General features: G+C 36.4%; 2 protein-coding genes across 2 annotated transcripts; one reads left to right on the forward strand and one right to left on the reverse strand.

The window, feature by feature from the left end:
• The first annotated feature begins 7,079 nt into the window (after window positions 1–7,079).
• Window positions 7,080–20,761, forward strand: LOC132547360 (peroxiredoxin-5, mitochondrial-like). The gene is made up of 6 exons (XM_060211121.1): window positions 7,080–7,235; window positions 16,319–16,453; window positions 17,322–17,453; window positions 19,110–19,148; window positions 19,317–19,372; window positions 20,305–20,761. The coding sequence occupies exons 1-6, from the start codon at window positions 7,140–7,142 to the stop codon at window positions 20,405–20,407; spliced, it is 561 nt and encodes a 186-aa protein (XP_060067104.1). The 5' UTR covers window positions 7,080–7,139; the 3' UTR covers window positions 20,408–20,761.
• A 5,331-nt stretch (window positions 20,762–26,092) lies between these two features.
• Window positions 26,093–104,517, reverse strand: LOC132547365 (follicle-stimulating hormone receptor-like). The gene is made up of 12 exons (XM_060211126.1): window positions 104,348–104,517; window positions 48,830–48,901; window positions 45,868–45,954; window positions 43,881–43,955; window positions 41,805–41,894; window positions 41,515–41,583; window positions 38,993–39,061; window positions 37,731–37,805; window positions 35,109–37,433; window positions 34,675–34,780; window positions 26,972–27,106; window positions 26,093–26,182 (listed from the first exon to the last, which is right to left on the reverse strand). Exons 1-12 carry the CDS (start codon window positions 104,515–104,517, stop codon window positions 26,093–26,095), a joined length of 3,363 nt encoding a protein of 1,120 aa, XP_060067109.1.
• Between the last annotated feature and the right edge of the window lie 39,662 nt (window positions 104,518–144,179).

Genomic DNA, 144,179 nt, shown 5'->3' on the forward strand with positions numbered 1-144,179 from the left:
GGAATTTTAGTTTGTATTATGATTATATTGCCATGTTGATATTTTCTTGATTTTCTTAACTTGAACATTATATGGAACAGTGATGAAATTGGAAATAAAGATGATATGGAATGACTGCGTAAAGGGAAAAAAACGCACGTTGTCCACTTATAAAAAAACATCTTTGATGTTTAAAAGGTAACGCAACAAAAATCGTGGGAAAACTTAGGAAGGTGTCAGGGGAGACTCTCGTGTAGACTGGGTCACTTCTTTAGTATTCCTTATCCTGACGTGTGCACCCTTCGGCTGTGAAAAATTAAGAGAGGCAATTTTGGTAGATTATAATACAAACAAGGAACGTCCGGTGTCATATAATATATGTATCGTCCATCAGAAAAGGATCCGGATCACTTTTCCCTCATCAGAAAAGGACCCGGGGATCGCTTTTTTCCCCATAAGAAAAGGAACCCCCCACCCCCCTATGGTATTTTGATCCCCCTTGTGAATTTTATTTTAAACTTTATAGCTTTATAACCCTGATACCTGGGTTACCTGTACAGGTGTGATTGACAGGGGCTTAAATGATGACTGCATACAAAATTACTCTATATATAAACACGTACACAGTAATATTGCTGATTATAGCGTCTGAGAAGAGTAGGACCGAAATTTGTTTATGTCGAAAAACAGTAAACAGTGACTTTGTAATAATAAGATATATATCTTTTTTTTTTTTTTTTTTTGATTACTGTTTGAAACAAGATATTGAAAAAAATTTAATGCTATGTCACGGAAAGGTTTTTATTTATGTTTTTGTTTATAGTAATAATGATAATAAACAAACCGTATCCAGTAGAAATTAATGTACATGTAGTTAATCAAATAGCCTCAAAATCTCGCCATATTTCAGTTTTTTCGTGAAAAAATTGCTACGTAATTTGTTATTTTAAACATTAATACCTTTCGAGACTACTGTATGGACCCCGTATATATACCTTCATACGTCCCTATGTCCTTCTCGTCCGCTGAAAGACCGAAAGGTCGTAATAGTGGACGTAAGACCTTAAATAATTTTTTAAAAATTAAAACATTTTCGCCCTTATAGAGTCGACTATGGCAAATCGAACGCCACTGGATGATTGTTTCTTGAGTTAAACTTCCAGTGTAAATTATATTAACATAAGCAATACGTTAAAGCGACAAACAATATTCAATTTTCTTTTTTGAAAGAAACATTGGCATTTCAAACTCTACATTTTATAGGTCTAGAATCAATAACGTAACGGTAGCACCGTGGTAAGATCCCTGCTCTCAGCTGAAAAGTTCTTGGATCGAATGCTCCTATCTTTTTTTCACGTGTTATTTTTCTATTTTATTTCGAAAGGAAACATTTAAATATGGAAAAATCAAATCGTTGGTTGTTTGAAGTCTTAATATCAATCTAATAATTCTTACATCGTCTCCAATCACAAAAACGTTAGTGTATCTCTCTCTCGGCGGATGTATGAAACGAAATTGTAAATATAGGAAAGTTGTGAGGTAAGGGATTATCCTTAAATTTACTATCTTATATATAATTGTCGCATAATATATTAATGTACATAAATTATTTATGTGTAAGTTCGCTATCTGATCAGTTGTTACTGTTTGTAATAATGCGGGAGAGGCTTAACATACTTTCAATAACTTGTGCCCAATCCCTTTGTTTCAATTGAATATGTTTAAAAGGCAATGATTGACTTGTTTTGTTTCATAAGAACTAAAGTAAATTAAATTTCGTTAATTTGCGTGCACTGGGTTTTAAACTAACAACCAGTGACAAATTTTCTAACAAAAGAAATCCAAAGGTATTTGTCTTCATGAAAATGTTTAGTTTTTAGCATATTTCAGTACCGGAAAGCGGCTACACACTGGTGTAAAATGTCTGGGATTTGTCTTGCACACTGCATGTATTTCTAATCTCGATAATTGATACGCACACAATATACGGATAACCCTTTGATGGGTTGGCGTTCTGTTACAAGTCCCTGTAATCCTCACTTTGATCACCTAAGAATGCAGTTTGCAGCTGCAGTCATAATTGAAGTTGTCCTTCCTTACTTTTTCCGTCTTTCTTTTCTTGTATAATGGAAAAAAATGTCCATTGTTTTTCCGTGTACTGAATAAATCATGGTTCGTGTTCTATTAATAAACATGCTTATCTATGACGTCATAATATGCAGACGTCACGTGAGATTTCCTGGTCGTCATTGTCACTCTGTTGCTAGCGACGGAAGGCATCGTAGTTAGAGAAGGAGTAAGAAGGAGATAAGCGACTTGTTATTTTCCTGTTGAAGACCAATTTTTCAAAGGTACGTATAACACAAATCACCATCCAATATGGTAAGTACACAACACAATTCCTTTGTGATATAATGACGTTTTTGACTTGAAGTCGAAAGCAACAACGGGACAAATCCTTACCACGCTTGGGCGCGATCTTTTTTAACATTTTAAATTAATATGCATTTAGCGCTTCTTACTTAGTATAATGTATTGCGATGTTAATCTATTTGTGTGACGAGCCCGACTAGACAATAACTAGACCGAATTCACAACGCTCATAGGTGGTTACAATATCACAGTAGCATTTGCGTTGCTTTTTCTTTACCTTTCTGTGTTGACTGATCACATGCCACGTAATTGATTCGCGCGATAGTAAGTTTTACTTCCGCTTAATTTGTACAGAGACAGACTGGGACCGTGCATGGTTCGATTCTTCATTGAAGCACTGTTCTGTGGCCAACTTATCATTTATTCGATGAGCTATGTCGGTCCATATTTAAATTCAATCATAAAAGATATCTCATGTAATGCGAAATCTCGTCTTATATAAAATGAAGTCAAGTCCAGAAAATCTCATGGATCACTATGTGTTTTACCGGTTGATGGCCCTAATAACCTTTTATGTGTTGACGGGCCGTTAAGAATGTCATAATAATGATGATGATGGTGATGATTTAAGTCGGTACATCATATATAACAATAAACACAAGCTAAAGGTTTGTACAACCGACTGTTAACATATGTAAATTATATCAAAACAGCAGGCATACATACAAAAGCATATACGACGGTATTGGTTAATTAAGATATAAGTATAAGCGTATGGCATTATATTAAAAAAAACAACAAAACAATTCTATTAATATATACACACAATGCAACACAGACTACTACACATGATCATGATATAAAACATTAACATAACTTTCAGGCGTTTGATTTTGAGCATGAATGCTATATAAGTGGGTAGGAATTAAAATTTGATAAAACGAAAGCCGTGTAAATTGCTTTCCGTCATTCTAGTGTCAAATCTTTAGCAATTCGTGCCAGGACATTTATTTGTCTGGAGTCTTAAACATACAGGTACGTGACTTTGTCAACCTATCAAATTTCTCAAATTTCTCTGTCTTACGACAGATCATGGTGATCTTTCAACACAATAAACGCGAACTTCAATTGTTCTATATGATCAATAATACGCTCAGATGAACCGTTACCGTGATCCATAAGTTTTGCCTCTCCATACATTTCTCGACATCGTTGAGCAGAAAGTTGATTCTTGGATAGACTTAAGTTTGCCTGTTCCAGGCCCATACAAGATATCTCATACAGAAACGAGCTGTCTTACTATACTGTTGTCTTTACTGTTATTAAATATTATTATAATTTATCTATTTACATTTCGTTTTAGAGTTGGTTATTACACTGTCAATTCGTTCCAGTGAGCTTTAAAATAGATATCTCGTATATAGACTGTCTGTAATCGGTCAGTATTTCAACATTTGTCTTTTCTTTCTAGACTTATAAAAGAGTTTGGACCATTATATTAAACAGTGATGTCGTTGTTTATTAATTAATATTTGTAATTAGGATATCACATCATTATCCCTCGACATTGCAGGGTTAATTACTTATTTACTACAGACAAAACCTAAATAACACGAACTGATGTTTCAGAATACACAATGGATGACGAGCAACTGCGCCGTATAGCGCGGGATTTGATAAATACTGCAATAGACAACGCAATGGACAAAATCTTTAAAGAGGAAATGGCTGGAGATCTTGACCAGGGGGTGGATGATATTGTGAAACTGACCATTGGACAGTCAGTTACCGCCATACGCGATGGAAAAACTTCCCCTACCGATGATAAGATGAAGGAATGGGTAGGACACTTTGATAAAGAATTAAGCGATAAAGTCGAGGTGACCATTAGACAATCAGACACCGCCATCCGCGATGGTCAAACATCACCGTCTGACAATAAAATGGAAGGACTGTTAAAAAAAACACCGAAAGTACCAACCATCACAACAGGAAGTAATTCACCGGAGGTTAGTTACGCGGGAATCAAGCAAGAAGTGACCGGAAGCGGAAGTGGCCATCTGCTTCAAATAACCCCCGCCATCGTCCAAGGTATTATTGAAACACCTATTATTTCGTATGCGGCATTACTTAGTAACATATGTACAAGACGGCAGACTGTCTTATATTAAACAAATCATTGAGATGAAAGAGCGAATCGTTCTAGAAATATTCATTGATATCAATGGAATATCAATGGAATCCCGGATCATTTTATCGGAGCTGTATCGTCTGAATTCATCTTAGTAAAAATATTCTAATTACTTAATCAGATATTTAATTCGTATTCTTGTTATAAAACAGCTGATGAGACCATGACTACACGTCAGTTCAGCGAGACATCCGGCAAAAAGAATGTATTGGGACGACTGTTCGACATACTTTTTAAGGTTAGCTTATCATCACCATTGTGAACCACGTGTTAGAACATGATCGAATCTGAGTCTGTGATCAACTATTGGCATATCATTTAATATACACAATCTAGTGCTGACAAAAATAAACATACTAATGTCAGTGAAAAAAGAAGTTCTTTCACTGAAAACATAATAAAACAAAATTCAAAACGAAAGTCACTATTTTGAACCGATTTCAACAAAGCTTATAGTTTCTTCATTAGAGTTAAAAAGCAATAGAGAATATACAAAAGTTATATTTCGGCATTTTCATTACACGGATAATTAATAAGGCACTTTCTACATAATTTGTTTTTACGATTGTTTTAGAGAAACAAGAATGGAGCCAAGAAAATCGTCACTGCTACAGAAGGTGAGAAAATTATCTACTATTAAGAAGATTTATGTGAAATATCACGTTTTAATGATATATGTGTCATTTTATTTATTCTGTGTCCAATAGGTGGCAGCAGTGGCACCTCAGTCGACGGGCAGACGACATGTTCATCCAAAGCCCGCAGCAAGAAAGACTGGATCCGTAGAAACCTGTTGTGCTGCTTCGTACGACAGACTGCCAAAGCGGAGGGAAAATATCAATAAGGACTCCAAAGTCAACACTGGATTATGTAACCTACAGCTTCCGTGCTTGTTTATTTATTTGTTTTATTTTTATTAAATATAGATGAGAAATATGTGACATTTGTTTTAATTTTCAGATCAAAAGATTAACAGTAAAGAAACAGAATAACCTTTGTGACATTTTAAGTTGCAAATATATAGAGTAAAAAATGTAAAAAGAATGGAGTACGTACATTTAAATACACGCGACAAGATTTAATAGTAAAAACGTCATACATTCAGAGTTCTGGGCATGTCGATTCTCTTTGACAGACAAACATCTTCCTGTAAAAAGCGTCACAGCTGTTTGAATTCTGGAGATATTATACAGCGGGTCTCCAGCATATGAGAGAGAGAGAGAGAGAGAGAGAGAGAGAGAGAGAGAGAGAGAGAGAGAGAGAGAGAGAGAGAGAGAGAGAGAGAGAGAGAGAGAGAGAGAGAGAGAGAGAGAGAGAGAGAGAGAGAGAGAGAGAGAGAGAGAGAGAGAGAGAGAGAGAGAGAGAGAGAGAGAGAGAGAGAGAGATATATATATATATATATAGAGAGAGAGAGAGAGAGAGAGAGAGAGAGAGAGAGAGAGAGAGAGAGAGGGCCTATATTTATTTGGTCTGTGTTAGGGTAATTTTGAAGTCCGTCTGATATCTTCAAAAAGTGTATTGTCTGATGCTATTCTTAGACCCCTTTAACGAACAGTCTCAGGGGGATCTTTGGCATGCGAGGATGGACAATCATCACACGAGCCGCCGTTTATAGTCCTATCCGTCGGACTCTACCTCCATGTAGACAGCGACACATACCTATACAACCACGGCTACTCGGATCTCCGAGTCTAAGTGTGATAAAATCGCTCATTCTACCTGTGCGCTCACGTGCCAACGACTCGAATAGCGCTAAGGGAACATGACCCGGACAAAAAACAAAAACAAAGGCCGGCAAAGTTATTTACAGATGGTCAGTCCGGAATCGATCTTAATTTTCATTTCCATGACACCTGTGTGAGAACCTGTACAATATGGAACAAATCCACGCACATTTGAGATAGTTCATGTAATTTTGTTGATATGAGGGCGGTGGAGTAAGACTTCTGGATTAGACTACCGTAAGAACTCCAGTGAAATTGCTGTGACCAAATGGTCATATAATTCTGAATACCAAAGAACGGTCATAAAAAATCAACATAAAATTGGTTTAAAACTAGAACTTCAGAAAACGAAATATGTTAAACATGGTCGATATCAGAGTCCGTGTCGAAATTTAATGACTAGATAAAAGTAAACAAACAAACATCAGAGTGACTGAAGTGCGTTGTCACGTATCTGTAAGTGGTCGTGGGGCTATTTTTGAGGGGTCGATAGGACACTGCAACCACATTTATTCGTGTAGCTGGGCCAACGCGTTCAAAATACGGCCTTCAAATTATGTATTTATATATATGGGACAGCTGTCGAGTCTCATTTCGCATGTATACTTATCAATAAAGAAGCCGGGGAATGTTAATGGCAACCTTCCTGTCTATGTATACTGTATCAGGGATGTATACGTCCCTATAACAATATTTTCATCAATTTACACAATGAAGTGCTACTAAATAGTGCGTATTCCGGAATCCATATACAGTACAGTTAGTCTAGCTTTTGCACGTTAGTCGCTCCCTAACCGTCTCTCCTTCAACGCACTGACCCTATACCCTCTACGTAGGATAAGTCCGGTACGACGACGAAATAATCTGTGAATATGAGCGTGGCGTGTCTCAGAGTGAGAGCAGTGTGTCGAGCGGTTGGATACAGCAGACACTTTAGTAGGACGACCGCAGTCAACATGTCGGCGAAGGTAAGGGGCGCGAAGTTTCCAGACAATGCTAAAGTTATGGTATATCTACTCAAGTACAGTATATACTCCTTGTTTTCTTGTCCTGCATGGTAATACCGAAGCCTGTATGTTCGTCCCTGCCGGTATTTCGGTCAGACCAGTGATAACAATGGAGATGAAAGTACATCGATGTGAATATTTGTTTGCACGCAAAATTTAGCGTTTATACTGCGCTGACACATTGTCATTAAATATCGTCTGATAATTCTGCGTTGAGACCTGAAAACATCGCATATGTCAATTACGCAATAATTTTGTGAAGAATTGCTTATTTAACATTGATTTGACATTGTGTCCGCCATTTTGCGATTACGTAATTGACCACGTGTTTTGTCTAGTCTTTTACTTTCATTTTTAAATTAAAAGATAATTAACCATACAAGTGCTGTAATACTACTTGATATTTTTAGAAATGTGTACAATGTATTATAAAAAACGTTCATTGTATATTTTCTGTCTGTTAGGCCTAGCACAAGTGTGCAATTATAAATACATTTTACAACAGTGTATACATTGCAGAAGTGTACAGATATACATGTATACATTGAGATACAAGAAGAACAGCTTTGTCCCAATATTTACACTTTGAAAATCAAAACTCCAAACAATTTAATTATATGAAATGTTAGGAATTGACAGGCACTCACAGTTTGCATCTGATGAATCCACTTGCTGAAAAAAGCAAGTCATTAATTTTTCTACTTGCAATTCTTGGATTTCTACTTGCAAATAGCCAGTAAAAAGCCTTAAATTTAAAGCCTGCTATCTGAAATTATAGCCAAGTATTTTTTTAGGGAGGTCAACATACATATATATAGCTTTGATTGACAAGTTAAATTGCATGGTTGTAGTGTTATTCATGTGAAAATACAATGTATTAAAATTAGTGGATGTTGCAATACACTACGCTGGACTACGTGAGTCCTTCTTAATTTGCATATACACGAATATCTTTTCTTAATGCAAATAAAACAGACCTATTATATTTAGAAATGATCTAAAAGAAACAAAAAGAAAAAGGTTCTATACTTTAAGGTAAATAGACCAGGAGTGAAACACCTCTAGGCGAAAGGGTCTGATTCCAACTCACTTTATGTGGAAAGCGTTTCAACATATTTTTATTTGAGTTTCAAACTGTATCAGATGCCTATTATGGACTGGTAATTGTTTTATGCAATGCAAAACCAGCTGGTGTCTATTGTTACTGTATGATCTTAATGTAACCTTGTTAGTTGTACATAACAGGGCTCTCACACCCCATTTTGGGACTGGGGCCCGGGGCCCTTAGAATTGGGGAAAATAGCAGCGTTTTCCCTAGATTTGGGAAAACTTGGGGTCTAAATTGGGAAAAAAATATACTATTTTGCATTGGGAATGGGGCCAAATATCGGTCCCAAATCTGGCAGATCGAGAGCCCTGCATAAATTTATTTTCTTTGTTTCCTAAGGTTTATTCATTCATATTCTTTGTCAGCTAGATTCTGTAATTGTCTGGGTCATGTGACAATAGCATTACATGGAGGTATATAAGTGAAATTAAAAAAAAAAATACAATGTATGAACTGAATGTTTTAAATTCATGTACGATATTGATTACATACAATCTTCTAAGCATGTTACAACTTGAATTAAGTTTAGGAATAAGTATTTCAACTTCAATTAAATCTGTCTCCAGTATTGAAACACGAGAGTTGCATAAGAAAAACAAAGGAACCCATTTTTTAGCCAAACAACACAGTGGCCCGCCAAGAAGCTTTATATACAAAATATGCTGTGGATCAAAAGCTAGACACATTGTCAATACATGTATAGATATATGATCCCATCAGAGTTATTTCTGGAAAAAAACTGAACCAGTCATTACTGTGATTACCAGACCAGTTTATTATGTAACTACAGCAAGGTAGGGGTATAATAGACATGTTTGTGCTAGATCACTGAAGTTTATCGGTGAGACAAAGTCTAGCACTTGAAATAGACGTTTTCTTCAAACGTCACTTCTGTAACCACTGCCTTATTGAGAAATACTTACTCTGTGTATCATTTAAATTGTGAAGTACTACAGCTATGTGATGATGTGTTTTCATTTTCGCCTTTTTATTTATTTTTTATTTTTACAAATTATTTTTTAAAATGCACTTCCCTAGTTGGTACCATAATACCCTGCCGAGGTTCCCAGGTAACCTTAATGAAAATTCTAGTTCAATATATGTAGTATAGAAAACACAAATTTGCTGATTAGAATGTGTTCATAAAGTATTAAAATAATTAATAACAATATTATTGGAATGTGTATATTTGATTATTATAAACATTTAAAAATTCTTCCTTTCACTATTCTGAGAAAATATTAAAGAAATTTATGTAGAAGCAACATTGCATGTATGTTATTATATCTTGGTGTGTAACCTGTTTTGAAAGTTGTGAATTAACAATACATTTGTGATTTTACAGTAGAATGGCCCTGGTGACCTTAATCTCTTCTGATAAGATATACTTTAGTGGAGAAGTGACATGTGATGATTAATATTTACTTCCTCTTACAAAGTATCCAGTACTTTCTGTGCATGTACACAGTATTCCAGTGAACCAAAACAAATCATGTACCCATAAGGCACACAGGTAGATTTACTACATGGAGTTTTGTTCAGGATTTGTAAGCTTGAAATTTTGAAGTTTTTAATTCAGAGTCAAGTTTTGCAAATAATTTATTAAAAATGCTTAATATTATTAATCACACTGAGTTGTGCATGTACAGTATGTTGTATTTAGCAAGCTATCATAACTGATTTTAGGTCTTGAAACACAAAATTAAATTATGGATGTTTAAGCAGTTACTCTGCTTCAACACACTATGACAATGCTTACTATCAACACTGTTTCAAAGACTGAATTTTGTGCCTAAAGGATTGAGGAAGGTTTCACAAGGAGAAATTTAAAGCTTTTTAGTTTAAATATACCTTTTTGAGGATTTTGAAGCACTTTGAATGTAACAAATTCTCTGAAATGAAATGACTTCATTTAAAATAAGATAAAAACATAGGACAGGAAAAATATCAAGTCCAAAGTCCAGGGGCCAGTAAAAGTGTCAAGTGGAAGGAAGCATTTAAGTGAAAGTGTCCTTTTTATGTTTTAGTACTCGTCAAATATATACATTGATCAGATATTTTTTAAATTTCTGTATGTGTAATACATGTTACATGTTGTTGGTACAGTAATGCACACTGCTATCAGATTTTGTGTTAACATTTTTGGACAAATTCAAAATGATCAACTTGAGACAAGTACATACTTGTCCCAATCACAATCTTCGTCGCCCAGCACATGCCAGTATAATGAATAGGAAAATTTACATAATGATGTGTAGGTGCAGCAGTGTTGCGTCAGTCCAGCTTTAATTCTTGTGGTGTGTATATCTGTATATACAATTTTAACATGTGGGTAGATTTAATAGTATATTGATATATATGATGAAGAACACTTTGCTTTTACTGAATATGTCCCTCATTCTGCATAACAAATACTTTCAATATTAGAATAACCATGCATTTCACATGGGAATGTTAATAATGCCCTTTAATAATTGAAGATAATAAATATGTGTTAAAATCAAGAAATAAAACATTTAAGTAACCTTATATTATACTAGACATTTTACATCTACAAACAATCATGCTGGCATTCTATTCATTAGTTTCAAATCAGATTGATATCTTAAGAAAAGCAAGGTGTGGTATCCGTTTTACATTATACTTAAGTGTTTATATGAATGATGCTTTCTTTTTCTGCTGGTTATTTGCCTATCATGTTCACGGGAAGTGAGATCTTTAAATCATGTCATTGTTTCGTCGTGCACAAACATTGCATCGAACTGGTACTAACTTATTGTCTGTACCCTGTCAACCTTGTGAATCAGCATGCACATATGTGATTCGTGTTAAACTTGATGTTCCAATACAATTCTCTGTGTATAATCACTAAAAATTGAGATGTTTTGTACTAAGTATGGTACTTGAATGTGCACAGATATTACCGGTACTTGAATGTGCACAGACATTACCGTCATTTTGTGGTATGTGGTTGTGATGAATCTAGACAGTTACGGACATATACAAAAATGTAGCAGCACATAAATTAAGTTACTGTCAAATACACAAGCGTTTATATATTGTGCAGTTTCTGATTACACAAGACTATTGTCAATAGTTAGCACTAGTTTATTAGTGATAGGAAGCAAGCTGATTTAACTATATGCTTGATCATTGTTCTTAACACAGACTCACAGTGGTATCAGTGCTCCAGATAACTTTTTGACATGTGGGGTTTTCACTCCTACCTTTATAAATTGAACACAAGTGTATGGGTTTTTCCATATTAGGGTAACACTGAATTTGTAAACATTTTTGACAGCGCCATATTTGCTATGCGACTGGTTTATAATCACGATCAAGAAAGCGCTTGTTACGAGTTTCGTTTACTTGATAAGTGTCTGTTTGACTTAGATTATTGAGTTTTTAATATTGGAGCCGGACATTGACGCAGAGTCCGGATTTCGCACGGGTTAATGACGCAAATCTTATTTTTTTCCTAGCGTGAAATTAGAAATATTGTGCGTGAAAACGCATTCACGCAGGCTATCTGGAGCACTGGTGGTATCTTACAGTTTCTGTTTTTTTATAAACACAAATAGTCATTCTGAATAAATTTTTCCATAACCATGGTAACAGATAGTGTAGAGCAGTTATGGAAATATCTGTGAACTGTGATAATAGTATAAGGATTATGACTACAGATAGATCCCATTTGATTACCAGAGAAAATACACAATCACCAAATATTTACTTATTTGATGAAGATGAAGGTCCAGCACTGACAAGGGATATATTTCGATTTTCTGTGACAAGCCAGCTGACAAACAGTTCTGATACTTGGATGAAATAACACTCACCAGAAGTATTTAGGGTTTTTAAGAAGAATATGTACCAAGATGAATCCCTGAAATGTTAACATTTTATTTGGAATATTACATGACTAGAAAATGTACACCATAAAAAAAATCAGAATTGCATTTTCTCAAACTTGTGGGAGAGGGAGTGAGGGAAGGGGAGAGGAAGGGTTTGTGCTTATAATGGGGCAGTGATTGGTGTTGCTTACTGGTATTATACAGGTGTCAAAGTTTAAGAACAGGTGCACCTAAATATTTCTAAACTTTTGTGAAAAACACTGCACCATGTAATGTATATTGCGTGATTATGCTGTTCCCTCATGTGAATCAGATGTTGAAATATGCAGACATGTATAGATCATGTAGCTGCAACAATTTATAGATTTTTACTTACTGTATGGTTAGTAGAGTGTGTTTACAATATACACTGTACATATGTGAAGTTATGTTACAGGAAAGCATACATATTTATATATAGTCAAAATAGGATTTGATCTAGGCTGTCCTAGATTTATTTCAATACAGCTGTATACAGGTCACCTGTGTTGGATCGTTCTAGGTAATACAAGATCTATTGTCATTTATACAATGGGTTGAATTTCACTGGCTCTGACTGGAGAGTCATACCTGAATGATGAAAGATAATGATAGGTAAGTTTAGTCAGGATTTCTAAATACACAGGGGTGTACCTGTGATATCACCTGATGCCGTAGGATTCTAGACTGTAACTCTACTCCAGTTTAGGCAAATTTTTACTACAGCAAAGCTTGTTTGGTTTTGTGAAAATTGCATTATCTATACTGAATGAGAATGAGAGGTTTTACCGTAATTCCTCTATATGACCTTCCACACCTCTTCTTAGATTTTGTCAAATTAATTTATTCTGTTAGATTTAAGATTATAAAGGCTTAATTGCCCTATTTGGCCCAATCCCTATGTCCAAAAGGGGATCTGATCTACAGTTCATAAGAAATAAAGTCTTCTTCACCGAAAGATGCTTCAGACCAAATTTATACAACATTTTTTCACTACACTACACAACAAAAGAAGACTGATTTAAATAACTTCTTAAATTTGCCCTATTTGATCCCACCTCTCATTCCCTTAAGGATCCAGACCCACTCTCTATAAAGATTGAGTTCCCTTCCCCTAATAATGGTTCAGACCAAATATTGTCAAAATCCTCAGAAACATTTATGACAAACGCTGTGCTATGCCACAAGTTCACTAATGGCCCTTATGATCAGCTTATAATAACTTAGCACATAGTGAAAAATCTGCAGATTAGAAAGAAAGGCCAGATATGACATTGATATACTGTTAAGTTGGTAATATTCATGATGATTTAATTTTAACAGTCAAATTAAAGGTAGCATGAAATTAGATCCCAGCGAACATTTCCATAGTATGTGAAAATATCAGAAAATACCTGATACATCTGTATACATGGACTCTTCAAAATTTAATACCCATTAACGATCCCAAACTGGGACCACTGCAAAATATCAGCCCCGTGAAATTAAACAACCCTAAAGTGTATGATGGTCTGCCAGTGTTTTCCATAAGAGCTGGTCGCCGGCCAGTTGGACCGGCTTCTTTGATCATTTGGCCGCCTACACCAATCCAGTTCCGTAATAATGTTCCGTACATGACTACACATACACGACAGGCCTCCCCACCTTGCCGCGTTGCGGCTCGGGTCAGCTTGCTTCGCCAGCCTCCTACTTTCACTACCCAGCCTACTACTAACAAAATTATGGAAAACCCTGGTCTGCAAATTCAAAAGACATGATTTGCCTTTTCATGGTTAATCTGTTATTATGCAGCTAATGGTTATGATAATGATGATCTCTTACAACAGGCAAATAATACTGGCTTTTGGCTCTGTAGCTTTCTTGCATTAAATTATATCAGTCACTGTGCAGATGGGAGTGGCAACTGTATGTTTAATTTCTTATAAGTGTTACAAGTGTTGTACAGATTAGACTACTGCAATTACAAATACATGTACTTGAAAAATTCTTAGAACTTTGTGAAGTTAATCTTGATCTAAAAAGTAATCATGTAAATTTAAAGTTGTTCTTTGCATCATATTTCGGAGAAAAAAATTCAAGTTCTAGACTTGTGTATATTGATAATGTAGATCTGCATTGTATTAACTGAAGTGACATATCCTGATGTAAAATCTCCTTCCTGTCACTTCCCTCTTCTAGCTGGCCTGATATATGATCATTTTTGAAGGATGTGGTATTTAATGACTTCATTCTCATTGGTCCCCTTGACAATCTACGTCAATATCTTCCTTGTTATAAGATGACAGCTTCCGCTTGAGCTAAGATCTGCGTCGTCATTGTGTTTGAAGCTAAAGATCCTGGTATACATGTTGTCAGAAATACCTAGAAGTAATCGTGTCACTGACTCACAATCTGTCTTCCCTGTAGGAATTCTCAATTTTCATAAAATTCAGAACAAGAACAAAGGAAAGGATAGAAAAGAGGTGGAAAAGATCCAACACATAAAGATCAAACAATTATGGGTGCCAATATCCTTCTGAGAGTTATCTCTTGTAGTGAACTATTTGTCATTGTTGATCTGAGTAGAAGATGCCTGCTTTTTTATATTTCAACTATTTTTACAAGGACATTTTTTTTCTCGTGCTCTAATTAGATGACATTTATTTTCTCACTTATGACTGTCAAATATGTAAGTAGAATGACTCAATCAGCAAAGGAGGAATGGCAGATGTTGATATAACTGTAAAATAATTCTTCTTTTTGAGGGTTTAATTGTCGTTGATTTTGTGGGAACTACAAATTTCTGTCCACGAACAAGTGAAATTAGCATAAGTAGATTTATTGGGCTACAACATTTTCACAAAATCAAATAACTACAAAATTATTTTCAAAAAGCACAAAAGTCGTGCCTGATGAAAAATTTGATTATACAACATCATAGCAATCCCATTTTAACTTTGCAAGGCCAAATTAACAATATATATTAATATGTTTTAAATACATTATATTTTGATAAACTGATACTTTCTCACTAGTTTTTTGTTACATTTCATATTTTGCATTCCTTTTTAATCACCCCAGTTTCGTTCATAAAGTTTAGGTTTAGGTTGTTATTAAAAAAGACAGTAGTAAGAAAAATTTATTCAATTCAATGTTAAAAATGTCATGAATGAAAGCTCTTGTAGAGTCAGCTGGGATAATTTTACATCCAGTGAGGAATCATAATGAAAACCTTTGGTAGACCAAATGAAGAATTTGCCTTCCGAAAAAAGAAAGCTTGCATGCCTGATTTGGTGATATTGACAATACATCCGCCCATGTCTGTTGCAGTTCAGTAAAAATTCTCTCAAAAATAAGGCAAAAATCCCCTTTCTTAAACCAGTGAAGAAAGGCCCTGCAAGTTGTAGCACAGTAAACTCATTTCTTATTTTGAGTATAATGTATATGTCTTGGTCCCTGAGTTGATTTAAATATATGATACCAATAACATGATAATTACGGCAATGTTTTTTGTTCTGCAGGCCTGATATATATATAATACATAAAATATCTAGTTACTTGTTTTAATATCTAGTCACTTGTCTTAATATCTAGTCACTAGTCTTAATATCTATTCACTTGTCTCAATATCTATTCACTTGTTTTAATATCTAGTCACTTGTCTTAATATCTAGTCACTAGTCTTAATATCTATTCACTTCTCAATATCTATTCACTTGTTTTAATATCTAGTCACTTGTCTTAATATCTAGTCACTAGTCTTAATATCTATTCACTTGTCTCAATATCTATTCACTTGTCTTAATATCTAGTCACTTCTCTTAATATCTAGTCATTTGTCTTAATATCTAGTCACTTGTCTTAATATCTAGTCACTTGACTTAATATCTAGTCACTTGTCTTAAGGTAAAGGAAAGATCAGCTGTTTACTGCAGATGTATATAGTTGCAGTGCTCTATGTAACTGCCAGTACAATTTACTTTTTTGGTTCCAGAAACGCCGGCTTATTGATGAATAAATACCAATGTGATTCTATGTGTTCTGCGAGATTAGGTTGTCATGGATCAATTCTTTCTGTTATCCAGGTTGGTGACACTATTCCTGAGGTGGATCTCTTCGAGAATGATCCAAACACAAAAGTGAACACTACAGAAGCCTTTGGAAAAGGGAAACACGTCATTTTTGGTGTACCTGGAGCTTTCACTCCTGGTTGCTCTAAGGTAATCATAGATATGGTCACATATTCATGGAATTAAGAATTCCGTATTGTTCCATTTGATTATCCATTAGGATACAAAGGTTGAAAATTATATATTTATATAATATACAAATGCCCTGTAGAAATCCTACAAAGAAGGACAGTTCCAGTATTATGTCTTGCCTTATGCTTACTGTGTTGTTCAGTGAATATATCCATAGAATAAATTTTTGCAAATTACACATTTAAGTATTATAACTGAATGTCACATAATTACGGATGGCATTGTGACGTAACATTGGAGACCAAAAATGTAGAGCAGACATGACTTAAAGATTGGCATAAAAATGTCAGTTTTCTATAGTATTTGCTTGAAAAATTGATCATGTGATCAAAAGGATATTAAATTTGTTTCCATTTGTCAAAGGCTCGTTTAATGATAATTTTGGTTTCTTCAATTCTTATGCCAAATCATCCTCGATGCTCCAGGGGTTACAATCACTTTTGCTTTCTGCACCCTAGGATTATGTCATGGCAAAATTGAAGGCACAAGCGAAGTAATTCTATTGGTTGCGGAAGAAAAAAACTTAACAATCACAGACTGATACACTTTTAAAGATTACAAAGGAGCAATACCCAACGTCAAAGCCATTACAAACAAAGAACGGTCATGCGACATCGAGATTTGTTTGATTACATCACACGATCAAACTGGTCTTTTCGTCTCGTTGCACACGGGACCCTTAATTTTGCTATTACAAGTTCTAGGGGTGCAGAAAGCGAAAGTGATCTTAACCTCTGGGGTATCTAGGGTGATATCAAATGGAAAATAATGTAAGATTCTATATGTTTTTGATGTCAATATCAATTTGTGTGATGTTTCATTTCAGACACATTTGCCAGGATTTATCAAGGATTCGGAGATGATGAAGGGCAAGGGTATAGATTCTGTGTGCTGTGTATCTGTCAATGACCCTTTTGTCATGCAAGCCTGGGGTGAAAATCAAGGAGCAACGGGCAAGGTAGCAAATCCATTTTAATATAGATACACATAGTGGGGTGGCGTAGCTATGATTATGTGTATTTTGTACTAAATGGGCACACATGAGGAATGGTAGAAATAATTCAATTACTGAGGAAAATCTGTGTCATTATATAGCTATCATAGGCCGAGGAGGATACACAGTTGAATCAGCTGTTAACCAAATTGGTCAGTGCTACATGTGTTCAAAGGTATTAGAATTTTTGAAAATTTTTAGGGCATCATTACGATATATTGAGTTTTTCAAATTACCTGGTGACGATGGTCTTCTTTCTGTCCATCCATCTTTAAATGAACAACTTTGTTAACACTATTACTTGAGGTATTTAGATGATATTTCTGAATCGTGATAAGTAAGTTCCCCTTGATGCCTAGTTGTGTCTGTTGACTTCGTAGACTGATTAGGAAAACATGGCCAACAGGCAGCCATCTTTGATTTTGACAGTTGAGATTTGTTTTCTCTTCCTTGAGAAATATTGGAAGGGTATTTCTGAAACAGTGATGGTACCTCTTGATCCCTATTTTTACATATTCTAATATATGTGATCAGGAAAGCAAAGTGATGACCATCTTGGATTTTGACTATGAAAGTTTGTTATCGCTACTATTTGATGTACTGGATGAATCTTGAATTTCCTGTTCCAATTTGATTTTTGAGACAGATCAGAAAAACTGAATTGCCAACTAGTAGCCCGCTTTGATTTCGAATATGCAAGTTTGTTGTTGCTATTTCTAGAGAAATTTTGAAGGGATTTCTCTCGGATTTCATTTGTAACTTTTCCATTGGTCCCTAGTTTGTTTCGGTTTCAGAAATGATTACGAAAGCAAAATGGCCGACAGGCAGCCATCTTGGATTTTTTTTACTAGTAGGTTAGTTATAGCTATTTGTAAGAATTACTGAATGGATCTTTCTCAAATTTTATATGTAGTTTTCTCTTGGTTCCTAGTTGTGCCCTTTTGATTTTGAAACTTAGTGAGAGAGAAAAACCGGAGCTGACATGCAAGCATCTTTGATTTGGCAGTTAAAGATTATTAGTATTATCATTTTCTGAGTGGAATTTCTAAATTTCATAAAATTAAGAGCAAAAACATAAAAGATGCAAAAAGAATGGAAGAGATCCATGGAAGAACAAATGATGGGTGCTAAGATCCATCTGGGGTCTCTTGTTTTTTAGTCCCTCACAAAAACTGAGAACTATAGTTTGGCGTTATGTCAATCAGTACTTCTGTCCATCTTCTGCTTTCTTCTCTGGTTTCTATTTCCAACATTACGTGTCACTGGAACTTCATACTTTGGGTATGGGTTCACCTTGGTGAGATGTAATGTATTAAAAGTAAGTCAGAGTAAATTGTAGGTCACTGTGACCAAGAGTTTGACTATTGACCTACAAAAGGGAAAAAAGTTGTCTGGGGTCCATTTCCTACACTTCTTTTTACTGCAACTTTGTACTATATGTACAAGTGTAGCTTTGTGTTGCAGTGTGTTTGGTGACGGATGCCAAATTGTCTTGTAATTTAAATTATATTTCAAAAACATGATTTTTTTTCACAATTGGCCAAAGAATAACTGTTGGACATATATGTATGCAGTACTACAATTTGTATAATGTTCTTTTTTTTTTAATTTTTCAAACAGGTCAGAATGCTAGCAGACACCTGTTGTGACCTGACTAAAGTAAGCATTTTCTTCCTTTGTAATCAGCCAAAATGGTGAAAATTTGGTTCTCTTCAAAGTACAGATTGATATAATTTTTATTTTATCACACCATATTTCAGCCGATCTTTAAAGACAATTATTCTGGTAAAAGTGAAGTCATATGAGACTGATATTTTTTGTCTGCAGAAACTGGGCTTTGAATTGGATGCGACAGGTATACTGGGTAATGTTAGATGCAAAAGGTAGGTATTCTTTACTTCTTATGACGGCAATAATAGCTGGGTAATTTTTTGGGTAATGTTGATAATCAGGACAGCTGTTTTGGGTAATGATGATAATCGGGACAGCTGTTTGGGTAATGTTGATAATCGGGACAGCTGTTTTGGGTAATGTTGATTATTGGGACAGCTGTTTTGGGTAATGTTGATAATCGGGACAGCTGTTTTGGGTAATGTTGATTATTGGGACAGCTGTTTTGGGTAATGTTGATAACTGGGACAGCTGTTTTGGGTAATGTTGATAATCGGGACAGCTGTTTTGGGTAATGTTGATTATTGGGACAGCTGTTTTGGGTAATGTAATGATCGGGACAGCTGTTTGGGTAATGTTGATTGGGACAGCTGTTTTGGGTAATGTTGATTATTGGGACAGCTGTTTTGGGTAATGTTGATAATCGGGACAGCTGTTTTGGGTAATGATGATAATCGGGACAGCTGTTTTGGGTAATGTTGATTATTTAATGGTTAAAATTGACAGAATATAAACGAATACAGGGTTAATGAAACAATTCAAAAGTTATATTAAGAGGTTTCTATAATAAAATAAAACTTACTGAAACTATAAAGCATATTGATGATGATAATGCTGCTGTTACATTGGTATATAGTGATAAAAAATATATTTAAGGAAATAAAGCTGGAGTTCAAGATCAACGGGACATCTTTCTGTATGCCTGTAAGAGTTATTGCCCTTGGCATGGCTCAATTCCAGTAGTATATTATACTGTTGTTAAAAGGTACTTACTATGTATGTGGCAAATATTTTCAAATTTACAGACCTTTGATTCGACCTTCTGTAGTGACATTGTCATCATATACCACAGTAAGTGTCATATTCTTTATATTCTTCACACTTTTTCTGTTCTCTCAGTAATAAAATCCAATTTATGTTGCAGGTTTTCAATGGTTGTGAACAATGGAAAGATTGAGGTTCTGAATGTAGAACCGGATGGTACAGGACTTACCTGTAGTCTGTCTTCCAAACTGTTGGCCGAATAGGGTAACCTGTCCTAAAGGATCCGTAAAAAGACCTGTTGGGTCCTATACAGGACTGTATGCATGATTATGTAGGACCTGGAAGTGTAATTGTAATGTCATGTGACACAGCTTTACATGTACATCTTCATTTTATGCAGTCTTTATAGGGTATATATAATGCCCTTGTTTGTTGACATACTATTTTGGACTCATTTTATAACTTTTCCACAATTTTTTGTTTTGAAGTTTTAATGAAGTGCCATTTTTCTTTCTCTACCAGACTGACTGGTACTAGAAGAAAAATAAAGATAAATTTTTATTAAATTCATGTTTTTGAGATATGTAGAAAGTGTTAATAGGTGTTTTTTTTGGTGGGGGGGGTGGGTGGGAGGGGGTCGCGATTGGTAGGAGGAGAGGGGATTTAAGTAAAAGTGTAGTCAATAAAGCCAATTATGCATATAATCACTATTAACATAAACCGAGTTTGATTGTTTGTTGAACAAGGAAGAAAAATAATAAGGACAAGTAATCATAAGTGTTATTGAATAAGGTACATTTTGTAGCAAGGATAATGCCTAGTCTATTTTATAGTATTAAAAATGTGAATATTATGAAAAGTGAATTTAATGCACAATATTGCCATGTCTTGTAATCTTTTCAATACAAAGTTAACTTGATGGAGTGCTTGTTTTGGGTACAATTAAGACATAGAATCTCGCTTGTTAACGATGGTAGTGTCCTCTACATTGGACTATAAATACTGACTTCTGTGTTCACCTCAGAAGGTAAATCTATTGTTTAGAGACCCCTTTTCAAAAGGTAGTATTATTTTACTGTTGATACAGTTGGTGTTTTTTTTAATTAATATGGATTATAGAAAAAAAGATGTTGCATATTTTTTTCTTAAATTTTTTTTGAAAATTTCATATGAGAACCTCACCTGCAACGAAACATATAAGAAGCTTATTGCACCCTATTCCTCAAGGCATTGTATGCTCTGAAAATTTGAAAATATCTGATTTACAAAAAGAAGTTATTTTGATAAAGCTACAGTTTATCTTACTGGTTAGATAAATCATACTTTTGTGTGCTTATGTTTAAAATGTTGTTACATATTGGTGAATGTAGTGCTTGCTTTATGTGGAGTTTCAGAGATAACACAGCATTATTATAGAAAGTCAGATAAAACCTGGGCTCACTCTCAACCACTTTTCTCAGTTTCCATGATTTATGTATTAAATACTCGGTCTTGCATATCTGTATCTGGAAGAAATAGGTTTTGTTTTTACTTCAGAATTACACGGGCAAGTGGTGGACTAATTTTTGTGTGTCAAAAGAATAAAAACAGATGAAATACTCAACCAGTTGTCAGTTTTAATCTCACCTGGCCGAAAGGTCTGTCTGTGGTCTGTCAACTTTTTCTACATAGTGCTACTAGTTATGAACGACTGAGGGGATTTTAACCACATTTGGTCAGAAGCATTCTTAGCAGAATGGGAACATATTTTGTATAAATGGTGTGTCCCAGGACCTGAGGGGCGGGGTCCAAAAAGGGACAATCTGCTAAGAATTCTTGAGGAGGGGAATGAATTCTCTTTTTATACGCCTGTCGAAAGACCGACGTATTATGGTATGGTGCTGTCCGTCTTTCCGGCGTCCGTCGTAAACTTTTATTTGTCCGGAAATCACCTCCTACATTTTTCAGGCGATCTTTATAAAACTTGGTATGCTTAATCACCATGATATGGAGTTGTGCTTTCCTGAACGGGGTATTAATTTGGTGATTTGAACAAGAGTTATGGCCCTTTGTTTATTTCACTATAGAAATCTTGTCCGGATATCTCCTCCAACATTTTTCAGCCGATCTTTATGAAACTTGGTAAGCCTAATCACCATGATATGAAATTGTGTTTTCCTGAATCGGGTTTTGATTAGACGATTTGAATAAGAGTTATGCCCCTTTGTTTATTTCACTATAGAAATCTTGTCCGGAGATCTCCTCCAACATTTTTCAGCCGATCTTTATGAAACGTGTTAGGCTTAATCACCATGATATGAAATTATGTTTTCCTGAATGGGGTGTTGATTAGACGATTTGGATATTCACGGGCGTATTTTGTTCCGCTTTGCGGTACTGTTGTTTATAACTGTTAGGTTTCTGCCACCTGAGGATGGGGTCAAATTGGGGGAAATAAGAGTAAATTCTCAAAATTCCTACTCCTCCTGTAGACTTGGGAAGCAAAGTTGATAGGAATTTAACAACATGTCAGGCGATCAAAAGCCAAAGTACATGTTCTTAGGTCAAATAAGTTTCAAGGTTAAGGTCAAATTTGTATAAACACTGTAGAGCAAAATTGTTTGGAATTAAACATGGAGTCAATTGTCAAAAGGACATGGTTCAAGGTAAGAAGGGTAAAGGTCAAACTGATTGACATTTTGTTATTACGTTGTGAAGCGTAGTTTGTCCGAACTAAAGAATCGGTCAACTGACCAAATGTCAACCTCGCTTGGTTTGACCTTTTGGTCCAAACGTCAAGGACAAAATGGATCATAATTAAACAAGAATAGGCAGATGATATCATGATGATTATGGGTGTATACAGCAATATGATGTGCTCCTTGACGACTTGTAAGTGTTCTCTCAAAAGTAAGAAGAAAGTATGAGAAATGTGGGAGGGGACATATTTGCTTCTTATAGCTATAGCGCATGCGTCGTTATGAGGTTTGAGGCTGGTACCCGTGAAAAAAACTAGTTTGTATCACCAGATCGACAAAACGATAGCGTCGTAGATCTTTAAGAAACCGTAGGTATAACAATAAGTGATATTCTAGTATGTAAAGTGCCACACATACTCGATATTCCAGGGGTTGCGATCTCTGCACCCCAGGAACATGTCATGGCAAAATTTAAGGTTCCATGTGCGGCACTTTTTGGACAAAACGAAAAGATTAGTTTGATCCTTTGATGTACATCAAACGAATCTCGAGGTCGCATAACAGTATATTGTAAGGGCTTTGCATTTTCAAAAAAAGGTTTCATTCTGTGAATGGTCAGTTTTTTCTCCTAGAACCAGTCAAATTACTTTGCATGCTCCAAGGGTGCAGAAAGTGAATGTGATCGTAACCCCTGGAACATCGAGAATAAGACGCAATCTTATAAAATGAATACCCAATATAATGGCGATATCTAAATTTTATAAATTAACAGGCTTTTAAAAACTCATCGTCGACAACAGTTAACTGTCATCTTGTCAAAAAAGCTTCATTCACCCCGTTGATGCTTGGACAGAACTTTTTCGAGAATCTCTCTAATGGCCATAACTCTGCCAACCGGCGTATTGTTAAATCCCTGCAGTAATCCTCCTAGGTGCCATCGAAATGAGAAAACGTGCGATAAGTAGCAAATAAACAAGTATATAGAAGTCTGCAGACGAGATGTTCCGTTAATAGCATGTCTGAAGACTTATTTGGGATTTCAGATTCAAAAATGATAGGGCAGTTATTTGATCCGCCTTTACGTATAATTCATGATATCGGCGTGTGTTCCTGTAAGAGGAACAACAGTTATGACTATGGGAAGATTTATAGTGAAAGGTGTCGGCCCATCTGATATATTGTTTTCTGCTCGGTAACGTATCATCAGTATGTCTAGAAGTTTCTCTAATGGGTCCGTTTGAGGAATTAAGCCTGTTTATGTTTGACTTTTTTCGATCACTTTGGATTCTCCTCTGCCGTTTCCTACTCTTAGGTATAAAACTCGTGCCCTTAGCATATCATTGGCGAGTCCTAGATGGACGAAACAAGTTAAAGTATGCATCAAAGCTCTGTTTCAACTAAGATAAATTTATCTTTTGTACAATTTTCGTTATTTGTCCTGTAACGATCTATGTTGCAAATTACGTGTGACTGTTATTCTTGGAAAGAAAAACTGAACTGTCTAAAGGTCCTGGCTTATGTCATTTTTAGCCACAAGGTGCCGCACATGGAACCTTAAAGCTTGCCGTGAGATGTTCCAGAGGTGTAGAGAGCGAAAGCTATCGTAACCCCTGGAGTATCGAAAATGGAGATTATACGGATCAATTACAAATTAATAGTTGTCTATAAACCCATTGTTCTACAGACCTTGTAATAAATTGATCAATCATGCTCCCATATGTCGCGTTTCGTGTATAAAGCTTAGAATGTTCGATTCCCCTCTTTCGATAACGAAGCTTATGGAAGCGATAAAAACGACGAATCTGTTCGATTTTGGAGGTCGTCGATAAGCCTAAAAATGTGTGCTTAACGAACAGAGGTTTGATGAGGACACATCGGGTATTGTATTAAAAGGCCATTAAGTATGGCGTTATTGTGTGATTCTTATCAACAACACTGACTTGTTGACGAGAAAACAATGCTATTCCGTGATATACTAATTGCAAAAGTAAACATATATCGAAGTTAGAGATACAATTTTCAACGCAGAAATAAAAAAAAAATCACACATATACTTGGTATCATTGAAACATTCATTGCAATAGCTAATTACACTAAATCATTTGTTTATATTGTTTAACGTGCTATCAACAGCAGTGGTCAGTTAAAGACAGCCTCCCGGTGTCTGCGATGTGAGTGCATGTCATTTAAAGACAGCCTCCCGGTGTCTGCGATGTGAGTGCATGTCATTTAAAGACAGCCTCCCGGTGTCTGCGATGTGAGTGCATGTATTGAGTGTGTGTTTTTGGAGGCTGTTATATGTTTATGTAAGACATATTTTGATGGTACGGAACTGAAGCCGTCTTTATTGTGTACCACACTGAAGTATACTGCCGACGGCCTCCAGCAGGACACGCCGCTCGGTAATATCACACTGACAACGGGCAAATCAGTCGTTACACTGTCACAATGCCGAATGTTAAGCAGGGAATAATAACTTCCATTTTTAAAGACCCTGATATATCTTTACCCGGAAATAAAACCCACAATGTCACAGTAGCGAACGCTAAAGGCCAAAAGTGATGCGGCGTCAAGGGAAACACTATAGAGAAATTTAGTTGACTCTTACGATCACTTAATGGGATCAACAGGTAATATTCTTAATTACACTCTACCTGCGCATTCAATAACCAATCAAATGACGCGATATAAAAAAATAAACAAAACAAACAAACAAAAAATTAACAAGTTGTAAAATTTACCTTTTATGTCTCCGGATCTAAAGATCGAGTGCACATTTTTTGTGCTGTTTGTTTGTCTGTTGTCAACTTGAACATTGCCTTCAACTATTGCACCGTAAGAGGTAGGGCTTTCATTTTTGGCATATGTATTCCCTGTGACAAAACCTATCCAGTGGTACCGATAATTTTAACCATGTGACCTTGACCGTGAATTTTGACCTACATTTGAAAAAAAAAACATCGGCCATAACTATTGTATCATAAGAGGTATTGCTTTAATATTTGGTCATGTGATTTTAGTTTGTTGAAACTGGGGGGCATACTATTTCATAAACACATTCCGTTTTAATCGCATTTACTTTTGCAACTTTTGTATTTTCAACGTTGCTAATTATGTTTTTTGTTATCAACAAATACATCTACCAATTCTCCGCTCTAAAAGTGATAACCAAATCTGTCTAGATCCCAGTGGACAATTTCTTTGTTTGCTTTGGAAACCTATACTGCTGTCTGATTATACACCGCAAATATATGACGTATCAGTTTTATGTCACCGCCATGAAATCACCAGAGCAGACGTATTGCCCTTTAGCCGCCATTCCTTCACTCCGTCATTATTTCGTTTTTGCTCATTTTCTGTCTGATGGACAGATTTATTGAACAGTTCTACAGCGAGTAGAAACACAACAAGTTATTTGGTTTCCGTCACCTTTTTCCACCCAAAGTAATGCTCTTTGAATGAAGATAATGATGATAATTATAGTAAAAACAAACAAACAAACAAACAAACAAACAAACAAATCATCAGTTTCTGCCCATTTTATCCGAGCTGGTTCAACTATTCATTTAGTATTGGTCTTATTTTCCCTTAGCTATGACAGCAGGCAAATGGACTTTTAAGATTTTAAGAACTTCTCGAAAAATTTCAGTGTTCGATGGGAACAGTGATTTGATAAATAGCTTTATTGTGTACGCTTAGTAAGCTTTAATTTATCTTTGGTCAAGAATCTCCTGTCACAGTTTGAAATACGTAAATATAGTATATTTCTATGTAACCAAAGGAATTTCGAGACAAATATCAACACTTGTTTGGAAGTATATATTGAAGTATAAGTTCTCTCTATGATTGATATTACTGAAAACACCTTTTTGTGTGTTAATTCGTTGCATATTCATTTATAGCATTTTATAAGCTTTGATGTTCGGATTTAATGAAATCGTAATATCCTGTTGTATGCTTGGTCGAAAATTCATCCGAGCATCTGGTGTAAACTGATTGATAACGACGAGTTGAATTTGTCTTCCCTTACTTGTTTCATCGCAAGTTAGAACGATTGGGTGCGGATAAAGCGATGAACCAAATATATCGTTGTATTAACGATACACGATTTGAACACGGCCAATTCTTTGTGAAGCAACAGACGCTTACTCTTCCGGAACTTGCGGTATTATTCTCCATTTTTTGTTTTGTTTTGGTTTTTGTTGGGTTTTTTTTTGCAGGAGTCTCGTTCTTTTTATTCATAATTTGCCTCAGTTGTGTTGACTTTGAATTTTGAAAAGGATTCTGTTGACATATTGGTATTTTCTTTGTTGTTTTTGATGTGTTCAATTCTCGTTAGTACGCATGGTGGTTTTGTTGTTAAGGAAATGTGATTGTGATTTGTATCACTTGGATTTACCAATTTACTCTTCCGAAACGCCTGGTCGTATTATTATTATATTTTTTCCCGAGTTTCCAAATGAATCCTCTTTTGAACATGTTTCATGAACACAAGTTTTTTTTTTTTTTTTTTTTTACATTTTAATAATCAATAATCTATCCCTGGTCACCAAATTGTTCATTTAATTCCTTTTTCATGAATCAGCAGTTAATCCGCCTGTTTAAACATCCCCGCCACGTGTAACATGGTATCTCATTCCGGCCGTATTCCACTGTGATGCTGATGTAACCCGTCACTGGCGTGATGTAGCCGAAGATGCGGAAAGCTGACTGCCATGGCTGCGTATGTATACTTAAACAATCAGAGGTGCTGACAGACGAAACAAACAGACCATTATTTACAATCGAGGAATCACCAGTGAAACCTGCGAATCATTTCACTGTAGTTATTATATGTTAATTTTGTTTTACTTTCATATAAATTTGCTGACATCAACAGTGCAATAATCCTTAAACCCATCTGTTCGTTTTGCGCACAAAAGTTGTTTTATCGCTATGTACTCTTATTGGAACGTTTCCAAATTTTACTTAATAAAGAAAATATTTTTGGTTTAGGTTATAATCGTCTGGTAATTCTTCCCGAGACGATTTCATTGAGAGCTTCAAGTAATTAATTGTTTCCAGGCAAGGAACAGAGATATACAGTATGGAAATTATCAGACGTTTGGAGATAATGTTTGGATATCCAGTCTGCTCAGCCTCCTCTTATAACGATATTTGCTGGCATGAATTGAGATGTATGGACACAGACATAGACAGTTTCTGCTTCATGTAAATATTCTTAAAGGCGAACAATGCCTACATTTTTGTAAAGAAATCAATGCTCGAATATATTACAAAAAATACTTATAGTTTGTGATTCATTTTAATGTGAAGTTCGTGAAATACTCAGCTAACTTTAAGAATAACTCTATTTTTTAAAAGAATTACATTTGTATTTTCATGATGTGTCATTTGATATTCCGTATTTATAACACTTTTTCGAATGTTACTTAATTTCAATATTTCAAGCATCATTGTCACAATATTTCCTTGCTTTGTAATCGTTACCATTGTTTCGGCGTTCGATGCATTGATGTATATACCTTATCCAAATATTCACATTTGCTAGCAAACGTTTGTCTACACAAATAATTCAACGTCCTAAATGTTTACGACTTTTGTGCTGACGAGTTTGAGAATACTTCGAAATGTGTAAAAAAAAAAAAAAAAAAAAAAGCTTTATTAAATATTGTATAATGAATACACTCAAATGCCACGCATCTCGCTTTAAAGATGTTCTTTTACTATGGTTTCGTTTGTAGGCACGGTTGTTTCGTTGAGAACGTGGCATTGCTTAGGTTGACCTTCGCCATTGCGTAGTGTTATAAGTCCGGACCTGGCCTATCCGGTATTGTATCTTTCCGTGTGTTAGTGGTCTGAACGGCTCACTTCCGGGTTTGGTGTGAGTCAACGTTTTGTACACATGGTCTCCTATTCTATTTACTAGCGCTGAAAGAAGAAGGCGGATACCCTCTCAGAACACCTCGTTCTGTTATTTTTTTTTTTATTTTGTCAAAGATCTCCATCTCTTTTTTATCCGTATTTGTTTGTTAAGATTTTGAGTTAGAATACAAAATGATCTATCAAACGTCTGTGACTTTCAAGCTTTGACATGATGTCGACATTTGGTATCTTCCACGAAATCTATGTAGTTTCGTCTTCAGTAATTTTCTCGGATTGTGTCTTTACAAACTACGCACTGTATTAATCATGCTTCAGAGTGCTGTCTTTTGAAATTGTGTTATTAATCTTCCTGTTTTTCAGGATCTCTTGCAGTCAAATCCATTGTAGAAGACATATTTTTGCGTCTGTTTGTAATTGTTATATATCCGAAAATGTCAAATAATTTTAATCGTGATATGTCGCCCACAATACGATACATACAAAACATGTACAAGTTGACAGATACTTAATCTAGACACATTTATCGTTTATAAACGATTCATTTCCTTCAAATCTTAAGCACTTTTATCCACCGCCTGCACGTCCCTTTGCAATCGTCTGCTAAACTGCTGTAGACTGATGTGCGACGGATGATGTCCAGTTGTTGCAATGTATTGCTGTATAAATCTCACACTTACTTTTCAAATGTCAATCACGTGAAAACTTCGTGACAATATCGATTACATAATGCAACAATGTTGAAAATTATCGCTTGGCAACCTCGCAAATTCATATAAACTGATATCATTATTTCTATTCTGAACGTCTGGAGCGATGATCGTAAATATTTGTTTCCACATCAATAATTCGTGAAATGCCAACGAGTACTGATAAGTTTATCTCTTGTCTTGTTTTAGCTGATATCGGAAACAAAAAAAAAAACAAAAAAAAAAAAAAACAAACAAACAAAGCAAAGTGTCATATGAACATCGTAGTTTATATTAGGTCAGTATATATTTCAAATCAAAACGGACGCTTCCTGGATTAGGATGTCTACGGAACGAGACAGACGTCACGCGTGTGAAGGGTACAGACATCGGCTTGACGAGAGAGGCTTTGTATCGGGTCTGCCTACGTATATCAGTTCTGTCCGTGTGTTTGTCTAGGACAGAAAGATCTATGCCCGTTCCGTACTAGAGCGGCCGTTGAAAGTAGTAATGATAACGGAATAATTCTTTTATTAGACAAAATACAACCAGTTAGAATGATAATGAAAATTGTGTATTTTATATTGGTTTCGTGCTATAGATCAGATATCTTTAATCATGACTAAATTATATATATTTATCATTAAAAAAACAACGAAAAACAAGATTGTTTAAGATCATTAGTATCGTTTGCGAAAATTGAAATAACTCTACGCGATCTACATAAATAACAATTTTGCCCTTTACAGGTCTAGAATCCGAACAGCGTACAAATGCATCTATAAATACTTGTGATAAAAAACAAGACAGTGCAGGTATTTTTGCTAAGGAAATGAATTATTACTAACTGTTGTGTTTTATTTTTGACTTAGTTTACGCCCACGTAATGTGATCGATGTCTTAAGGCATTGCAATTGGAAAACCTGTCGTCATTGAAAACATTTGAAACATGCCCTCGAACTTTAATCGAAGATACAAGCTACTTGAATACTTTAAGAGGAGAGGCATGTACACCTGTAGTTTCAATCCCCTTATTTGTATCGTTCAGTGCATCTAAAACCCTGTGACTAAACGTATACAACTATCGGCTTCACAAACGACAACAGTTTACATGATCATCCAGCCGGTTTCACTCCTCTTAAATTTGACAAATTATGAGCCCAAAACATATTCTTTACACCGATATGTACTCAAATACAGGACGTTATGATTTGAAGACTAACAAAAAGACCCCTTGTGAAAAAGAGAGTGTTTTAGGATATGACGTCAAATTAAAGACCTTACGATTTCAGGATTTCAGACCTTCCATTGTGTTTCAAGAGATGATTTATAGTTTATAATGGTCTGTTAGGCCATGCAGACTTGAACTGACCCTTATGTAAGCGGTGGTCTGTTAGGCCATGAAGACTAGAACTGACCCTTATGTAAGCGGTGTTCTGTTAGGCCATGAAGACTAGAACTGACCCTTATGTAAGCGGTGGTCTGTTAGGCCATGGAAACTAGAACTGACCCTTATGTAAGCGGTGTTCTGTTAGGCCATGGAGACTAGAACTGACCCTTATGTAAGCGGTGGTCTGTTAGGCCATGTAGACTAGAACTGACCCTTATATAAGCGGTGTTCTGTTAGGCAATGGAGACTAGAACTGACCCTTATGTAAGCGGTGGTCTGTTAGACCATGGAGACTAGAACTGACCCTTATGTAAGCGGTGGTCTATTAGGTCATGAAGACTAGAACTGACCCTTATGTAAGCGGTGGTCTGTTAGGCCTTGGAGACGAGAACTGACTGTTATGTAAGCGGTGGTCTGTTAGGCCATGCAGACTAGAACTGACTGTTATGTAAGCGGTGGTCTGTTAGGCCATGCAGACTAGAACTGACCCTTATGTAAGCGGTGGTCTGTTAGGCCATGTAGACTAGAACTGACCCTTATGTAAGCGGTGTTCTGTTAGGCAATGGAGACTAGAACTGACCCTTATGTAAGCGGTGGTCTGTTAGACCATGGAGACTAGAACTGACCCTTATGTAAGCGGTGGTCTATTAGGCCACGCAGACTAGAACTGACTGTTATGTAAGCGGTGGTCTGTTAGGCAATGGAGACTAGAACTGACTGTTATGTAAGCGGTGGTCTGTTAGGCCATGTAGACTAGAACTGACCCTTATGTAAGCGGTGGTCTGTTAGGCCATGCAGACTAGCACTGACTGTTACGTAAGCGCTGTTCTGTTAGGCCATGCAGACTAGCACTGACTGTTATGTAAGCGGTGTTCTGTTAGGCCATGCAGACTAGAACTGACCCTTATGTAATCGGTGGTCTGTTAGGCCATGTAGACTAGAACTGACCCTTATGTAAGCGGTGTTCTGTTAGGCCATGGAGACTAGAACTGACCCTTATGTAAGCGGTGGTCTGTTAGGCCATGCAAACTAGAACTGACCGTTATGTAAGCGGTGGTCTGTTAGGCCATGGAGACTAGAACTGACCCTTATGTAAGCGGTGTTCTGTTAGGCCATGAAGACTAGAACTGACCCTTATGTAGGCGGTGGTCTGTTAGGCCTTGGAGACGAGAACTGACCCTTGTGTAAGCGGTGTTCTGTTAGGCCATGGAGACTAGAACTGACCCTTATGTAAGCGGTGGTCTGTTAGGCCATGCAGACGAGAACTGACTGTTATGTAAGCGGTGGTCTGTTAGGCCATGCAGACGAGAACTGACTGTTATGTAAGCGGTGTTCTGTTAGGCCATGCAGACGAGAACTGACTGTTACGTAAGCGCTGTTCTGTTAGGCCATGCAGACTAGCACTGACTGTTACGTAAGCGCTGTTCTGTTAGGCCATGCAGACTAGCACTGACTGTTACGTAAGCGGTGTTCTGTTAAGCCATGCAGACTAGCACTGATACTTGTGTTCAGGAGCGATGGTTTGTGAGGCCATGTAGTGTAGAACTAATCCATGTGTAAGCGGTGGTTGGTATGGCTTTGAAGAGTAAAACTGATCGTAGTGAAAGCACTGACATGTGAGGTCTTTTTTAATCAGACGTAGGAACAGGGTATGTAATCTTTAGTGATTTGATTGTGGCTTTTATATAGATAAATATAGGGATGACTCAATCAACAGAATATTACATATCAGACAGACGATCCGATCTACAGCTGATTGTAAATGATGACACGTTAATGCCAGTGTAATGGCAACGACCAACCTCCCAAGACGACATCGTGATAATACCTATCGAGGTTGGTATAGTTGGATAACTCCAATTTATTAATGGAGAAAGTAAAAATTTTACTTATGAATATTTCAAAGCAAAAAAAAAAAAAACTACACACTATATTTTTGTCTAAGAAGTAAAAAAAAAACATCTTTTCAATAAATAATAAATAATAGCTGGGTGAAATAACGTTATAGTGGACATTACTGTACATTAAATATACTATGTGTAAGAACGACACATGTATTTATTTACGTTCGAAAACTATTAAACAATAAATAAACAAAACGTTTATTAAATAGAATTTCTAACGTAGTTTAAGGGTTTAGTAAAATTCAAAACAGCGTCTGACACAGTTTAAGGGTTTAGTAAAATTCAAAACAGCATCTACCACAGTTTAAAGGTTTAGTAAAATTCAAAACAGCGTCTGACACAGTTTAATGACAGAGCTGACATTGGCTTTGATGATGTACCGGGTCAATATAAGGTCATTTTCCGTCACTGTTTTCTGTTGCCTGTATGTTTTCTTGCTGTCTAACTCGCAACCATTTGGATGGAAAATCAAACATAACGATGAAACTTACAATACTAATTCATTCTCTTGAACTGATACATCTAGGTCTAACATGGCGTAAAGAAAAAATCACTGTTAATTAAATTTACTTATTGTATTTACAAATATTGACTTCAGGATTTAAAATCATTAACATCAAATAACGTCAAAAGGAAATGTACGTCTGTGAGTTATCTGATCTTCCCAAAACAAATATTAAATTATAATACATTGCCTAGAGCTACAATAAGGAAATAATGTGTACTGCTTTGTCGATAAAAATATGTTATTCACGATGTCTTGCGAAAATCAAATCAGTTCAGATCAATTGACAAACCTTCCATGTTTTCTTTCACATCATAATAACCCATTTAATATTTACTAAATCATTTTTTTCGGGAGATAATTTGGCATGGTTGTCATAGTTTAATGGTTGCAAACGCCAAAATAATCTTGAAAGACATTGTAAATCTCTAATAGGGCCTAAGTCGAAACCACTTAACAAATCATTTCTAGGCCAGTTTCATTTCCTTCAAAGGTCAAAATCTTTCATGTTCTGATGCAGAAAATCTCAGAAACGATTAAATGTAAGTTATTGTGGATTTGTGTATAATGTACGTTTACTGCAGCTACAAGTAGAATTGGTATGTATCACTGTTTTCAGTGATACAAATGTATAATTTGTTTCGGGAAAAAAATCGTACAAAAATACATCAAAATACAATTTTATTAAATTCTTAATACCACGTAACATCAACTTTTCAACAGTCACTGCTCATTGTATATTTTCAATATATTCTCTGGTTTAATCTTTCTTCAGTGGATAATACGTACAGCACGTTTGAACTCATCAATATACATATAAAAGGCGACAAATTTACAGTAATTGACACAGACAACACATTATCACATCTAATTTCCGCATTGACTAGAAATCACACCAAATATAGAACATAGAGATATCTAAACCAACTGGAGACGTGATATTAACCAACGATAAGCTAGTATTGAAAAAACAACAACAGAATGCTTGATTTGTTTGCTTCCTCACCAACAATTAGAGACGTGATACTAATCACTGCTCAGCTAATACTGAAACAAACGACAGCACAATGCTCGATTGGTTATCCTTAAATTCATCCATGGTTACTTATCAGAGCTAGGCTAGATAAATACGAAATTCAGCTGTAAGTCACTTTTTTATAATTATACTTTATTATTATTGGTGAGAAAATTGATTGAGATAAAAAGTGATATAAAAAATGTTATGTTTTATCGTTGTAAACATGTGTAAAATGACCAAAAATTGCAAATATTACATTTTTGAAATTACGCATAAATATTTCTTCATGGAAGGATTAATTATCTTACATATTTTGTTCAATCTCGTAGAAATAGCGAAATATCAGAGAGAGAAAAATCCTCTCGTAAATAATGTAAAAATATTTCCTCGCGAAATAAGAACGATTTTCAGATGCATTTCTGCTCAACCTCCCATGAATTGCAAAATATTGGAAATCACTCACGTGAAAACTTTTCATCGTGAAATAAGCAAAATTTGCAGTGCGTTTTTTATCTGCAATCTTGATTTTGAATTCTGTAAACGTCCATTGTAATTTATATTTTATAATTCTTTTATAATAAAAGAAATCAAAACAGTGGTATCTGATACCGTAGCAATATTTCATCACTATCATACACTATTTACAAAATATAACAGCTTTCTGTAAGTTAGAAAGTTCATGCAAAATTATGTAAATCATTACATGCAAAATTCGAGATATTGTATACAACATCTGGCGATGAAGACACAAATAACAGCGGAATGTGGGATACATTGGGTGTTGTTCGTGTTAAAACAAGTCATTATTGAGACGGAAACGTTCACAGGGCGATTGCCTTGGTACGGCTATAGCAGTTCTCCAAGCGTATGAGGATACAAATTGGCAGGAATGTTTACATTGATTTAATAGAATTCATGTTATCGGATGACCTTCTCCTGTTGGAAGTCTTTTCTGTGACATCAATACCCTCGTCATCTTCCGCCATTTGAAAGTGAACGAATCTGGTCGTCAGACCATTTTGAGGTTTTCTTGTTTCATCTTCGCTAGCTTCTCCAAGTAATGCTTGGTGAACCCCTTTGTCCTCAATGTCATCATCGTCAACATCATCTTCACTTTCCAAGACAACGTCTCCTTCCATGTGTTGCTTGTTGTTTAGAAGGGCAGTTTCCGCGTTTTCTTCTTCCGAAATGGGATAGAACGTGTCCGAGGAAGTCGAACCCGGACCGCCCTCTCGAAGTTCCCACGTGTTGGAAGCATCGGTGTAAACATCGCTTAGACACGATAATTCGGTGCAATTACCACTCTGACTAGAAGAGTACGTATCCGAACTAAATTGCTGACCATAAGAAGGGCGCTTTTGATTGCCGCTGGTTTTTCTATTCCCCGGAAAAAAGATAACATATTCACTTGGACTCGTGAAGGTTGGTGGGGTGTTCGGCTCCTTGGCATCAGAGTACCGCTTTGTTACCTCTCCGAAATCGTCTGATGACATGTTTGTTTCGCGTACAATACTAAGTTTTCGTTCACACTGACTGTCAATTATTTCGTTGCGCACTTGTGTAGTGATTGGGGATTCTGTGTCTTTGGGTGTTCCCTTAGGTGTAATACTCGGTGACGGACCGCCTGTACTAATCTTGAGCGAATTTTTCGAACCTTTAAAACTTACGGAGACTTGAGTGACGGAACTGTTGATTGGATGAATGATATTGTGAAGCGCCAAACTATCTTTTCTGGACTGAGTCAAAGATTTACTTGTCACAGTTAATTTATATTTGCTTGCCTTATCCTTACATATACCATACTTGTCGAGGATTGCAAACATGTCTTTTCGAAATTGTTTTGTTATAATTACATACAAAAATGGATTGGCACATGAATTCAAGGGATAGAAGAAAACCAGAAGGATCTTTGAATTTGAGATGTCAATGAGAGGGAGACCACTGGAAGCGGTTAGGCCAAAGAATGCAATAGGAGCCCAACATACGAAATTGGTGAAGACGAGCATAGCCATCCGCTTGGCAATAGTAGCATCGCTACTTCTTGCTGTAGAATCGCTGTTACGCACTTGCCAGTACATGTTGATGTAGCAGCAGCAGATGCACAGGAAAGCAACACCATTGATCATGAGTAGAGATATCACATATGCCTGATCCGTGGCATTTTCAACCTGCATGGGTAGGCATACGCTGACATTACCGTAGTCACTTATACCAAGCAGAGGAAGCATTGCCATAATGACAGCATACAGCCAGCCGGCTGCCATCACACCTACCGCCTGACGCAGCTTGAGTCTTTTTGTGAGATGTATGGCGTGACTGATAGCGTACCAACGTTCCAGTGTAATTACAGTTAATGTAAAGATCGATAACTCGGATGAGAAGACCGTTAGAAAACCGGCTGTCTGACACCCCCCTTCGTTTTGCCATAATATAGCATAGTTAAAGTATTCTCCAAGTGTATGAATGTCGATAGATGCCAGCAGCAACAAATATACACCCATAAGAAAATCGGCAAAAGCAAGATTACACATGAGGAATTTCGGTACAGTTATTTTCCGTTTGCTTGAAGCGAGTACCAACAGGACAACGATATTGCCAAGTATGGCTGCCATGACAACAAACCAAACAAATATCCGGAGCCACTCGTACCCCATGACGTCCTCACATGGATTGAACGCATCCGGTATGGGTGTGCAATCCACTTCTCTGTAGTTCTCTTCAGTATAGATAATTCCACATTTTATGTGCACTTGGCTGTTGTTCTCTGGTACGGGAGATACTAACCAAGTAATGTTCTCAGAAGGGAAACCTGCCGGAGAATCTACCCAACCCTCATAGTCGGGCCCTACAGGGTTGTCTGATACATCATCCATTGAAAAGTCGTCAGATTTTCGTTTCCTCCGTCGCGACATTGATCCAACTGGGGTAGTAGTGCCTGTCTGGTGTTGAGTAGTGGGCGAGGAGGACGTAGCACAATCTTGGTGTATTCGGCGTTGAGCTTCCTCGTACGCACGCTGTTTCTGACGCTTTTCCGGACTCTCCTTTTCCGGTATTAGAAAGGCACAACAATGATGAGGATAGTACAGTCGCGCTTCTTTTATTTTATTGAACGTCCATACAGACGGGAAGTGACGTAGGGACTTCGTGTCCTTTAAAATCAGCTTCTCAATTTCAGATATTCCTGCTGTTGGGAGGCTAGTGATGGCAGTTCGTGAAAGGTCGCTGAAAATGTTGAAAAAGAAGGTTAAAATTACCGATTTCAGAACAAACAATGATGCTATGAGTCTTTATAAAGTGTGATGCACTTGCAAAACAAATACGTACTCTGTCATCAATTACTTTAACGAAATATTTGTTTATGTTATAGTAAAAGAAACACAAGAAATACATACCATCTTATTCAAAATGATCACTTCGGAATAATGTACAAAACAATCATGTTGCTGAGCAGCCACGAAAACATAAATTAAAAAATTTGTATAGGAAAATGTTTATATTTTAAGAAGACCTGCTACTTACAGTTTTTTTAGATCATGAATTGCGGAGAACGCGCCATCTTCTAACACAGTCAATGTTGGATTGTCGCTGATTTGTCTATAGGCAAAAGAATTAGGCAGTGCGTATCAAAACAAAATATATACATTGCTTTCTATCATGTTTGTGATATGAACGATGCATATTTTTATGTCCTTTCTGTTGTATTGTAGGCTTATTCACAGTTTGGCTCTACTAGATATAACTTAAATTTGTATTTAAAAGTGCGATTTCATTTTTACAATCTTTTAGATATAAGGTGGTAGACACTGCTGTTGGACGTTTAGCCCCCATAGGTTTGCCGTAACCTGAATTTTACATTTTATTTGAATAGTCTCCGGATTCAGCATTTACACATGTACTTGATGTTGTTCTCAAATTCTAAAATGACGAAATCTTTCCAGTTGTGGGGTTTGTATATCTCCCAATCTATATTTTTGACTTTTCACTTTTCGATCACATTGGATTTTCCGTGGGCGCCTCATAAGCTTTGAAATTTAGGTCTTTAGCATCACTGACAAATCCTGGAATGACGAAACGGCTGTGTGATGCAGTTTACTTTTTCCTCTAGTGTATTTACCACTGAATGTCAATTAAAAGTTGTCATTCGTGTTCCTTTTGATCAGTCTTGTAAATGTTTTCAAATTTCTTTCGTTATAGAATATCTAACCGCCAAAAACCTTTGATTAGTGAACGTCACGTGTTGACGATCTACAGTTCTGACGTCACAGGCGGCAACATCGCCGACCACGTCATCATTTTGTTCATCCAGTTGAGAATGTAAACAACTGAAGCAGATATTTTGTTGCAATGACAACATACTTACTGTCGGTAATTGTGACATTTGTAAAAAATATAAATAAATGAATTATGATAGAGATACAAAATGCCATCTACGCTGTATATGCTTTTCTAAGAAGGAACAATGTAAAACTGCATAGGGCATGTAAATTATGATGAAACCGTTAATAGTTTTAGAGCATAAGACAAAAAGTTCACCGAAAAAAATATAAAAAAATGTAGTGTAATCAGTTTAACGGCGTTTTGGTGCCTAAATAATAAAACTAATAATAAAACGTGTTTAAATTTGAAAAATACTATCGCGTTTCTCAAATGATGAAGACATTTTTTCTGTATCTACATTTGCAAATATTTCGATTTTTCTACATTTCGATATAAATTGAATGAATAATCGGACAACATTTTATAAAAGGACACATGTTAAAATAACGATTTTTTATACTTACAGGTTTACTATCTGCGCCTCGTAAAAAGCACTTTTCTTGATTGTTCGGATTCTGTTATTGTCCAGTTTACTGTACAAAAGAAAGACGTGCGTCAGTCATCAGAATCATCATTTTCGACCCATTGTGCGTTTAGAAATGCGACATTAACGCTTGTTGTTGCATCAGCAATTTCTAGTTGAGAAATTGGTAGGTTTGAGGTCCATATTAAAAGGGGAAATAAGATGATAGTAAGGTTGCTGATATTTGCAAAAGTTGAAGATGGACTGTTAGTAAGTTGTGTAAGGTGTGTTTTTTAGTGCAGCAATTCACAAAGGGATACTGAAATTACAGTCTTACGAATTTTCAGTATTTTAAAGAAATTTAAGAATGATATGAGTACATTTCGGAACATTTTCCTCATGCTCGTATGTCAATAGAAGTTTTTATTACACAGCCATTAGAACATAAGAGTGTGACATTTTGATGACTACACAGTCACCTTCATCACAAAAAAACTGCCCTTACATCAAAGGCTTGTCAGAAACCATTCAGAGAATTTACCGTTGTTATAGCAACGCAACAGTCATGAAACGCTACAAGACTCTACGAAATAACAGTCAATCCTAAGGATAAAAGACTCAAAGAGAACGTCACAGAATGCGTATACAAAATCAGATGCAAGAACTGCGACGCATCATGCATCGGAGAAACAGACAGGAGATTCGGGGTCCGACTTAATGAACATCAGAAAGACGCGGAATCCCAAGAAGGCAAAAAATCACTAGACCAGAACGAAAACCTTCTCAGTTCCGGATCAATTAATCGGCACTTACAGATCATTCCACACAGCACTGTCTGGGAAAAAAAATCAAAACTCTGTTTACAAACTCGTAAATCGATTTTCGACCTTAGAGTACATTTGCTGTTAGTACAACTGATAAAGTTGGTCGTTTCCTTACCATCTTGTGCACTATGTACGTCAGTACTAGTACGCTCCACACTTATTATTTGTCTGATGAATGTCACCATGGAGTCATTGAAACGTCAAACTCTAATCTTCTACTGGTTGTATTCTATAAAAAGAACTTCTAATCCACTGTCACGAGTACATCCGTGCTATTTGAAGAGTGATGGGCGTACATGACATTAATTTTCAGCCTGATTTACCCAAAGAGTGTGAAGTGGTTTTTGTTAACTGATAATATTGCAACGCGTCATGATGGTACTAAACAGTCTGAAGAGTGTTTTGATTTCGTAATTCGGGACAGACGAGGGATAATTTGTAATTACACATTCGAGACAAGAAGGCGCTGTGATTACACATTCGAAAAAAGAGCTCTTTGTGATCACAAATTTGAGACGAGGGCTGTTGTGGATTACATATTCGAGACAGGGGTGCATTGTGATTACACATTCGAGACAGGGGTGCATTGTGATTACACGTTCGAGACAGGGGTGCATTGTGATTACGCATTCGAGACAGGGGTGCATTGTGATTACGCATTCGAGACAGGGGTGCACTGTGATTACGCATTCGAGACAGTGGTGCATTGTGATTACCCATTCGAGACAGGGGTGCATTGTGATTACGCATTCGAGACAGGGGTGCACTGTGATTACGCATTCGAGACAGGGGTGCACTGTGATTACGCATTCGAGACAGTGGTGCATTGTGATTACCCATTCGAGACAGGGGTGCATTGTGATTACACATTCGAGACAGGGGTGCACTGTGATTACGCATTCGAGACAGTGGTGCATTGTGATTACGCATTCGAGACAGTGGTGCATTGTGATTACACATTCGAGACAGGGGTGCATTGTGATTACACATTCGAGACAGGGGTGCATTGTGATTACACATTCGAGACAGGGGTGCACTGTGATTACACATTCGAGACAGGGGTGCATTGTGATTACACATTCGAGACAGGGGTGAACTGTGATTACACATTCGAGACAGGGGTGAACTGTGATTACACATTCGAGACAGGGGTGAACTGTGATTACACATTCGAGACAGGGGTGCATTGTGATTACACATTCGAGACAGGGGTGCATTGTGATTACACATTCGAGACAGGGGTGCATTGTGATTACACATTCGAGACAGGGGTGCATTGTAATTACACATTCGAGACAGGATACGTTGCTATCACACATTCCAGACAGGGACATGTTATGATAAAAAAGAGTTTGTTGTGGTCAAGTATAAGAGTTACCTCTGTTTAACATAACACACAAGGGCATTATGTAATTGAACATTTCGAACAGGGCTTATTGAAGTTTCAACTAACGGACTGGAGCGCGTTTTGTAATTCATGTCAATTTCAGTCACTTCGAATTTCTTTGTTGTTACATGAATTGAAGTGACTTAGAGCGCTGTATGACTGCGTGTATTGTACAAACACATAATCACATGAAACAAAGGTCGCTTGACTACACTGAAATCATTATATATGAATACCCTTCATTACATCTAGGATATTCAGAACGATATTACGTACGGGATATATATATTTACATACATGTGATATACTTACAGAAGATTTGTTTTGATGGACATGAAAGCGTGTTCCTCAATCTCTTCTATTTTATTGTTTGATAAATCTCTGAGAAAAAAAAGCAAGGAACATATTACCATAAACTCTTTTGTATGTGATTATAATGTTTACATATACGCAAGTAAATGATTATGAAAAATGTATGATAAACTTTGAGTAGCTACTAGGAAATTTCCCAGAGTTCCCTTAACTATAAACAAAGCATATTTGTGTGCAAAGGATCAATATCAAGTTTACGGCAATGACACCTAAAACAGTTAATTCCATACATCTCTTGCATGACTTCGTTGGTATCCCTGTTCCTGGTGCTGAAGTTCTCCAGATTGGGAACTCGTGTGATGCCGTTCCTGTACATTTGTCTGTAATATAAATATCAGACACACATATACTGTAAAACTCATGTATTATTCATGAAGCTCAATTTTCGTGGTTTTTTTTAAAAGATAAAAAACATATTTCATTGGTAATTGATTTCGTGGATAAATATATATCAATACTTATATTTATTAATGTAACGGTTTGTGGGTGTATTTATTCGTGGGTTATGAGTACCTGCAACATCAATAAAAATAACTCCCCATAAATATGTGTGGTTTTACAGTACAGTGAAACCTCGCTATTAAGACCACTTTGGGGACTGGACAAAAGTGGTCTTAATAGCGAGGTGGTCTTAATAGTGAGGTGGATCAGATTGACCACAAAGAACCGTAACTCTGTTTAAAATAAAGAGTATATATGTCATTAAGTAATGTACATGTATATTATTCAACAATAATAACTAATAATAATAAACTAAAATGTTGAATTTTATGAATTGCATGTAAAAAAGACAAAATTGCTGAATTGACAGAAGAATAATTATGTATATATTCCTTAGTTATATATCATAATATACATATATATTTACTATTGTAAACATTGAATAAAAGGAAACAAACAATCCATTTTAAGTTCAATTGGAATTTAACGTTAATTTTGCAACTATTTCACATAAATTTACGAACACTTTTACTCAGTATTTGTAACAACTTTAATGAAGTCACTATAAAGTCTTTCAACGCTTCATTTTTCACTTAAATTCGCAAACACATTATCTTTATCAGTGTATCACTCAGTACAACACATTTTTCTTTTTACTTAAAAAAAAAGAGTCCGGAGCACAATATTGCGAAGAGCTACGGATCTGGACAGCCTCCTCTTTCATACGTCCTTTTTACCGATCGCGATAGCTCGTTTCGTTTCCGTGGTTTCGTCATTGCTTGATAAAGTTCATCGGAGTTTTGTGACAGAGAAAATGTGTCGTAAAAAAATGGAACACATACACGTTTTTTTATTGTTCAAACGATATCGAGAGTGCAACATTGCTACAAAAACAGTTAAAAACCCTCGACAACGTGTGCGCGTGCAAGCCAAGGAATATCGGCCGAAACGACTACATAATTCACTTTTGGGTATGCAGGGCTTCTAAGGTGTTTATATACCTATCGGTCCATCAATATATAATTAACAAACAACAGATCGCTATTAACACGTGTCTAGCACGCGGTTTCGGACGGGTAGGCCAAGTTAATCCGATAATGATGTTTACTTCGTTTAACGCCACCTGGTGACAGGGTCGGTAACCCGTGACGAAAACAATGGTCGTGAAGGACACACATGTTCGCGGTTCACTGCCCACCAGGTAAACTTTAATCACTGGTCAGGCCGTGGTCATAATTGTGAGGTCAATTATCGTTAATAAGTGGTCGTTGGGACTGTAAGAAGTGGTCGTGAAACGGAATAGCGGGGTGGTCGTAATACTGAAGCGACCAATACAAAGATATATAGTGGAAAAAAACGGAACGGAAAAAAAGTGCCCGTAATAGCGGGGTGGTCGTAATTTTGAGGTGGTCGTTAGGTGAGGTTTCACTGTAGTACGAAAGTATATTGCTATGTTTAGTCGGATGGTGCCGAGCATTAGGACTTAGATCTATGTGTACAAGTCATCACAGAATATGTATACATCCTATGTTTCTACAACATAATTACTCGACTTTAACCCGTTGTTATTATTTGAACAATATTCTCCAATAATAATAACTGAATCATCCTGTTGATATGAATTATGAGAGTGTATGTAAAATAAATTCAATTTAAGTGTAACCTGACTGTTGACACGTTACATTTGTTTGTTAAATATGTGTGTGTGTGGGGTGTTGTTTGTTTTGTTTGTTTGTTTTGTTTGTTTGTTTTGTTGGTTGGTTGGCTGGTTAGTTGGTTTTCGTACGTGTGCGTTTTGTTTGTTCGGTTTCTTTTGTACATCTGGAACTAACAAACGACAATGAAAAACGTAGTGTAAAACGTACATGGTATCGAGACGTTGGAACTCTCCAAACACTCCCGGCCCTATGTTTCCAAGTCTCTCACATCCGATAATGCCTCTGAAAATACAGAATGTGTCTTACATATTTATGATAAAATCGTTTTGATGCAAGTAACAGTATCAGGATGGTAACACAGCGAAATATACCGGATTGTTTGGTACTGATAATCACGATTGACACCCAAAATGTACGATGGGTTGAAATTTAATAGACGATACAAATCACAAAAGTTATTAATATTCATTTGACAGATTAGAAATGGTATGAATACCATACAAAACTAAAAATCCAACTTGTACTTCACTAGAACGTTTCATCCCAATAGCTATCACATGTGTTTTGAAGTTGAAAACGAGACTGATTTTGATCCTCTGACCTAGATTTAAGATTTAATTGTTGAGCAATAGAGAACGACCATTGCCGATGTATCACTTGGCGGTGACAAACAATCGTTTTGTTACATAACAATATATCTTGCCTTATTAGAGCCTGGTATTGTCTGTTCATACATCAAGTTTGACATTTCACCCAAAGACATCGTAAACAGTATCTTTATGGATTAGCATCCATGATTGTAATTGAATTTAAATACAAACTTTGCGGAACTTTAACATCAAAATCAATTTCACAAATGTCATTACCAAGAGACAGATATCTTTGATTGGATTTGACTTTTAAAATTTTAAAATGTTTTCTAGGTTCGATTTTATCAACCTCCTTGGAGGTGTGTTTGGTTTGTAAATATGCCGTTATGTAATTGTGTAGAACATTGGGTTACATCAATGACAGTGGTCTGTTATAAGAGTATGTCATAAACATGTCATATACTGATTTAACTAAATCGCAAAAATACAAACACGGAAGAAATATGACCTTGTGGTCTTTGTCAGTGCACTATCGACTTCTGTCTCGGAATAATGGCAACAAGCCTAGGATATCGAATCAATTGTGACATAAACACTGTAGGTTTGGAAGCTGGAAATGTTACCGACTAGAAATGACAGATTCACGATATCGAAATAGAATCGTACCTGTGAAACATATTAGTGTATAAGTGATGCTTGCGGTATATGAAGAAAAAGGTATGGAACTAATATAGAAGAATGATTTCCGACATTGATGGGCATATACGACGGACAGGGTTACTTTCAAGACAAGACATCGTCATTATATCTAAATCCGAACCTGGAAAAGTTTTCCATGTCTTTCTTACATCGTCATTATCAAGTTTTCATCCTCTTAAGAAAAGAAAGTTGTAATGGGAATGTCAATAATGTGATACTGTAAAATCACATGTTTTCGTGGGACGTAAACTTCGTGGCTTCTCAAAATGAACACTTTTTTTGCACTTGATTTCATTGATCAATCTTGACTAGTACTATAACATATAAACTTGCATCTATTTATCATTGCGCGAACATCCACTATTTGACGATTTAGACTGTTCACGTAGTCAATGAAAATAAATCCCCCGCAAAAATTTGTGATTTTACAGCAGACAACCTTACCGCGAATATCAACACAATGTTATTTATCATGAGCGGCTTTCGCAGATGGATCTAACTGATCTCAAAATATGGAGGGAAAGTACCAGGTATGCGGTTTTATCAAAAGCCCATATCAGGAACAATATCTTAAGAAAATCTTGAAACGTATGATACCTTTGTATATATAAATTTATTCAATTCTATAATCGAGATATCGACATTTAACTATATTTTCACTTTTTTTTTTCTATTTTCGAAAATATCGAAAAATCGCCCCCCCTCCCCCAACCCCCTACCCCCACCCCCTTAAGAAACAGCTACACTAATTGACATATGATTCGATTTATCGATTTAGTCTGATCTGAATTCGATTAGAGGCAGAATAAGACAACCTCATTTGATAGGTAATATCAACCAAAATAACAAAGATTTTAACCATCTCACTGCTTCCATGTAGGGTTAGCAACATTGTATATACTCACATCACACGGAGATTGTCCAGGTGACTTAAACTGCCTTTCTCCAGAGTCTCTAAAGAGCATGGCCGTTTTCGAAGATCTCGGAAAAATCTGACAAGAAGAGATTAGTTATTACAAATTAAAGCTGTGTCTTTTTTCATACGAAGTGTAATAATTACCTAGTAAGTGTTCAGCTTAATAATCCGTTATTCACCAGGACAGAATAAAATTCAGGGTATCCGCTGATTAAATTAATATCATAACGTACAAACAACAGTTGATTCTAACTTGTCATACATTAAAGGACATTTGCTCCTCGTACAAATGGCCAAATCAAGTTTTCATATTCGCTCATTCGTTGTATCTACATTTACATCAGTGTGGTCGATTTACATTACAATAACCACATTTCCCGTTTGATAGAATATTTCTATCAAATCAAATATATGACATGATCTATTCTGTATCATCAAACGCTACAAACACTCAAAGTATTCACTCTGTCAGAATGATGCAATGGTATCAAACGTTGCTATGGATCGCAATTAGATCATGAGGTCACATGGATATTTAAAATTAGATTTGTGACGTTTTCAAATATGTAGCTTAACTTTGAGTCAATGATACTTTATGTACCAGTAATTATTCCTATGCAACTATCAGATTGATGGTCCTCGATCAACGCAATATGACGTCACAGAATGGTTACATTCAGAATGTGTAATTACCTCAGCATCGTAAAGCATGGTCTGAGATGAAGTTATAAAACTGGTTTTCCCACTAGGGGTTTGCTTGACATAACCTTGTATTCTTGAACCTATAGTTAACGACGTTTTCAAACTGCCCTGGAGACAAGTATGGACTAGTTGGATTTCAGATTCGTTTAGCCTTCAATCTTAAAATACCATCAAAATATTGGCGTGGAATGTATGAGGGGATATCAAAATATTTTGAGCCTTTTGGACCACCGATGGAAGACGCTAGGTGTTGAGAATAGGATGGTTGAAGAAGTTCATATCAACACTCATGCGCAGCTTCCATCGCATCTCGGTGGTGTGGACGGGTACGTCGTCCTCAATGGGTTTTTCTGTGACCTTTCTCTTTGATTCATTGGCGTTTCTGATTCGGTAGGTGAGTGTAAAACATTAATTGTGTTTCCGTAGGGCAAATAGTCGATGTGAATCACTCCTTTATTGTCCAAAAAATGATCGCGGTAACCTTCATGGTGGATCTGTTGGCTTTGATGTTCTTTTGGCCTTAGAGATGTGCCATGTTAAGATTCCATCGATTCCGGTTAACCCCAGGATCATAATGATGAAGTCAGGTTTCGCATTTCAACTCTGGAATGAATATCGTCTTGGTTGGCTTTGAACCGGATTTGCAAGGCTCCATTGATTGTGACCCTTGATCACTTCGTATAATTCGGAATAATTCTTGGTGAGACCGAACTTACATATACCTTGGATATGTGTAGTTTTGTCGTGAATGATGGGCCTATGTTAAAGACCGCTTGCTTCTTCTACTGAATCATAAAGAGTAAAGATGTTTTCCATTACTAGTTCATACAGTGTCAGTGTGTTCCTTCATCCAGCGTTTGATAGTAGTAGAAGAAGGGGAACAATTTCTTAAACGGTCACTACTCGCTTTTAAATCTGTTTGCCAGATTGACCCTCTGGGACTAGAACATTTGTCACCGCCCTGTACTTAGTTTTCCCCATTTTACCACGTCAAACAAGTCTCTGACAAGGTCCTTGTGAGTGAACATTCGAAGCCAGCGATATGATGCTTTATGAAATAAGAAGCTAAGGCGATAATATGAATAAATTTTGGTGCGTTTTACCATCCTACATTCAAAATATATAAGGATCAAAATTTTTTGATATCCTCATATATTCTAGCACTTGTGCTAAAAAAACAGTATATTGATTCTATGCTTGAGCAACACATATATATGTTTACTCTGTATCTGATGTATCAGATGTGAACAATAAAAAGCAGATGATGTATTAGGTAATCCCTTTCATATAACAGACAGCGTGCAGACGTGTGCCGCCTTTTCATTTTAAGTGCTTTTTAATTGTGCTTTCTCAAGGTCTTTCGGTTTAACATATGATATTGTATCGCTTTCCTTGATAACCCATCATCTTTTTGGCTGTTTTGTTGTCACATATTACGTTTAAAATGGATTCATTTGCACTCAGATATACATTTTTCATGACCGACTTCTTTGAGTATTTGAGTTTAACGGACTAGAGCGAAACAAAGCTGGAAAATACTTTTATTTTACTATTTAGTCCAGTGTGGATATCATTGTGAAAATGCTTATATCAACTCAGAGGAATCTTGGTATAATTTATAATATATGTGTTAATGCAGTTAGCTATATGCCAATGATATATATTTCAGACAAATGCAATCGGATATCAACTTCTGTGAAAGGCTATCGAAATTATAATCACATATAATGAATTGTTCCTATCTAGATCCATTGGCCCAGTTCTGGAGAGGGCGCTTTATAAGTTGCAATCACTCGATAAATAAACTTAGAAAGCTACAAAACACTAACAATGAAAGTCTTTACACGTTCTTTTCGTCTGCTTCAAATCTTCAAAGAAATTCGAACGACATTGCCGTCTATTTTTTTTCATAGGAATTTCACTTGAAGTGGAATATGACATCGAAAAATATAAAGGATGAGGGGGAAATGTGACGTTTTTTTTTTTTTGTCATTTAATGAAATCATATCTGCGATTATTAAAAATTTCCGACTTCTTATTACACTAAGAATTCGTATATTTCCCAATGGGATCGGTGTTAGTATCATTCCTCAAAATGCTTTATGGATTCGTTTTAGGGATCTGTCTTACTACAGGTTAGAACATAATTTCTGTTTAGATAATATTATATTATATTGTGAATGTATTTAATTCAAATCAAACATGTCCTCTGTACAAGATTAAGTGAAATAAGAGAAACCTCGACTTACATTTGAGTTAGACCAGGATACCTCCTGAAAGCTCCAGTGTGCAGTTTAGTAATGGCAGTTCCGCTCAGATACCTGAAATTATCAATAATACTATTTAGGACTCTCAGTATATGATAAAATATTGATGGAAACTGATAGATTGATGAAAACAATGACGAATTACAGGTTTCTTTATAACTAGACAAAACCAAAGTCCTTCGATTTACTGTAGTTTCCCAATGGACTACATATAACATAGATATTTTTTGTGAGTGAATTAAAAATTCCAAATTAATTTTTAAAAATATTGAATATACATGGAATCAAGCATAAAATAATGTATTTAAAAAATTTAGACGTCAGTTGGTTTTAAATCTCCTTGGATTCCGAGTTTACGGTCACCGGGAGAAGAATTAGGAGGAGAAGGAGGATGAGGAGATAGTATACAGCATTGGCTAACGGGCATGGAACTGATAGTCTGGAAACTGCTATGGTTACAGGATACAGGCACCTCACTCAGAAATCTATATTTTGTAGACAGATTGGGAACTGAATAGCCTAAGGTTATGAACTTTCGGTTTCAGATTTGATACCGAAAATACAAATGAAACCCAAAGGGTCAGACCATACTTTGGCAGCTGCTTTCGAACAACAAGACACATTGGTCTCCATATCGTTATGGAGACATCTCCAGATCTCACTGCCAGCCATGACCCACGTGTATTGTAGGATTTTCCGTTAGACAAATCGGGGAAATGTAACCTAATTTTGGAAGCAGTACATCAATGCAAGAAAAACCAACAACAACAAAAACAAACAAACAAAGAAAAAAACACACACACTAAGACAAGAGAGATAAAAATAAAATGAAGAGAATGGATATAGAAATAAAATGTAAAGTGCATTCAACGCCAGCAACTAGGAAATTTTATTTAAGCTATTGGAAAAATCTTCAAAGCAAACAAATCAAATCTATCTAAATAATTGTGTGTGGAGTTTATATGGAGAATCCGACGAGGGAAACTGAATTATATTTTTAACAAAAAAAAAAAAAAAAAACAAAACAAAAAAAGGAATTTAAAAGACAGTGAGAAGTGATTATTTTAATACATCAAATGATTACTAACAGTTATGTTTTGATCAGACTGGAGAGTCGGCATGGTTCAGACTGGAGGGTCTAGCCATGATTCAGACTGGAGAGTCTCGGCATGGTTCAGACTGGAGGGTCTCGGTATGATTCAGACTGGAGAGTCGGCATGGTTCAGACTGGAGGGTCTCGGTATGATTCAGACTGGAGAGTCGGCATGGTTCAGACTGGAGGGTCTAGCCATGATTCAGGCTGGAGAGTCTCGGCATGATTCAGACTGGAGGGTCTAGGCATGTTTCAGGCTGCAGGGTCTCGGTATGGTTCAGGCGGGAGGGTATCGGTATGATTCAGACTGGAGGGTCTCGGTATGGTTCAGGCTGGAGAGTCGGCATGGTTCAGACTGGAGGGTCTCGGTATGATTCAGATTGGAGGGTCTCGGTATGGTTCAGGCTGCAGGGTCTCGGTATGATTCAGACTGGAGGGTCTAGGCATGATTCAGGCTGCAGGGTCTCGGTATGATTCAGACTGGAGGGTCTCGGTATGATTCAGACTGGAGGGTCTCGGCATGGTTCAGGCTGGAGGGTCTCGTTATGGTTCAAACTGGAGGGTCTCGGCATGGTTCAGGCTGGAGGGTCTCGGTATGATTTAGGCTGGAGGGTCTAGGCATGATTCAGACTGGAGGGTCTCGGCATGGTTCAGGCTGGAGAGTCTCGGTATGGTTCAGACTGGAGGGTCTCGGCATGGTTCAGGCTGGAGGGTCTCGGTATGATTCAGGCTGGAGGGTCTCGGTATGATTCAGGCTGCAGAGTCTCGGTATGATTCAGACTGGAGGGTCTCGGCATGGTTCAGGCTGGAGAGTCTCTGTATGGTTCAGACTGGAGGGTCTCGGCATGGCTCAGGCTGGAGGGTCTCGGTATGATTCAGGCTGCAGAGTCTCGGTATGATTCAGACTGGAGGGTCTCGGCATGGTTCAGGCTGGAGGGTCTCGGTATGGTTCAGGTTGGAGATACTCGGCATGGTTCAGACTGGAGGGTCTCGGCATGGTTCAGGCTGGAGGGTCTCGGTATGATTCAGGTTGGAGAGTCTCGGTATGATTCAGACTGGAGGGTCTCGGCATGGTTCAGGCTGGAGGGTCTCGGTATGATTCAGGTTGGAGATACTCGGCATGGTTCAGACTGGAGGGTCTCGGCATGGTTCAGGATGGAGGGTCTCGGTATGATTCAGGTTGGAGAGTCTCGGCATGATTCAGACTGGAGGGTCTCGGTATGATTCAGGTTGGAGAGTCTCGGTATGATTCAGACTGGAGGGTCTCGGCATGGTTCAGGCTGGAGGGTCTCGGTATGATTCAGGCTGGAGGGTCTCGGTATGGTTCAGGTTGGAGATACTCGGCATGGTTCAGACTGGAGGGTCTCGGCATGGTTCAGGATGGAGGGTCTCGGTATGATTCAGGTTGGAGAGTCTCGGCATGATTCAGACTGGAGGGTCTAGGCATGATTCAGACTGGAGGGTCTCGGTATGGTTCAGGCTGGAGGGTCTCGGTATGATTCAGGTTGGAGAGTCTCGGCATGATTCAGACTGGAGGGTCTCGGTATGGTTCAAGCTGGAGGGTCTCGGTATGGTTCAGGCTGGAGAGTCTCGGCATGATTCACACTGGAGGGTCTCGGTATGGTTCAAGCTGGAGAGTCTCGGCATGATTCAGACTGGAGGGTCTAGGCATGATTCAGGCTGCAGGGTCTCGGTATGGTTCAGGCTGGAGAGTCTCGGCATGATTCAGACTGGAGGGTCTAGGCATGATTCAGGCTGCAGGGTCTCGGCATGGTTCAGACTGGAGAGTCTCGGTATGATTCAGACGGGAGGGTCTAGGCATGATTCAGGCTGGAGGGTCTCGGTATGATTCAGACTGGAGAGTCTCGGTATGGTTCAGACTGGAGAGTCTCGGTATGATTCAGACTGGAGGGTCTAGGCATGATTCAGGCTGGAGGGTCTCGGTATGATTCAGGCTGCAGAGTCTCGGTATGATTCAGTCTGGAGGGTCTAGGCATGATTCAGGCTGGAGGGTCTCGGTATGATTCAGGCTGGAGAGTCTCGGCATGGTTCAGACTGGAGAGTCTCGGTATGATTCAGACTGGAGGGTCTAGGCATGATTCAGGCTGGAGGGTCTCGGTATGATTCAGGCTGCAGAGTCTCGGTATGGTTCAGACTGGAGGGTCTCGGTATGGTTCAGGCTGGAGAGTCTCGGCATGATTCAGACTGGAGGGTCTCGGTATGGTTCAGGCTGGAGGGTCTCGGTATGATTCAGGCTGGAGAGTCTCGGCATGATTCAGGCTGCAGAGTCTCGGTATGGTTCAGGCTGGAGAGTCTCGGTATGATTCAGACTGGAGGGTCTAGGCATGATTCAGGCTGGAGGGTCTCGGTATGATTCAGACTGGAGAGTCTCAGCATGGTTCAGACTGGAGGGTCTAGGCATGATTCAGGCTGCAGGGTCTCGGTATGGTTCAGGTTGGAGAATCTCGGTATGATTCAGACTGGAGGGTCTAGGCATGATTCAGGCTGGAGGGTCTCGGTATGATTCAGGCTGCAGAGTCTCGGTATGATTCAGTCTGGAGGGTCTAGGCATGATTCAGGCTGGAGGGTCTCGGTATGATTCAGGCTGGAGAGTCTCGGCATGGTTCAGACTGGAGAGTCTCGGTATGATTCAGACTGGAGGGTCTAGGCATGATTCAGGCTGAAGGGTCTCGGTATGATTCAGGCTGCAGAGTCTCGGTATGGTTCAGACTGGAGGGTCTCGGTATGGTTCAGGCTGGAGAGTCTCGGCATGATTCAGACTGGAGGGTCTCGGTATGGTTCAGGCTGGAGGGTCTCGGTATGATTCAGGCTGGAGAGTCTCGGCATGATTCAGGCTGCAGAGTCTCGGTATGGTTCAGACTGGAGAGTCTCGGTATGATTCAGACTGGAGGGTCTAGGCATGATTCAGGCTGGAGGGTCTCGGTATGATTCAGACTGGAGAGTCTCAGCATGGTTCAGACTGGAGGGTCTAGGCATGATTCAGGCTGCAGGGTCTCGGTATGGTTCAGGTTGGAGAATCTCGGTATGATTCAGACTGGAGGGTCTAGGTATGATTCAGACTGGAGGGTCTCGGTATGATTCAGGCTGCAGAGTCTCGGTATGGTTCAGGCTGGAGGGTCTAGGCATGATTCAGACTGGAGAGTTTCGGCATGATTCAGACTGGAGAGTTTCGGCATGATTCAGACTGGAGAGTCTCGGCATTATTCAGGCTGCAGAGTCTCGGCATAATTCAGGCTGGAGGGTCCCGGTTGATTCCGGTTGGTGGTTCCCGGCGTAAAGTATTTTGATTAATGAAATATAAACTATTTATTTTACAACAGTTACAAAAACAATTTATTTCATCATAAGTCTTGTTATCCCAGTTATAAGTGCGCAAGGTGTCTTATTTTGAGAGGAAAACAGAATGTCCTACGAAAACCCACGTGGTCGGGCAGGTGACCTCTTACCTTTTCACGTCCGGTCTGGGAATCGGACCCAGGACGAGTAGGGGGAAAGGCGAGCTCATTACCACTGGGACACCTGATCAACGAGGTGAGTATTTTGGTTGTAGTGTTAAAACAGTTTTCTTGATGTCATTGACCGCTAGTGATGACCGCTCGTGACTTGAGCTATCGATTTTATAACCACAATGAAGACAACAAGTATATTGTTTGGTCGTCGTGTGTCTGCCCAAACAGTCCGCTACATGTTGGAAGCTGTGTTCCTTCATTGAACCAATTTCGTTGTGACGTCACCATGATAATCAGCATAACTGGCCCGAGTTCACCGGCGTTGGACCTTCCAAGAATAAAACTTTTGTGGCGGAAGTGTAATGGCGCTTTATGTGGGGGAAATCTTACCAGATTTGTTATGGCCTAAGGCAATAAAATCGGCATTTGATATTCGATCGAAATTTCAAGACCTGGTTGTTCTGCTATTTCCAGCAGGATAACACACCAGATCACGATAGCCACTTCAACAGAACTTTCCAGCAGCAGAATTACTTGCATATGTTAGATTGACCGTCGAAATCCCTAACTTGTCCAGATAAGTCAAAACTGCAATGCCTTTTACCAGGAAAACGTTTGCCATAACTGTTACTGAGGGTGTTACCTTTGAAACTGACCCCAACGTCCTTTTATTTACTATAGTATGAAATCAACTGAATATAACGTTTTGTAACTGGCGATGACATTATTTTTATCTAAATTGATAATTCACATTAAAGGGATGAATTAATGAATTAATGAATCGATTGCAACTCGACATAGTTTTAGCTTTATCCTAAGGTAAAGAACCGCTCTGTGAACGATAACGTTACCAACTTCAAGTTACGTGCCAAATCCAAAGCCATACAGATACACAACGAACACTACCGTTTTATTTCTCTGTCAATCGATCGTATTCCAGTTATTAGGTATCAATTAATTTGCTTCAAGGTTTGAAAGTGAGTAATTAAAAGAGTTGAATGAAATAGAACATGACGTTTGGATTTGTAAATCACTCAGTTTTCAGCTTTTTTTCTTTCGTCTAAGTGCGATAACGACCGCACTACAATGACTTTGCAAGTGTAAAGTCTTCATTATAGCAATAACAAGGCAGGCAGGGGAATCGAGTCTCATCATCCGTTCTTGGATTTTAACTCTTAACATGTCGTTTATAGATTTTTTTTATAACATGAAGATAGACTCTCTATATACTAACACTCCTGGATACAACAAGTAGGATTTGCATCCAAGTTGACGCTGATGCGGGTCTCACATTTAGATAACATATATTTCCACGAGAAAAGGAGAAAATTCTATCTACACCTAAACTTGTTTCGAGTACTTCCATCGTCCACGGGAGGGATATCACTAGAGATCATCACAATACTAATGCCAAAAGTGATGCAACCAAATGACCATAACTCTGGATCATGTAAATCGGGCACCATACGTAAAGTTAAAAGTGCTGGAATGAAATTATTTCTGAAGTTCCTGCTAACAAGTGGAAAATGTCTATCACTAGCTGTAAACCGGAAGTAGAATTCAACCTTTATCAAGTTTGCTATAAATGGTGTCAATCGTCCTGAAACCTTACTCATTCGATGAATACTAATAACTCCATGTGGTCAATTTTTTTGTATTTAATTCATCTATTTTATGTAGAAGTAAGGTTTTGTGCGCTCAACTACATATGCGACCCCAGGTACTCATCAAATCGTGTTTATAGTCGCAGATCAAACACGCTCTCCTGAACGGCGCCGTAAAGTATTGGCAATGTTCTTTGGTATTATGACGTCAGCATTGGCCTATTGGTCTAGTATCGTTTGCTTATGAGACAATAAAGACCTTTATGGTAATCTCTCTTTTATATACCAACGTAGATTTCACAAGGGCAGTACACTGTTGTATTTATCAAAAGGACCGAAAAACATTTGCGAGTCAGACGAACGTTGACATGAAATGCATGACTTTGAAGGAGAAATAAACATGGGTGTAGACCAATATATCTACATATCTATAAACTTTGATATATATTTGATGTTACAATCATTTCGTGGAACGTTTCCTAACTCTGTCTGGTACCTATTGGGCGATATTGGTGAGTTAGTCAAATCTTTTGCTTCCCTCTGTCTAGTGAACTGAATTTCATTTTGATAATTGAGTCAGAATATTTATATAGTGATCAGGAATACTTGAAACAATAAAAAAAAAAAAAAAAAAAAACAACAACAAAAAACGAAAGACAAAACAAACAAACAAACAAATAAACAAACGTAAAATCTAAATTTTAAAGTTTACTTACCTGAGGTGATATATTTTCGTGAAAAAGAGGCTGTTTGTGATATTATTCAAGCTGATTGATTTGATTGGGAAAAAAAATCCAAACTTTTAAAAGTAAGAGATTATTGTAAGTGGTATTAAATATTATTTTTGTACGACGTAAAATACTTTTTTAATTATATTTAGGTTGAAATATTGCCCTAAAGCTATGTCAATCATCTCTATAACGCTCTTTCCGGTGCAAAACTCGCACTGACATTCCATTTCCGGTTTACAATTTGAACACTCCACCTCAATTATAGAGCTTTGTAACAGTAAGAGTAGACACTATATGCGTGAGAAGGGATTATTGATCTAGAGATATCACCGATAGACAAACATTGTATTATCACAGTGAAGAATATTCAGGGGAAATGAAAAACCCTCCCTGAGAAACGGAGACAGCCGATACCGTTTCGATGTTTACTTCAAACTTGAAAATGACCTGTTGTGGCTTGGAGTTCCTCGACCTAGATATAGCCTTTCTCAAATTTATATATTGCTCCGCCTTGAGTGAAATGGTGAAAACAAAGGTAATCAGAGGATTGGTTCCACACTTCCCGTGATACACTGTTCAATTTGTTTTCTGATTAATCTATGTATGTGTATATAACAGAGCATCGAAATCGGAAATGTTCTAATCTTTTATTTTTTTATTTTGTCGGGAATCGACTTGGCATGGGCGGAAATTTCTTCACGTTGTTTATATGTTCTAGACCCAGTAGGGTGTTTAGTGGCTTGCTTTAATTAACCTGTGATTTCCGCGTCGCTTCGACTTTTAGTCGGCAAGCACTCCATTTCTATCATCGGAGTTATTCTTCTCAACTGAACAGACAATGATATTCATGGAAAACGTGCACTGCTCTGTCTCCTCTGTTATTACCAAGCTCACTTGACCTTCTGGGTGAGAGGAGGTGGAGGGGGGAGGGAAGGAAATCATACAGATGAGGGTGACTTCTAGACCTTAGACAACCATAAATAATGGACAATTCTAGCAGTGCATCAAGCAGAGCGTGTGGAAACCAGCTTTAGCCTTGGGGACTCTCGAATCACATCAAAGAATACAGATTAGGTTTACATGGGAAAGATCATTGTTTGTAAAACAAAACATGATTGATGCGGTATTGTAGTATTTCACACGTTCAGCAACAAAAGCATTGGTCAACATTACACCCACATGTACGTGGTTCAAGTATGGTTCAATCTAATGTTAATTAAGTAAATTTGTCTTTCACGACGAATTTGACCAGAATACGTATGTATGCATTTACATTATCATTTCAATTAAAAAGAATTATTTAAAGCAAAGCCCATGAATAAAGACAAACAATGAATAATATATTCCTGTGTACAAGTTATGTAACGTTAAAATAATTTTGTTTTTTTAAATAGTCGCTTAATCAGTCAGTCTTGGCACAAATTACATAATTAATCAATTAATGTCTTTGAATTAAATTGATTTGAGAAACAGACTCATCACTTCATCACTGAGACAAAGCAAATATTTATTTGGTTGTTGTATATCCTGTTCTCATTTGAAAACGTGACATCACTAATCTGGATTGACCAAGGTTTACATGGCGGGTGTCGTCGATGAAGCAGAAGACGCTTACTCTTCAGGAACTCCTGGTTTTATTCCTCTTGTACTTTTTCAAGAGAGTTTGAGTTTGGATTATGATTATGTTGACATATCGGCATAATCTTGTTGTTTCAATTGACCATACAAAACATTTTTAAAACCCTAACGTTTTGTTATTAACGTTAATAAAACTCCTATCTCGCCGTATTTTATCTCAGCTTAAAATAAACATAATATTAATCACTTAATTCGAGAACATATGAAGTAAATATGGATAAACACTTAACAGGAATCATTCTTTCTGTGCAGTCATTTGTTTATCTGAGTTTCTGTAGTCTTTCTGCAACTCAAGTTGCAATACAAATGGAGACGATTTCGACAGTATTGAAGTGTTATCTCACTGAAATGGCATAGGCAGATCCAGTGAAAAGACACTTCGGCCAGTTAGATGATTATTTTCGCGATCAAAGCAAAGGTTCTTAGAGAAGAGAGGAAAAGATCAAAGCGTAGCCATGAAAACAACAAGTCCATGGCTTCACACTCGTCAACTGTTCATTAAATGGAAGATTGGTTCTGTTTTCGATCACTGACAAGAAACTTAACTAAGCTTTGACTTTCACGATATTTAACAAACATAATGCTTAAGAATTGAAAATAAATCAACCATCTCCTCTATTTCGAAAAAAGAGACAAAACCGCAGTTATTGGAATAAACACTTGACAAACTATTGTTTACCGTTTGACAGATTTTTTTTTATTATATCAGCTGTCAAGCGCAGAAAGTCGTCAGAATATTTGTAAACAACTTCCAAAAAGAAAAATGGGCGCGTGAATGTATTGCCGCTAGGCGTCGCCACTTTAAATATATGACAAATTCGTAAAGTTGTTTGATCTACTTGATAATGAATGCGCCGGCAGTCATATATCTATTTTCCGATAAAATGTTTCCATTGCAATAACAGTACACGTGATAAAAAAGGGAAGGAAATATGATAGATACGTTTTCGTCAATAATGGCCGAGTATTGCTTTATTGAATTGCCCAACAAAGAAATGTTATTGTTTCGATAATGACGTCACCGAGTTTACGTAAGGATTGACAGATACGAGGTCATTGTTCCTACACAAATAATGGCTGGAAAATGGACCAGGCACTTTAAAAATACTGATAAGTCTTACGTTAAGTAAATAGGGAAGTTATTAATCGTTTCTTATGTAAATGTACAGCTGTTGAAATTGACTCTTTTCATGGGCACGGCTGGAGTTGTTGTGTGTATCGTAGAGACGAAACATTTGTAAAGTCTGCCTGGAGAAAATTGTCTGGGTCGTTTCTACAGCGTGGGCTGAGGGACCGAGAAGCCTGAGCTGGGGTGGGGATAATTTATAGTGTGGAAATGAGGCACGGAACTGGGTAACGGCGTGTTCATGATTTGTGTATTCACGTGTTTCCTTGTTTCATTTTCACGGTTGATAAAATCACAAGTCATAAACAACAAACAGAATTATAAATTTTCGTAACATAAGCCAAGTACAAACAAGTGCTTTGTAGAATTTCCATTTCCATCTTTACATGAAAAAATGTCACCCATTTCATAATCATGATACATGTAGCTTTTGTTTCAGAAGACGCCGCGTTGATGAGTGATTTACAGGGTAGGAACATTATCGCACTGAGCTAATGTTGCTTTTAACATACACGTACTTAATATTGGTAGTAAATCAACACCGTGCTGAAGGAAGAAAATATTAGATGTTTCCTTACCAAAATCATTCCCGTAAACATGCGTATTCGAAAAAGGAGCGAAAATCGAGGATAAAATTTTTGTCGGGCGTGAAGGAACGTTACATGTAGGGCGTGAAGGAACGTTACTTGTAGGGCGTGAAGGAACGTTACTTGTAGGGAGTAAAGGAACGTTACATGTAGGGCGTGAAGGAACGTTACTTGTCAGGCGTTGAAGAACGTTACTTATCGGGCGTGAAGGAACGTTACACGTAGGGCGTGAAGGAACGTTACTTGTAGGGCGTGAAGGAACGTTACTTGTAGGGCGTGAAGGAACGTTACATGTAGGGCGTGAAGGAACGTTACATGTAGGGCGTGAAGGAACGTTACTTGTAGGGCGTGAAGGAACGTTACATGTAAGGCGTAGGGCGTGAAGGAACGTTACATGTAGGGCGTGAAGGAACGTTACATGTAGGGCGTGAAGGAACGTTACATGTAGGGCGTGAAGGAACGGTACATGTAGGGCGTAAAGAAACGGTACATGTAGGGCGTGAAGGAACGTTACATGTAGGGCGTGAAGGAACGTTACATGTAGGGCGTGAAGGAACGTTACATGTAGGGCGTGAAGGAACGGTACATGTAGGGCGTGAAGGAACGTTACATGTAAGGCGTGAAGGAACGTTACATGTAGGACGTGAAGGAACGTTACATATAGGGCGTGAAGGAACGTTACATGTAGGGCGTGAAGGAACGTTACATGTAGGGCGTGAAGGAACGTTACTTGTAGGGCGTGAAGGAACGTTACATGTAGGGCGTGAAGGAACGTTACATGTAGGGCGTGAAGGAACGTTATTTGTAGGGAGTGAAGTAACGTTACATGTAGGGCGTGAAGGAACGTTACTTGTAGGGCGTGAAGGAACGTTACATGTAGGGCGTGAAGGAACGTTACATGTAGGGCGTGAAGGAACGTTACATGTAGGGCGTGAAGGAACGTTACATGTAGGGCGTGAAGGAACGTTACTTGTAGGGCGTGAAGGAACGCTACTTAAAAATACGCGTTTCCAGAAAACAATTTAAATAAAATAATTTAAGATATTTTAATTAACTTCTTCAAATGTCGACGACTGTATAGTAAGTTTTACGTGTGGAACGATATCGTTTCAACTTCTGAATATCTACAACCTTATATAAACTAAGTAGAATTTTGCTTCTTCGGCCACAAACTCACGTGTAAAATTACAAATATGGTGGGTGCGTCAAGTATTCTCTTAATAGATTGAGAGGTAGACTGTGCTTTAAATTTTGAAATAAACAAATAATTTATGCCGAAATTGTAAAATCTTCAAACGTATTAACCAAAATATTCCTCGAAAATGAATATTTGTGATGACAAGGTTGAAATATTATCGTAAACTTTGTTGATATTTTCAAAATTGTTTTTGAGACATGATAAAAGAATACATAACACCACATATATAAAGATATAACATATGATGTGAAGCTTTGATTTTGTCATGAAATGTTGGTAAGGAAAGAAATAAAAATTCACTATTACAGCAGAGACTGGAATTGTCTTCATATTGATATGATAAAACATATTTTTGTGTACTTATAGCTATGGTTACAGAGGTACTTTGGTGAATTTCGGCAAACGCATAATAACTAGTTTGTAATGTACATGTACTGCTTTTATTTTCGGTTCTTTCCTTGGAAGGGAAAAACAAATTTATAAATATATATATGTATATATCTGCTCATTATGTTACAAAAGACTACTATGTCATAAATTCCATATTTGAATCAACACCCCCCCTCCCCATTACCAAAGACAGTTACGATAACTATAAATGGTCGAACTTCATTTTTCATTTTTTTTTATTATAAGGTAAATGATCAATATGGTTTGATCGCTTGATCTTGTTTAATTGCCAATTCTTAACAGATTGCTTATGTTTACGAGCTAACTACTAAACTGACACTGATTGGCTGGTAACGGTCCGCATTTGATTGGCTGTACTTATGTATGAATACATAACAATTAAGTACAAGATACCTGGGTTTTTTTCATAGATTAATTAATGTGCTTCAAAGCGAGGTTTCAGATAACTCCGCAATGACGTGTAAGATGAACTACCGCATCTATCTGTAAATTGTTACTAGACAATAACACATAACGTGTAGCGTTCTTCTTGTGGCTGTTACACAATCCGTTCGGCAAAATAAAATACCAGTTCAAAGAGTGGGAGTGACTAGACCCTAATCAGAATAGGCATCACCCGACACCGTTACACGAGAAGGAATAATTAGCGTGGCCTCCCCTTCTGATATTGATGTCAGAAATTATCTTTTGAAAATGACACAGCATTCGGTAAGATCGAAATGTCACCGAATACGTTGCAGTCCAATTGCGGATTCGTTTTGTATTGCGTCGAAATTGGATGTGTGTGAAGACAGCAGAAAACATTTCATATCGGAGTTCAATTGATTTTAATGGTACGACGTTAATAGTCAACTGATCTTAATGGTACTACGTTATTAGTCAATTTATTATAATGGTACGATGTTAATGGTCAATAAGTCGACAAATCAATTGTTTACTTTTTTTAAATCGAAATATTTACATAATTTTCCTTTGTTATATCATTGGTGGTCGATGCGAACTTTGCTGTGCTCCTTAGAATCCCATTACAGTTTAAACAGCTTTCGCTTACTCATCTGACAAAAATATAGTTCGTGTGTCACAAATCTTTTCCATAATTGGCTTTATCATAGTTAGAGTGCATATCACATAAGTCGTTCGTCAAGTTGGAAGCACCATCAATACAATATCCCGTACCTACATGTATTCTCAGTTACCAATCCCGAGCACGAGAACTTTAAGGTTTCCTAAAAATCATGTTTTGATAATTTTGAGACAGTCATCATATATCTTAAATACATATCTCGTGAGGGGGCGTTTAATCATTTATGTCCGATCCTCTTGTCACTTGTATGGCATCAGAATGTTGGCTCGCCGCCGAAAAAAAATCTTCGGTATGACACTTAGCGGAACAACGAAACGATTATACATGTTCTGTCCCTGCTAAATAACGATGCCATTTGTTTCGTCGCGCTGCGGTCTTCTGTGGTATGTGGCGATGACAGAAAGAAAATCATCGTTATTTTGCAAATGGGTCATTTGATAATATTTTAAATATATGTTAAACTATTTGCGAATTTCAATTTTAACTGAACTCTCGAGAAGCACTTTTAAATTTCGGAAAAATGAGATCGAAATTAATCTAATAAATCAGGGTTGAAAAAGAAATTCGTGTAATATCTTGTAATTGTGAGTGGTCAAGAGAACGAAACCGAAGATGATGGAGTCTTCCGCCTCGTTCGGGAAGTCTTAGAGCGACTGAGACGGTAGCCCCGCCTAACAGATTCTGAGCAACTTCTAAGTCTGCCAAGCCGGACTTGGCGCCGGCGCGTTGATGTCTATCTGATTATATTCCGACAACAAACTTAATATATGTCGCTATTCAATGTAATATACAGGGACAGAAATAAGGGAAAATTATCTGTAACACTTTGCTATAAATTACTTCCTGTCATAAGGAAGGAAACCTTATGTAGAATCAGATTTCGCGATCGATCTGAAACTTGAAAATTTGAAATCATTAACACAAGATTGATATTCGTATCTTATATCACTTTTCTCATTTAAAAAAAAATTCAAAATTTCAACCCTTAATATAACATGTAAAGAAATCATATCAACTAAAAAATTAAGAAAAGAAAAAGAGGCCGGTTTTAGCTGACTCCGAACTGAACATAGCTATGATCTTAAGTGATTAAACATTCACTTTAACAAAAGTCGCAATGGTCTCATCTGGAAATATTCTATCTCTTTGTGCGATATGAAGCTTGACGTGTATGATGCTCGTTAGTATGACTAGTCGATACGTGATTGTTCATCTCGATCGGGAAAGTGACGTTACTTACTTGGATTGACCAGAATTTACATAGCAGGAGTCGTCGATGTAGTAGAAGACGCTTACTCTTCCGGAACATATGGTCTTAATTTTCTTCTGTCTCCAAATATTTTTTTTTCTTTTGTTAATATTTTGCTTTAGTTTGATTGAATTTGAGCTTGAATACAGATTCTGTTGACATGTCGGTATTTTCTTTGTTGTTTTTTATGAGAAAAGGTAGATAGAATTATTACCGATGAAGGGAAGGTGTGAACGTTTCAAGTACTGTAGTACTGAACAAAGTATTGATAGTATTGTACTGAAGTACTTCACCAATCGAATTCCTTAAATTTATGCAACAAGCTCTCTGATTGGCAGAGCCAAGTCTAGATCGATTGTGGGTGGAGCCAGGTGAAAAAATACTGTGCAGACATCGGCATTTTACAAACACTCGACTGTCGCGAGAGGTTAATTGGAAGAGTCCAAGTCACAGGTGGCTTCAGATCAGACCTAATTGGGTTGTCCCATTTGTTTCGTTCTACACCTAATGATTTGCTTTTTCGATGATACAACGAGAAAACGAAAGTTACTCAGTACTAAACTAATTTACGTACAAAATATATATCAACAGGTTAGATCACTGGGACCGGAGAATTCATAACATCTTAACAGTGAATATAGTCATATAGTCATTCCGTACTAGTTTTAGGGGGGTGGGGGGGGGGAGGGGGGAGGGTTGGCTCAAAATATTTCGGTTTAAGCCCAAGCTCTATTATATGTAACAAAGAATGACGAATTACCTGGGACCTCCTGATATATGCCGATAATTCATACTGCATTAAAAAATAAAGGAATTCTGTGGTCCCATATATTTTTTATTTTATTTTTTATCTTTCCATCGAAAATTATACATATCCGCAACATGTGAAAAAACTTTGAAGTTGGTTGGGCGGAATATCTAGAGCATTTACTACTGCAAGTTCCAGAAATTCTGACACAAGTCGGGTATTTGCCCGAAGCCTCTGTCTCATGACATTGAATACATATTCAGTTACGTTGTATTCCGGGGAATAAGGCGGCTGAAAAACCAGGGACACGCCATATTCTTTCAGCATATTTCTTAAAATGCGCTCTCCCTGTCTATGGTGATGGAATCCACAATTATCCATCACAACCACATCGCCTTGTACAAAAACAGGATTCCCCATATCGTTCGTATCGGACATAATTTCGTCGAAGAAAATTTTGCGTACTGTTGCCGTCGTCGGACATTTTTCCAGCGATTACTTAGTAATTGTTATGTAACTGATAGTGTACATTAACTCCGCCTACCGGAACAAATTGGGTGTCAGATCAACTATTCAGGTTGTCTAAACTCCGCCCCCGACCAATCACAGAGGTCGTTGTATACTTGACTCTTTTATTTGAATACTTCAATACAATAGTATCAATACTTTGTTCAATACTATAGTAAGTGTGTCGTTCACACCTTCCCTTCATCGGTAGTAAAGATAAGAAACAACGTTATCCAAAGATGAACTCCTTTTTTATAGTTTCATTCACACATTAACACATCTCAATATTCATTTTTCAAGACGAGAGTCGTTCGAAATAAGAAAGTTTGAAGAAAAATAATGGAAGTTTAAATGAAATATCATTGTTTGAAGGGTGATTAATTCTAAGCAAGAAAAAAAAACAAAACAAAAAAACAAAGATGTTGCAATATTTTCTATACACTTGCACTGCTTGTACATCAGGGATAATGTTCCATATTCAACGATCAAATCAAGATCTTTTTTTTTCTGTTTGTATCCGATATAGTGAAGCTCTTCTCCTGAACTACGGTGTTTGTAATTATAAGTTCTTTTCCGTTAAATCCGGAATTTGGTATAATTATATAAATTACTTTAAGCAAAAATCTTAATAACAAACTTGATTATATTTCAATGTCATGAAAGGTTCTTATATACTTTTAAGAAGAATGACGCCGTGGATGAGAAATCCGAGACCGTCCCTTGATATCACGTGCTAGTAATTTCACTAGAGGCTTGTTGGACAACACGGAAAACAGATCATTAGACATCTTAAGAGTTTTAATTCAAATCACGTTGGGTATCTTAGGTTATATAGCATGTTATTTTAGACGAAGATTAAAAATTTACCATCACCCTTTGCAAACGTCTTCAATTTCAAATTACATCGGAAATATAGACTATTTTGTTGTGTGTTTAAAACACTGTTTCTCCGATGTGCTATTTCACACTTGTCAGCCCCGGTAAGAGTAATTGATTCCCAAAATTACAGTAGCAGGTACGCATACCACTTACAGGTGTGTTCCCCGAACGACTACTCCTGTAATTGACACCTAATTATCTGGAGGTGTTGAGGGGCTCTCAGTGGGGAATAGGCATAAAGTTTACCTGTAAACATCTTACCTGTACAAACAAGTCTTATTACAAAATGACACAAGATAAGCTCAGGTGCATAAACTATATATTTTATCATAGCATAGTATTGTAACAAATGTATGTAGCACATTAAATATGATATTATATATTTATATTGCACATGTATTGAATACAACTGGAGTTAATTAAAGATATTGACAGATAGATTAAAAAAGATTTCTGTTACAATTAACCTATTCAACATATTTCAATATGACTGGAACAGTTATCCGAGATGGATGAGTTGGGATGCAGAATCTACATATGTCATCAGGTCGATGGTTCTGTTCTGGTATCTTTCCTTCAGTGTCGATAGGCGTCGGTCAATATTCATATATTTCTTGGGACGTGGTCGCATGGTTCCTCCGGCTGCTCTCTGGATTCTGTTGATTTCATTGGCATTTTGTATATCTTTGAAGATCTGGATTGCAGAATATATATTTGGATGGGCATGCTGTGTCATCTTCTTTATCTTGCTGTGCCGTCCTTCTATACTGTTGGTGGTACGGGTCCTTCGGTATGGAAATGGTTCCAAAGCTGTCGGTCTCCTTCTATCCACTGTTCTGTTACATAGTCTGTGAAGGTCTGTGTCTGCTGGGTAAGGTCTGCGTCATCTCGATCTTCTAAGGCCTGGAACCAGACATCTTCAATATCTTCCAATGGCACAAGTGGTAGGATTGCTGCGCGTCTCACTAAGGTCTTCACTGCGTCGTTGTCTTTGTAGAGGATCTGTAGGCCTGTTGCTTGTGCTCTTCTCCATATGCTCTGTGTATAGTGGAAGAAGCATCCCTTGGTTGTAGTATCTGGAAAGACCTCTCTAATTGAGTTGTGGACTGCAGTCTCGAAGTCGGCGAGGGCACAGGTTGGAGAAAATCTTAAGTTGAGTTCAGCCATCTTGTCTTTTAGTAGCTGGAAAAATCTTCTGTAGATGGCTTGGCTCTTTCCTGAGAGAAAGGCATACACGACTGGTGTCATCTTCTCGTCAATCGGGATATGGATACTGTAGATCTGGTGGAAGAGGCTGGGACATGTGTAAAAGGTTCCGTCGCATAAGAAGGTTTCTGATGTTGCAAGGTAGTGGAGGTTCTCGGTAGTGGCGAAGGCTATAATTCTTTTGGCATCCTGGCTGTCATCAAATAGTAGAAATCTGTCCCCAGTTGCTGTCTCTGTCCATTTCCCTCCAAGTACAATGTCGTTCACGGCTTTCGGTAGTTGTGGTGTCTGTCTTCGGCGGGATCTATACAATGATGATTTAGCTGTGTTGAAAGTTGGAAGACACTCGACGACTTCTCTGCTGGCATCATCCCAGTCTTGGCCACGGAGTTTGTTGAGTTCGCCTGTGAAGAGTGTTGGTATTGGAGCTATCTCTTCAGCACAGCGCTTGGTAATCTGGTTCATAATCTGCTTGGCAACTACTTGTACCTGGTCGGCTGGGTGGAAATGGGGCTGTCTACCAAATGCTACTGGAATGTTGTTTGATGTGGTGATGGAAGCTGGACATCTTGGTACGGTGCATCTCCAGAATACTGTCTGGTCCTCTACGATTAACTCTGTAGATATATCCGTCTAAGGCTAGGTTCTGACCTCCTTTTCGGTTGGTGATGAAATCCACATTGATCTGTGCGTTCGCCATTGCTTTTGAACTTTGTAATGATGGATGTTAGGTCCATGTTTCCTTATATGTGTTTTGCCAGCTTGGGGTGTTTCACAGTTTCACACTTTTACCTTGTACAGTACATGTGATTAGCTTGTGTGAGTCTACATTTAAGTGATATCAACATCTTGTGTGAGCTGTGTTCATAAAAAAAAACCCAATAAAATTACAATTTACCAATTGTTATGATATTTTATCATCAATAATTATAAAAACACATATATCTATTATATATATATATATATATTTTTATATATGAATTAAAACAATAAAAGTACATTTACCAAATTGTTATGATACGTTATCATCAATAATTACAGAAATATATCATGAGATTATATGATATATGAAAATGATATTGATTGATTTTTATATATTTCTATATAACCATTACTTATTATATATCAACAATACATATCTATATATGCGAATTGAATTAATAAATTTCATATGATAACCCAGTTTTGGAATATTGTCTATTAATGACTATCATCATGTTTATTTAATTTTATAAAATAATTATAAATGTTCAATAAATCAGTCCTACTGTTTCCCGAAATTTTCCCCTCAATTTCATGTTAATATTTAGGGCAGGTAACACAGGTAATAATTAGTTATCTCTTCTGAGGGCCCCTTAACACCTTAGATAATTGGGTGTGAATTACTGGAGTAGTCGTTCGGAGACTAAACCCAATTACAAAGCTATCTGGTTTCTAATTTCCATAAAGTTCCCCCCCACCCACTTTTTTTTAGCTATTTTTACTTACTTTAAAATATAATTAATAAGAGTCAGAATTGTTTAAAGTCCTCTTGAGAGAGATAATGAGTTCGTTCTGGTTGTAAAACAAATTATGTTTCAGCTGGTATCAGCACCATTACTACACTGTAATGTAAAACTCGTTACCTTGCCCGTTACGACTTAAAACCTCACCTTCGTGTTGATGTACCAATAACTCCCAGGGGAGGTAATAAAACAATGCATATATCATGTCTCTGCTTTTAGCTATTTATCTCACTCCGTGAGTTTCATCGTGAATGGCATATTTATTAATATTTGATGCACCGGTCTTAAATCATATGAAGATAACTCCTTTCCTTGTTTTCTTCAAACAATCGAAATTTTCAATGTCAGGTACCCATTGTCATGCTGTTATCCCCTCACTGTCTCACCACCGTCCTCTCTCCCTCACTGTCTCGAAACCATTCTTATTCCCTTGCTGTCTCACCACCGTCCTCTCTCCCTCACTGTCTCGAAACCATTCTTATTCCCTTGCTGTCTCACCACCGTCCTCTCTCCCTCGCTGTCTCGAAACCATTCTTATTCCCTTGCTGTCTCACCACCGTCCTCTCTCCCTCGCTGTCTCGAAACCATTCTTATTCCCTTGCTGTCTCACCACCGTCCTCTCTCCTTACTACCTCGCTGTCTCGCCCCCATCCTCTCGCCCTCGCTGTCTCACCACCGTCCTCTCTCCCTCGCTGTCTCGAAACCATTCTTACTCCCTCGCTGTCTCACCAACATCCTCTCTCCCTCGCTGTCTTGAAACCATTCTTACTGCCTCGCTGTTTCGCCCCCTCCTCTCTCCCTCGCGGTCTCAAAACCGTTCTTACTCCCTCGCTGTCTCACTCGCTGTCTCCCTATCGTTCATACTCCCTCTCTGTCTCGCTATTGTTCTTAGCCCCTTGTTGTCTCGCTGTCTTTCTCACCCTCTCGCTGTCTCGCAATCTTTCTCACTCTCTCGCTGTCTCGCTATCTGTCTCACTCTCTCGCTGTCTCGCTATCACTCTCACTCCCTCTCTGTCTCGCTATTGTTCTTGGCCTCTTGTTGTCTCACTATCTTTCTCTCTCTCTCGCTATCTTTCTCACTCTCTCGCTGTCTCGCTATCACTCTCACTCCCTTGCTGTCTCGCTATTGTTCTTAGCCCCTTGTTGTCTCGCTATCGTTTTTACTCCCTCGCTGTCTCGCTATCGTTCTTACTCCTTCGCTGTCTCGCTATCGATCTTACTCCTTCGCTGTCTCGCTATCGTTCATACTTATTCAATATGTATAGAAATTAAAGAAAATACCAACATGTTCAAAATCCAAACTTAAATTCAATAAAATCAGTTGACGGCTTCTTGCACGAAATCGTGATAATGGGAATAGGCTCATGGATCTCAAATCAACCACAACATGTAAACACTATTGGTTGGGGAGAGATATGTTGCTATTCAGAAATGGAAAGATATTTTGATTTCCAACTCTTGCGGGTATGGACGTGGTCAATAAAGTGAAATTAAGGTCTTTGTGTCTGTCTTGATAAGCTCTTCGATAAATTTAGCCTCGTATGAAAACAAAAAAAGTCTGCAAAACAGAGGGTCACAGTTAGGTCCCTAAGATATGCCAATGGTATGTTGGAAGATCTTACCTCTAAACCCATTTATTTTGATGTATTCTTCACGAAATACGCTCCAGTATAGTTCACAACCATATCTTTGTAGCGCCGTTCACCTTTCTTACAAAACAATAACAAGAGAACGAAGACGTTCTTTCAGGTTAGAATGGTTTTTGTTGATATACAGAGTAGAAAAATCAAATCTTCGTATTGAAGAAATGTTAATTAGAAGAGGGTGTTGCAGATTGGTCAACAGTTCTTTAGAGTTCTTAAAAATCCCTACACTATTAATTTCACTTTTTTTCAGTCAACAGTATCTCAATAACACTGTAAATCAGATTTAATAGCACTATGGTGGTTAATAGTATTGACAAAGGTCTGGTTGAACAGCTAGATGAACAGCTAACAATAAAATATTTGTTTCTATTGATTCTTGTGAAGTTTATGAATCCAATATGAACGAAGGAGGTCTGTATCCTTATCATTGATGTTCAATCTTAATTATTGTGAAATCAAAGCATGGTTAACCAGTATTTCTTTTTTTGGAAGATTGCATTGTGTATAGATGAGGTTTCCGTCGTTATCTAGCCAGCTAAGTCCTTTTTGTATACAGGAAATCTAATAATGTTTACAGACAAGGATCAAGTTATTGGGCGCCTTATCTGCAGGCACAATAAGACACATCTCATATAAATGTTGAGATGTGGATTTAACATGAGGATGGAGGAAAACTGACTTGTTTTGTTTTAACTTTTGATTCCAAGCTGCAAATTCTTTTAAAAATAAAGGACCGGATGGACTTAACCTACACGAAATTGAATCCAACGCAGTATGCTCTTGTTAGATCTTCAGCTAAGTTAGGTTAGACATTTAACCGTACGTTAGCTTGTTTGTGTTAAACTTAACATATATGTATGAGCCTACGTATCTAAATTTCTAAATCTTTTTTTAATGTTAATAAGAGTTAAAGACAGAAAGATGACGAGTGAGAGATTAATTAGAAAAATAATTCCGATGTCATGGATAAAAATTGTGGAGCATCAATTTCAGTGACACTTACAGAAGCATACGAAATGTCTTAAAATTGTTCCGACACCTGTGAGATAAACAGTCTTCTATCCAAGTATATTCACAAACCTTTATGCCAAAATTTGTCAAAGACTTCAAATATATCACAAAGACCTATACATGTTTGTTATTTCTCTTCATTCGCTGAGTATATTTGTTGGCAAATATCAATTGGTTGATAAACAATATACTTTAACTGATACTTTTAGATCAAAGACAAAAAAGAGCAATTCGTCTGTAATAAGATAAAGAATGACGTAACATGGACCAATTTTCCGTATATCAAGGTAAATCTCAGTCCGTAATGACATTAAAAAGTTGTTCCAGAGCGATTGATTTTTTTTCTGCTGTATATTAATCATATGGTGGCTGATCCCACAATGAATATCGGAATAACACATTCTAATGACATCTAAACATTGATATGTTTTAGAGTCAACAATAGAACTATATATAACAACATTCCTGTCATCTAATCTCGTTTTAGAGCAAAAACAATTGTTTAGCAAATCGGCTTTATCTTCGTGTTCAGTAATGGTATCACAGGTAACATTATCAACTAGAGTAGGGACTTGATATGAAGTTCTAGTAGAATTAATTAGTCTTTTGAAAAGTCTCCAATATGACTGAGGATCAGACGAATACCTATAAATAATATCGCGATCATTTTCATAAATGGATATACGTGCATATTTTTTTTATATTTTTGGCTTTATTTCTCTGTGCTACAAATTTGTTGATATCGTTGAGTGATTGGTTTATCTCGCCGTTGATTGTAGCATGTCCCTAAGTCTCAAGATCTTTTCATTTCCAAGGTCATTCATGATTTATCATTGATTTAAATCAAACATCTTGAAAGGGAATACATTCCTTAGCAAAACGGTTCTTTTTAAAACACATTTTTGGTAAAAGGCTCACATGCTGAATTTACATAATCACAATCACAAAAAACTAAAGTTTATAGTGTTAAAAAATACCCAACTTTATCATAATAAACTAAACCATCTTAACAGAGGAAAATGAAGGATTTAATATTTGGTATAACTTTCCTTTATTGATGCAAGGCCCGTAACTCCCGTCCCCGACATCCTGGTATTTTTTTCATCCATCCTCCTGACTTATCACCTGTCCATCCCTCCCGTGCCTTGGTGTCAAAATCAATCCTTACGTTTTTAAATTAGCGCTGAAAATCAATTTCATTATCGGAGGAAACGAGACAATAAAATATTGATTACTGAATTTCTAAATGCAATTTCATAAAGTTTCTTATTATAATGAATCAATGCCTCAATGATCTCAACATTATTGGCAACATATAATAAGTTTTATGCAATCAAGTCAACAAAATGTGTGAAAAAAGTATGGATGAAGTAATCATACACATAATTCACCTGACACCTGTATGTTTGTTCAGATATGCATACTATGTATGTAATTCACCATTCTCTACCCCTCTTTGTCCCTCTATTGTTCTCTTTATATCTCTCTGTCTCGCCACCGTTCTCTCCCCTCCTCTGTCCCGCCACCGAACTCGCCCCCGCATCCATTCTCTCTCCCTTGCTGTCCCTTCATCGTTCTCTTTCCCTTACTGCCATACCACCGTTCTTTCTCCCTTGCTGTCCCGCCATCGTTCTCGTTCCCTCTGTGCCCTACCACCACCCTCTCTCCTACTCTGTCCCTCCATTGTTCTCTCTCCTTCTCTGTCCCACAACCGTCTTCCCTTCCTTACTGTCCTTCCACCATTCGGTCTCCCATGCTGTTTCGCCACAATTCTTTCTCCATTTGTGTTCAGCCACCATTATCTGTTCCGCCAGAGTTCTCTTTACCTTTCTGTGTCGCCACAGGTCCCTACCTCTGTCTGGCCACCGTCCTCTCTCTTTCTCTCTGTCCTGCCACCATTATCTGTCCCACCAGAGTTCACTTTACCTTTCTGTGTCGCCACAGGTCCCTACCTCTGTCTGGCCACCGTCCTCTCTTTCTCTCTGTGTTACCACCATTATCTGTCCCGCCAGAGTTCACTTTACCTTTCTGTGTCGCCACAGGTCCCTACCTCTGTCTGGCCACCGTCCTCTCTTTCTCTCTGTTCTGCCACCATTTTCTGTCCCGCCAGAGTTCTCTTTACCTTTCTGTGTCGCCACAGGTCCGTACCTCTGTCTGGCCACCGTCCTCTCTTTCTCTCTGTGCTGCCACCGTTATCTGTCCCGCCAGAGTTCTCTTTACCTTTCTGTGTCGCCACAGGTCCCTACCTCTGTCTGGCCACCGTCCTCTCTTTCTCTCTGTGCTGCCAGCATTCTCTCTCACTGTCTCACTCACCGTTCTACCGCTTTTCTTACTCCCACTTCCTTTCGATTCCCTCATGTCCTATATTCTCATCTTTTGTCATCAGCTAGATGGAATTATATTCTATTCAAACGAATTCAACGGAATTACGTCATACTATGATATTTTAGCAGGTGATGTTTTAAAATTACTTGGATTCGTGACCTTCATTTCGAACCCAAGACTGTTTAAGCAAAATAGTCTTCAAAAAGTGGAGTTTCCAGCAGTGCTAATTTCCCCATGGAGGTCGACATAATGAGTTGTTTAGCCTTCGAGACCACTAAGCGATGCATTGATTTGTATCATCAAACTTGGTTCCCTTGGCTTTACATTTAATCCAAATTAATTGATGACGCACCTGACTAATTAACTAGTTACGTAAATAAATTGTTAAACTATGAACGCCGATTGTCACAATACAGATAAAAAAATAATTTATTATTTTAACGAATCATAAACTAAATACCAAAATACGAAAACAGTAAGTATACAGCTGATAACATTGATTTTTTAAGCATTTTGTGAGAAAAACGTCACATTTCTGCGAACAAATGACATTTCGGATGACTTCTATATTCTATACTTCTATACCCTAATCATGCGCAAAGATCTAAACTCCACTATTTGTGCAAAATGTTGATTTTTGGCTTTGATGTGTCATATGAATGACTTGTTGAACAATAGTGGACATAGGAGACCACCCTGTAACACTTTAAGACTTTATGTGCACATGTGCCTTTCCTTATACATAGCGAGAAATTCGATATGTAAAAGTTCGAAATAAGTATGGTAAAATTACTATAGTTATATAGTTAAAAATTTCGGGACTTTTTTAAAAATTCGAAATACCGAGAATTGCGAAATATTGAAGTTCGAAATACCGAAGTTTGACTGTATATAATAACCCCTAGCACGCATACAAGTAACGCCGACATGACCTTGGATAAATCTTCCTGTCGATCATAATTAGGGCGTTAAATACAATATATTATATGACTGACAGTTACTATACAAACTTTTCAACAATATATTATACACCACATATACCCCAATATCATCAATTGTTCCGATGGCAATAACTCTACTGACGATCAAGAGATTGGTATGTGTGCAAAGTGTTTTATAAATTATCAGAAAACAAAGCCACAACCTGAAGGTCAAAACGTTGGTGTTGATGATGAAACGTGGCGAAATATCCTACTTTCATCCACAGAGGATCTATCTCACGGCCAGTTTTCCCACACAAGATACACACTATGTTTAAAGAGTTTCAATCAAAACTCGACCATATCACCATAGCGCAAAAACACCAGGTCATGTTTCATCGCAAGCGTTGGTGTCCTTGGTCCTCATATATTTGCTCACATCATGTCATAGGGAAAGATTTTAACCCTAACGTTGAAAGATGAAAGAGAAATGTTGACTTCCCATCTACCTTCCAGATCATAGGCAATCATGATTGGTCTTTTGGAGATATCACATGGGCTATCACAGCAGGAGTCTTCTTTTATTCCGAGTGTCTCCTCTCTGGATGATGCGATGGTAAAGCCTGGATGTGTTGGACGAGAAAAGTTTCTAAAAACTCTTTCTTATTGTTCATTCTCTATTGACACTGGTATTTACACTCCAAACCAAGAGGATGCACTACTGTTGGTCTGGGTAAAAATATCATGGAAACAGTGTTTCAATTTCCAGTACATCGAAAACATTTCATTCCATAAAAAAATAGAAATTACTATTGTTCCTTTGTTCCTGGGACGTGAACATGTTACAAGAGAAATGATTTCGGAGCACGAATATTTATGTTCTCAGAAGCATTCTTGACCAGCTGGCGACTATCATACTTGATTACTCTGCACAAATCTCCTAAATTACTTTTTTGGGGCTTTTTTATTTTATATTGTTTGAGTGAGGATTTTTTAGCATATAATTACGGATGGAAACTGTATTTCTAACCTTCGGAAAATTTCGCTTAATGTAAAAAGAATGTTTTCCTTTCAAAATCCAACACGTTTTACTTCCTGTTCCCAATATATTTAAAATTTTTACTTCCTTCTTTACATATATGATATCTAACATATCATTGTCAGCATGTTCCTGTTTAGTATTCTTTTTTTTTAAAAATGGGAAAAAAATGATATTGTAACATTTTGACCAAAGCAACACATCTTTTTTTGCACAAAAAAGCGCTATATTCTCGCGTAGATACGTGTTTAGACTTAAATATCTATTTCTAAACCTACGAATACAGAGGCTACTAATAACATATACTAGCTGTTGTATTTTTAGACCATTTTAAAACCCCACCTTTGGATTTCATGAACAAGTTTTTCATTTTCTTTTCGATCTGGGGCGCCTATCACAAAATACCTTTTCAAAATATTTCAGAATTGAAAAGTAGAAGCAATGTTAAATTGGTAATAATCTAGTTGTTCATATACATCCATTAAAATCGTATAACGACGGCGTTCATTGGATGATAACGATTGGTCAGGAATTATGTCTACGTCATCAACAATGAAAAAACACCTAAAATCCGTTTGGCGCAGTTACAATAGGATGCAGAGACAGACATCATTTATTCCAAAATGCAACATAGCGTGTGTTGTTTGTTTAGTAAATCCATTTGGGCAATATAATAGTTCCCCAGAGATTTTGTATCTGCCGTGTGACTTTCATCCATTTTGTACAAGGGTTGTTCACTCCTCTTAAACAAGGGAGCGGTTCGATTATATCTGGGGATCTCCGGTCATACTGTGATAGGGTAAGACTCATTTCATGCTCTCAGCCGAAAACGCATTCCAGCCTCAATAATTGAAATGTTTCCATAACCAGATTAAACAGACGTTTCTCTAACCTAATTAAAACAAGCAATTCTTTAAATTTAAATTTGTCCGTTTCGAAATTTATATTCATTAAAACTAGTGATTCATTTCTGGAATTGAATTCTATCTGTCTAAATTAATACTTCCAGTAAAAATATCCATGAGGATTATTGTGATGATAAAAAGAAAGGGGAACAGGACTGGAGAAGCACGGAGATGTTTCATTTTAATCGGAAAGGAACAAAGTATTATTGGGAACTGTAGGTCATAGTTCACACATAACAGTACAGAGGAGCCGGTATGATACGGAATTACTAATACAGAGAACAGGGTACGTTCTGGTTAGAACGAAACAGTATATAAAAGTCTTTTTCTGTATTGGAAGCTGATATCGAAAAATTGAATATCGTACATTGGGATTTTTTGACGGGTATCTTTTTTGTGCTAATTAAGCGATCTTTTACAAAATAGAATAAAAATTCGCAAAACGTGAATGTTTTCTTTGTATTGTAAACTCATAAATAATACATATATAGAGCTGATGTATCTACAGACACCTAAGCACTTTCTAGTCATGAATACTTCTGTAATGGTCAGTTAGATCTCCAGTGGATGATACATTCTACACTAATGACCATTCTAAAATATTCAAGGTATTCATAAGACGCCCTCAGAATTTCCAAGACAATATAATGCAAATGAATAAACAAGCAGAAATTGAAAAGGGTACGTTTTGAGGATTTTCGAGCAAAAATACCCCAATATGCAGTATACACGAACGACCACGTTCTTTTTTAACTAGAGAATGGATCGTTATAGAAATAACTAATTGACATAAACAGTAACTGATGTTTAATGCAATCACACTGAGGATTTTTATTCAGAATATTCCATAACTTGTGTATCTCGTTTCACCAGCTTTAATGTTTTAAAGCTTATTTCGAAACGATTAAATGTAGATTTATTTTATTTTAATGACATGTTAAGCTCACAAGGCACATATATGTATTCAACAATTAATTCTAGACTCACTCAAGAGAAATTTTGTATAGAAAGTGATAAAAACGATATAACACTTAAAGCGGATGGTCGTGAAAGAGTGAGTGATTAGTCTGTCGTACTGTAACAGTAAAGCTGCAATATTACAGCCGATAAAGTTATTGAACTTATTGTCCTGACGGTAACCATGGTAACATTATATGTTAAACTCAGATTTGTTTTTCTGTTTCAGTTTGTTATATCAATAAATGAGAGGATGAAATGCTAATAAAGAATTATAAATCTAAAGTTCCTCTCAACATTCAACATAAATCTATGTCGTTTGATACAGATTATTTATCAGGCTTAAACGATTTAAAGCGAAGTCGAAAGGAACATGTGATCGACTAGGTAAGTGATATGGTAAGGCATTGAGGGAAAACATTGTATACTATCTTATACTTAAAAAAATAGTATTTCAGCATAATCCCGCAAACGCAAATTCATTAAGAAATTATCGTTAATTAGATAAAACAGCAATGAATATGTTACCACAATATCTACAACTTAAAACAATGCTAAAAATATCTACACAAATTATTATTCACTAAGGAACACTGAATAAGCGTTAGTCGTCGAAAAATGAACACATTTATCAGATAACGACACAGTATTCATTAGTATTCACGATAATGAATAATGAAATGAATAACATCTCTTGTGAATATACGAAGACATTGATGGTTTTTTTCCAAGAACATCATGAACGTCACGTTTTTAGTTACCCAAATCAAAATAGAATAAAAAGACCCAACCAATAATTTAAGTATCCGGGGACTTTATCTGATTACTGACGATATGTGCGCGCATAATTAAGTAAAACATTGGGATATATATAGACACTGTAGGGTTTCCATATGGTCCAATCACCAGTTAGAAAGCTTCTTAATAATGTTCATGAATCTGAGTACAATCTGATAAGTTGATGATTATTTCTATTACACTACAAAACCTTTTTCATTCTCCAAGACTTTTTATCTTATGTTTTATATCCGGAGACTGCTGGAGTCTTTTGGCTTCCTTATTCGTTGCCGGAAAGACAAATAACATTAAATTAGGGTCAGACTGAGAACGGAGGTATGGGCGCCAACACAACGTGAGGCCGTACATTCATCTGTCTGCCTAATTAAGATATGTGATATCTTACAAAGAACAGTACCACAGAAAACAATAAGTTCGAGAGGTGTTGAGGAAGTTATATTTCTTGCGTGTGTCTCTGTTACAATAGATTGAATTGTTTAAAGCAACAAGTATGATATAAATAACTTTAGGATTGGAAAATCAACAACTGGTGGCTTGTTACTTCAATTCCAATTCGAAAGAGAAACAAAAGCAAACAAAAACAAATTAAAATAAACGTGATGTATCGAGGGACTTATTCTCCATAAATATTCATATTATAATTTTAATAAACATTACATATTCTCGATGTACCTTTCACCATCAGTACAAAGTGAACTGAAGATTATAAACCCTATTACAAAAGCTCAATTTTTTTCTGTATGGGATAATGTGCCTGAAGGCCATGACCAAAGGTTGTTTTCGGTATATTATGTCTACTGAAGGTTTTGATACCATGGATGGGAGTGTGGTACAAATATTGAGCTGAATTAAACACAATATGTCAGCAGAGGTCAAGATCATCGTATCTAAGGTTGAGGTATTATTCTAAGTTTAAGTAAATATTTTTTGTGATATTATGAATCAAGTTTTATCAATTCTGTTGCTATGTTTTGTGATCCAAAGATTTGAACTATCATATTAAGCGCAAGGCAAGGTCAAATTTGTAAAATCAATATCAAACAGTATTTTAACATAATTTCACCTGATCTTAATAGGGACATACCGTTTTGATATAAAAAGATGATCAATAGTGTATATACTACTGTTTAAACAGTTAAGATAATATTGAATAGGCCACATGATGGGATTAGTTAATATTTGTTCTTATATAAACCATATCAAGCATTTGCTACACTGTTTTGTACATTTAACCCTTCAAATTTTCCAGTTTCACGAAATAATATATAATTCGGTTTCTCAATATTACTGAACCAGATTCTTAGTGCTTCGGCGACAAATGGTCAAAGCTTTTTGTTTTCTCAAGGTATTTGTGGCATTTGTTAGTGCAAACTAATTTCAGCGTATTGCCACTTTTTGGTAAGTTATTCGCGTTTTCACAAAAAATTCTGTATTATTAGTATTAAGAATAACTGCAGTTAGCACAATCATATTTCATTGCAATACTTTTAGGCCGAAATAAGTACCAAAATAAAATTACTGTTGATGTATGTATGTTAATGAGTTATTATGACAATGCATTGATACAGGATATTATAGGATATTCGTAAAGTCATGCGTATGTTCAGCCAAATACTTGGTTCTGTTCAATTCGGTACATTGTAAAACCATATGTAGATATGGACAGGCCATATATATTTCATTCCATGAAATTGACATTTCAACTGATTTCCGTCATCCTGGTCGTTTATTCCAACGTCAGAACCAGAACTCATTGTATACATACAAATTGTGTTCATGAAAGCATATACATGTCCACACCTAGGTTTGGACAATAACATGATGATAGGTCCTAGTTGCAGCCTCGGGTTGACGAATGGGTCAGTCAAACTAAGAATCCATTGCAGATATAATGCAGTTTTTATATCGAACATCGCGTCATCATGAAATATTTTGGGATGTTGTATTACGTCCAGAGTTAAGATAACTGAGTAAAGCTGTTATATGAAGGAAGAGAACGAGGATAATGTGTACATAAATGTATATTCGATTGTTTTGTAACTCTTTACAATACCTTACAACAGGGACATGGAATAATTTCGTTAGTTAATTATATGATTGGGATATTTTTTATAAGATACATGTTAAATGTTTCCCCTGTTTTGACCGATTCTTTTATTTTTGAATGTCGCAACAGCAAATGAATTTATCAGTCTATAATTTTGAGCCATTCAACGACTTTTTGATACTGCCATGAATTGACGAATACAACCAACATTACAAAGCATTTCATTTCCAGTGATCCCATACTGACAGCAACTTTGTCTCTAGTCCTCACCCGGTTTCACATTAGTCCCCTCATTGGTTGTTTTTCCATTGATGTGCATTCATTCGAAATTATATTGACACTCTCGCCCTCATAACATGATATAAAAGTACACTTAATATCGGATGGTATTATTTAAGACATCGTGGGAGCCATGTTCTGTATCATTTGACATGTTAATGTGTACCGAAAGTTCATTTCATCAAAATGTATACTCTGCAGGGAAAACAATTTGTTTTCCGAGAAATAAAATCGTTAATAAAACAGTGTCTCCTTCCCTTACATAAATGATAATTTCACAGTATAGGCTATGATAGCCTAAAATTTCCAGAGAAAATAACTACTCCCTCATGTCCGAATTTATACCTAGTGTGAATAGTAATACACCCGTACGTATCACCTTCGTTGCTGAAGAACGTCAATACGACATATCGACATATACTGGGTTGTCTATATCATAAATATAAAACACGAAAGCAGCGAGAAAATCGTTTTTAGGAGCCACACACTACTCAACAATGGTGAAGTCAAGGCATTTAAATCCTTAAATCCGCTGTACTGGCGGACGAAGACGGACCCCTAACGTCGGACACCAACAAATCTCGACTGTTCTATTGATGTGTGTGAAATACAGTTTAAGGAAGACCAGTGGTGGAGGCACTCTCTGCAATTAACCACTGTTATTTGTTTTTAAAAAATCTTAAAATAACACCACCTGATCGTTTTCATTTAACAACTGGATGCAAAGGACTTTGCCTCCTGTAGTGTCATGTGTCTCTAAATTGTGTTTTCCTAATGTACCAGTAAACAATCGAACGTTTGCCTTAAGATAAGACACCGATCCACCAATGTTGGTGGGAAATCAATGGGATGGTCGCTAAAAAGTGACGTGAAATCACAATAGTCATTTAAAAATTAATGTATTGTAAGAAAGATACAAAAAATGTTTATATTGATTTTTGTGTCATATTATATCATCATTTTTCATCAACATGAACAGTGCTATCCTCACGCGTGATATTGATTGCTTTATGTCACTGGTCAATGTGTTCACAATAATTGAAGTCGTTTGTATTTTTATGGTCGTTGAAATTCTTTAGAAGTATCACAATGCTGTCCACTCTCATCGACATCCAACTCAAGCCGTGCATATTTCTGATAAGTTAGCACTGGAATCGAAGGCCATACGAACAGCCCGGGAGCCAATACCACCCAGTCATGGTTGTCTTGCTCTTCGAGGCATGATCATTATCAAATTGGAATTCTTTAATGTCATCAAAAAACAATGACAGGACCTATAAACGTTTATTCAAATTAGGAAATATTGCACAAATTCATTTTGATGCAGTCTTTTATTGTTGTGGAATCTGAGTCTGGTATGCAAATACTGTTGCTGATATTACTCTGCTAAAAACAAAGAAAATACCAGAATTATCATAATCTAAACTCAAAGTCAATAAAACTAGTGTAAAATAAGAAGAAAAATAAAGATTTACAAAGAAAAAAGTACAAGAAGAGTTATACCAGGTGTTCCGGGAGAGTAAGCGTCTTCTGCCTAATTGACGTTTCCCACTATGTAAACTTTGATCAATCCGAATAGGTAATGTCGCGATCTCAAATGGGAACAAGGCATAAAACAACGGAACCAGCAGGCAAACTAACGAGCATCTAACACGTCCTGCTTCATGTTTTCATCTACCTTTTGAATCTTGAAAGCTCCTTGCATACAAATCACGATAAAGGGAACATGACCTTGAATATCGAATCAACTGCGACAAGTAAACACTGTATATTGGGGATAAAGGGATGTCCCCTATCCAGATAGGGAAAACTCACATTAGAGAAATTGAAACCATCACGTTTATCATACAGCTTTATTGAAAGCTGTCCATGTTGGTTTCGTTGTAGGAAATGATCGAAATAAACAACTAATGTAGAAGAGTCAGCTAGAGTGGGTATATGCGATGGCCATGGTCAATAAATGTCTTGTTATTTAAACACAAGGCATCAGCAATATATCTAAACGGCTTTGCAAGGTCTGTTCTTTGATCATACGGATGAAGGCAACTTAATACTTTTCTTCAAAGAAAGTAATCGGTATATCTCTTTGAAATGCAATGTACACCATTTCTTCGAGTATGAAAGGTATGAAATATTTGGCAGAAAGGTGCTCAGCACTTCATTGAAGGACATTACTTACAAGTTCCCTGAGGAAAACTGCATTGCTTTGAGCTGTGTTTCCAAGATATGAAATGTCTTTATCAAATACTCAAAAATAGCACAGATCCACAAATTCTAGTTTAGTGACGTATACATCCAGTGAGTCTCTTTTTTTATTTCCAAATGATAGTACAAAATTCAGCTATATTATCCTATTTAATACAATGACATTTTACACCCAGTGAAACGTTTAATCTTTGCAGCTTATTTGTATACCTATCTTAATCAATGATATGTCACTGGTATATGATAAGAAGAAATCAAAATGACATATTTTAACAGCGTGTTTGCACTTGGTGACTTCAACTCCCACCTCGGATAAACTCTTCTACAGAGCGGGTGACGGGACAAGCAGCTGACGTCATCAGAGGTAAGATTGATATTAGGTTTATCTAAATGCCTACCTAAGACTCAACCGATCTCCTGACATTAATTTTTCTCGTGTTTCTTATCATGTAAGACGAATCCCTGGATTTTAACTCAATGACAAGATAAGCTGAATTGTCGATAATAAGAAATTCGAATATTAAATATGCTGTGATATTATATCGTTCATGAACACTGATTTGTAGAACCATATTCAAAATTGCAACTTCTGGATTTCATGTTATATCGCGTGTAATAGATTTAACTTTTTTGTTTTGTTTTTTTCTTTGTTTTTTTTTTTTTTTTTTTTGTGGGGGGGTGTGTTTTGTTTTTTTGGGTTTTTTTTTGTTTGTTTGTTTGCACCTGTTGTTAGATTTATGAAACCCAACAGATGTTTCATTTCACCGCCCTTGTGTTTAACGAAACTTAGCAGAGAACTGTTTAAGGATACACATCGGCTTATCACCGACCCCAGTTTAAGTTGACTTAGTAAACAATTTGTGTTCAGAATATCGTCATTGCATGTTATTTTTCACCAATGTTTGTTTGAATATAGGAAATGATTTGCCATTAATATCACCTGCTGTAGATAGTAAGACATTCAATAACATGTTTTGTCGTTTAATTCAACACCTCCCCTGGCCTTTATCACAATTAAAAGAGCATTTGAAATTCTTTGTTATCTGTATTAAAGCATTCTCTAAATCTTTGCCCATGGTACCAAATAATTGGAACTCCCTATTTCTTCTCATATGAAACAACAAGCAAATGTTCGTTTCGTTTGATATAATGCTTGCCTTCCGATATCACTTTCGAAATTATCTATTTATCATTCAGTTATAGGTACTTTCACATCTTGTTTTTTAATACTAGCATATATCAGTCACCTTTAGTAGTAGTACACGAACTCGTGAAGAATAAAGAAGACAGTTATTGCCTAAATAGTATTAATCTAAAGACGAAAGTGGCCCATCAAATACTCAAGTTACACGATATTATAGTTATGACCTGTATGGCTTTGTCTATAGCGTGGACAAAATAAGTAAGAGTTTTAGAGATCTAGACATTTAGGGCCATATAGAGGAGTAGTTGTGATATAAATCTCAAGACTCATCGACCCATCCTTTGAATATTTATGCATATGTATCCGACCGAAAAGCCATTTGGCATTATGTAAACCGTCTTTTATTAGGTGTACTTTTAAAGTTACAAAAATCATGACATCTCAAGTGACATAACATAGTTTTCCAATTTAAAGCTAGAATCCTCTTTTTATATACAACTGATACTCAGCTTAGATATATATTTACTTAAAACCTAAACTACACAATGTAAAATTGTACAAAAAACACACAAAGATGATTAAAACAACAAAACAAAAACAACACCAACACTATAATTCTTGAAATTGATTTGAAATTAGAGCCCACTGTTAACAGATGGAAAATGAAGATTATTCACCACCAAAAATTCACATACCACAGTTTATTGTCTTGTACCCATGGGTGTATGACCCACTATTGAAAGCTTTCAACGTTTTTACTAGTGGTTTAAAGCTTAACATCTGAAATCATAAAACGTTATAGACACAGGTAAATGTATTTGTCAGATTCATAATTCACATGACAAGAAGTATTTCTTTTGAGCGTTCAAATATTTTGAAAATGAACACGTTTCCTGCTAATCAATGTTTGCTAGACCTGCAGGATGTAACACATCCAGTATGCTTTCAAACGAAAGAAAGGCTGGCATCTCAATCTATCGCAATCGATAATATAACGAAGGTAAAACAGTTTTGCAAATCACGTACGTCGGTAATGTGGAAAATGCATTTAAATCGACAATGAAGTAAGCCAATGAACATATATCCTCCAGATGTATTAAAGAAATATCCCTCAAAAGCTTCGTAAACGGAAATTGAGCTGGGTTCGAATTTCATTCTACGATGTTTTTCTGATCTGTACAACGCGGCTAATCTTCAGTCTGAATTGACAAGAAAATGTTTTATAGGGAAATACTGCGATTTCATTTACCAGGCACCTGATGTATTGACATGAACGAGAAAATATGACAAATCTGTGAAAACAAAGAGTCATATTTCCCATAAAGTACGGTAATAAATATTTCATTGCAACGACCTAAAGCCATAACAGACTAACGAAGGCGACGTCAGATTCAGACAATTGGAGCGTCTATCAAAATGAAAGAAATAGGTCTATGACTGGAGTATCTCGAGCGGAGGGTAACAACGGCGTTTAATTTTCTGGTTATTTAATTACGTCTATCCAGTCATATACACTGAAATAGATTCATATATATTAGCTACAGTCATATAACCCAGACATTCCCAAAATAAGGTTTCCCAAAGTAATATATGTCAATGATTATTAGAGCATCAACCACGAACGTTTTCGTCGTCTCCACCTTTTGCAAGGTAGCAGGCACACAAAAGAAAATCAACCATTATATAATGCTTATTTCTTGTTAAAACTATTAATTTGAGATATAATAGAAAGCATTCTGATTTTGATAAGTAAGAATAATTTCAGGTAATAACATTGCATTTTATTGATTCTGTGAGACTTGCAGCTGGATAGATTCTGATTGAACAATTACGAAGGTTTCAATGGCATGTAGTGACAGTAATACTAAAACTCTTGTGATAATAAATTGTCTAACAATAATGGCGGAGTTACAATCTAGATTATCCTGTTTTTGGAGTGAGTCTTTTGCGTTTTCCTTGCAAAAGCCAAGAAGTGCGAAACCATAGATAAACGTATTATACTGGAAATAAATATTGTGACAAAACACTGTGTCCGTTCTTCTTGTGGTTGGTACGGTTCTCGTATTGGTACTGTGTTCCTTATTAGAATGTGACACAAACTGCATGAAAAAATGTGCACCTGGCTTTCCGTCGTGTGATTGGCGTCAATTATCAGCCATCATGTCGGTCAAACACTAAATGACTCATGGCTGAACCAGCGATATTTCCTTATTAAACACAATTTGGTGTCATTACTTTGAAAATGAGAAAAGTAATTGGGCAGTTAAATTTGGGATTTGGTCTTGTGATGTTTCATTCACGTTTAATTTGACTATAATCAAAATGCAAGAAAATGCAGGCATTTGTAGGATTTTCTAATTGCTACTCAACATTCTATAGAGATTTCTCGCCGTCATAGATTAAATGCTATTCAATTACTCTCTTATTGTAAAATGCAAAACTCGGGAAAATATTTTGCACTGGTATTTTACGATATGAATGATATACCACCTCAGATCTCGCATCAATATTCCATATGACGAGACAAACGAGAGTTTACGCGTTTGTGATAGTACAGAGGTCGATTCAATAGCAAAAACTGAGAAAAACAGAACGGCAGTTCTCCTCAAAGACAGATTACATACAATTGGCTTTTTATGACATTGGAGTAATGAACCATTTCCCAATAACTGACTCGACCAAATCCAATTCCGGGCGCTGATCATCTGATTTATTTGTAATGTCGATGAATACGTTTACATAGCATATTGCCCTTACAAACACACTTGTCACCCAGAATGACAATGTTCCATTAACACGATTCTGTCAGAGAGAGGACCGTGACATCCACTCATCACACACCCGGGACCACGAGGTGGCGTTGCGACTGCAGCCACGGCGGCGACGGAAATATGTCTTTGTAACCTGTCATTATTGTGAATAGCAATAAAGATTTTTTTACGCGGATATGAAATGAATATATTCATTAACACTTCCATATGTCAGATATAATATGACCTTTTTATACTAACAATAAACAAAGTTGTTCATGATTTTCAATGGCATATACGTTTAATATTATGCACAGAAAGGTTTCCTTCAACTAATTACCACGTTCCTTTGAGTAATCAGTACCCCACCCCCATCCCCAGCCCCACAATTTCCCTCCTCTTTTGCAGAACTTATCAAATAAATTACTTGCAGAAATAATTCGCAAAAATTCTCAAAATATACATCTTGTTTGATGTATTTGCACCTATACCCGAATGTGACGCTTCCATGGCTGTCTACGAGATTAAACCTTTTACGTGAACCTCCATCAATTTGATCTAAATGTTATTTTAACAATCTGTTATTTCCGGTGCAATTGTCATTATTTCAATAGTCTATGTAGTGATGTGTGCCTACTTCCGTTTAGACCCTAGAAGAGCTGCAAGATTTTGATACTTTATAAAGCCACGCTGGTAAAATCAACAACTCACGATAACAAACGGATATATCTATCATGTGTGCTCCGTGACAGCTTTGTTTAACGGAGGTGTAAAAGCTATAGTTAGGTCAATAAATCGCGATTATCACCATCAAGGTATATTAAGCATTCTTTTTAAGCTTTTAATCTACACCATTAACCATATCACGCGTTTCCTTAGTAACATGTATATTTGTCAAGTGTCAAGGACGCCCGTTAACAAGTTCAATTCAGCCTCGTTAAGTTTCCTTCAAACTCATCTCCTTAAAACTCTGGGATATATTAAAATGTTTTTTTCTGTATAATGTTAAAATCAGTTTGATATCTTACATTGACGCGATGGACCGCAAGCTGTTTATCTTTATATGTATCAAACAACATCTCGCGTTATCTTCAAAATTCACATGGACGCGTTTCGATTCCCTTTTGTCCAATATAAAACACATCAAATCAATATTATTGAAAATGTATTATTCTGTCTGCTGGTTTATCTTGAAGATCAATTAAGCTTAAAAGAAAAGAAAGAAAAAAAATAACCCTCAGATCGCAGTATTTATGAAATGAACACTTCCCAGAATCACAAACAAATGTTTTATTTGAATGAATTCATAATAAAAAATAAACCTTTTCACTCATGAACAAGATGTCGATAGTAGTGTGTATAGAAGTATATTATAAATAGAACAGATAAGCTTTGTTAATCAATTTCCTCCAAACATCTTATCATAGACGATGATACTCCAACGAATCGATCTGCCTTACAAAACAGTCCCTTAACACTCAAAACAGTGCAGCCATGTTCGCCTGATGGCATCCATTCATAACGATAGTGTCCGTGAGGTGTTTTGCTGAATCACATGTATGGCATCCTGCTTATCCCGAGGGGTATGGACATCACTCAGAAATATAATGAAAAGTTGTTTATAGTTATAGAATCTAAAGATGTCCTTTAATATATTTCACTTTTTGGGTCAAGCTGAGGTGATGAAAATATGGTCTATAAGCTTCACAACCTACATACAACAAAGAAAACATCGAATTTTCTACAGTCGCAACAACCTAGGATTGCAACCTTAGGCCCTTAGCGTCAGTGATGAGTCCAAAAAGAGCTTCGGTATGATGTTTCTAATTCTTTTGATCGTTGAGCAACCGTTGTATGCTTAATAGTTGATAATCAAAGGTAATCTATGTTCATTTCGAGAGTGCTCATGTTCCATGTGAAAATCTTAATAAAGTGAGTTTTACGATTGTTCTAAATATAACCTAGACTTTGTAACGTAACTTTTTTTATCTACGCTTACACTTTTGTTTGTTTGTTTGTTTTTTTTTTTTTAATTTTTACAGTGTCATATGGAGATGGGCGCCAAGCAATAGAAAGACACCTCTGAAAAGAAATCCTAGATATTAGATAGCTGTCTCAAAGCTTATATTTTCGACAGAAATATTCGCAGTTCTGGTGAGGGTAAGAGGTCTCCATCTTGCCGGGTAAGAAAGCTTATAGCACAAAACATTAACACGTGCTAAATCGGAAGTTGTACATTTGACTGATTGATATTGACAGTTAAGGATAAGTTTAATTTTGTTTTGATATTAAATTATTTTTTTTTTTATTATTCAAATCAATTCTATGACAATAAGTGATCATAACGATTGCCTTTATACAACGTATAATGTAGATTACAAATCGTTCATAATATAAGTCGTTCTTTGCCTCATGTTGTTTCATATTTGTCAGCATATCTTTGTCTCGTTATTTATAAATTTCTAGCAGATTGGAGATAATAGTAGACAAGGGATCATTTCCTAGTTTGAGGGTAGGACAGAAAAATCTCTACCCTCGGATGCGGAAAATTCCCGACAGTCTAACCCCTTAGTTTGGGGGTAGGACAGAGAAATCTCTACCCTCGGATGCGGAAAATTCCCGACAGTCTAACCCCTTAGTTTGGGGGTAGGACAGAGAAATCTCCACCCCCGGATGCGGGCATTCCCAACAGTCCTACCCCATGATTTGAGGGTAGGACAGAGAAATTTTTTGCCCTGAATGAAGAGATTCCCGACAGTCTAACCCCCTAGTTTTGGGGTAGGACAGAGAAATATTCGGTGTCAGGGATTCCCGTCAGTCTAACCCCCTAGTTTGGGGATAGGACAGAGAAATATCTACCCTCGGAGGCAGGGATTCCCGTCAGTCTAACCCCCTAGTTTGGGGATAGGACAGAGAAATCGCTGCCCTCGGAGGAGACTGGTAATCAGTCTTACCCTTGAAGCCTCGTGTTAGACTGTTGGGAATCTCCATTCGTGGGAAGCGATTTCTCTGCGCTACCCTCAAGCTTGGGGGTCCTATTAGTCGCCCGGTACAGCAGCTGAAGACCTTTCAGAACTCCCTTTTCTTATTACCAACACCACTCGTGGAACAGCCGCTCTACACAGGTAAATACATAATACCACTACGCCCATGCTAGCCTTTACGATGGAACTTAAATGGTATCGCTATTGTCTCTTTCGCTTCCGTCTGGGGTGACTAAGGCAATTATTCAGAAGAATTTTCTTCATAATTTTATTTACAAGCCATATCTGCATTTAACTCGACTCAGCTGGACGTTCTGAAAAAAGTAAGACAGTCTAATTGAGATAATTTTCGAAAAACCTCTCCGTTACAGTGATGATATTTAATTTTCATAATGTAGTTTTCTCCTTGCGTAAATGTTAGCTTCCATTAGACCCTTGTTAAAGATGATTTAGCAGACGACAACACACGGGTCTAAAAACCATTGACGTTGTTGGGGTCCCCCTTCCCACCCACTCGCTTTTTTTCCTAAGAAGATTCGGCGAGCTGTGTTACGGAAATTTTTACATTCATCAACACTCCTTCTTCAATTCCTTGTGTTATCGCCAAACAATCCTACAGATGTACAGAGACTTGTAATGGAATGACGTTTTCCCGATAAGTGTGTTTTTTCCCGAATGAAGTATATCTCTTGGCCATTGACGATTTATTCGATCAGAATTTTGATACATAAATAATGATACATACACTTGATTAAGGAGCGGTTATAATATCTATTTTGTATATTGAATAAAAATGTGTTATATGAATTTCATTTAAAACGCTGTCGATTTTTCCACTGTCCCGATGTCCCTTTCCCAAGAGACTATATTGTGTAGACGATTCTAAATTTAGATTAGGTTCGATTTGACGTGAATAGTAGTCACGTCTGTAACAGAGATGATTTTGAATGTTTTGTGATAGTTCCAAATATCTAATATCATCGTAACGGCTGCTGAACTCAATTTTTATCTTTCACATATCTGAGCAGAAAAACAATGAAAAAGTGCCGTAAGGTAAAGGACAGTTCAGTCTTCTCCCACCTCATTAGTGAATTCGTCACCACTGATTCCCTTTCCATCGTTCTTGAAGCTGTGTCCGCCTGTCCGTCCGTTAGTGAAATATATTCGTCTGCTTTGCACTGTCTGTGTCTACCAATATTTGCTTTTGACCGTTAAAAAAGACCCTAAAAGTATGTTTTTGGGCCATTAAAGAACATGAATAAAATAAACTGACACTCATTCTTCAGGCGTTTCATCCATTTCTACATTGATTTTATGTTTTTAACAAATTGTTAAGATGTAGAAGGCCATCGTTGGCTTGACAATATCTAGACCCTAGGACTGCAATACTTTTGATCTGAAGTTAACAGTCTCTAAGGATGCTTCGTCTGTCTGTCACTGCTATCCGATTGAGAAACTAAAATGCCCTTTAGTATATGGCCGATGTTACAAACAGTGGCCAAACAAACACCAAACATGAAGATAGATTTAATGTTCTTCACTACAAAGAACCAACAGGAATATATCCTATATTTGTCAGTCTCAAAACTAACCTTTAAGGTAAACTAAGAAGAAATTGCTCTTTCTCCATGAGTTGACCAGATCTTAATTGATTTGTAACATCGAAAGCTATCATCGAACATTTCATGGGGCGTCCTGTGCTCTCGAGGATGATATTCAGGTGTACGGAAAATTGCTGCAATTGTTCTGGATATCAAGCGACGGGCATCCCGCATGATGTTCATAAAGGAAACAGCTATGTCTTAAAAGCTTTTGACAGGTCGATAAACCCTCGAAACAAACAAACAGAATCCCGCGGGATTGCTTTTCAGAGAGTCGTGTCAATTATCTATAATGTTCAATGAAATGTTTATGATTATGAATCTAAAAGTACTGCGAAGTTGAGTTCTATAATAACGAAAAATAAATCAATTGAAAATTTCTTTTTAATGTAATAAATTGTCAGAGAACATCTGAAGATTGATGGAAATGTATGTTGTCGAGTCGATAATTGGATCCGACACTAACGAAAGCGACAGATAGTGCTGGTATGTATTTTGTTTCTCAAACTGAAGTATTACCGACCAAATATCGTTACAACCAGTACGTGTCCCAAGCGAAAATTCTAAACCAATTCTACGATGCTCAGCTCACGTGGTAAACATGTTCCACAGGATACGCAATGAGGAATAGGACAGCGCCTACCACTAAACGTTCTTACGTGTGATATGTATCATAAAAATACATCGATATTGACCATTAGGCAGAAACTGTTGATAAGTCTTGTCCACATTTTTTATTCATTTTTAGAAAATACTTATCATTTTTGTTCTAGTCTGCCCAGTTATTTAAATGGATACCAACATCTGTAAGTATTGAAAGTGTAAAGACTGGCTTTGTTTGTGATAGCGCTATACATAGTGATCTGCGTGCACAGGAAAAATTTCACAACCTGATCATTCTGATACAGTTGACCCGCTGAGGGTTTTACCGTTAGATAATCAGTAGTTATTTGTTGTTATAAAGTCGCGGCTGTAAAACAAAGATATAATCAAATGTTTAATGGGAGTACTCCTTTTTAACCATCACCACTGACACATACGAAACACAAAATCTGTGTTCATCAAACAAAGGCCAAACAGTACGCAACGGCTATCTATGAAGGTCAACGCCATTGATGAAAGGTGTTTATTACAGGGACGAAAGATGGACAAGATATAGAAAAATTTGTCTGACAAAGACGAGAACAAAACAAACATAGATACGTGTTATCGTTCGTTTACTATTTCAATCATCTCTTATAATGACTTTTAATGTTATTTCAGGAGTGATCGACCAAGCTTCACAAGCACAACATGATTACGGTAGATCACGAAAATTTATTTTGGAAAACATATTAAAGTATTGATGAAAAGTCTGTTATCTAAGACGTTACATTTATTTCGTCTTCAAAAACAAGGTCATTGATACTAAGAATAGATTTTCTATTCAGCATTTATCAACAACAGCAATTGTTTATGCAGTTTTTATTGAAATATCCGTATGGTTTTAAGAATTCATAACCAAGATAGTTCGGAGATATTTGTGAAACTGACATTGCATTTATTAAAATTCAGTATTTGCATACAACTATATCTCTTTAACAATTTTGATGAAACACTTCATACTCTGACTCGGTACCAAGATGGCTTAAACGATTGTTTTTGTCTGTTTCCTGACTTTAAGGTCATGTCAAGGTCAGCGTAACAAATTACGATATTTTTTATCCTATTTTATTAGAACATTGTAATTAGGTTCTGTCACAGTAAATACATTGAATAAATGAACGCGTCAGTTTTTTCCCAGCATCAATGTCAATGTCACTGATACTGTAATTATATATATAGAATGTTTAGTTAAACCTTGACCATGAAATTATACTGGTTATATAGTATGACACACCTGAAAGAAATGCTTTTTCTTTGTGCGATATGAAGATGGGCGTGCTTGATTATCGTTACTTTGCCTGTTGGTTCCATTGTTGTACACCTTGATCTCATATGAGAACGCGACATCGTTTACTTGGACGAACCAAAGTGTACATGGCGAGCGTCCTCGATGAAACAGAAGACGCTTACTCTTCCGGAACACCATTGTCATATTCTCCTTGTACTTTTTCAGGAGTCTCCGTGCAAATCTTTCTTTTGATCGTATTTTGCCCTAAATTTATGGACTTTCAGGTCCTCGATGAAACAGAAGACGCTTACTCTTTCGGAACACCATTGTCATTTTCTCCTTGTACTTTTTCATGAGTTTCCGTGCAAATCTTTCTTTTGATCGTATTTTGCCCTAAATTTATGGACTTTCAGGTCCTCGATGAAACAGAAGACGCTTACTCTTTCGGAACACCATTGTCATTTTCTCCTTGTACTTTTTCATGAGTCTCCGTGCAAATCTTTCTTTTGATCATATTTTGCCCTAAATTTATGGACTTTCAGGTCGGAAAACGAGTATGTTGACACGTTGGTATTTTCGTGCTTTGGATGAGTTTTTTTCACGTTTAAAAAACACGACTTGACACTTCAATAAACGTTCACTTGTACGTCTGACAGGCACTTTTTAGTAGTTCATCAATGTGATTGTGTTCACTAAACGACAAGTATGATATATTTCATATATCTAACAGCCGGAAACTAAATAAAGGATTAAAAAAACGTGTGTCTGGTCTTCAAAAAAGATCTGAAACTGACATTTCCATTATTTACAATAGACAGTTTTTAGATATGATCGTTTAAAACTCAATGATTTTATGTACTCTTCTAAAACAAATTTTCCCCGTCACTATAAAACGAATGTGTCCGTTCCAATACATTAAACAGTGCACGATATCATCTATTCTAAAGCTCCATCGAAGACTATCTGTAAATTGTCAGATACACTTACTAAATCAAGCCTCTAACTTAATATAGTCTTTAAGGGTCTTGTCATATGGTATTTAGAAAATCCTTCCATGTCAAAACAAACGGGACGGACATACAGTGGAACACAACAAGTTTAGTCCTGGAGGGAAACACAGCGACCAGACACAATATAGTAAACAACGTTAGAAAGGTTATCGAAATTATCGGTAAGGATTGATAAATCATTTGGGATAAGGAAACTTGAGCAGATCAGGGAATATCTATGGGTTTTATGACTATTAATATATATAGAAAGTAGCCGATTAAGAAATATATGAGATGTTTAATCGGCCTTGCAAATATATATCGGGGGTTGTTACAATTGCTATAGAATACAGTTTATTTGTTGGTTTTTTGGGTTTTTTTTTTTTTTGTTTTTTGTTTTTGTTTTTTATTTTTTAACTGTTTCTTTTTAATGATGATATTGAGATATTTAAAAATATTCTGAGATTCAAAGTTTGTTTTCAAATTGGTCGACATTTATTTCAGAACCCATGATTTAGACACAACAAACCTACGTGTCAATTATGTCTTTGCTGACGCATCTAGGAGCAATTGTCGGATACTTTTCTGTATCGACTCTAGAGAGTTACCGGGAAACTGTGTTACTGTGGCATTTCCTCAATATCAACCGCCGTCTCGTCAATTTGCGACCGAGATAAGGTGCTCAATCCCCTGATGGTGACCTTTGTGACATATGTGACCTTGTATGACCTTACAAACAGACTGTATAGCCGCTGCCTGATTTAGAATGTACCTCCAATAGTATGAACGTGATTGTTGAAATGAACTCTCGTTTTTCAGACGAGATGACGATGGTATTAATTTGTCTCTAGAGAAGGCGCCCCTAAGCTTGACATATAATGACCTTCATAAAAATACCATTTCGTTTTGAGATGAAACAGACTGAATATATGACAGCTCTATACAAAACGTGATGGATACTTTAGTTAGAGTCTATTCTCGCAGGACACATATCATAGTCGGACAGAAGCTTTATTCGGTCGGGTACGTATAGGGGTCTTGTGTTATTGGTGAAAAGCATTTGGCTTACGTAGACTGCATCTCTTGATAATGGTATGAGGCCCTAGACGGTTCTATAGGTAATCTCCACGATTGTCGAAAACACCGCATGAGTGTACACATGGATTGTGACCTCGTTGGATCAACAATACGATAATGGCAATGTTCAAACTTGATTTATCATGTAAAATACATGTTCATTGTTGTTAGGGCTTAGTATAGCGTCGCACACATGTTGTAGGTGTGTTTAGATTAAAAAAAAATTTTCCCCAGCTGTTCAAAATTGAACACCTACACGCACGCAAGCACAGATTGATAGTCAAATACAAATTGTATATGAGAATTCACGTAAGATTTTACGCTTGCAAAAACAACAGATAATTTTCATGTTGTCATTACACCACTCCTCCATTATCAATAAATAAATCCCCGACTTTTGTCGTTAAATCACATCCTTGCTCCAACACGTGTAAATAGCTTCCCTGAAAGTATTGCAAGGTCCTGTCGGCCGCACATATCTGATCGCTTAAAGTTACATGCCTGATTCCAAATAGGTCTTCAGGGAAAAGTCGCGCCTTATGGAGCTTTCTATTGAGTAGAACCAACAGACGGACATCTAATTTGTTTTCCGGATTCCTTTTCTCTATATCAAATTTTCATTTGTTACTACTTATTGGCAATTTACAGAGCAGTCTGAGGGATCCGTTTTCCATGATTGACGTTATATTTAGTTGGACGAGAAATCCGGCGTCCATTAGGAGTTGTTAGTCCGGAGTTGGCTCTGTCCAGTGTCCCAGTTAATGTAATACAGGCATATAAACGTCTACTATCAAATAAATAATAGACGCTTATAGTGTAGGACAAATTGAATGTCCAGTCAAAAGAAGTCACCACATTCGGGACCTACCAGTACGAGTGACCGGACTGTCAAGTGGTGATGTCCACGCACGGGACTGGCCAGTACGATTGACCGAACTGTCAAGCGGTGATGACCACACACGGGACTGGCCAGTACGATTGACCGAACTGTCAAGTGGTGATGACCACACACAGAACTGACCAGTACGAGTGACCGGACTGTCAGGTAGTGATGACCACACACGGGACTGACCAGTACGTGTGACCGAACTGTCAAGTGGTGATGTCCACACACGGGACTGACCAGTACGTGTGACCGAACTGTCAAGTGGTGATGTCCACACACGGGACCTACCAGTACGTGTGACCGAACTGTCAGGTAGTGATGACCACACACGGGACTGACTAGTACGTGTGACCGAACTGTAAGGTAGTGATGACCACACACGGGACTGACCAGTACGATTGACCGAACTGTCAAGTGGTGATGTCCACACACGGGACTGACCAGTACGAGTGACCGGACTGTCAAGTGGTGATGTCCACACACGGGACTGACCAGAACGAGTGACCGAACTGTCAGGTAGTGATGACCACGCACGGGACTGGCCAGTACGATTGACCGAACTGTCAAGTGGTGATGACCACACACGGGACTGGCCAGTACGATTGACCGAACTGTCAAGTGGTGATGTCCACACACTGGACTGACCGGTACGAGTGACCGAACTGTCAGGTAGTGATGATCACACACAGGACTGACCGGTACGATTGACCGATCTGTCAGGTAGTGATGACCACACACTGGACTGACCAGTACGAGTGACCGGACTGTCAGGTAGTGATGACCACACACTGGACTGACCAGAACGAGTGACCGATCTGTCAGGTAGTGATGACCACACACTGGACTGACCAGTACGAGTAACCGATCTGTCAAGTAGTGATGACCACACACTGGACTGACCAGTACGAGTGACCGAACTGTAAGGTAGTGATGACCACACACTGGACTGACCAGAACGAGTGACCGATCTGTCAGGTAGTGATGACCACACACTGGACTGACCAGAACGAGTGACCGATCTGTCAGGTAGTGATGACCACACACTGGACTGACCAGTACGAGTGACCGATCTGTCAAGTAGTGATGACCACACACTGGACTGACCAGTACGAGTGACCGAACTGTAAGGTAGTGATGACCACACACTGGACTGACCAGAACGAGTGACCGATCTGTCAGGTAGTGATGACCACACACTGGACTGACCAGTACGAGTGACCAAACTGTAAGGTAGTGATGACCACACACGGGACTGACTAGTACGTGTGACCAAACTGTAAGGTAGTGATGACCACACACTGGACTGACCAGTACGAGTGACCGAACTGTCAGGTAGTGATGACCACACACTGGACTGGCCAGTACGAGTGACCGAACTGTCAGGTAGGATGACCACACATAGGGCTGACCATTGCGAGTGACCGAACAGCCTGTATTGGTGACCGCACATGAGACTGACCAATTCTATTGATCAATATGTCAAGTAGTGATGACCACACGGGACTGACCAGTACAAATGACCAAAATGTCGGTAGAGAAGGCTCAGACATGGTAAGGTAGTTGACCACGTTCCAAACCTATTACAGAATGGAACCCCGGCTGCATTATGCGCCACAAAAGGACACCATTGCAAGCCCAAAAACCTAGCAATTTGTCATCAAACAACCCGTTTCTGACGAAAAGTCAAGACCGCGATCATGGAGTCTTATGAATCAGAGCATTGACTTTCGCATCCAAACCACATGTGGTGTCTAAAATAGCAATAATTAGTTTGCCACTTTCGGACATAGATATATTAGGAAATCGAGGTTGTAATTATCATGTGACCGATTGTTCCACTCTTCCGCGTGGTAAAATAGCGTCAGAGAGACAAATTATATTCTATTCTGTCTTGCGCGTGGCCTTGACTGCACGTGTGTTACCATTGTCAAGTCATCAACATCCGGTTTGTGATGACAACGTCTAGTTTTGAAACAGTATCCGACCTAGGGCACAATCCATCGAAGACAGATAGAGTTCGGTACTTTTATGCAAATGCGAGGTTTCCAACTGTGTTTTGTTTTTTCCCGGATCATTCACACTAAATGTTTGAATAAGACATTTTAACACATCAACATTGAACCTTCGTTATATATGATCAAAATGTATATCTTAATATTTTTATAAGCATTATAATTACATTCTTTCTTGATTTGACGCAAATCTATATTTGTGAAATGGTACCGATTTGATTCGTGGATTGATTCGAATTAAATTGACATTTCATTTCTCTTGCGAAAAAGTAAGTAATTTGCATGTTTTCGCTGATGTTAAGACGAACAGTGCCGTGAAAAACTTCATCACCTCGTCCGCTTCGCTGCACAATTTGTAGTTTACGTTAGCCCTATTAAATAGGAACATTTTTTGTCACTATATACATCCTCGAAAAACAAACCAGATCTGGTGCTAATTATTCATAACAGTTTGGTTTTTTTTAAAACAATGCCGTAGTTGATTCAAATCTAGTAAATCACGTGATTCTGAGTTCGTTCACTATTACAGCGCTCGGATTGGGGCGGTATGGCAACAGGACAACGTGGCGAGGTTGGCGCTAATCTAGCCGAAACCAAGAGAATCGTCAATGTCTGTTTAAGCGGAATGAAAAGAGAAGTCCATTACAAGATGTCAGCTAGGAAATTAACAGTTCTACGAATCGCTGACAGTAACACGGACACCAACTCCTACAGAAAATCAGTACCGACAAAGGCGATTAAGTGGACATATGTAAGTATGCAATCTCCTTCGTGACGATCGCGAATTGTCAACTTTACACTAAAACTTCCGAAAGTCCTTGTGCAAAGATGACAATTGGCTTTACACGAAACGTTAGAGCATACAGGGTGTAAAACTGATACAACTTTTTTGAAAAGGGTCTAGTGGGTTGGTTCTCATATCTAAAATTAAGTTTTATTTGTATATGAATAATCAAATCATTATTTTAAAAGTACGATATATCCAGAGCACGTAATACCGATGCCCACAATATTAAGCCAGACGTCATGACGTCATAATTCCGCGATAAAGGTGACAATAGAAGAAATGTATACTTTGTGTAACGGCTTTTTACAGATTTCATGGACAATCATAAAAGGAAAATACTTTTATATCCATGACAGTTTTCTGTTTAATGTAATGATGTCAGAATGGTTATAACCGAGCATGGGTGATGGACTCTCGGGACGAATAAATACTTCAATGTCAGAAGACAGACAGACAGACAGACAGACGGACGGACTTATCAACAAAACTTTTAATAGCTCTATACGAAGATACGATGAGTACCAGGATTATCTTTCAGATGTACAAAAGAAATCCCTGTAATTGGTATCTGTTTTATAATTGAACACGATGTGAGTAGCATCTGCACTTATTCAAACTACTCGACACAAATTCGTAAATTCCAAATCATAAATTCAGGTTATGAATACTTTTGAGCAAGCAACTCATGTATTATCTAGAATCCTTTTTTTATCCGCTGTCTGTACAAATATGCTGAATATCCGTATAGAAGTCCCAGATATCCCCAGTAATCTTAACAAATGCGTTGCTTTTGACTTAATGGGAATTATGTGAATACATCTAAGCAGTAATGAACATTTCATCAACCAAATATTGTTTCAAAAAGAAAAAACACAAATAGCTGTAGGATTAAAAAAATAAGAATTTTGAAAATAATTATCCATGTCGCTGTTCAAGTACATGAATTACTTTAATTAAAAGAAGCTATTTGCCCACGGAGAGAGACGTAATGATATCGAGACAGTCAGTAATGATAAACGAGCGCATACGATATGCTTGTTCTTCATATCGGGATTTATATGGATCAAGTTAAGTTTTTTTTTCTAATCCTAATATCCAACCCCCAATGGAATTTATTGAAAATTTCGGAAATTTGTCGTGGGAAATCAATTTTGATGTAATCTCTTTGAAAATAATCAATGTTTAAAAATTGTTGCCGATAAACTGCCGTGCAGAGATAGAACACAATAAAACTCATCTGAACTGATAAGATATTAATACAATGATCCTATATGTTATACATTGATATCGTTTCATCTGATGCTTATTCTGACGATTAAAACGACAAATCTATTGCGGTGAATTCATATATACACTGAGAACCCTTGGATCAGGAGGTATATGCTTCCGATACTTTTAATCTTAACCCCACAAAGAAGCCAAGTGTCACTGGAAATATTGAAGCACGTTAAGACCATATTTAGAATACTACATAAATACAATATTTTTTTTCTAACTTTTGCAGTTTAAGGGATATTCCGTTCAGGGTGCAAAATTTCTGACTGGTCTTTACCGTTTCAGAACTCATAATAATGATCATTAGAACTATTGTTAACATAGAATTATCTTTCCTCTGGTCAATTTGTACAGGCGAGAATGGGGGAATACTACCAACCAAACCGTCTAAAATAGCGCATCGAGAAATCCGGAACTAAAAGGCTACTGGATCATAAATTAGAGTATTGGGTAAATACTAAAGTGTATAATCTGTTCTCTAAGTTTCTGCTGGGGATGCTATTTTATTATTTCATTGGGTTTATTTTCTGTTGGTTTAATAATTTACACAAATATTTCATTCTGATCGACTTAGAACAACACAAACATGTTGTGACTAATCAGGGCCGCGCGAGCGTTTGTAAATCGATCTAGCTAGGTCCGTATTAAAAATTTACACAAACTGAATACCCTACGCTTGTTTAAATGGAAAATTGAGGTTTCCATAAGAACACCAGCAGATGAAATACCAACTTGAACGGAATATTCCCTTAGTTGTTATCAATGTAGGACTTGTGGACTGAATGTATTTTATACGATTCGGGTAAAAATTTATGACTTGATACGAAATTATTTGCTTTTAAAATAGATCATTTTAGATGTGTAATAATTCACGATGATTTTAAGTTAAAAAAATGATAAAAATCAAACGTACGAATTAAGATAACATGACAGGGCCACCAGATGAAGACAAATACACCAGCAACAGTGCACAAGGAAATGTTATATTAATTCCACAATATGCATTTCATAAATAAGGACGAAATAAAAATAGCACCTCCAAACCATTCCAGATCAAAATAGTACACAAAGTCATCAAACACTAGCCATTTAACCTCCCCCATTTCCGGTTTCAAAAACGGACGAATTAAAAATGTACCACCTCGAAAATATTCATAGCAAAACACTGAGCTCAAAATGTGTGTTGATCTCTAGAATCCAAGCAGTTAATGAACTGCTGCGCTCTGAAGCGATTTCGTCAAATTAGGCTTATCGTTGGTTCTAAAACTAAAACATGGCGAATATATATACATATATACATAAACACGCTCTTCTGAAATTGTCAATATATGAAAATTATAAATTTCATAGAATTATTGGCTTAATACACCTCCCCAATCTATATTTTAAAATTTCTTCTGATCACTTTGGATTTTCCTGAGTCGAATCCATGGTTTAAAAAAAATACCTTTCGCATCACTGACGAGTCTTAGTAAAACGAATTAACTGCACAATATTATGCGGTTTTATTCATTATCTGCTTCTGTTGTATCTAATTCCTAATTTGTATTAGACGATGTTATTCGCTTGTGTGTCTTTAATGCAATCTTTTTGTGTTTCCACAGGCATAACCCGACACTGTTTTTTTTTTTTTTTTTTTTATTTTTTTTTTTTTTTTTTTTTTTTTTTTTTTTTTTTTTTTTTTTTTTTTTTTTTTTTTTTTTTTTTTTTTTTTTTTTTGGGGGGGGGGGGGGGGTTGGGTTCTGGAAATTCTGCAATGCTTTTTCTAACGATTTAAGGTCTACACATAACTAGCTAAGGCTTTTTGTCCATCTCTTGAATTCTCAACGTTCAAAGTTAACACATGCTAAACTGCTCATCACGTGCCATAATTGGTTTACTTCCTTGGCTATAAATAAGGGCCATGTGCGTGTAAGGAAACCGTTAAGCTTTAGGACTATAAACAATTCTGAACAAGAAATTACAACTGCAAATTGTATTTGCGGAAAGAAGCGACGAGAAACTTTGAGAAACATAAAATGTCCAAATATTATTCCTTGTGTTAGTTTGATTTTAAAATAATCTAGGAGAATTGCAGAGAAAACTGTTCAAAATTTTCCAGCAATTTTCTTTAAATATTGTCTCTATTTTTTATGGAAAGTAATTTACGACAATAACTTAATAGGATTGCAGAATATGAAAACCTTTTCTTTTTGAGAGTATTCCGTTTTTAAGTAAACAATGACTAGGTTTAGATTTGACATGACATCATCCTCTGATATCTAATCCTGTGCTAACAGACTTACACAAGAGAGAGAAATTCGCTGCGTAGGATTACATGAACAGAAATGTTTCATATTTTTTTCAATCCTGATCCATGTAGACTTCCGAAAAAATGCAGATTTGACAAAGTAAAGTTTTTAACATAACGTAGGTTACATAAGCTTCGTTTTATTAGATTTTGTGCGATTAAAAAGACTTATCCTTCATGTTGAATTAAACCTTCAATTTGTAAGATATAACACCTGTTTGTCTCAACGCTGACATTTTGAAGACGACAACAATTTTGTTTTATTTGAAGTTTTATCATTTTCTATATCCCCTGTTGCATATTTCCTTTTTTTTACACTAGCCAAAAAAAAAACGCTTAGTAGAAAATTTTTAATTTCTTGCTGTTCTGGAGAAAACATTTAGATTATTTTTAATATCTATCCACAGTCCTGTCAATCATTCATGGAAACATGCAGAAATAGAATTGATTTTAACGCTTATCGTCTGTAACTCAAACAATTAAGAATATAACATCGGTGGGGTATGCGTAGTATCATCTACACTGTAGATGCTTATCTACAACTGTAGAATCTAATTTGATAAAGGTCTCCACGTATATATGTTCTGTTGAAGTTCAGTTATAGTACAGTAACTTTCCAATCGAGTCAAGATTGTCAATGGCTTCATTTGTCCACGAATAATTTGAATTAAACAAACAATACGTAGTTTTGTTTAAATGTTGAAAAAAAAGGTGTTGTTTCAAATCGCATAGATGAATGTACAAATGACACACAGATTGATAACAACACACACTAAAGCTAAATATTGAATTAATCTTTATCGTGCTGGACTAAATCTTTGTGTTTGTGCCATGTTTGGATGGTCGAGGAAAGACAGAGTTCCCGGAGAAAAATACACCGATCTGTGGACAGTGCTTGGCGTCTGCCCCACGTGGGTCTTGAACCCGCAATCACAACAAACATGGTGATTCACGTTCTATTTCTCCTTGTCTAAAACAATCAGATCACATGTGTACGTGTATACAAGACAAAAAAAATCGTGAATCTTATTTATCACTGCTCTCTCAGATAAAATGAAACCTTTTATAACCCTGGAAGTGAAACATAGCGTGTAAGCCCATTTGTACATCTTCATTGTTCATTTCAATGATTACTAAAATACAGTGAAGTCTTTGTAAACTAGAACGCTGGTCGCAGACAACATTATGACAACTAAAGTCAGTCCGGACAAATATGTTATTAAATGAAGTAATTTATAAAAAAAAATATGTCAGAAAAATTCCTTGTAGGGATTTTAAAAAAAATAATTGATAATTAGTTTTAAAAGAAAACCTCACACTATATAGATTTAGATTGAGGAAATGGTATAGGGTCTGTTATCAGAGTAGTAAGGACTTGTGTACATTGCGTGGAGCTTGTACTACTACCTCGTACGATATAGACCATTATCCCGCTGTGTGGTAATGCCTATTCAAACTGTTATATATCGATAACGGCTTACACTTGATAGAACGGCTATGCCAATCCGAAGGGACGACATTTGTATGTCATTGATACTTTAGTCCTTATCATAACCTAATAGGAATGATTGTCACAAAATATCAACGCCTCTCTTGCTATTCCAGAAATGTCTTAATGTATTCCTGACAGACCTTGGGGAGGGGAAATCCTTTCCCTCTGGAACGGCCTCTCAGAATATAGAAAAAAATACCTTAGTATCTCCTCGCTTAAGGGCTTACTATAGGAGTTATTTAGTAGCTTACTAAAGCTCCCTTGGGTATCACTATCAGACCCCTTGTGATTTTTCTGTCATCTCATATTCTGATGTCTCTACAATGTCCATTTGAAGACAATAAAATTGACACTTCACTAGGAATATATATACCATTAAGACTATAAGTTTAAGCTAAAAGATTGGACTGTATAGAAACCATTTCGAGTAGACATAAATGTTCCGGACTTCTATGTACCTTTACAGTAATCCATGAAAACGTTATATGAAGTCGATATATTTTGTTTACAAAACAGCCTAGTGTAATCTATTGGTAAACAAATGTCGATAGGAGGTCAACATCCATTACTACAATGGAACTTGACCTATTTTGGATTCCTAGTTAATTGGTGTAGTGTTTATTTTACAAGATTTGATACTTTATGGATTATAAATAATCAAATTGGTTATTTACATAGAAGATATGTGTACTTGCAAAGATATCGTAACTTAATAAAAGTTTACAAAACTGTTGAAAAGACAAGTAATAAGGTATTTTATGAGAGAGAAACGACATTTCATAACAAAGAATGAAATTGTGGTGTGGAAAGATATTGAAAGCGTCGAATAAAAATTGTTATCAATATCGATCAGTTTCATTCATTTTTCCTTCTTTCCGAAAAAAATCCTACTTGAATTTTTATACTATCGAGAGTCTCAGAAAAATATTTAGAATTATATGATGGGACACCTTGTGGTGTTTGTGACATCACTATGATGAACGTGGAGACGAAAACGACACTTTCTATACTCTAAGATACTAAGACAACGATGATATAGGAACTGACGACACATTAAACGATAGTGACGATGAATATAGTAAAGAGACGCTCAGAGTCAGTGATGATAAATAAACTGACGACACACTAAACGATACTGACGATGAATATTTCAAAATAATATCTGTACTTACAGTTCTGTCACATTCTCCGGCAGATCCGTCGGCACGTGGACTACACGTGCACCTTTACACTTGACTATAACGTCCTCAATTTCATATTCGCATTCACACAAATCTGTACAACTGTCAGCGAGAACCGTCTTAAACAGGAAAAAGAAAAGGAACACGCGAGCTGTATTCATCCTGTACATCTCTCTGTATAATTAGACTCTGATTGGAGTAGCAATTAGTTACGTCAAAACTTATTTGTCTCAGAGCTCTACGAAACAACCAAAATTCCGTTTGACCTTTCGTATGCGTCTTTGAACAATTGTGGGTGTTGATTATACGCTCTGCTCTCAGTCAAGTATTGAGAATCATTGAAAGCTATCGAACGGTATTACAGAACTTATCAGCTGTACTGTTTGGCCTCGTGATAGAGGAAATAATACGATCAAATGGTAAAGCGGGGCGTCAGGTCCATACTACAGCAACCTCAGCGACCAGAGGCGAGCTGACCAATAAACAAAGGCCATACTCTTTCACACAGACTATTGGTGATTTCGCTTCTGATGTTAACTGTTCATTGGAAACGAGAAGCATCACGTTGTTTCTCTTATTCACACTTATAAATAAATAGTATCCTGTATTTATGCCACACTCGATGTTTTATAAATTGTCGACGCCTGACATTTAATCGAATCGACTAGAAAATGACGCGGGCCTTTGCTGTATCGCTACTTCTTTTCTTTAAATAGAGAACTTACAGATACCGGATTAATGTTACTTTCATAACTTTTCGTTTGACAAGCAAATGCAAGTTTTAAGTATATCAGAATTTCCGCACATACTGTTACAATCCAATTAGCAAACAGCTAAAGTTGTTGGGGATACTACCAACAATGATTCAAAATGTGTTGTTTAAATATATTTATTTTCTTTAGTATAATGTGATTTTTAACAATATTGTACATAATATACCCACTGTTAGGATTAACAAAAATATCATCTTAAAAAGATTGTTTTTTTTTTCATTCTGGTGATATTCTTAGAATACAATCGATGGCGTTGGTGTGCGGTCGTGAGACGCAGTGCTAACGCACATGCCTTCAACTTAATGGACTGGGTTCGATTCCCGAATCGGACGCGACTAGGTATGTAGTTACTCGTTTTACCATTTAGGTTTTCCTCGGGTACTCTAGTTTCCTTCCTCGGTAAAAGGTCTCTCACGTGTTTCAGTCCAGGGAAAGTTCATATAATTCTTTTTTATATCTGTTACAAATTAAAGTTTAATTCTGTTTGTTCCTAGCTGTCGCTGCTGTTGTTGAGTTTTGTTTAGATACAATAACATCAATACGTAAGAAACAATGTCATTTGAATACAAAACAAAACGAATTATTTGGATTGTGTAGGTTTACATTGTCTCGTAAGTAAATATCACAATCTAATGACAGCTACAATTATGTTACTGTACCTATCTATCAAGATTTAAATTAAATAAACAAATTCAATCTCTATCTCACTGTTCTCTTTTAACAAACAATGAAGCCGGTATTTTTTCGTGTATTTGTTTTGTTTTCGAACCGTCTCACACTATTGATCAAGTGTCACTTCGAACAAAACAATGTAGTTTAATTGTAGAACACGGTGGCCTTTAATTTGTAGAAATGGATCTTCACGCAACACAATGGAGGTATTGGTAATGCTAAGAACTGTAACAAACGTCAATAAATGTCTTGTATATTACAGTTGAAAATTAATTCAGTCTATACCAAACATCATGTCGAGTGTTTTTTTTTCTCACTACTTGAAATTGTGACGAGGATAGCTGCTTCTTAGGTGCTTTCTGGTTTTGCATTTATATTCCTTATAAATGAAACAGCTTTGCCCGAAAACATCGTTTTTCAATATGAATAGATCAATAACATTTTTATTTTATTTTAAAACAATTGCGAAACAACTTATATAAATCACTCTTGTTGGCCCGAATGGAGACGCGCACGGCGTATTGTATTGCAAGTTGAAGTATGGTATGTGTGTTATGTCATATATAACAACTGTAAATGCCATGTCATGACAGGTCACTGATAAGGTTCACGTATTACTACCTACACTTTCTGATGTTCTATATAATACTACGTTATGTTATAAAAGAAGATGTTCGTTACTATCAGAGTAATCCAGTGAATGTACAGCAATAGAGACCAGAGACTAGTACACTAGTATAATGTATTGAATAACCATTATATATTTAACACTTTCGATCAAATCAAATTAAGTTTTGCAGAAGAATTCATCAGCTGTTTTATAACTTTAACTAAACTGGAAATACAGATAATGACAAGTTTGTCACGTCCTTCGCCAATGTAAACCCTATTGTTTCAGTAGTGATTGTAACTACGTAACTCTCTCTTGATCTGTGAATCTGAAGGGTTCTGCCTCTCTAGTCCCGATTTCAGTTTTTGTCTTGATCGCGGTCGAAAGTCAGAAAAACGCCCAAATCTGATGATCCTTATATGGGTAGGTATTCAGGTTTTATAAACAAAATTTACATTAGAGCTATAGAAATAAACCCATACATTGATAGAAAGATAAATAGTTTTCTACTTGTTAGTGTCAAAGAGGTTCAACCAAATATTTTCACTCATTTTTCCAACAACTTTACTTTCCATCACATTTACAATGGTCGCTTCTATGCGGAACCGGTAGATATCACAGGAACCGTTACGTTGTGACCATTCTGTATAGCTGATGATATTCGCGATGGATTCAGTTTCGCTATATTGGTCGTCAATAATGATAGCGCGAAACTAGATACTAGATTTAATTACCGTGAATAACCAAACCCGGACAGCTTGCGAAACTATAAACAGCTGTACAGTATGTAGTAATTGCGTAAATATATCCTGATACTGTAAAATTTGTTAGTTAGAAGGTTTTTTCGAGGACGGTATAAAACCGTGAAAAACAGATACCACGAGAAAGAATGCAACAGGAAAAAACAAAATCTGTTCAATGATTTCCGTGAAAATATTTTTTTTTAAACGTTTTGAAAAACCAGCAAATCATTGAACCATACGTACGTTTTGACAATGATTACTGCCTTGTATTCTCAGTATTTTTGGTTATTACATGAACTTAATTTCTACTTTGTGAATACTACTGCTACTGTATGTATTCATTTGTTAGCCCCGTGCTTTTGATCGGTCGTCCATGTTTCCGTATTTCGCCTCGCTTTCTATAATCTGTCTTGATCCTTTACATTTCCATAGTTCATGACTCTCCCTATCAATCTAGCTCTACGCTCCATATTTCTACATTCCGCCCCGCCTGCTATAGATCTGACTCGACCCTCCATATTTGCGCAATTCCCCTCGCCTCCTTGGACCCCTACGATAAATCTGACTCGACCCTCCATATTTCTACATTTCTCCCCGCCTGCTATAGATCTGACTCGACCCTCCATATTTGCGTATTTCGTCTTCCCTTCTTGGAGCCCCCTCTAAATCAGGATCGACTCGCATTCTATGAAAACTCGTCACTCTACATAAATTTGGCTCGACTCTCTATGGTATTCCTATAGCTGACATCATCCCATATAGATCTTACTCGACCTTCTATATTTACATATTTCTCCTACTCCCTATAAATTTGACTTTTATGTTTCTTTGTTTGCCAACATTAACTTCTTTGCTTCATAGAGGAATTTTCCAATTTTTATGCATTCTATATGTATATTATGCAAAACACAAAGTTAAACTTAACGACCCAATTAATTTCATTTCATCACTGGAAAACTGTCCCCTCATTTGCATATAAAACTTACAGAACCATACCAATGAATGTGCAACAAACACTATTTTCCATAGCCGTTAACAATCCCTAAGCAAAGTCCTCCATCAGAATTTCGACGGCTGTGTTGCTCACATCCATGTGTGCTTGACTGTAGACGGTCCCTTTCTGACGTCAACCCAGAGACAGGTCGCATAGATTTCATTTAAAGTAAAAATGAATGCTATTTTTAAGCCTGTTTATTTTCAAATTTTGAGCCGGTGACATAAGTTGGGTTTAATTACCAAGATTTGTATGACGAGTTCCAATTTGATCACATAGAAATATTATATTATCTGTGATTTTTTTTCAATGATGGATAAAGAATGTTCTCCAAAATGTCACACGACAATGAAGAGTTGTTTTTTTTCTTATTATACGAAGATAGTTTAAAGAAATAAACGATATCACGGGTTTCCCAATTAAACTTTTGTGAAAACAGTTTTTTCTTTTTCTATTCTATCTTTAAACAATGCGAATATTTTCGCGTGACATCAGAGAACTAAGGGTATATCTGGTTTTATTTCATTCATTAATTAATCTGTTTTATTGCCTTTTTTACTCAATTTTCATTCATTAATGTAATTGGAATATGAAACGGGGAAACATCTCATCATGGTCGAGTTCCTATACATCAAAACTATGATACTGAAAATTGATTTTTTTATCAAGGGAATTCATGGCTTAGTGGTATGGCAGTGTTTACGTTCTAAAGATATATTGTTAAAATATTTATTCACTTGATAAGCTGACACAAACAAATGTATGTTTGTTTTCAGGAATATGTTATTTTACAATTAATCAATCTAAGGAAATAATGGCTGTTTTGAAATTAATTTTCAGTAAATTTGAAAATGATAGAATGCGCTGTATATTTTTTATTTTAAAAATTTCAAAAATGAATAAAAAATAAAAATAATTAAATTAAATTTGATTGAGAGAAATGATAAACTGCTAAAAAAATAATTGATATCTTCACAGGTTCTATATTTCTAGAAATTTCTAGAAAATAAGAAATTACCTGCAGAGAGAAATATTTCCATAAGATTGCTTTTACTAGTCTGCTGTACAGAATCGACACTTCAATAGGGAGTTATATGTACGATGGTTTTTTTTTTGCTGTTACATGACGTGTTAAATGTGATATGAACCCACTTCGGTATAGATAACGCATATTACAAAGCATCACGTAACATTTCCTGTTTAATGGTGAGTAATCAATTATATTAACAAATAAAATAGAAATTATTCAACACGAGAACAGAAAAGTGTGTTCGAGGAGTAGTATAGAGAATATATGGTCAGTGTCTTAAGATATAAGTTGTAATTTGGCGGGTGAGAAGAAAGACAAAACTGGCGAGCTTCTGGCCAACCACGTTTGCCTTTCTATCCCGAGTCAAAATCAAAATTATGTTTTAAGACACTGACCATGTATTCTATTTATCCTGCACGACTGATTGAAAATAATTGCTCCGCGCGAAAATGATAGTTCCAGACTTCATCGAATGAAACAGCGATTTTATGAATTTTCATAAATCAACTTTCAGTTTAAACATATTTTATTGACAAATAACATGTCAAAGGGATTGGTCTGTAAGTTTTACCAACTTATGATCGACTTCTCCCATCAATATATATACAATGTAGTACAACAATAGTCACATGCTGGCATCTATAGTATTAAACTCAGAGACAAAGAAACAGATTAAATAGCCACTTAGGTTATTACGTTGATGTGTGTGTGTGTATGTGTGTGTGTGAGAGAGAGAGAGAGGGGGGAGAGAGAGAGAGAGAGAGAGAGAGAGAGAGAGAGAGAGAGAGAGAGAGAGAGAGAGAGAGAGAGAGAGAGAGAGAGAGAGAGAGAGAGAGAGAGAGAGAGAGAGAGAGAGAGAGAGAGAGAGAGAGAGAGAGGGGGAGGGGGAGGGGCTCCTCATTACTTTTATCTAAATGGCTTACAGGGCATGTAGCAACTAACTACAAAGAAACAGTGAGAGAAGCTGTAATTAGAAATAAAGTTAGGAGTTTTGTTGAACCTATCCGACTTGTTAAGGGAATGCTGTGCAGCCTTTGCAATTTTTACATTGTCATTTACTGATATATTTGGATCCCCTTTACATAAAATGTCAACAGTAATATTTTCTTTGCAGATTCTGTTAGTAGAGTTCGTCGCAGATTTTGTATAAATAGGACATATAAGGAAAAAGGTAAAAGGAATCTTCACATTGATGCCCACATCGACACTCAGTGAGATTGGCTCTAAAAAGACCGTAATTAAGAGAGCTTGCTCGATTTCTATGTCGACAATGGAGAATATTTAATTTCCTAGGACCATAACTTACAAAGGTTTTACAGAGGTTAGTATTTATAAGCATTTTTTTTTTACTTAAGTGAGTTAAGAGATGGAGAATTTTTGATAGTGGTATTTAAATCGTTCCAAAGTTTGTTGTAGAAGGCAAAAAAGAAAGTTGCGGCAATTGCAAACGAAAAGGCTGTTCTCTCAGTAAATGGTTGTTTCGAAGGCTATAACGAGCTGCATTTTCTACATTCATTGGCAATAAGTCTATAACAATATTCGGTGCTGTATTATTGACTACAGTGTAAAACAGAGCAAGTTTTCGAGCTTCTTTTGGAAAGTGGAACTCAAGCATTTACTAGATATCAGAATTCTACTTTTGTGTATATGGGCAGTCCTGTGACTATAATTGCAGCTTCAAGTTGGATATTTTCCAGAATTAATAAACTTGCTACATCACAGTTGTCCCATAGCGCATATTCGAGTAAGAGACGAATATATGTAAGGTGTAACTTTTCAAGATTATTCCTATTTAAAATCATCTTGGAATCAAGCAATGATTACTAGTTAGTCATATATCATTCAATGAAACAAAAAAACAAGCTCAGTGTAACAGTTTACTGCGTTGCAATGATAAAACCTTGAAAAAAAGTGAAAAGGTAAGTCCGCTTTTCTCGATATTTCAATCACCAGCAAATTAAAATCGAATTCATAAAGTCCGTGTTGATTACTTACATAATAAGTAGATCTTGATCAAGCGTAAATCGAAAATATCGGGAAAATCCAATTTGCATATTTAAATAACTAATTTAAATATGTTGTCGAAATTGGACATAGTGAGGTTTAAAATCCCCCTTTTTTAACAGGAAAGAACGCCCACCATTCCCTTTGGTGCATTTCTTATATTGGTGTCATGACGTCGTCTATGTAGTTTGAAAGTCATTTGCATACATGGTGCTGTTTCACTTAAAATTCAATGCAACGAATAAAATCAACCTGTTAGGAGGTATTCATGTTTAAAATAACCAACTACGTCGCAATATTTTTGCAAAAAAAAACTGAAATATGGTGAGATTTTGAAGCTATTATTCTCTGGTGTTTCGGTTCTCTTTCACATACGTTCTATATACGTTACCTATCCCGTGATACCTAATGTTAGCATGTAAAAATAATGAAATAAAATCAGTTGAAGGGAGATGAAGACCGAAATTCATTACCACAATTTACAAAGTGCAATTCCCGGCATTAGTTCACTGTCTGATTTCATTGATATTCTGAAATAAGTGCATTTGAAATGAATAGATTTGAAACACCGCGATTAAGATTTGTCCTGTTGTATATATACAGAATACAAGAGCGTGTTCAATACGTCTTCAAAAAGAAGCCAAGTGTGATTTTCCGCTCGTGCCCATTCCTAATCGCTTCTATAAATACGGTGGTGCCGTGTTTGGTGCGGTATACTGAGTTTTTGTACACTGTTAGGATTTCTTGTGAGACCACGTTAACGTGTCTTTATTCCATAGTATTTATGTATGAATTTCCGTTATTGTCTGTTCAAAAAGTTTATGTATATAAGGATGTGTGATTACAAAAGGTTCTGTCTATAATTCGTTAATTTGATTTTTTATCAATTGTTGTAAATTGCATCCTGTTGATATAATGTATGGTCTAGGGCCCCTAAGTATAAATGTCAAGGTTATATAATTATGTGGGGGGGGGGGGGGGGGGAGAGAGAGAGAGAGAGAGAGAGAGAGAGAGGGGGGGGGGCGGGGGGTGGGTGAAGAGAGAGAGTCACATTCAATTAAATCCCTATTTTATTTTTTTGGTATTTAGAGATATCCTCATCTTTGCTTAATTTCTGATCGCCATATATGAGTAAATCTAATTAATTCTCAAAGAGAGAGAGTAACTGTCTTATTAATAGATTTCTGTTGTGAATGTATAGGGGAGAAACACAAAAACAGTAATTAAAGTCTTCACATGGGTTGCTGCATCTACATTCAGCTGTATTTCGTTTTACTCTAAAAATGCGTAATGAAGAGATCTGGCAGGATTTCTCAAACGGAAATGAAGTATGTTTAAATTACGTAAACCCCATACCTAAAAACATTTGTCAGGTATTATTTCTGTCTTACTGATAATTGATTTAAATGTATTGAGAGAATGAGAGTTCCTTATAGAAATATCTATGTCATACCACCTTTTTGTTGATGATGAGAAAAAGAATTTCGCACGCTTAAGAGATAACCTGAAGTTTTAGTAATTGCAAACCACGTATTAAAAGATTTATGTTAAGGTTAAATTTCATATCTCAAACAATCAACGATTTAATTGTTTCATTATCTTTTAATGACCTCTAACGAAACAAAATAAAACAATGTCGTGAAAGTTTCGATATCATGTAGTTTTCCTTTTCAGTTAAAAAAAAATGTCAATCGAGGTTTCGATCCATGCACCTATGAAGTTGAGTGCGGAGAGCTTACCACTGAGCTACGTTACAAATGATGAAGTGCAAATTTAGAAATCTTATTAAGTATGTAGCTTACTCGATTTATTGAACACATTTTGTATTTGTGTTTGTGTGGAATGCAAAACATGTGTCAAAAAAAAACAAAGATGACAAAGATGTGGTCAGAACATTAATAACTGATTATGCTAAAATGCAAAACATTCAAATATCTCCATATCAACAAGCTCTGCACCCCTTCTCTCACACTCAATATTACCCAAATAATATACAGTACACAAGTCTGATCTTTTAGTGAGGAAACAAAGTATCTATTTGCTATTTTTTCTGTAAGTGTACGTTAAACGTCGTGCAACAAATAAACTGTTTAATTTACACTGTAATATGACGCCTGCTTTATGTGTTTCACATTTTCTATGAATAATGTATAATACAGAAGCTCATCTAGGAATCAAGCAATGATTACTGGTTAGTCATATATCATTCAATGAAACAAAAAAATGTTCATTGTAACAGTTCACTGCGTTGCGATGATAAACCTTGAAAAAAAGTGAAAAGGTAATAGGTAAGTCCGCTTTTCTCGATATTTCAATCACCAGCAAAATTAAAATCAAATTCATAAAGTCCATGTTGATTACTTACATAATAAGTAGATCTTGATCAAGCGTAAATCGAAAATATCGGGAAAATCCAATTTGCATACTTAAATAACTCATATAAATATGTTGTCAAATTTGGACATAGTGAGATTTAAAATCCCCCTTTTTAAAAGGAAAGAACGCCAACCATTCCCTTTGGTGCATTTCTTATATTGGTGTCATGACGTCGTCTATGTAGTTTAAAGTCATTTGCATACATGGTGCTGTTTCACTTAAAATTCAATGCAACGAATAAAATCAACCTGTTAGGAGGTATTCATGTTTAAAATAACCAACTACGTCGCAATATTTTTGCGAAAAATCTGAAATATGGTGAGATTTTGAAGCTATTATTCTCTGGTGTTTCGGATCTCTTTCACATACGTTCTATATACGTTACCTATCCCGTGATACCTAATGTTAGCATGTAAAAATAATGAAATAAAATCAGTTAAAGGGAGGTGAAGACAGAACTTCATTACCACAATTTACAAAGTGCAATTCCTAACATTAGTTCACTGTCTGATTTCATTGATATTCTGAAATGAGTGCATTTGAAATGAATAGATTTGAAACACCGCGATTAAGATTTACCCTGTTGTATATTTTTAAAAAGGCATGTTTAAAACACGTCTTCAAAAAGAAGCCAAATGTGATTTTCCTGTCAAGCATGGGTTGTCACATGAACAAAGCTCCCTAAAAGAGTGCTCCGCTCGTGCCCATTCCTAATCGCTTCTATAAATACGGTGGTGCCGTGTTCGGTGCGGTATACTGAGGTTTTGTACACTGTTAGGATTTCTTGTGAGCCCACGTTAATGTGTCTTTATTCCATGGTATTTATGTATGGATTTCCGTTATTGCAAAAAGTTTATGTATATAAGGATGTGTGATTACAAAAGGTTCTGTCTTTAATTCTTTACCAATTGTTGCAAATTGCATCCTGTCGATATAATATATGATTTAGGGCCCCTTAGTATAAATGCCAAGGTTATATAACTCAGATTGATCTATATAGACATGTTTGATGTAACCTCGAGAAGTAGGTGATCTTAACAGGTACTTGTTTTCAGCTAATACAAATAGAGAGAGAGAGAGAGAGAGAGAGACAAAATATAATAATGCAATTTATTTAGAGAGAGAGAGAGAGAGAGAGAGAGAGAGAGAGAGAGAGAGAGAGAGAGAGAGAGAGAGAGAGAGAGAGAGAGAGAGAGAGAGAGAGAGAGAGAGAGAGAGAGAGAGAGAGAGAGAGAGAGAGAGAGAGAGAGAGAGGGGAGAGAGAGAGAGAGAGAGAGAGAGAGAGAGAGAGAGAGAGAGAGGGAGGGAGAGAGAGAAGCTATGAGTGTAAGATTGATAGAAAATAAATTGAAATTTCCAAAAATAGTGTGACGCAAAGAACTTTCTTTGAATTTTATATGTTAATTGAAAACACGTGTAGTTTAAGCATTGACAATTGATAACGAAAACAAAATCCATTTTTTGACAATATCAATAGCGTTGGGTTTATAGAAACAGGAAGAATATATCTTGTATAATATGTCTTTTGCCTCTTCCATGGATTTGACGAGGTAATGGCTTGGTTTAGATCGACCTTAATGATGCTATATAAAGTCTTCATCTTGTTTGAAGAGAACATCATAAACTTCGACATACATCCTCTATCAACACCGCTGTTCCACAATGATCCCTTGTTATATTCAATTTTCTGTATCTGTTGATGGTACCTCTGACTCAGGCAGTTCAGAAGTCTTATTGTTATCCTTTTATGTATATTTACAAATTACACTTTAACTGTCTCGTAGAGGCAGAATGTACGTTGTTTACTACTTTTGAAGATAGTAACTTACGATGACGAAATTGATGCTGCATTTTGACGAACACTTACTCTACAATTATTGTTATGCACCAAGTAAGCATGACTATATGAGATCAACCAGCGGGAGATTTAATCAGACATATTGAATATTTTGAATAAAGTGTATGATTTCAGTGTTGGGATGAATAACTGGTATGGTAATACAGGAAATATCAATATCTAGGGGTAAATGATAGTTGTATTTGTTATTATGACAAATAAAGCCTTCCCTGCACTTCGACTATAATATTCATACTGAGAATCAAACATATGATACGCTCCTTATTTAAGAAAAATAATAACTTCCACACAAGTTTTAAAAAATGCACATGTTTGATTTCGATTAACAACCAGCCTCTAACACTTTATACAGAGTTATCCAACTGCTCGTTCATTCACTTATTTTTTTCCTCGTTTGGGTTGTATACAATGTACGTTTGGAACACAGGGATATGTCACGAATTCCCGCCCCACCGTCCATATATAAATGAATTATATGTTAATAGAACACATAATTATTTATAGATCTTGGATAGCGAATTCATACCAAGTCCCTGTGATCTTGTTTTGGATATTAGAAAACATAATTATTTATAGATTTTGGATAGCAAATTCATACCAAGTCTCTGTGATCTTGCTTTGGATATTAGAACACATAATTATTTATAGATATTGGATCAGAAATTCATACCAAGTCCCTGTGATCTTGTGTTAAATGTATCCACGATAGCAACATTTTTAGTCTCTCATTTTCTTTATCAAATCCGGATTCTAGAAACAGAGTTAATTTTCGTGTACTGTGATATGCCATTGTGATATTCTCAAGTACCACTATAAATAGATATATCAAAGGACACGTTTGCAAAATGTTGTCTGACTTCATGTGATCATTCGAGAGTTCAAAGCTTAACTGTGACACATAGGGCACATAAGTATCACAACCAGGCCACTGTTATTACATTATTGTAATAAAAGAAGAAAATATGGTCTATATACAATAAACCCCTTGGAAAAAGGAAGTGAATTTCTTACATGTTCTAAGTATGATTGAAATGATTTGATATATACATCCTGTCTGACAAAGGCCAGATATAGCTGGTGTTTACGTCTCTTCTTCCTGTTTACGTGATGTCTAGCCAGCAAAATCGATGGGCACAGATAAGGTTATTGAATTTTGTAATTTCGAATGTATCACAGTACATAATTAATTTAGCCCGAGTTGTTTTTACCAAATTTTGTAGCTGCAAATCTGTATAACTAACATTTATGAACCTCGTCTGAATCGTTACCAAAAAAAAAAAAAAAAAAATAGATAACACAAAACAATTTATGATTTGTTCAAAGGACTAGCATTCAATCATCACATCTTATCAGAATGTGTATAGAGGATAGTTATCATTTTCTTTGTCAAATAGTATCAGCTTGCAATTTGAAATAACGGCGTGAGCATCAAATACTTGTTGCCAGAATGTGTTTGTATTTTCAGTGTGAAAAATCATCTAGAATACTTGCTTTGATCTTCCCACAGAGAAAACCCTGTTTTTTAAGTGCTTGGTAGCCCTTTTTTGACATAGCAATAAAATCATCTATAGGCTCTGAAAATGTGATAAACCCAGATATGTGTCTTTATACAAATCTTCGAGATTGCAGGTGGTAGACGCTGCTGGCGGACTTTAAGTCCCCGAAGTTTGACATAACCTGTATGACCTGTTTTAAATCATTCGAATAACGGCACTTTTCAGCAATTACATATATACTTAACGTTCGTTCAAAAATATCAAATATATAAAAAATACGCAATCTATGGATTTGTGAGGCCACTGCAATTCTCCATCGTGATTTTGACGTTTCATTCGATCAATTTTTTAATATCTTTAGGTCGTTGATACCACAGATGACTTCTAGCAACAGCTGTATTCATTGCTTGGCTATATTTCATCTTTTGCGTGTCTTTTGTACCGTCGAAAAACACGCCTTTCATAAGTGCATTAATTGACAGCAGCAGTGACGTATTTGACATAAATATGTTTGGTCAGATTTTGCTGTAATCTTTTGTTCCATGGTGTTAAATTTAAATCCAGCTCTTCTCTCTGTCCTTTATCTGGCACACTTGTGTTTTATCACTTCCTTCTATCCCGATATTTATCATTATCTTAAATAAATTTGTACCTTTCATACTTCAAGTGTTTCATAATCATTCAACATTATAAAACAAACCATCAAGGAAACTGCGGCGTGTCTGAATCCAATTTCAAAAGTACTAAGGTTTACACATACTCTTTTATCTAATACTGTTTCTTAATTTCAAAGGCAAAAAAAATCATATTACAAAATATCTTCTCTTGTCTGTTTATATAATTTACTTATACTGTACATAATGTTCTAAAGAGATTCATATTCTTATCACTAAATTATTGTTTTTGTTTGTTGGCTTGTTTGGGTATTTTTTGCGTATTAGCTCAATCAACTTGCTGCCTCATCCAGCTGCACACCAAAACCGTTGTCAAAACTACTAACTACCGATCTTAGCACTATCAAATCTGGGTTACAGAAGTATTGTGATAATGTTGTTTTAAGACGTGTAATTAATAGTATAGTAGTTTTAAAGAATTTCAAAGAACTTTTGACCGATCTTCAACTTTTTTCTAAATTTTTTTTTTTTTTTTTTTTTTTTGAGAACATTTGATTTTTCCACCCTGTACACCACCATATTCCCTTTTTGACTGAACGAACGCCTTTGTTCTCCTGTTATGAGAACATTCTTCTCCAAGAGAGGTGAACGGCAGTGTAAGTATATGGTTGTGAACTATACTGAAGAGCATTTCGTGAAAAATACGTCCAAAACAAGGAAGAAATGTATGGAGGACGAAGCCATAAAATGATCGAGTTTCTGGTTGACAACATTTTCGAGTTTAGTATCAAGATCTTCCAACAGACTATTGTTATACGCATGGAAAGTAACTATGCCCCTCTGTTTGCTGACTTGATTTTTTTTTCATATGAAGAGCCTATCAAAACAGGTCACAATGACCACGTCCATCGTAAATACCTATCAGAATTGGAAATCTAGGCCACGATAGCAGACATCCAGGTCAGCCGTTTATCTCGATATTTTCCTTCAAAGACACCAACATGAACACTTTCCATCAAGCTGTGATGATTCCAATTATGTTATTATGATTTTGTTTCCATTTCTGGATAACAACATACCTGTGTCCCTAACCTATGGCGTTTACATGTCGCAGTTGATTCAATATTCAAGTGTTTGTTCCCATCATCACGGTTTTCGTGCAAGGCCTGACAACTGACGGACAAACAGGCAACAGAAGATTGAAAAAGATACAAGTTGAGGAAATTTTTTTTTTATTTGTTTTATTTTTCATAAGCATTTATTACATAATATGATTAGTGCACAAAATCTTTCTACATATTATTAATAAAAAGAGTGGCGTCATCATCAATATCACCTTTATCATATGTACACACATACATACACATACAACTATACATCATCATGACCAATTCTTACATCATCATCATCATCATCATCATCATCATCATCATCATCATCATCATCATCATCATCATTATTACATCATACATCATCATCATCATCATCATCATCATCATCATCATCATCATTACATCATCATCATACATCATCATCATCATCCATTCATGTACATTCATCATCATCATCATCATCATCATCATCATCATCATCATCATTACATCATCATCATCATCATCATCATCATCATTACATCATCATCATCATCATCATCATCATCATGGCCAATTCTTATATCATCATCATCATCATCATCATCATCATCATCATCATTATTACATCATCATCATAATGGCCAATTCTTACATCATCATCATCATCACCATCATCATCATCATTACATCATCATCATCATCATCATCATCATCATCATCATCATCATCATCATCATCATCGTCTTTACATCATCATCCTGACCAATTCTTACATCATCATCATCATCATTACATCATCATCATCATCATCATCATAATGGCCAATTCTTACATCATCCTCATCATTATCATCATCATGGCCAATTCTTACATCATCATCATCATCATTACATCATCACCATCACCATCATCATAATGGCCAATTCTTACATCATCATCATCACCATCATCATCATTACATCATCATCATCATCATCATCATCATCATCATCATCATCATCATCATCATTTATATATATACACACCTACATTGTACATGTGCATTGCATGTCCATACACACTCACACATTCAGCAAAATCATCAGCCCAAAATGAAAAAGAAAAAGAAAATAAAAAAAAAAAAAAAATAAATAATGAAATATATAAATATATAATAAATAAAAAAACAATAAAATAAAGAAAAAGTACATGAGGGAAACTTCAGTAGACATTCCAGTTTCACAGTAATAGATCTTGAAATAGATGAGAGAAAAGTAGATATGTAGCAAGAGAGAGAGAGAGAGAGAGAGAGAGAGAGAGAGAGAGAGAGAAAGAGAGAGAGAGAGAGAGAGAGAGAGAGAGAGAGAGAGAGAGAGAGAGAGAGAGAGAGAGAGAGAGAGAGAGAGAGAGAGAGAGAGAGAGAGAGAGAGAGATGCCAGGCTAAAAGTGAGTTTGATCATAAACAATAAAGAACAAAATAAGGGTCTGGTGGGAAAGTACAAATCTATCAAAATACATTGCTGAACAAATAAATTGGGGGAAAAAATAATCAAGTCTGATATTTCTAACAATTTTTTCCATTTTTTCCACTCATAATCGAACTTTTGTTTAGCGTGTTCCCCCTGTGTATTAGCAATGTATTTTTGACACATGTAGTAATCTTTAATTGAATTAATCAAAGCAACTGGATTTAAAATTTTATGAAAACATCTTGTTTTGTAAATATAAAATTTAATCATAATCAAAATTACATTATCTATCCTACTTCCTGTATCATTCTCATTATTTACAAATATGCCAAAAATAAATCTTTTCTTATTAAATGAGAATGGAATAAGGAGAGCGTCAAGAAGTGTTTCTAAACTTTGTAAAAAGTTTCTTGGCACTCCCACAAAACATGAATGATTGTTTCTCTCTCTAAATTACAAAGACTACAAATTGGGCTATTAGCTAATCCTACTTTAAACAAGAAAGTATTTGTTGTTAGTATATGTTGGGTTATCCTGTACTGAAACCATTGTAGTTTGGTGTTACTAGTAACCTTGAAAGGTGTGTGGTAAATGTCAACCCAATTCAATTCTTCTTCTTCAAATGTTTTTTCCCATTTTGTTTTACTTTTGGAAACAATAGATTTCTTTATCATGAGATTATACAAATCCTTACATCCTTTGGGCCTTTTCATGAAAAAAGAAATACTAGAGGGAATGAGTGGGTATACTATTGATTGTTTATCAAAGTCTACATTAGCTTTGTGTAAAAATGATTTAATAACAGAAATCACACCCTGATACTGGAGAAAATTTGTAGTGACCCTGTAAATATCAATAAATTCTTGAAATGAATAGAAGGAAAGTGTGTTTATGTCTTTCACCAAATCATTGACTATTGTCACCCCTCTGTTGTACCAAGTCTTATAAAAAATTGTCTTTTTCCCAATTGTAAAAATACTGTTATACCAAAGTGGCAGTTTCAATATAAATTTTTCTTGTATTTTCTAAACTCCATGCGAATTATTAAATCCTATCCATGCTTTAAACACGTCTTTCCAAAATTGGTTTTCACATTTATTCTAACACTCTTGAATATAGTCACTTCCACATAAAGATAGTTTTTTGCAAGTCTGTGAGTGTTGTGAAAAAGAGTTGCCATTTAGCCGATTTCTGAAATAATTGTCTTATCCAACTAAGTTTTAAAGTTGAGGAAAATTATGGTTAGTTTTACGGTCTTCATTGTGATCTCATGGAGAAATATTTCTTATCTTTGTGAGGTATTAAACAGAACGTCTTTGATTCTCGTTAGTTTGCCTGTTGGTTTTGTTGTTGTACTCCTTGTTCTCATTTGAGAGCTTGACATTACTTATTTGGATTGGCCAAGACTTACAGTATGTACGTACATTGCTTAAGCAGAAGACACTGACTCAGCTGGAAAACATGGTCTTATTCTCCTTTTCAAAGAGGTTCCTTAATTTAATAGTACAACTTTGTATATTACAAACGATGGACAAAATTAAGAAGCAAAAACCCAGAGGTCGCAAGACTTTAAATCGACATGTCTGAATGTCAGAATTTCAACCACTCAAAATTATGGACTTTTTTCTGTATGCAATATGATTGGTAATTAATGGATGCTAGTTGGTTGATAGAAAAGTCCTTTCGTAGAAATGGAAGCTTATACAATAATGTGTTAGATACAAACAGGTTGAACAGATGCACTGTAATGGAAACAACTTCATCCAGGTAATTTTTGAGGACGTGGGAGAGATTGGAAGTAGATGAAACTCAATTTCCATATCATAAGCTGTAGAAAAAAGCCTTTAAAGTTCCAGCATTTTATCAGAATATCCTAAATGTATCTCGACATCAAAAGAGTTACGGTAAAGGGAAATAATTCATATACATTTGGAACTGCATTATCTCCCCTTGACTATACACTAATACATCCTGCATATTCAACAGTATCAAGTAGATTTTAGCTATAGGCTACTACAAAGAATATCACATTGAATCGATGTGGTCGTAAAGAGAGAATAATACATGGACGCAGGAAGAATAGGATCAATAGATGAGACAAGATATCTCGGAAATGGTGACAGATAAGTTGAGGAAGAAAGACATTGTTTAATTGTGATCGACCTGACGTCACACCTTGGTTTGTAGACGAAATAACTCCATCTAAATCGATAATAGCCTATACAACTTATATCAAGCTTGTGGGGAAGTATTTAATGTCTCTATTTGATAAATACATGAAATTGATATGGTTCATAGTTAAATTAAAACTAATGTGTTCTGCTAGTACAGATAAAGTTCTGCCACTATTAACATTTGAATTCAAAGAATTGGAAACGACATGTCTCTGTATCGAGCTCCTCAGCACAAATCCATTGTCCAAAGAACAAATTGTGTGCAAAATGGTTGATATATTTTTAAGATTTATGAATTGTATGGACAATAGACTATTGTAGCTTATCATACTCAAACAAATGGTAACCATCACAAGTACCATCGAAAGGTACTGACATGGTAGCCACCACAAGTACCATAGAAAGGTGCTTACACGGTTGCCATCACAAGTACCATAGAAAGGTACTTACATGGTAGTCATCACAAGTACCATTGAAAAGTACTAACATGGTTACCATCACAAGTACCATAGAAAGGTACTGACATGGTAGCCATCACAAGTACCATAGAAAGGTGCTTACACGGCAGCCATCACAAGTACCATAGAAAGGAACTGAGATGGTAGTCATCACAAGTACCATAGAAAGGTATTGACATGGTAACCATCACAAGTACCACAGAAAGGTACTGACATGGTAGTCATCACAAGTACCATAGAAAGGTACTTACATGGTAGCCATCACAAGTACCTTAGAAAGGTACTGACATGGTAGTCATCACAGGTACAATAGAAAGGTACTGACATGGTAGTCATCACAAGTACCATAGAAAGGTACTGACATGGTAGCCATCACAAGTACCATAGAAAGGTGCTTACACGGCAGCCATCACAAGTACCATAGAAAGGAACTGAGATGGTATTCATCACAAGTACCATAGAAAGGTACTGACATGGTAACCATCACAAGTACCACAGAAAGGTACTGACATGGTAGTCATCACAAGTACCTTAGAAAGGTACTGACATGGTAGTCATTACAAGTGCAATAGAAAGGTACTGACATGGTAGTCATCACAAGTACCATAGAAATGTACAAACATGGTAGCCATCACAAGTACCATAGAAATGTGCTTACACGACAGCCATCACAAGTACTATAGAAAGTTACTGAGATGGTATTCATCACAAGTACCATAGAAAGGTAATGACATGGTAACCATCACAAGTACCACAGAAAGGTACTGACATGGTAGTCATCACAAGTACCATAGAAAGGTACTGACATGGTAGCCATCACAAGTACCTTAGAAAGGTACTGACATGGTAGTCATTACAAGTGCAATAGAAAGGTACTGACATGGTAGTCATAACAAGTACCATAGAAATGTACTGACATGGTAGTCATCACAAGTACCATAGAAAGGTACTGACATGGTAGCATTGTACCATGGCAAGGTCACAGATCTAATGTGCCACACAAGGACGATAACATAACCACTACACTAAATACCGGATAATGACAAGGAAGCAACCAACACAACACAGTATGTAAAGTAAATGACATTATAACTGTGTTTTCACTTATTTGGTAGCATAGCTTTAACATAGTAGATGAGGTGGCTAGTACAGATCTATTGTATAAAGTAGTTAGTCAGCAGAAGCACATGCTACAACCACTAGATAGTATATAATGTCCTGTAGATATTCATATTTCAGCGGTTATGTTATTTTGGCGCTTTTCTTTCCTGCCTCAAAATGTTACGTTAACATATGATTCCGCTAATCACAGTTTCAGTAGTTTGTTTATTTATATATAAAGCAATTGTGCTATTTCCTTTTGGGTTTTTTTTTCAGAGTGGCAATGAGCTTAAATTTGATTTCAAAGAAAATGCATTTACAATAATAGGAAACAGTAAGCAGGACGCTTTGTACTGGAATTCTATAGGAAGATATGAACAAACAGATAAAAATTCATGTTTCAAATATTTCTTTTGTATTTAGTGGAGGTTAGGTAGTTCATGAAAAAGTTTTATCGAATAATTATCATGTTTATAAAAAATAAGATAAAATGGCATTACTTGTAAAAGTTATTGCATACATAATGATGTATTTGTTAAATCATTGTATAAAAGCTAGCGATTGGATTCTTGGAAAAGTTGCTTCACAGATTGCCACTGTTGGTGATGTGTTCACGCAGAGACAATAAAACAGTGTTAGGAAGTCTAGAGTCAATAAATTATGCTATATATTGCGGAAATGGTGACCATTGGCGGGATGATAACACGTCACGACGCGGTTGATGATCGCCCTTGACGCAACACATTGTTCTACAGATGGACACTATGGAACTAAGGTACTGAAGAAGGGTTTTATATCGCTTCTTGATATTTAAGTAGTGCTTGATGTCAAAAGCAAGTAAACAGATCTGTGGTTCTGTTAATGTAAAGTGCAGTCGTACAAATACTTTATTTTACCAATTTAAGGTTATGTACATAAATCAAAAAGAGGTTTTATTAGAATTCAAACACATCAAAAATGTCCCGTTAAGGTACCGATTCTCATAGCATTGTCCTGATAATATGCAATTAAGTATTGCACTTGAAATGATCTATTTTGTTCTCAGACAGGAGTGGTTTGTAAATAACAAAATCATTTCGAGTGTGTAGCGTTATTACAGGAGATCTATCATTACGTAGCCATCACAAGTACTATGTAAGGGTGCTGTCACGAGTCACAGATGTATTGTACATAACAATGATGACTATAGAATACATTCATATTAATATATATTGATAGAACAAAGGTTTTTTTTTATATGAATACGTCTACGCAAGTGGACCAGTGTTAAATAAAATTGAGTTTTTAGCACTTTTAACCTAATTAGAATACAAAATCTTTTATGGTTTTGTGGGTCTGCAGTGATATCATTGTAATAGTGTCAAAAATGACAGAACTGCTGACCTTTCGTTGTATCATCAGTTTATTGTGTTATACACAAAAAGTACCCTAAAAATAAAAGAGGCTTACATTAAACTCTCATACTTATCCAAGGGACATAACTCTCTCACACTAAGTACAATATACATGTTTACCAATTACAGAGCAAGTATTTAATATAATTATATACTTCACAAATCTTATTACATTAATGATAATAATCTAAATATTGAACTTATAATTATCTTTACAGTGTTATGGTATATCAAGCTCCTTAATTACATTATTTTAAGAAAATACATATTTAGTACATTGTACATGTATAACATAACTCACCCTACATATGATGCAGAGGTACGTGGAGTACAGTTTTGAACTGCACTTTCATTCCTATTAATCTGTTCTACAAATAAATAATAACCACAATTAGATCTTTACTCTATACACATTGCATACAAACAATAGTACATAAAAAGGACATAAATAAGAGTCTGTAGTGGCAACTTGTAGATAGAGCTACATGTACATTTATATATATATATATTAACCACTACATTATCCTACTTTCAAAGATGATAGTTACAGAACATAATAGACTCAATTTATTGTTACATATGGAAGACAATAAATTACTTGAAATACATAATAGTATACAATATTGGAAAGAATAGTTACTTACCAATAATACTGGTGTAGAATTAATACCAAGTTATTCAAATCTCTCTGAGATACTAAAACCAGCCTTTCCCTCCAAAACCCAAACCTGTACTGCCCGACAAATCTAAACTTCCCAGTAAAAATCATGCCTTACCTTTCTTGTGTTCTACCCAATCAAAATTACCTACCCCGGGTCAGTGGACAGGTCAGTCACAGTCAGTCTGTACCATTACCATATGTGGAAATGTCTTACCTGAACACTTTCCACTATATACCTAGCCAAACCATTAAGGATACATGTCTAATGATTTTCTAAAATACTATATTTACTATCCACATTGCTCAATATATGAATTAATTAAATTATACTTATATCTGAATCATATCAGATATTACAATACATATAACAATAAAAAAAGATACATAATCTCACCCATGTCAGCAAATACAATGGTATACAACATAACTTTAATAAACATTTAATAAAAGCAATAATTCAAATAATCAACACCCTGTCACACTCTCCCCCCTGTTGGAAAAAAAAATGACCTCCGTGTCATTTCCCGCTGACTACGGCTAGAACTGCCAGCCTGGCACACGTTGGCATGGTTTCCAACTCACCAGAACGAGCACTTTGAACTTCGAACACACATTCCTGGGGTTTGTAATATATTTAAAACAAAATCACCTGATGTCTGCCACTTTGGTTTTTCCTTCCTCCGCACTGACCTTCTAGGCACAGGAACTGGCTTGGCTACGTGTGCTGCCTGATCCAAAATGTCAGCATCGTTTATGGACATTTGCACCTCATCACCATCAGATGATGTAATAGGATCATGCTGATGGACGATTGGTCGTCACCAATATCCCTTTCTCCTCCTGTCTCCGTAACCTCAACTGGACCGTCATCTGTGAGTTCGGAGACAACAATGGTTTCTGCAGCAGCAGTTTGTACTGTGGTGCTGGATGGGGCACTCTCAACTGCTACCGGGGAAGTCGGAACTAAATATGAATCACTCCCACTACTGCAAGATTCATCCTCTTATGAAGTCACACACGACTAACCAGTACTGGTCTTTTCCTCCTCATCGTTTGGTTGGTCAGTGACTACGGGCACACTAGAGATAGGAAGTAACAGATTTCTATGAAGAGTTTGGATCCTTCCCTCGCCAGTTTCCTTTTTCACTTTAAAAACAGGTATATCCTTATTCGGCTGATCAAGTACAATGTAAGCATCCTCCTCCCACTTGTCAGATAACTTGTGGCGACCGTCATGTACCAAAATCTTCACTAGTACCCGGTCACCTGTCTGGATAGAAGAGCCTCCTACACGAGTATCGTAGTTTCTCTATTGTCGATCTTTGGCACGACTTGATGCTTTGGCTGCACACTCATAGGAAGACTTCAACCTTCTTCTCAGTGACTCTACATACTGTGAATAGCTGCCATCAATTCCTTCGTGGAATTTACTTATTCCAAACACTAGATCACTTGGTAATCTTGGATGTCTCCCAAACATGAGATAAAACGGTGTGTGTCCTGTACTTTAATGACGAGTACAATTATATGCATGCACCAAAGGCCCAATGTGTTTCTTCCAATCAGGTTTCTCACTTGGTTCCAAAGTTCCTAACAAATCCAGTAATGTACGGTTAAACCGCTCACACAACCCATTTCCCATGGGATGGTATGGTGTTGTTCGTGATTTCTTTATTCCCGCTGTCAAACACAACTCCTGGATAACCTTTCCAACAGAGTTGGCTCCCTGATCTGAATGGAGTCTCAATGGAAACCCATAGTGCACAAAAAAGTTGTTAAATAACACTTCTGCTGTTGTCTTGGCGGACATGTTGCGTGTCGGATAAGCTTGCGCATATCTGGTAAAGTGATCTGTCAGCACCAGTACATACTGGAATCCTCCCTTAGATGTTTTCAGTGTCAAAAAGTCAACACAGATGACTTCCAATGGCTATGTTGAAACTATGGGTACCAAAGGTGCTCTCTGCGTAGAATATGGTGTTTTCCTTCTGATGCAACGAGGACAATTCTGTAACCATTTATCCACGTCTTTTGTCATCCCAGGCCAGAAGAATCTGTCCTGAATGAAAGAGAGTGTCCTGTTTCTTCCAGGATGTCCAACACAATCATGGAAGTAATTAAGCACTTTGTTAACTAACACTGAAGGAAGCACACGTTGTCGAACACATTCCCCATTTCTCTTTGAATCACGGCTAAGCACATATTGGTCCAAAACAAGACTGTCAAAGTATCTCAGTAACTACGACTGTTGCAAAGAGAGATTCCGTCTATTCCGTTGTGTCATATTTTCCATAACACCATTATCCAGATCATCTAGATCACTCAAGGAATCAGAGGTGACCACTTCAGCTCTAGCACGAGTCTGTACGCTGGAACAAACAGCCTTTATAGTACTCTGCTCAATTTCTTCTTCTGTATCAGCATCACAATCACTGCACTCAAGTCTGGACAGCATGTCTGCATCAGTGTTACACTTTCCAGGACGGTACTTGATTGAAAAATAATATGATGCTAGAGCAGCTAGCCACCTATGTCCTGTTGCGTCCAATTTGGCTGATGACAAAACGTATGTCAGGTCATTATTATCCGTATACACAGTAAATGTTGCTCCATACAAATAATCCTGAAACTTGTCTGTTACGGTCCATTTAAGCGCAAGAAATTCTAATTATTGCGCAGGGTAATAGCGCTCTGCTCGACTCAGTCCTCTGCTGGCATAGCTTATGACTACCTTCTTGCCGTTCTGTTCCTTGTATAAAACTGCGCCTAATGCCTTGGAACTCGCATCTGTATGCACCTCAAAAGGCAAAGTCATGTCTGGATAACCAAGAATAGGTGGTGAAGTAAGCTTCTCCTTTAAGGTGTTAAAGGCATCTTCTTGTTCCTTACCCCAGCGCCATGGAACCTCAATGGATTCTTTATCTGTTTTCTTGGCTTTCTTCTAGCCCTTCTTCTATGACGTCCTAGTACCAGGAAGAAGATCAAATTTCCGGTAATAGCCAGCAAATCCAATGAAACTTCTCAACTCATCAGGGTTAGTAGGAGTTTCTACATGGGGTTGTCACATTGAGGAGCTGTTAGTGAAAGCAACTGAGAAGAAATACATGTTACAGCAAGATTATAATGAGATGTTGAGGTCCAAATTTTGGAAAAGTCTACCCCAGGACTTGCGTGATATTTCAGGACATAAGTTTGATTCGCTGCAGGACTTCTATAAGCTTCGTGTTGCAATTCGACAACTAGAGCATGAGCACGCATCACCTTGGGAAAAGAAACAGAAGACAGCTACGGTCAAAATGGCAGCTGCAGTTCAGGAAGATAAGTCAGAAATATCTGAGCTTAAGGGTATGATTCAACAGCTGACAGCCAATGTTGCTAGACTAGAGGGTAGACAGAAGCAGCCTCAGCAATCTAATAGTGGAGATGGCAGTTATCAGTCGTGGAAGAAGCCACCTAACGATTTTAGACCCAGGTCTGAGAGGAGAAATGAACAACATGCTGAGGATTCTGTTGGAGGACCAGTATGTTGGCGGTGTGGTCAACAGGGGCACCTGAGGATTGGATGTCGTGTTATTATTGATCATTCCAGAAAAGCTTTAAAAGCCAAACAGCCTATGAAGAAGGGTCAGTCATAGGTTGGAAGAATTTCAGACCCAGAATATTTTCACAGACATCATGGAAATCTTCAGAGACTGCAGAGCTGGTTGGAGCTGGAAATGAAGCAAGTATCTCAGTTGAGGGAATGGAAGTTTCTGCATTATTAGATACCGGGTCCACGGTTTCAACAGTGAATCATTTTATTTCAGCAACTTATCACATATTCCATTGAATCCGTTGACAGAGTTGTTGGACACTGAGTGTGCAGGTGGCAAATCCCTGCCTTTCTTAGGTTATATTGAGGCAACATTGGACAATTTACCGCTGCATGGATTATTTCTTGTTATACCGGATAGCAACTATAATAAATCGGTTCCATTTCTCTTGGATACCAACATCTTGGTGGAAGTATTTAAATTCTGCAAGGATGCCTTTGGTGAGAGGTTTCTGCAAACGATGGACTTTGATGCTCCTTGGTATATGGCCTGTAGATGTGTAACATTAAGGGACCGCGAGCTTGTTCGGAGGAGATGGCGTCTTGGAATTGTCAGGAGTGCTGAAAAAGTTATGGTAAGTATTCCGTCAAACTCTAAGGTGACCATTCAGGGATGTATAGATATAACAAGTTTTTCCTGTCGAAGAGACCTGTTTGGTTAGATGGTTGTTCACAGACAATGGTTGCTCACGACAACCGATAGAAGCAGAAGAGGGATGGTCATCTAACGTCCACTTGGCATGACTACCTTATAAATAGCATCATCTGTTTTTATTTCTATTTTAAGGGATTAAATAAATTTAAAAGTAGATGCCATCAAAAAAGAATAAACGAAGATAACCACATTCCGTTCAACCAGTTTCGTGTATGAAAAGTCCCCGTGCTTTCAGACGGAGTACTGCTATTTATGTTGTATCTATTTGCGAAGTGTCTGATGGTTTAGACTGAGTACTGCTATTTATGTTGTATCTATTTACGAAGTGTCTGATGGTTTAGACTGAGTACTGCTATTTATGTTGTATCTATTTGCGAAGTGTCTGATGGTTTAGACGGAGTACTGCTATTTATGTTGTATCTATTTGCGAAGTGTCTGATGGTTTAGACTGAGTACTGCTATTTTTGTTGTATCTATTTGCGAAGTGTCTGATGGTTTAGACCGAGTACTGCTATTTCTGTTGTATCTATTTGCGAAGTGTCTGATGGTTTAGACGGAGTACTGCTATTTTTGTTGTATCTATTTGCGAAGTGTCTGATGGTTTAGACCGAGTACTGCTATTTCTGTTGTATCTCTTTGCGAAGTGTCTGATGGTTTAGACCGAGTACTGCTATTTCTGTTGTATCTATTTGCGAAGTGTCTGATGGTTTAGACGGAGTACTGCTATTTTTGTTGTATCTATTTGCGAAGTGTCTGATGGTTTAGACTGAGTACTGCTATTTCTGTTGTATCTATTTGCGAAGTGTCTAATGGTTTAGACGGAGTACTGCTATTTCTGTTTATTATTTGCGAAGTGTCTGATGGTTTATTCTATTTTTGTTGCATCTATTTGCAGTGTCGTCGTATTTTTGGTTTATGCGAAGTGTCTGATGTTGCACGCTATTTCCATTTGCGAAGTGTCGCATTCCATCATTAAAAATGACCAAATAGAAAATCAACTTCAAGTTATTCTATTATTAACAAAAAATCTATCAAATATGAAATATTTCCTTAAGAATGATATTTGACTTCCACCAAGCTGCCAGTAAAAGTTAGTAGAAAACATAAAATGTAAAAATTATTTTAAAAGATATATATATTGACAAGTATGATAATACTGTCTTTATGTTAGTGACCGTAGCTGCTACACAATAACTGATCCGAGTCCGACTTAACTAAATCAGATGATCTGTGACACATCATCGTCAAAATCAATATTACTAGAATATACTATACAGCAACTGAATCGAGTTTTCATTGATTAAATCACCTGGTCACGCGAGAATATATCAGATATACGCTATTGTAATAATGATGATGATGATAAATAAAATAGATTAAAAAAAAACTTTGTATAGACTAGTCACAAGGACTTGTCAATATAATTGAATAGTGCCTTCAGTTTTGTAATCGAATCACAGCTCTGAATAATAGGTAACACGTGGCATGTCATTTCTTTCGGCGAAATTCTTGGGGGTCTATTTTTAACGCTACCATCTGTGACTAAATCTGTGTACGAGTAGTGTAACCCTGTCATGAAAATCTGTTGAGAGAGATCATCTTGAGTTTTGTTATTTATGACATTCTCTTTGGGTTTTATAGATACCCTCTGTCTGTCTATCATTTACAACATCACTTCAAAATTCGTCGCCTTTTATGTAGTAAGAGTTGTGCAAAATGGATAATCTATATATCATACATCAAAAGCGGAGTCGTGACGAAGCTTATGTCACAACGAGAACATCGAAGGGAGATGGAAATGCTTGAAAGCATCTCAACAAGTGAGGTAGTGAAGAGGGTCATTTATAGAATATCAATAGTTTTCACAGAAATGCGATTCCGGAAGTTAAACATTCCGAACATTACATCATAGGATATCCGGAAGTTGTGAGTACCTAAGTACTTAAGTTGAAATTCCGAAACTTTAGATTTCCTTAGATCATATTATAGGATATCTGGAAGATGAGAATGCTCAAGTATGTTGTTAGTGATATTCCCAGAGTTCTGAAATTGAGGATATCGAATTTAAAACTCGTGGACAGAGTGAAAATCCGCAGTGGAAAAATGTCAGGGTAGGTCGCCTTACAGCCAGTTCCAATTTTCATGACATAAAAAACAGAAAACCATCCAAAGGATTTGTCTGGTGTACCGTCACTGAAATGTGGTAGAAAGCATGAACCAATAGCTAGAAAGAAGTATGTGGCATATAAGGAAACTAAAACATAAACAGAGAGTGACAGTTCTTGAAGACGGAATTTATCTATGTGAAGGTAGAGGATATCTGGGGGCAAGTCCAGATGGAATTGGTTAAAAAAAGGCTTCCGGAAATAAAGTGTCCAATGAAATGAAAACAGTCTCTGAAGCCTGCAAGTCTAAGGAATTCTACTGTTACCTGGACGATGGGGAAATAAAGCTAAGAAACACTCACAAATATTTTACACAAATCCAAGGACTAATGGGTATCTGTAAATTAGACAAATGTGATTTTGTTGTTAACACTCTGAACGATATTAAAGTAATTGAAGTTGATTTTGACCCACAGTTTTGGAACACACTGCTGAAAGTATTAGAAATCTTTTATATGAAATCTGTAATTCCAAGATTATTTGAATGAAATATTAAATCTAAACCTTTTTGTTAATTATTTATTTCATATGTCCTGATAGAGTTATCTGTTCCACAACACACAAAATTTCCTAAATTTTCCAGTTTCTCTATCAGAAGTAATCTCCTTGGCCAAAGAAAAGCACCAGTGACATCCTTTTTCGAAGGAACAGTATTACAACTCTAAATATGAATAAAATTTACTGATATTGGAATTCACCAGTGTTAATTAATGAAAAAAAAACTGGTAATAACAAAAAACACTTTTGGTGCATGTAGATCCACACATACATGTAAGTACAGTCGAGATCTTCAAAGACAATTAAACAAGGATATAAACCTTTGAGATACTAACAGATAGTATTTGACCAAGAGATAATCGCAAATGTAGACTTCAAAGTGGCGGCCATTTTGAAATCCAATATGGCGGACATAAATAGAGAATTCCGAGTGGCCCAAAATTTCAAAATGTTCGCAACATATTAATGTACATGTGTGCCAAATTTGGGGCTTGTATCACAAAATGTACAATTCTTTTGAATATTTGGGCAAAACCGCCCCACTATAACATATAATGAAAACATAAAATACATGATTTAATCAATTTTATTATTCCATATGTATCTATTATTTAATGCAGTACATATATTTTGTAACAATATTCTACCCAGTCAACACTGATATATAGGTTGGTGGGGAAGCACTACAGATACAACTTCTACAGTAATCTGCAGTATACAATTTGTATATATATCTGCTAATAAACAAACTTGAAATTATTCTTCATACATAACACATACACAAGTCATATGGATTGTGACGATATTATTGCCTGAAGATCACAAATATTCATGTCCAAAAAATACATGGAGGACAGGTGACCCCCAACGTATCCAATAGAAAATTTGAACCCCAGCCACCTTAATGAAAGATAAAAGACTGTTGTTCAGTGTTGTGATAGTGTCCGGGCACGGTCTCTGTACACATCTCCAATAAATACTATCATTACGTCTGGTCCTGACGGAAAACTTGTAGTCTGTATGAAGAAGATAGTATCCACCCCTTCCATTTTCTATGAAGCTGATGTTAACCTGTGCATTAGCCATCATGGAATATGAACGATTTGAAAATGTTTTCATATGGAAATCCTCATATGTCATGTATGTATGATCTGAGGTTCAATAAAAGAATTTGAATTTGAATTTGAATTTAAAAATATGAAAATTAGCGCAAGACCTTTGATATGTTTTGTTTTAATTCCAACCCACCCAAGCCAAGAAGAAATGTTAACACCTGTCCAAGCTTTGATGTCTTCTGTCATCACATCCATGTTTTAATTACATGAGTTACAATTATACACCAGTATATTAGGTAAACATTTAGGTACACAATTTCCATTATTTCAGGAATGGACTATCAAAATGATAAAACAACATTTAAGCAAATAACGTTAACAATATCTGATTATATTTAACAATCCTATCAATTATGTAAGTTATTAACAGAAGACACACCAACATCTAATAGGATATTATATATTTTAGAATTTCGTTTTCAGTTCTAATTCTGTCGTTTTGAAAAAAAATTGATTAAAACACTTGTAAATACATTTCTTATTGATATCACAATTTAAACTCTTGAGATTAAGATTTTAGAATATATTACATAATGCATGTAGATTTTAGTACATATATATCAAGTAATTCCAGCAAACATTTAAGACTGAAATATGATTTCCTACATAAATTGATTTAAATCTTTATTTTATAAATCATGTTCAACTTGTCATTTTTATATTGTCTGTCAAGGAAAGTAGGAACAGCCTGAAGCTGAAAATCATTCATTCGCTGTAGTACAGGTAAATTTCAGAATGTTGGCTAAGTGAGAATGAACCATTAGGTAACATATGCTTCAACACGTCAGTAACTGCCATCCTTCTTCGTCAACAACGTTGCATTCAAACTCCTTAGTGTGATCAGGGATTGTCTTGCTGTGAATCTCTGCTGCCACTGGAAATCGCAAGACGCCACGATGAAAAACGTGAAATACGCCCTGGTGCTTGTCATTATACTGGCATGTACTGCTGTCATTTTTTGTGGTAGGTAATTTTGAGGCTTATTACTGCCGTGATCATGCGATGGATAGGATTATACAGTATGTAAGATAAATCAAAATCTAATCTTAACATTTTATCTATTCAATTCTTTATTTCTTTTCAAATCTCACGCTGAAGTATGGATAGTGTTCAGATGATCCAATAACGAAACATATAATTTACTTAAAACTATTTTCATTCATTTTTAAATAGTAGTGGGCATAGTTACAGTGCTTCATTTGAAATAGGTTTACTTCGCCAAATTATGTAAACAGAAAACATGTTACCTTTACATATTCACCATATTATGTATAATTTGAAAAAAAAACTTTCATCTTAAAACATTAACATGAAAACACTATTACTTTTAAACTGTCGTTAATTACTTATTTCAACACATGACATAATTCGGAAAATATTCATTTCGCAAAAATACAAACACGAAAAAAAAATTTAATTTTAATTATTTTAGATGAAAATAAGATAAAGTTTATTAACGGTGAAATGAAATCCGTTGTCTTGTGACGTCAAAACCCCTTATAGTCATGATGAAATATATGATCGTTTTTTAAAACAAGGTACATCATGGACATGGAAGTTGTGTTAATCAGTTAATTAACTAAAACTGCAGTTAATTAAATCTACCGAAAACTTACCATTTCAGAATGTCCGGACTGGGAATCGGTGTTGGAGGTTGAGATATCTAAGCTCGGGGGCATGGATTGTATCATGGATTGTAACGGAGTAAAAGAAAAAGAAAACAAATTGGTTCTGTCTGAATTAGGAGGAAGTGAATCTGGAACAACCTACTGCAGAAGTATGTCAATTTTATACTTTGTTATACTTTTGAAGTAATTGAATTTTTAAAATTTGTTTTGAAAAGTGCTACGCACTTGTATGTCTTTTGCACAGTTGTTGAAATTGCTTGCAGAAGACATAACTCATGGACTTTTTGTTCCCGAGGTTGATTCAGTAAAGTTTAAGCACGGTTTAGAATGTACATATGTACATGGCGTTTTTCTAAAACCATCAGATATATGGGGGTAAGAAATACAAAAGGTGTTATTCACTTTTGTGGTTCTTGACAGTTGTTGAGGTTTCATGTTGCAGACATACAGTCTCTGAGGTTGACTGTAACTTTATATACAATGTTTTTATTCCATCGAATATTGACACGATTCAGATTTTTTTTCAGATAATTGAAATTACGAAATTTATAAAATTAATAGGTTATTGTACCTTCTCATCTAGATTTCTTTTTAAATTAATCTCGATTTTCCTTAGTCGTCTCCTAGGTTTGAAAATTTCAGGCCCTTAGCATCACTGACGAGTCCTAGAAGGACGAAACAGAAGTATGATGTAGCATCACTGACGAGTCTTAGAAGGACGAAACAGTTATATGATGTAGCATCACTGACGAGTCCTAGAAGGACGAAACAGCTGTATGATGTAGCATCACTGGCGAGTCCTAGAAGGACGAAACAGATGTATGATGTAGCATCACTGACGAGTCTTAGAAGGACGAAACAGTTATATGATGTAGCATCACTGACGAGTCCTAGAAGGACGAAACAGTTGTATGATGTAGCATCACTGGCGAGTCCTAGAAGGACGAAACAGCTGTATGATGTAGCATCACTGACGAGTCCTAGAAGGACGAAACAGTTATATGATGTAGCATCACTGGCGAGTCCTAGAAGGACGAAACAGCTGTATGATGTAGCATCACTGGCGAGTCCTAGAAGGACGAAACAGCTGTATGATGTAGCATCACTGGCGAGTCCTAGAAGGACGAAACAGCTGTACGACGCAGTTTTATTCATTGTTTTGTTCTGTTGTATAAAAGTCTGAATGTGTATCTTCTGTACATTTTCTGAGCTATATTATCCCCAGTTACTTACTAGTACAAGCTACAGCGTGTATCCGATTTGTCATCTTTTGGATTTATGTCATTGTTATATATACAAACGTTCTAAGTATTTTAAATCCCAGATTATTTTTTTTCCAGAGCGAATTGCAAGCGAAGGGGAAACTGCGTCTACGACTACTACACCAAATATATAGAAGGCAAATGTGATCGAGCGAGTAACATTGATTCAATTGTCACAGACAGGCTAGTTCCGTGTTCTACAAACACCAATAAAATGTATAACAGCTTACATGCTTAAGTATTCTGTTTATTTGAAATTTTTTATTCAAAACATACGAGAAAACTCCCCACCGCAATGTAATAACCCCCAACCCCTATATGTAAACTCAAATTCCATAAAACTAAGGCAAACTATAAATAGAAGAAGGATTCGCACGGAGTCTCCTGAAAAAGTACAAAGAGAATAAAGCCAGGTATTCCGGAAAAGTAAGCGTCTTCTGCTTCATCGACCACACCTACCATGTAAACATTGGTCAATCCAAGTAAGTAATTTCAATTTCAATTTATGAGAACAAGGTGTACAACAACGAGACCATCAGGCAAATTAACAAGCATCAAACGCGTCCCGCTTCACATCACACAACGAAATAGAATATTTATCGAGGATATTACTATGACGACCGTAGAACATATACAGGTCACATGTTGCTTAATAAATCGGCAGTCAGTCCACTTCACAAAGACAGTGTCACGAGAGTTGTCTTCTTTCCGTCAAAAACAAAAATAGATTTACTCTCTTGTCATGATTGTATGAAAAGGACACAGAAGCTAATAACATCTTTAAATAAAAATTAGAGTTAGGTACAGTAGAAATGAATAGTAAATAAAATTATGTCATACAGATTGTTTTTGTTTTAGACTCCATCAATCTCTGAACAGTTCATATAATATAACGTGTAATTCAATTTTCGAAGAAAAGTTTTGCAAGATTCATTGACGAAATAACATAATGTTTGTGTGGCTTTGTGCGATGAAGACAATAAAATAGATAACAGAAACATGTTTAACATTGCATTGTCAACATGGAAGGTAAAATCGCGACTAAACATTTATATATCCAGAGGACAGTAATTGTTATCGCATACAAAGGAACGCACAAGTGTTCGGTAGTTAAGAAGTAACACTCATCGACTGTTCTATTACAGCTAAAAATGTTACGTTATCTCGGCTTATGCTGTTTATGAAAAGTGAATATCATACAAAATATAAACAAAACGAATATAAAGAGGTTTTACATTATTTCAACTTCGACATAAAAGTGCCCTCTTGACTGTTACTGAGTTATGTTACCACAAAACAAAACAAAACAAAAAAAACAAAACAAAAACAAAAACAAAAACAAAACAAAACAAAACAAACAAACATGCAAACAAAAAACTTTGATCGGAAAGGTCAGTTGTGTAGTCCAGGGACAAACTCCACATATGTTCATGAGATAATGGGAAAATCCTGCTTCTGTCCAAACCGATTTGTTGATCATCATACAGGGTGCTGGCGAAGTTGATTTTTCCTGTTCTTAGATAGTCGGGTTGTTTTTGTTTGGGTTTTTTTTTTTTTTTTTTTTTGTCGTCTTTTGTTTGTTGAATGGCAGTAGATCAGACATGGCGATAAATGGTGATATATTTGCATGTGTCCTTTCTTAGGAACTAAAACCAGGAAATCTAGCTATAGCGAAACGAGAACAAGAAAGTTTATATTCGTCGTACACAAAGAAAACATAAAACATCATTGCAGCGATATATATATACAAATATCACATATATATAGTAAGAAGGGCACATTGTATAATATAGATTATAAGTAGAAAATTGAAAGATCAAAGGACCAGTAGTTGGGCAAGTCCCTACCGGCAAATACTCAAATTTTACAATATTACTGGTGATAAGCAGCATCTAAAACTGTAATGGAAGCAAAAAGCTTCAAAAGCAAAAATTGTTGTGGAAAGGACAAATGAATCTTTCATCTCTGTACAGAGAGAGAGCATGTGCAGATGAAATCAACCCAAGTTTAGCCATCAGAATTCTGGGAAGTATTCACATCTCCGCAGTCCGTAAGGGAGACTGTTTTACCGCCAAAAGAAGACAAGACTTGTGACCGTACTTTATCGGTTTTTATTTACTGTAGGGATGCTGAATGCATACTCAACAAAACGTGAAACGCACAATTACATTATGCAATATTTAGCCTATGACATTTTGGGAAATTTTTACAAAATTTTATATCAATTTGAAGGGACAACTCTACTCTTTACAATACTGTGGAAGAAAAAGGAAATGTTGTTTCATTTTGGTGCTAATGCTGCGGTCAACCGGGCGTGGTTATTGTTGGCGGAGGGGGGTTGGGGTTACCTAATACGCCTGTCCAGTTTATCCTACAAATGCTCAATAGGATACATGTCGGGGCCATATGGGTTGTCATTCCAGAGGCTGACCGATGTTTGCCGTGAGAAAATCACGACAGACTCTGGCAACATGCGGTCGAGCATCGTCTTGCCGGAAAATTAGGTTATGAGGTCCGAGAAGTGGAAGGACATGTGGTTGGATGATCTGGGCTCTGTATCGAACGGCATTGAGACTTGGATCCAGGGCCACTAACGGTGATTTTACTCCATGGGAGATGTCTCCCCCAACCATTACAGAAGACCCACCGAATCTATCACGTTCAATCACGCATGCGTTTGCGAAACGCTCACCGCGTCTGCGATATACCTTTTTCATTCCGTTTGAGTGATACAAACAAAATTTAGACTCGTCGGTGAACATCACACGCCTCCACCGACGCATTCCAAAACTATTGGGCTATGTCTGCGCATCCAGTCAAGACGCAATTGCTGCCTCCGTGGTGTCGGTGGTGGCCCGACATAAGGTCGGCGCGCAATGATTCTCTCGAAACGCCAGCGAATCCTGGCAGTTTGAACACTTATGGGTCTGCCATAAGCACCTAAGGTATGCGACGCAGTCTGTACAGTAGTCTTGAATCTGTTGGCTAAGTGCGACAATCGGATCGCCTTGTCTTGTCGTGCGATTGTTGAATTTGCCTTAAGCGTAGCATCTTGTTCAATAACAAAATCAAAATGCCAACGTGGAAAATTAATGATGCTATTCTTAGGGTATCCATTGAAATTATTCGTTTCGAAAAATCGGCTTAGCTTGATCACGCCGCAAAGTTTGGACTAAAGAAGCTCAAAATGTCAGAAAATGACATCGTCACGCTTTGCTGAATTAAGGGTAGATTGTCGAGAAGGGAGATCATTCTTGATGTAATACCTGATCAAATATTCCTTTTTTCCTTACATCTAAGGTGTACTGCAGGGGGCATTTTTTGCGTTTCTTTTTTTAATTGAGTATATATTCCCTTCTGTAATAATAAACAGATTAAACAAGTCCCAACTATTTTCAGCAGAAATCTCTTGTAATATTAAAAAATCATTTCATATGGCCTTAAACCATCAGAATTTGCACTCATATGGTGTTTGATATATCAGTGAACAAAATTGGAACAGTCTGTTGTAGATAGCTAGATACCATGGACCAGCATTGAAATCTAGTTCTCTAAACAACAGATCACGACGAAGGCAGTTTAAAGCCTTAGAGAGATCAACGGGAATGGCGGTGACATACCTATAGTTGTTTGAGGGCTCCGTGTCAATCCTCAAATGATCTTAACACGGAAGTCAGACGTCCGATAAGGCTACTAAAACCGAATAAAAACACTATTAAAATATTCTCAAAGTTATTCACACATTGCTTTATCAGAGAGTTTGTTAGCACTAGCTTAAATACGTATAATTCATAGCATTGTACAAAAGGCACCAAAGTAAAAAGCTCATTTGAAAACAGATTTAGAATTCGAACCCGTATAGTTAAATATCCATAGCATAGTTCTTTAAACTAGGAACAATCTGAGGTATCGCAAGTTGAATCGGGAAAATGTTAACATCAAAACTACAATATATCACACAGCTATCTCCTTAATAATGTGATATATTGTAGTTTTAGTTAATGTGAAAAGTATTTTTAATTCGTTTTTAATTTAATTGTGCGTTTCACGTTTTGTTGAGTATACATTCAGCATCCCTACAGTAAATAAATTAATAAAAACCGACAAAGTACGGTATCAAGTCTTGTGTTCTTTTGGCGGTAAAACAGTCTCCCTTACGAACTGCGGAGATGTGAATACTTCCTAGAAATCTGATGACTGATTCAAACCTGGGTTGATCTCATCTGCTCATGCTCTCTCTGTACAGAGATGAAAGATTCATTTGTCCTTTCCACAACTACTTTTTGCTTTTGAAGCTTTTTGCTTCCATTACAGTTTTAGATGCTGCTAAAATTGGTATTTCACCAGTATTATCTTAAAATTTGCCGGTAGGGACTTGTCCAACTACTGGTCCTTTGATCTTTCAATTTTCTACTTATAATCGATCTTATACAATGTGCCCTTCTTACTATATATATGTAATATTTGTATATATATATCGATGTAATGATATCTCTTCTGAGCTAATGTTTTATGTTTTCTTTGTGTACGACGAATATCAACTTTCTTGTATATCGTTTTCACATTTAACACTTTGTCGCTATAGCTAAATTTCCTGCTTTTAGTTCCTTAAAAAGGAAACATACAAATATATCACCATTTATCGCCATGTCTGATCTACTGCCATTCAACAAACAAAAGACGACAAAAAAAAAAAAAAAAAAAACCCAAACAAACAAAAACAACCCGACTATCTAAGAACAGGAAAAATCAACTTCGCCAGCACCCTGTATGATGATCAACAAATCGATTTGGACAGAAGCAGGATTTTCACATTATATCATGAACATGTGTGTAGTTTGTCCCTGGACTACACAACTGACCTTTCCGATCAAAGTTTTTTGTTTGCTTGTTTGCTTGTTTGTTTGTTTTTTTAACATAACTCAGTAACAGTCAAGAGGGCACTTCTATGTCGAAGTTGAAATAATGTAAAACCTCTTTATATTCGTTTTGTTTACATTTTGTATGATATTCACTTTTCATAAACAGCATACGCCGAGAAAATATATCAATTTTAGCAATAATAGAACAGTTTATGAGTGTTACTTCTTAACTACCGAACACCTGTGCGTTCCTTTGTATGTGATAACAATTACTGTCCTTGGGCTAAACATTTTTCTGTTATCTATTTTATTGTCTTCATCACACAAAGCCACACAAACATTATTCCGTCAATTAATCTTGCAAAACTTTTTTTTTTCAAAAATTGGATTACACGTTATATCATATGAACTGTTCAGAGATTGATGGGGTCTGAAACAAAAACAATCTGTATGACATAATTGTATTTACTATTCAGTTCTACTGTACCTAACTCTAATTTTTATTTAAAGATGTTATTAGCTTCTGTGTCCTTTTCATGCAATCATGATAAGAGAGTAAAGCTATTTTTTGTTCTTGAGGGAAGAAAGATAACTCTCGTGACACTGTTTTTCTGAATTGTACTGACTGCCGTCTTATTAAGCAACATGTGAATATTCTACGGTCGTCATAGTGATATCCTCGATAAATATTCTTTTTCGTTGTGTGATGTGAAGCGGGACGCCATTGATGCTCGTTAATTTGCCTGTTGGTTTCATTGTTGGATACCTTGTTCTCATTTGAGAACGTGACATTACTTACTTGGATTGACCAATGTTTACATGGTAGGTGTGGTCGATGAAGCAGAAGACGCTTACTTTTCCGGAATACCTTGTTTTATTCTTTTTGTACTTTTTCAGGAGACTCCGTGTGAATCCTTCTTCTATTTATAGTTTGCCTTAGTTTTATGGAATTTGAGTTTAGGTTATGATTTTGATTTGAATTTTTTATCTTAAGATATGATGAATTCATATGATAACAGATCTGAGAAGAGCGTTGTTCTCACTGTGAATATGTTAACATCTGACATTTGTCAATCCCCGAATTGTCCGTGTGGTGATGGAATTGAAGACGTAAGTCACTATTTCCTTACATGTTCATTATTTTCTAATTATAGACGCATATTGTTTGATACTTTGTATGATTTAGACGTAGATTTTAATATAGAAACTATCTTATGAGGCGACAGTGATGTTTACTTATATGAAACTAATTGTAATATTGTTCAATCTGTTCAAAAGTTTATAAAACAAACAAAGCGTTTTAACACTACGTAATTATGAACTGTTTGTTGTCGGCATTGAATTTATATAGAATTGAGATAAAATCTATATGGTCTCTTTTTCTCTTTTTTTTTTTTTTTTTTCTATCCTATCATCTCATCTTTTCCTCCTCTTGACAAAATGATTTAAACTTACAATTGTACGTCTACGAATTACTTATCTTCCTTTTTATAGTATAAACATGTGTCACGTGCAGTATGTTAATTATTTGTAATTTTATTTATGGAGAAGAGTTCATAAGTTGCTAGAACTTGTCTCTGATCTATTTATCTAATACTGATAATAAGATATGTATAAATTAACATCTGACATATAGGGGTTAGGGGTTATTACATTGCGGTGGGGAGTTTTCTCGTATGTTATGAATAAAAATTTGAACAACAATTTCAACAAAACAGAATACTTAAGCATGTAAGCTGTTATACATTTTATTGGTGTTTGTAGAACACGAAACTAGCCTGTCTGTGATAGTTGAATCAATGTTACTCGCTCGATCACATTTGCCTTCTATTTATCTGGTGTACTAGTGGCAGTCGTAGATTCCTCCTCGTTTGCAATTCGCTCTGGAAAAAAATTAATCTGGGATTTAAAATATTTAGAACGTTTGTATATAACAATGACATAAATCCGGGAGATAAATCGAATACACGCTGTAGCTTGTACTAGCAAATCAAATGGGGAAAACAAAGCTCAAAAATGTACAGAAGATACGCATTCAGATGTTTATACAACAGAACAAGATAATGAATAAAACTACGTCACACAGCTGTTTCGTCCTTCTAGGACTCGCCAGTGATGCTACATCATACTTCTGTTTCGTCCTTCTAGGACTCGTCAGTGATGCTAAGGGCCTGAAATTTTCAAACCCAGGAGACGACAAAAGAAAATCGAGATTAGTTTAAAAAGAAATCTAGATAAGGGGGTGCAATAACCTTTCAATTTAATAAATTTCGTAATTTCAATGATCTGAAAAATAAAAATCTGAACCGTGTCAATATTCGATGGATTAAAAGCATGGTATATAAAAGTTACGGTCAACCTCAGAGACTGAAAATGAAACCTCAACAACTGTCAAGAAACACAAAAGTGAATGAATAACACCTTTCGTATTTTTTACCCCCATATATCTGATGATTTTAGAAAAACGCCATGTACATGTGTACATTCTAAACCGTGCTTAAACTTAAACTGAATCAACCTTGGGAACTAAAAGTCCATGAGTTATG

This window comes from Ylistrum balloti, unplaced genomic scaffold (assembly GCF_031769215.1).
Source record: "Ylistrum balloti isolate Yb309-2 unplaced genomic scaffold, AGI_CSIRO_Ybal_v1 Utg369950, whole genome shotgun sequence".
NCBI classification, from domain to species: domain Eukaryota; kingdom Metazoa; phylum Mollusca; class Bivalvia; order Pectinida; family Pectinidae; genus Ylistrum; species Ylistrum balloti.

Bases quoted from the DNA above. Each gene is read 5' to 3' on its own strand.
- LOC132547360 (XM_060211121.1), top strand. From the start codon at position 7,140: ATGAGCGTGGCGTGTCTCAGAGTGAGAGCAGTGTGTCGAGCGGTTGGA. The intron at 19,149-19,316 runs GTAAGCATTTTC...TTTTGTCTGCAG, and splicing joins CCTGTTGTGACCTGACTAAA to AAACTGGGCTTTGAATTGGA. The intron at 19,373-20,304 runs GTAGGTATTCTT...TTTATGTTGCAG, and splicing joins GGTAATGTTAGATGCAAAAG to GTTTTCAATGGTTGTGAACA.
- LOC132547365 (XM_060211126.1), bottom strand. From the start codon at position 104,517: ATGAATACAGCTCGCGTGTTCCTTTTCTTTTTCCTGTTTAAGACGGTT. The intron at 41,584-41,804 runs GTATGGAATTAA...TTTTTTTCTCAG, and splicing joins AACGAAGTCATGCAAGAGAT to AGATTTATCAAACAATAAAA. The intron at 26,183-26,971 runs GTAAGCGTCTGT...TCTGTCCATCAG, and splicing joins ATACCGCAAGTTCCGGAAGA to ACAGAAAATGAGCAAAAACG.